We start from the raw sequence: 105,146 nt of genomic DNA on the forward strand, positions 1-105,146 counted from the left end.
ACACTGAGGGCCAGAGAGCCCCCCACCCCAGGTATCTGGGCCTGACCCCCAGTCCACTTTGGGCCATGCATTTATTAACCAAACCCTTCCTACGAATCCGTCTCTATTCTGGTAGCAAGAGTCCTTCATCCATGCTGGGGTCAGGCTGGGGGACAGAGTCCAGCACCGAGGCTCCGGGCCCCATGGATTGTCTTCTCAGTGAAGAACCCTGCTGCTTGGAGGGTCAGGGAGGATTTCTGAGAGGGGGATATTTCAGCTGGGCTTTGAAGTATGTGTAGAAGTTCGCTATGCAGGTGAGCATGTTTTTTAGGGCAAGGGGAGCCTGGAGTTCCCTTCACCTACCCTTGTCAGGTGACCAACATGGTCTGAATGACTATGATGATTAAAAAAAAAAAAAGTCGTCATCGAGCAAATTCCCCATTGCTAGCTTTTTTTCTGTCTTACATCATCATTCTCTTAAGATATTATTATTATTACTATTATTATGAATTGTATTTAGTTTTTTTCGGTATGAATACCTAATATATTCATATGGTTCAACAGCTAAAAGGTGCAAGGAGGTGTACAGGGAAAAGGTAACTTTCCTTCTATTCCTGTTGGCAAACTTTCAGGTTTCGGATGTCACAGTGCAAACAAATTTCAGGTTTCCTTCCAGAGATATCTCATGCATTTATACATGTTCACGAGTTTTAAAAACAAGTGATCAGTGTTCTCTACATGCTGTTCTTCCTGGTTTCCCTGCCTGGGTTACACCTTGCTTTTTCCTAAACAGTATCCCTTAGAGATGGTTTAATACCAGTGCCAAGAGAGCCTCCTTGTTCTTAGAGGCAGCTGCCTCACATTGCGTTGTACAAAAGTAACCGGCCTCTTCCCCGTGGACAGACTTCCATGGTTACAAGCCATATTGTCTCCAGTGAGTAATCTTGAGCCAGCATCACTTTCCAGTTCCGACACTTATTAGTGGTAAACTTTGGGCACCTGACTAATAACCACTCTGAGCCTCAGTTGCCCCATGTAAAGTGAGGTTATAGATAGCACTCACTTCACAGGGTTGTTATTGCCATGAAAGGATGTAACCCTGTATCAGAGGTGACTCATATGGATCCTATGGATCAAGCTAGAGCGTAAGGGCTAGTGTGAACAATCTCGCTAGATTTTGCTGTCTTTCCCTCCATAACTGTATTGATTTACATACTTGCTGACCCTGCAGGAAATTGCTGATTTCCCCACTGCCTCGCCATGACAGCCTGTTGGCAAAGCTTTGCATTCTTGCCTCAGTATCATTTTGACGTGCATCTGTTGGATTCCCAGCAAGGCTGTGCATCTGGGGGAAGGGGTGTGTGAAGTCCAGGGCACAGGAGGCAACTGGTATGGGGGATCCTGATCTCTGAAGGACTGGTTTCCAAAGTCCCAAGGAAGGGGTTAATGGGGAACTCAGTGAGGATTTCCTGTAAACCACGCTCCTTTCCTGGCTATGCTGGCATGCCTGGAGTCGGGGGAGGCGGGCACAAACAGCAAACTTGGCCCCTGTCCGCTTTGATTGCGACACCCCTTCTTTGGAAGAAAGGGGGAGAGTGCAAATGCCTGCTTACTGTCCAGAATTGAGAGTAGACTTCTGAAACAGGGGAGGGGGGGAGAGGGGAACCTGCTAGGATCTCCCAACCCCCCATTACTCCCTCTCTTCCCCTCCCCACCCCCCAAACCCACCCTATTTCCTGGATTCATCATAGCCTTAAACATTCGGGCTCTGTGGCTTGACCATCTTGGGCAGGTGTTGCTGCTGGCCTCCGCCTCCCTGTGAGCCTCGGTTCCTTCTTTCTCAGAGCCTCAGTTAATCCTGCTCAACGATGGGATCAATGATAGTTCCTGCTGTTTTGACAATGAAAGGTGCTGAGATGCTTCGGAACCCTGGGCTTACAAACTTTATGCTCATGGTGGTGGAAGTCTGGGAACGATCCTGTCCCTGATCTCTAGGAAGTGACCAGAGGGATGAAGGCAAATGCAGAGCAGGGCCTGCTAGGAAGGAAAGAATTCTTTGAGGCTTCTTCCTGGGGGTGTGCATTGGTGCCCAGAAGTGTGGGAGAGGGATGGCAGGCAAGATAAGCCAGCAGGGGAGAGAGAGGAGGAGACTGGGGAGAGTGCGATGGGACTTCCAGTTAGCTGGTGCACCCTGCCCAGCATTCCAGATATGGAGGGAGGGAGAACCAGGTTGCCTGAGCTGAGTGGGGTATCTGGGACATACTTAACCCTAACAAAGTATTTGCTGTTTAGCTGCAATTCAAATTGAACTGGGTGTCCTGTATTTTGTCTTGCCACCCTAGCTGGAAGGGCAAGGAGAGAAGAAGGGGAAGGAAGTGGGGATGATTTCTGGGTGGGGGGAGGTGCCCCCCTCCACCCCACGCCTGCTTGAGTGCAGTTACTTCCCCACTGCACCCTCGCACACACACACACCCTTCAGAGGCAGTGCCAGGCCTGGGAGCATCAGGGACCACTCTCCCTCCTGGCCCCCCACTTCCAGAATGGGGTCCTTGCTACACTGCTTTCTGAGAATTCCCCTCCCCCCACCATGCAACCTGAGCTTCCCCTTCTCACTACTTATTACTCATTAACTCGAAGATAAACTTGGCCTGGTTGAGTCTCATCTGCCCCTTGGCTCCTTCTCCCCGCCCCCCACCCTGCACCCCCCCACTCACACCTGGCAGAGGTGGGGGCACCAGGGCCCCCACCTTGGAGGATGCAGGGGCAGAGGTTTTGACCTCCCAGGCTCAGTTCCTAATCTGTAAACTGGACAGTCCCACAGCCACGGAACTTCCCTCTGAGTCTTGGGGTGACAAGCTGGTGGCATCAGCAAGCAGAATGCTCGGCCTGGTGCCCCACACAACGCACCTGGACTGTGTTTTTATTTTTCCCAACACCTGCTCCTCCACCTTCGTGCCTTATTTCCGTGACAGCCCCGCCAGGCCTCCAGGCCAGGGTCCCCCCCTTCCTCCCTGTCCCCTGCGTTCTCTGTCCCAGTCTGCCCATTCTCTCCACCCCTGTGGTCCGTGGCCTCCCCGCTGTAGGCTCACTGCTTCCAGCCCACCTACTCTACAGCAACTGGGGACTTTTTCTAAAAACACAACTTTGCGATCCTACAGAATTATGATGTGACGCCTCGAACGAGGAGAAGGGCTCCGTGAGACTCCGACGCAGCACCTTATCTCACCAACCTTGTTTATTCCACGTCCCTATTTTACAGACCAAGAAACTGAGGGCTTTGGCCACTTGCCCAAGATCCTCTAGCTGGCAAGAGCTGGGCTCCAGAGTTCACGCTCCTAAACTGTAGGAGTTTCTGAAGGCTGCTCTAACAAACGACCACGAACTGGATGGCTTAAAATAACACCTGTTTATTGTCTTACACATCTGGAGGGCAGATGTCTGCAATCAAGGTGTGGGCAGGGCTGCATTCCTTCATTTCCGTCGGGAGGCTCCAGGGCAGGAATCCTCTTCTAGCCTCTTCCGCTTCTGGTGGCCACTCCACTCCGTGGCTCGCGGCCCCTCCCTCCAGCCCCACAGCTCACCCCCCCCCCCCCCCCCCCCGGCCAGTTTCCTTGTCACTCTCCTTCTCCGATGGACCTCTTGCGAGGATCCTTGTGCTGACACTGGGCAATCCAGGATCTCCTCCTATCTCAGGGTCTTTCACTAAATCACAGCTGCAAAGCGCCTTTTGTCACATACTGCAACATTCGCAGGTTCTGGGGACTGGACATCTTTGGGGAGCCATGGTCCCGCCCAGCCCTGCATGCACAGGGAGTGAGACATTGACCCTGTACGGCCATGTCCTTCCCTGCTTTAAACTGTTCCTTGGCTCCTGCACGCACTGGCATTGAGTCCCACCGTGTCTGCCTCTTGAGGCTTCTAGCCCTTCCCAGCTCCAGCCAGCCCTGCAGTGGGACTCGCCGGCTATTCTGGGCTCCTCTGGCTTCGCCTGACTTCCTCAGTCTGCAGTGCCTCCCCACTTCCTTGTCTGGCTGGGCTATTTATGCACTGGGCCCGTTATACTTGCTTCCGTTTGCAAGAAGCCTGACCCCAGCCCAATTCTCTACCTGTTGTCCCCGGCCTGGGCCCCCAACCGCCCCCTTCCCAAGAAGTGTCTCCCAGAGCTCCAAAAGGGGCTCTAGGCCCTCTAGCTGAAGGGTGCCGTGGGACAGGGGGAGGGCTCGATCTCTGGAGCCGCCCGTGTGTGTGCACAGGTGCATCCCTAATCTGAGGTCATTCCTCAAAGTTCAGGGCAATTCACGAAAGGTTAGGCTGTGCTGGTCACTCCCAGCATTATCCGGGGCGACCCCATGGGACCCCCATTTTACAGGTTGGGAAACAGGTGAAACCACTCATCCAGGCTCACATGACAAAGGGGGCGAGCTCAAAAGGTTTGGTTGCAGGGAGTCCAGGCGCAGGGGGGCAGTGCCATTGGTGGGAAAGTGCAGCTCTGAAACCAGACCCCTGTTGTTTTGGGTCCTGAGTCTCCCAGCTTGTCAGCTGTGTGACCCTGGGCAAGTGACTTAGCCTCTCTGTGTCTCACAGGCTTTCTGAGAGGAATTAGGATCAACAGAAGCCTTGGAAGAGGGTGCGGCATAGAGCGATCACTATGTGTTAGCGACGATTACTTCTAGTCTTCCGTGTGAGCTCTTGTGGGGCTGCCCAGCATGTTTTCCTGCCCTCCAGCCTCTGCACATGCTGTCCCCTTACCTGGGCCTGCTGCCCTTTCCCCTACTTCTCCATTCACCTTTCCCTGACTTCCCAGGCTGGGCCAAGGCCCTGTGATGGAACTGTCTGGTGACTCAGCCCTCTCCCTGACTGGCCTCCCCCCCAACCGTAAGCCCCTTAAGTGGGTCTGGGCCACTGCTCTGTCCTCAGTACCCGGCATGGGGCCCGGCACAGAGCAGATGCTCAACTGATATTTACTATGTAGAGCAATGGATACTGCAACCCTCCCTCCACAAGGAATACAGGTCTCTAAATTGCAAACACAATCTCAGTGTTAGACCTCAACACCCAGAAAGGCAAGAAACCAGGGTAGCAAAACAGATCATATTGCACAGCTGCAAGAGGTGGGTGGCTCTGGGGCAGGGACAGGGCTGCCCAATGCTTGGGGAGAAGAAGGGGGCCCTCTTCTGAATGGGCTCCTGGACCTCAGGTCCCAGAGAGCTGGGTGCTGCATGCACCCCAGCGCCCTCCTCCCCCTGCCACACGTGCTTTGGGAGAGGAGCTGGAGAGTGAGGAGTGTGTGTGGAGGGCGGAGGCGGGAGGTGTGGGAAGGAGGACGGTTCCAGACACAGGGGATGATCACAAAAGCTCCCGCCCACTGGCTGTTTTGTTGACTTTGGAAAGGCCTTCCTGGAACCCAGAATCGGTCATTCTAGAGGCAAACAGCAAAGAGGTGGTCCAGGAGTTGAGGGGCACGAGGCCCCGCCTGCCCGGTGCCCATCAAATCCACCCCTAGAGCTGCTTGCCCACCTCCCCCCCCCCCCCCGCCCCCCCCCCTCCATCGCCAGAACCCTGGCCCTGCCCACTCTGCCTCCAGAGTCACCACACTCCCCACTCCCCCACCCACCCCTGTGGGCCGGGGTGGCAGCGGGGGGGCTCACATTTGCTCCATCTGCGTGTCCTCCTTGTCCTCCTGGGGCAGCTGCAGGTAAGGGTTGTTGCCTGCCGGCTGGAACTTGTAGCCAGTGAGCACAAAGAAGGCCAGGGTGGAGCCCTCCACCAAGAGCTGGGGGGCAAGGGGAGTGGGAGTGTCAGGGATAGCCCCCGCCAGCCCCCCAGCCACTGTCTGGCCCACCCACCTGCCCCCCACTGCCCAGCACTGTCTGGCCCCCCTCCTGCCATGGTCTCGGGTCTTCACCTGGTACAGCCATTGCCACTGGAAGGGCATGGCCGCCCGCAGCAGGATGGCGATGATCCGCGTGAAGTAGACGTAACAGATGACCTGCCAGGACACAGGGAGAGGGCCGAGTGTTGGGGCTCAGAGTGATGGCAGGAGGAGGAATTAGAATGGGTACGCCAATGGGCTGGTTGTACCCTCCCCCCCAGCAAAAAACAAAAACAAAACAGCCCCAAGTACTTCCCTGAGTGAGAACAGGGCTCTTACCATGATGTAGTAATGCCGAAACAGCTTCAGCTTGGCCAGGTTCACTGCCACTGAGAGGTGTGCACAGACGACGGAGGGGAAGGGGACAAGTATGGAGGAGGGACGTTCTGGGCAGTGTCCAAGGGGCAGGAAGTCTGGAGGGGCCCGTTCAGAGGACACGTAGGAGGGGCAGCCGGTGGGGAGGGAAGGGACATCCAGGGATCATAAAGAGGGGCCTGGAAGCGGGACAGGGGCCGGGGGCACAGCAGGTCCTGGGACCAGGGCCTCACCCTTTCCATCCGTGCCAGATGCGTCCTGGAGATGCCGGATGGACCTGGAATGGGACAGGGGACCCGGACGGCTGTCAACACAGCCTCCTGCCACGTCTGCAAGGGGCAGGGGGCGGGGGCGGGGGCGGGATCCTCACCAGACCACAGGGAAGAGGATGGCGCCGCAGCAGATGAGATCCACCAGGAAGAGGATCTCCTTCCAGAGCACGTAGTCACTGGCACCTTCCTCACGGGACTCGATGACAATGTAGGCCACGTTGGCCAGGACCTACGGGGCGGGGGGGAGGGGGCGGTGTGGGGTGGGTAGGTGCGCCCCCAAGGCTGCATGCGTGCCTGCCCACCCGGGGCCCCAGGTGTACCTGCAGTGGAATCACGATCCCAAAGATCTTCTTCTCCTTGTCTGACAGGATGTACTTGACGAAGGCCCAGCCAGAGCCGATCAAGGCGATGGTGATGAAGAGGAGAGCGCCCTTCAGCCTGGGGAGGGTGTGGGTGGTGAGGGGGGGGTGGTGCCCGGCCCTCCCCAGCCTGCCCCCCACCTGCCACAGAGAAGGGCACTCACAGGTGTGTGATGTAATGCATGACAGCGAGGCCTTCGATGGGGTGGCCCTGGCTGTTGATGAAGTAGTAGTTGATCTGGAGGTGGATGGATAGATGGACAGTCAGACAGACAGGCGGACGTGTGGGTGGACGGTGGTACAAGTGGGAGGATGGTGGTGGTTCAGGAACATGGACAGTCACTGTGGGCATGGTGGCCACAAAGTTGACAGAACCGACAGTTATGATCGGGTTGGCAGGTGGACCCAGAAATGGGCAGTTGTGGCCGTGACAGAGGAGGGGACCATCAGTCAGCGGGAGAGTCGGAGCTGGGCCAACGGACAGTCAGACTGAAGGGCAGAGGGTCACAGATGGACAGGACAGGCAGACAGCTGAGTTGGGCGGACAGTTGGGGGCCATGGTGATAAAAATGTCTGGATATGGGGACAGTTGGGACACATGAACTCCCAAGCCCAGGGTCTGCAGAGATTTGGGGAGTGGGCTCCACGGGCTTCTTCCTGGACCCAGAGACCCCAGCCCCGCCCCCTTCTGCTCCTGTCCCAAGGCTCTCACACTGTGGAAAAGGAGGGAGATGCTCTTGGTGAAAGCCAGGACTGCCATGAGCCAGTGGATCTTGAAGACGTTGTACCTGGCAGGGGGGTCAGGGACAGAAGGGGGTGGGGGGCATCAGTCAGGGGCAGGGATGGGAGAGCGATGACGAGGGGAGGTGGGGGGACCCCCCAGGGACCAAGGCATTACATGTTCTTGCAGAGGACAGACACCCAGAAGATGCCAGCGGCCAGGAAGCAGGCAGACATGACCATGTACAGCTTGAAGAGGGGGATTTCCGCCGCTGACAGGAAGCCCTCGGGGTTCTTCTCCCGGATCATGACCTGGGGAGGGGGCAGGGTGGGTGGTGGGGATTTCATGCTAGCTCTGGACGTGCAGAGCTGTGAGGGTGCATCTCGCCCTCCCATTCTCAAGCTCCCCTTCTCTGTGCCTCAGTCTTCCCACCTCCCAGATGGGCACATCAGCTTTTGTCCCACAGCACGGCCCCAGGGAGGATGTGGTGTAGCCAGCCCGCCTCTGCTCACCGTGATGTCGAACGGCTGCTCCTGGCCCGGCTTTGAGTTGTAGCAGTTGTGGAAGTTGAGGTTGTACTGGCCTTCCTCGGCCCGAGAGCCGATCACCACGTGGAACTGGGTGGTGGGGGCAGACAGGGGGAGACGGGGGGGCCTCAGCCTGGGGGTCCCCACTCTGGGGGGAGGTGGGGCCGCGGGCACTCACAGATACTCACACTGAAGTTGTAGGAATTGTTGAGATGCCCGAGACCCAGGACCAGTTCCTTGTCCTTCCCACTGAGGCCCTGAGGGAACAGAGGGTGTGATGTAGGTGGCCCCAGGCCTGGGGCTCCATATGCCCCCCGGCCCGAAGAGGAACAGACCTTCCTCCCTCCTGCCCTGGCTTCCTCGAACCTGCTGGTCCCCCTGAAACACTGTGGGTTTTGACTTGGCCTTGTCAAGCGCAGTGGTGGTCCCTATAGGGGGCAAGGGAATGAGTTTAGGGATGGATGGACAGAAGGACAGCAGAAAACTGGGCGGGGGGGGGGCATCCGCGCAGCCCTGGCCATCCACCCTCCCCGCTCACACAGCCAGCCTGACTCACCACTGTTCACTTTAGGGGTGACTGTGAGCTCTGGCTTCGGGGGCCCTGGTTCGGAGGGCACTTCAGGGAGGAGCCCAGGAGAGATGAACAGCTTCTTCTGTTCCCCATACTTCCGCACCTGGACCCTGGGGTGAGGGTGGGGGCTTCAAGGGCGAGGCCAGGAGGCTGAAGGCTTGGGTCATGCACACAACGTGTGCAGAGGAACTCAATGGTCCCTTGGGCCCTCAGGATCTCCTTTCTGAGGGCTGGTGTCAGGCTGAGTCAGTGATCACACAGTTCCAGCACCGGCCACCAGCCATCAAGACGGCTGCCGCATCTGGGCGCTGCCCGCACCGGTGACTGTCCCTTCCCCTGACACTGACTTACTCATTCCACGTAAGTGCATTATTTAACATGAAAATGTATCTACAGACAGGCTACACAGTCTTGTTGGACTCTGGTTCTTGGGCCTCAGTTTCCTCCTTTAGAATAGGGATGTTATCAGTATAAAGAGTGGATGAATTAACACCTGTAAAAGCTCGCAGGACGCTCCCCGCCACATAGGAAGCGTTCAACACGTATGAACGGTGGCTATCAATTCTCACAACACTCCTCTGTGTCTGTGAATTCTGCCCTGGGACCCCAACACTCCCTAGCCCCCCCCCCCCCCCGCTCCCTCCTTCCCATAGTCACAAGGCTGGGAGGCAAAATTAAAAAGCAAGTGGTTTTCCTCCTAAGAGCATGAGGTTCTTTCCAGCTGGCTTCTCATTCCACCTGATAGCTTGCTTATGGGGGTATCACACCCAGGAAAATATGAATGATAGAGCCTCTGGTCCATCAACTTACCGCAGATCCTTGGTGTTGATGAGGAAGAGAACCAGGAGATTGCTACTATTTTTCCGCAGAGGACAGTCGTGGGGGTCCTGGGTCTAGGGAGTGGGTAGGAGGGCGCCTTGGTTACCGCCTCCCACTAGCCTGGCCCCACCCTGCCTCCTCCCCATCTACCTTGCAAGGGAGGGTCACTTCTTGCTCCCCTCCCTGTGAAAGAATGAAGGGGCCTTCCTCACCCCCTCCCCCACCTCCTCCTCCACTCACTGAGTAGGATCGAGTGCTGCCAGATCGAGCCCGAGTCAGACTGAACCCCACCTGGCAGGTGGAAAGAAAAGGGGAAGAAATGAGGAATTGCATAGGGACCTCCCCAAGCCACCTCTCTTAGTAGCAAGAGAAATGTGACCTCAAATTGACTGAACCCTTACTGTGTGCTAAGTCCCACATTCACTCATGGAATTCCAACAACCTGTCCTGCCCCTGCCCCCTCATACTCTTAACTCCTAACCATCCCGTGCAGCTCAACTTCGATGTCGCTTCTCCAGGGTGGGGGGCGGAGGGGAGACCCTCGCTGGTCCTCTGGACCTAGCCCACCCTGTTTTCACTCAATTAAAATGTTACAGGTGTAACGTTTTCACAGCATCCCTGAGAGGTGGCTCTGAGAGAACAGACCCATGGAAACTGCTCTGCCAGGTACCTGGGACTCAGTGGGCATTAAAAAAATGCTAGCTACTTATTCTGACTGCAGGAACTGGGGATAGCTTGTGCATTGGTGTGCCCTTCCTCCACCAACCCCAGCTCAGGGCCCAGCACATATTGCACGAGATTTTATTATTCCCATGTTACAGATGAGGAAACGGAGGCTCAGAAAGGCCAATGGACTTGCCCAAGATCACATGGATGAGAGGCGGAGCTACGAACTGGGGACTGGAGGAGGGTTTGGGAAACTTGTGCACCTCGCCCTCCTCCAGTAAAGTCCTCAAAGCCCCTCACCAGCGGGGCCTTCTCTTCTGTGTCCTGGAGGCCCAGTCGCAGGAGGCTCAGGTCCACCTCCAGGGAGCCATTGGCGTAGAAGCCGAAGCTGTTCAGGGGGATGTCTGCTCGCTTCTCCCCCTGCCGGAGACCAAGGAAGCAGAGGCAGCTCAGACTTCTTCCCACCAACTCAGCCCCACGGCTCTGGCGCGGGGTAGGAACAGGGAGCCCCAGCTCCTCCAGCCACTGTTCTGAGAGTCCAGGAAGAGAAAGCCTGGGGCACCTGGAAGTCTCCGCACCGGGTGAGCACCACCCCAAGAGCAGAGTTATTTATCTTGGCGTGCCGAGCCCCGACCTCCCAGACAGTTTGTAGATTCCAAGATCCCTGTGAGTGCCCAGAGGACCCCATTCTAGAAAACCCAGGGACTCCCCTGGGAGGCGCCAAGGGCCCCAGCGCAGAGCGATCCCAAGAATTTAGAGGATTAAGGAGGGTGGGTAGTCCCTGGAGGTGAGGTCCCACCCCCGGGGGGCCGGGCACAACCCTAGCGTGGTCGGCCAGGCAACTCCACGCGAGGTCTGAGGGGGACTCCTCGGACGAGACCACTCGGGGCCTGGAAACGGGGGGCGGCGGACGGCTCCATCCCGCGTAGGAAGAGGGGGAGGTAGGACGAGACCACTCCACACCAGGGGCTTCCTAGGAAGCGAAACTGCGCTCCCCGCCCCGCTCCGCCGCGCGACGGGACTCACCGTCAGCGCCAGCCGGTGGATGCGCCCCGAGCAGCCGCCCAAGAGCAGGAGCAGCAGTAGCCGCAGCCCCCACTCCGCGGGGCTCCGACGGGCGAGCCCCCTCCTCTCGCTCACTGCCATCTCTGGAGCCGCCACCTCCCCAGACACCGCCTCTGACGCACCCACCCGCCTAAGGGTGAGCCAATCGCAGCACGATGGGGGCCGACCCTCTGGCATGTCAAGCCCTCCCAGCCAATCAGCGACCGTTTCCTCGAAAAGCCGCACCACTCCCCCTCACGACACCAAATGGACATCACCAGCTCCGAATGGGCTGCTGATACTGCTTAACCCGCCTCCTCTCTCACCAATCACTAGAACGATTGTACTGATGTAATTTGATAAACCGTCCATCTAACCAATTCTGATGGATCTGATATCCCGCCCTTGAAGCGGAATTCCTTCACCCACGCCCAACTGAAATCGGTCCAGGACTACATTACCCAGAATGCAGTGAGACCAGACGGCGCTACAGGGCATTCAATAAACTACATTTCCCAATATCCCCAAGGACGGACTTCCTCTTTTTACCCTGGGGATGTGGCTCCCAGCCAGAGCACAGGCTTTTGGTAAACACGCACATCTGCTGAGGCCTGCCCTGTTCTAATTTTCCTGATCCACGAAAGGCCGAAACCTAGCCCCAGGCTAAATCTTGACCCTAGGATGACCTATGACCCCGGGCTGAATTCCAGCGTTAGGCGGAGCCTGCTTTATCCTAGAGTGAGGCAGCTAGTAGCCCATCCAAAGATCCCAGGCTGGACTTGTCGACGGGCTGAACACCAACCCCAGGCTGAGTCCTTACCTGCAACTGAGCCCGGACATCAGCCTGAAATCCAGACTTCCCCCACTCCCTTCTGACCCTCGACCTACGCTGAGCCTGGGCCTTAATCTCCGGTTGAGCCCCCCACCTGGACTGAGCCCTGACCCCAAACTAGGCCTGACCTCTGGACCCTAGTTTGAGTCCAAGACCTCCTAGTGGTTTGCTGACCCCTCCGCTAAACTTCTGACCCCAGTCTGAGATCTCATCCCAAATGTGGTGCCGACCTGGAACGAGTCCAAATTCCAATTTGAGTTTGAGGCCAGTGTTGAGACTCTTAATACCAGGCTAAGCCACTGAGGTCAGAACCCATGCTGAGCCCCTGACTCATCTGGTCGCCCAAGCCCTGGAGCACAGCTCACTTTGCAACTTGAGGTTTTCTAGCTCAGAAGCCACCAGCAGGTGGGGCCAGGTCCCCACAGAGCCATCTGTCCCAGTATGGGCTCCTGGGGCTATCCTCCTGGGCTCCCCAGTATGTGTACTAGTTTGTGTACTGGGAGCCCGGAGGCTTAGAGCCTAACTTGTGCCTGGGGGCTCTGGGACGTCTGTCACCTCCATAGACACTAAGGACCAAAGGCAGGAGAGGATGAGGGTGGGAGCTGGAGGGTTCTCTCCCCTTTCATCTCAGTGCCTTAAAGAGATTAATGAAGTGTGAACAGACTTTTGTGAGGGAGGTGACAGACTTCCAAGCCCCAGGGCCCGAGTGTCTGGAGGGAGAGGTGGAGTCGGAACCAGGGTCTACAGACCGTGAAGCCTGATTGGGTCTAAATTCATGCGACTGGAAAATGGGCAGGTGGAAGCGCGAACTGGTTGAGGGCCGAGGAAAGACCTGGGCCCGGTGCCCCAAGGACGGCCCGTCCTCAGTTTCCCGGCGCAGACTTCGGGAGGGGGGGAAGGCAGGAAGCGGTGGGGGTGCTAATGGACCGGGCCTTGGCAGAGGCGCGTTCTGGGCAGGATCGAAGTCCTCCCATCCGCCCTGTGGCCGGAGGGAACCTGACCATTAGTGGGCCCAGCATAGATGTCTGGAGCCGGGCCGGCCCGCAAGAGCGGGGTGACCTCAGGTTCTCCCAGCGACGGGGTGGGGGGAAGGACCTCTCGGGTTGGGGTTTTAATGTCTTGTCCCTTTAAAGAATGTTTGAAGGAAAAGAGAAAAGTAAGAACAGTCCCGGGCGGGGTAGGGTTGGGGAGGATGGGGTGAAGAAGGGCCCGGGGGATTTGGAAAATGGGTGGGGGTCCTTTAAGGCGTCGGTCCAGTGGCGGCTGGTGGCAACTTTCCTTTAAGAGGGGGCGGGGCGTCCGTTGCGCCCCGCCTCCTGGGGGGGTCCCGCCTTTAGGGCGCTGTTCTGGGCCTCCGCGCAGATGGGGGCGTGGCTGGGCCTGCGGGGGCGTGGCCGAGCCTGGAGTGGGCGGGGCCCTGGCGGGCGGGGCCGGGCGCGCCGCTCCAAGCTGAGTCTCCCGGCGGCGGGCGGCGGGGACCGGGCGCGGCGGCGGCGGCGGCGGCTTCGGCGGGAGCAGCATGGATTGGGGCACCGAGCTGTGGGTGAGTCCGATAGGCCTGGCCCCAAGTTCCTCCCTTTCTGGAGTCCAGACCCCCTCCCCCTTTGCTTCTGCAAGACCTTAGCGGGGGCTCGGCGCTTTCCCCCTTCGGAGACCCCTGGAGTCCCCGCTTTTCGCCTTCTTTCGGAGTTTTCCCAGGGCGTTTCAGGACGCCCAGGGCGAAGGGCGACCTTGCAGGAGCTGACTAGGGAAACTGAGCACGGGGTTCAGAGTGAGGAGGGCAGAAGTCCTGGGACCAGGCCGGGGCGGCCGGGCGAGGTCACCTATTTTGAGAACCCTGGCTGGGCGGGCGGCTTATCTTACGGCCCCTGGGTCCCTGCCCGCCGCCCGCCTGTCCGGCTCGGGCGGGGGAGGGGACCCTCTGGCCACTTTCAACCCCACGTGGGACCTAGAAGTTCTGACCGCCCTTTCGGCGCCTCCAATCAACACCTAGGGGCTTGGGACGCTCTGGGGGGGGAGGGGCTGCGAGGCTCAGCCCCCTCCCCCATCTCGCCCCAGGCACTGGGAGGGGCCGGCCCTAGGCTGCCTCTAACCTCTGCTCTGGAAGCCCCAGAAATTTCCCCATATCCTAGTCGGGACCTCTGACCCCTCCTTTTTATGGGGGCGGTGGCATCCCTGGGTTTCTGGGTGCAGCGGGGTAACTAGATTCCTTCCCCCGCAACTCTGGAATTTCTTTTGGAGGTGCAGTGGAGTTAGTGGGGGAAACTGAGTCACATATTGGGGGGGACCCCAGGAAGCATGGCGACCCGGGGAACATGGTGCCTGTCTCCTGGACATTCTGGGGCCCCCCAAACTGCGGCTAACCCTGCCCCTCTGGTCCTGACTCACGCCGGGCCGGCCGGATTTTCCGGAATCTTGGGAGGGGGGATCAGGGGAGCCGGGGCAGGGGGGAGTGGCTCTGCCCCATTCCACACCCCGCTTGGCGGTCTGGAGACGGGGACCCAGTGGTCCGGCTGGGGCCCCGCCCCTGTTCCCTGGCCCTTCCCGGGAAGGGGAGGGGGTTCCCGCCGGTTTCCTGCCTCCCCCCGCGCCGCGCGGGGCGGGGCCGGGAAGCCACACCTTCTGCTCGCTCTGAGCCTTGAAGCTTCTCCTGCGCCTGGTCCTCCGGCCCGTGGGGTCCCAACGTCGTGATCTCGAATCCTCCACCCGCTTCCAGGATCAGTTTGAGGTGCTCGAGCGGCACACGCAGTGGGGGCTGGACCTGTTGGACAAATACGTGAAGTTCGTGAAAGAGCGGACCGAGGTGGAGCAGGCTTATGCAAAGCAGCTGAGGTGAGACCCTAGGATGGACCCGCCTTGGGCTTGGGGAAGCTGTTGGAGGGCTGGGGGCTCAGCCTTTCTGCCTCTCTCCGTTAGGAGCCTGGTGAAAAAATACCTGCCCAAGAGACCTGCCAAAGATGACCCAGAATCCAAGTAAGGATGGAGACGGATTGCCATGCTAGATTTGGGGGGCCAGGGGTGTTGGTCTCACTTCCTCTGCCTCAGCTAGACTACCTAAGCAAGTCCCTCACCTCTTGCTTCAGTTCCCACCTAGAGGGATGAGCATGGATGCAGGATCCTGATCACCTGTGCTGGAATCCTAAATCCACTATTTTCCAGCCCCCGACTTTGGGCAATTGACGAGTTTTCCATTTGCCTCTCCTAAGGTGAGGGAGGCTCCAGCAGTTACTAAACAAGTGACTCTGGGTAATTGACTTAAGTTTTTATGCCTGTTTTCTTCACCTATGAAACGGGATGATGACGATGACGATGACCATGTAGGGCTCCTTTGAAGATTAACTGAGATAATGCATTGAAGCAGTGTCTAGCCCATAGTAAGTGTCACAGGAGGATTGCGCTTCATTCCAGGCCCCCAGTTCCAGAATCCAAAAAGCTCTAGAAATCAAAAGATTGTTTTGGTAGTTTGGCAGCGGTCTCTGACCTGACCTGACTTAATTTCATCACGTCCTTGGTTTTTATCCCACTTTGTGTGACTATTAATACCTCTCACTGCAAAAATACTTACAGTGTTTGATTACAGGATGCTGCCCCTGACCCCACTGGGGTGATGCATAAAAGATGGTATAAGCATTATGTCCCCTTTCTAGACCTGAAAAATTCTGAGTTCTGAAATGCATCCCCCTGAAGGGTTTGGGGTAAGGGATATGGACCAGGATTTGTGGTTGCTTCCAGGAGGAATGTGTTGGGGCTTTCCCTTTCCCATGTGGAGGTGGGTCCTGGGGCTCCTGGGGGGTGGGGGGGTGGGTACCTGACCCTGGCTCGCTGCCCCTGCCCATCTTGCCGCAGGTTCAGCCAGCAGCAGTCCTTTGTGCAGATTCTCCAGGAGGTGAATGACTTTGCGGGCCAGCGAGAGCTGGTGGCCGAGAACCTTGGCGTCCGTGTGTGTCTCGAGCTGGCCAAGTACTCGCAGGAGATGAAACAGGAGAGAAAGATGGTGAGTGATCCCTGCTCTGGATCTGCCCGGGGACCACTACCTCAACTCAGGGGAGCCTAACCATTTCGGTTTGAACAGCACTTTCAGGAAGGCCGCCGGGCTCAGCAGCAGCTGGAAAGTAGCTTCAAACAGCTGGAGAATGTGAGTCTGTGGGTGCGGGGAAGGGTGGCTCTGGCCCCGAGGAGCAGGCTGACGGTCGCTGCTTCATGCAGCTGCCTACGTTGTCTGGCCTGGAGCCCCTCCCATGGGTTTCCAGCATGCCCGTTGCACCCCCCACCCCATTTGCTGGGTAATGTCCCCCCAGTCTCTGAAACCTTGCCTTCTCACCTCCTACCTCCTTCTGGCTCTGTCCCTGGTAGAGTAAGCGTAAGTTTGAGCGGGACTGCCGGGAGGCTGAAAAGGCAGCCCAGACCGCTGAGCGACTCGATCAGGATATCAATGCCACGAAGGCTGACGTGGAGAAGGTACCTGTGGGCTCTGGGATGGGCTTGGAGGTCCGGCGGGGATGGAGCCAGAACCTGGCAGCGACCCCTGCCTCGATGTTCCTCAGGCCAAGCAACAAGCCCACCTTCGAAGTCACATGGCAGAAGAAAGCAAAAATGAGTATGCGGCCCAACTACAGCGCTTCAACCGAGACCAGTCCCACTTCTATTTTTCCCAGATGCCCCAGATATTTGATGTGAGTGCCCGCTCCTGAAAGACCCACAAAATTAACCGACTCTTACACATCTGTCAAAACCTTAGCGGCAATGTCCCGATCTCTAAATCGAAAGGGAATTGGAAACAACAGTGAGCTCTGTCTTTACTCGAACTGTGTTTTTCTGCCAGGGATGTCTTTCTTTTCTTCGGAAACTCCTATTCATTCTTCTAAGCCTCAGCTCTAACAACCCCTCTGAAAGGCCTCGAATTTCCCCTCTTCTCCTTTAGCCTCTTCACTCCACTCCACCCTGGGACAGGCAGTACCTGTGCTGGGTGTGGTGTCTGTTCAAAGCCCTGGCTTCATTGTCACCTCCTTTGAGAAGCCTTTCCTGACTCCCTAGGCAAGGCGGGAGCTTCCTCAGACTCCCCTCTCAAATCTCCCCTATCCCATGTCTCTCTGGCCACCCTGGGCTGGAAGTCTCTGTTCGATGCTGTGTTTTCCCCACCAGACTGGGCTCTCAGGGCGGGGGCCAGTGTGGAGCCCCGTCATGTTTGCGGCCTGAATCACCGCTCCTGGTCCCCATTAGCGCCCCTGTCCTGTCTCTGCAGAAGCTGCAGGACATGGATGAGCGGCGGGCTACCCACCTGGGAGCCGGCTATGGGCTCCTGTCGGAGGCCGAGCTACAAGTGGTGCCCATCATCGCGAAGTGTCTGGAGGGCATGAAGGTGGCTGCAGATGCCGTAGATGCCAAGAACGTGCGTGTGGGGTCCTGGGCGAGTGGGCTGACAGGCGGGCGGTTGGATGACCCCAGGCCCTAGTCTTGTCCCTGACTACTCCCCACCCATCACCCCCCGCCCCTCCTCGCAGGATTCCCAGGTCCTAATCGAGCTGCACAAGTCAGGCTTTGCCCGCCCTGGTGACGTGGAATTCGAAGACTTCAGCCAGCCCATGAACCGCGTGCCCTCAGACAGCAGCCTGGGCACCCCCTCCGATGGACGGCCTGAGCTCCGAGGCCCAGGCCGTAGCCGTGCCAAGCGCTGGCCCTTCGGCAAGAAGAACAAGGTGGGGGCCGGAGCCCTTGGGAGGGGGAGTGTGAGTGGGGACAGGGGGGCCCCCACTGAGTCAGCCCCAGCCGCTGGGACGCTGAGTCCTGGGCAGGAATTTTCCTCTTGGCTGTTGGCCCGGGCTGGAGGGAAGGGAGGCGGCCCGGCTATTGGCCTGGGAGTCCCCCAAGGCTGAGGGGGGTGCAGGGAGGGGGCCTGTGGTGTCTGTCTGCTGCTTCTTGGGATGCTGGGAGAAGACCTGCTTCTGGGATTCAGGGCTGGATGAGGGCTTAAGATACTCGCCCTGAGGACTCCCCTGGAGTCCATCCTGCCAATGGGTCCTTGGGCCCCCGACCCTCAGGCTGTTTTTTCTTGGGATTTTTGGTTTATTGTCAAGCGCATAGCTGGACGCCCCTGTTTTATACCTTAGACACCCCCCCAGGTTTATATCTCATGACCCCGTTACATACTTTTGATCCCTCTTGACATATAATTTGATACCTCTCTTCACTTTGTACACGGGACTCCCCAGCTTCAACCCCACCTGTGACCCTTTTGATACTTCATGCCTTCTACCTTTCCCTCTGCTTGCCTCTGATCTCTGTGGCCATATACCTGTCTGAGATCTTGATTCCCTGAATGCATCTCCCTGTACCTTCTAGACTGTGAGCCCAGAAACCTGGGTGGACAGAACCCTGGGCCTCCCTGCCCCCCTCCCCTCCCCCCAGGCCCCATGCTAGGTACTGGATATAGAATTCAAGGGAGAGGTGACATACGGGGGTAGGGAGGGGTCTGGCCTTCTGGCTCACAGTCTAATGCCCTCCCCACCACCTCCCAGATATTTGTGTTGCTCTTTGCATGCATTTTCTGTATGTGATTGTGCATCTTGAGTTGTGGTTTTCTTACCGTTTGTTTTTTTTTTCTTTTCTTTTCTCCATTTTGTTTTTTCTTTTTTCTTTATTCCGTCCGTCCGTCCATCCATCCTTGTTCTCTACATCCTCCCACCCCTCCTGACCCACCCCCTCCCCTGCCCCGCCGGTAGCCACGCCCCCCACCCCTCTCCTCCCTGGGGGGCCCCTTGCCCTCGCCATTGCCTAATGGACCCCCATCCCCCCGCTCCGGCCTCGACCCCTTGGCCATACTGAGTGAGATCAGTAAGTCAGTCAAACCGCGGCTAGCATCCTTCCGCAGCCTTCGAGGCAGCCGTGGGGTAAGTGAGGCCTCCGGGGGAGGAGGGGGCAGCCCCAGCCTGCCCAGCGGCTGGGTGGCGGGACCCTGGGCTCGCTTCCTGCCGCCAGCTGGGCCCCCTCCTCCGGTTTCCAGACCCGGACCTGCTTTGCTCTGTGCATGGCCTTGCCCCCCAAGAACGTTGGGTGGGGAGGAAGGTGGACTTGGTGTGTCTTCGCAGTGTCTTAGAGCCTGGAAGCTGAGAATCCCTGATCCCAAACTCAGTCTTCCCACCTTGCAGACAGTGGTGACGGAGGATTTCAGCCACTTGCCCCCAGAGCAGCAGAGAAAACGACTTCAACAGCAGCTGGAAGAACGGAATCGTGAGCTACAGAAGGAGGTCGACCAGAGGTAAGATTGGCAGCAGGCAGGCAAGAAACAAAAATAAAAGGATAAATGAACTATACTGAAATGGTACTCTGAGCTCTCCCGAACAAGCCCCAGGCACTGGTGGTTTTACAGGTGATTCCTACCATACTTAGAAGGAAACAGTTACTTCGCCTCTTACACAAGTCATTGCAGCAAACAGAAAAAGTGGAAGCTGCCAGCTCATTTAGGAGGCTTGGTGGAATCAATTTCCATATCTGTTAGCGAGAACTCGAGAAATTCAAATTCTGGGCTCATTTTACTTCACTAGGATCTTGGATGCAGATTCCTAGCCAGACAAATCCAGTGATGTATTTTAAAAATAATGTTCCATGTGATGGGGATGGTTGCACAACAGTGTGGCTGTACTTGATGCCACGGAACTGTACACCTAGATATGGTTCAAGTGGGAACTTTCATGTTAATGTGTATTTTACCATAATAAAAACATAACTTTTTAAAAGACAAGTTATGAACGATTGGGTGTTATCCCAGTAATGCAAAGATGGTTCAATATAAAAACATCTATTAGTCTCATTTACTACCATATTGGCTAAAAGAAAAAAAAAACCCACCCATGGTTATCTGCTTAATAACTCAAACACTTAAAATATTAACAATAAAAAAATCTGCCAGACTGAAAAAAAGAAAATCTGTACTCACTTCTTCCAAGCAACAAGATCCTCTTCCCACTCCTCTTAAATAATAGGAATGACGTTTGCCACTTGGGGACGGGCAGCCCAGTTCTCTCTTGCCTTTTTGCATAGAACCTCTTGTATAAAACTTTTATTGTACGAAGCTTTTATTGGTGTAAAGTTCCATTCGGAACCTTGTAGTTCCTGAGTCTTTATTTTTATTTCTTTATTTATTTTAAAGATTTTGTTTATTTATCTGAGAGAGAGAGCACAACGTGTGGAGGGGCAGAAGGGGGAGGGAGAAGCAGGCTCCCTGCTGAGCCACCGACATGGGACTCGATCCCAGGACCCCGGGATCATGACCTGAGCTGAAGGCAGATGCTTAACCGACTGAGCCACCCAGGCGCCCCGAGTCTTTATGATGTAGGGGTGAAGGTAGCATGCTTTGGAGTCAAGACAGGCTGGCCTTGAATTCTAGCGGTCCCACCTCTCTGCTTGTTTTCCCATGGCCTGGATGTGGTATTAGGACTGGAAAGAAGTTGAACCCAAGTTTGACATATTCCAAGGTCTATGCTTGTTACTACTACTGCCTGTATCTATAGTCTTGGAGGAGACAGGGATCAGGGACTAATGATAATAATACCGAACATTTATAGAGTGTTTACTGCGTGCCATACACTATTTCAAATCCTTTACGTAGATTCACTGGCATTCCCAAGTGAATTCCTGAGACTGTGAGCCAGGGCAGAATCCTGATGGTCTTATGTAGGGCTATATTCTGATGGCTGGAACAGTGACTGGTATGCAGTAGGTAGTCAATGTGTATCTGAATAAATAAAGGCACCATTCTAATCTTTGCAGCCACTTACATGAGATATATGCATCATTATCCCCATTTTCCAGATTTGCGTACTGAGAGGTCCCGTAACTTCACCCACACTCACAGACAAGGAAATGCCCAGACTGGGATTCGAACCCAGGCAGTGAAGCACCAGCGTTTGTGATTTAACCACTGTCTTGTCTTGCTGTTGGCTCCTTGAAGCCAAGCACATTTTTTTTTTTTTCTGCTTGTTAAGTCATATGGGACTGTTCTTTCTGATCTGTGTCTATGTCATCCTAGAGAAGCCCTGAAGAAAATGAAGGATGTGTATGAGAAGACACCCCAGATGGGGGACCCTGCCAGCTTGGAGCCCCGGATCACGGAAACCCTGAACAACATCGAACGGCTGAAATCGGAAGTGCAGAAGTATGAGGTCAGGGAAGACCCTGGGGAGGGGTGGGGGCCAGCGGGCCTAGCTGAGTCACTTCCTGGGGGGGGGGAACAGGGAGGTGTTGGGTGGGGGTGGTGCCCCAGCTGTTTCTCATCACAGCCTTGGGTGTGCATGGGTGATCTCAGGAAACCTCCAGGCCCAGAGCGGGCTGACCCCGGAGCCCTGCCCTGGAACTGACTGTGACTCCCTCCTCTCAGGCTTGGCTGGTGGAAGCCGAGAGCCGGGTCCTGAGCAACCGGGGGGACAGCCTGGGCCGCCACCCCCGGCCTCCAGAGCCCCCAGCCAGTGCCCCTCCTGACAGCAGCAGCACCAATAGCGGACCGCAGGATGACAAGGAGAGGTGAGTGGAGGCCAGAGTGGGTCTGGCCCCAGGACCTGGGAGGCCTGTCCTGACCTGCTTTGTTCTCCCCAACCAGCTCTGAAGAGCCCCTCTCCGAGGAGGGTCAGGATGCCCCCATCTACACGGAGTTTGACGAGGATTTTGAGGAGCCGGCATCCCCCATAGGTCACTGTGTGGCCATATACCACTTTGAAGGTGAGGACAGCTTGTGGGTCCCATCAGCTGCTTAGGGGGTGGGCGGTGTTTTTGGCTAGATTGTGTTTACCTTCACCTGAAGCAGATCTGAGCCCACTGCCCCTCCCACGACAGGGTCCAGCGAGGGCACCATCTCCATGGCCGAGGGTGAAGACCTCAGTCTCATGGAGGAGGACAAAGGCGATGGCTGGACCCGGGTCAGGCGGAAACAGGGAGGTGAGGGCTATGTGCCCACCTCCTACCTCCGTGTCACGCTCAGCTGAACCCTGCCACAGGCGGGAAGAAGGGGGCTGTTGGCTGCTGCTTCTGGGCCACGGGGGGGCCCCAGGACCTACGCACTTTATTTCTGCCCCCGTGGCTTCAGCTGAGACCTGTGTAACCTGCTGCCCCCCACCCCCCAACCCACTCCTCATCCCAGACGGACTCGCTGTGCCTTCTACCATTGATGTACATACTCGTGTTTCAAATCTTTTCTTCCTGCCGCTGGGCTAGGGCCATTTTGTTTTATATAAAAAAATTCTATAAAGCTTTTGGAGTCTGTGCCTTATTGGTAGATTTACATACTGGGGCTGGATATGCAAATGACGGCCTCCTTCCTGGCCACAGAGAGAATGAAGAAGGGGAGGTAAACTCAGGCACACCTTGGACAAAACTTCCCTGGAGTTGGGTGCTTGTCTGTGACTTCAGTATAGGAAGAAAAGCACCAAACATCCTTTCTGTGTTTACCGCAGCTTTACTGAGAAAAGGCAGTGTTGAGCACCTGCTGTGTACCGGGCATTCTCCACCCACGATACTTGAACACAGCTTTAATCCCCCATGAAAACCCCTAGAAAGTACACAGCCTCCCTTTTACGTTGAAGGCAAGCACAGACAGGTTGAGCCATTTGCTAGAAGTCACACAGCTCTTAAAAAGCATTTGAACTCTGGCTTCTGAGTAAGAGATCTCTGCAAGTTCTCTTGCCATTAAAAGCCTCATGTTGCCCGTTTGTAAGATAGGTGTGTGGGGGTGGGAGGTGGGATAGGGCCTCCAAACACCTGGATTTTCTAGCGTGGGGGAGGAGGCTGTCCCTCACCCTAGGATTCATGTACACTTTTAGGGATACAGTATGGGTTTTTGCAAATCTGTGAAGCAGAATGTGGGTTCCCACTGCGATTGGCTATGTGAACAGCTTGAGGCAACTTCCTTGGTGTCTGCCGGGGTTCCCCAAAGCCTGGGTGTCCCAGTGTGAAGAAGGGGGTCTGTGTTTTCAAACATCCGGCTCCAGGCGCTGCGAAAGGACACTGAGGACGCGCTGGAACTTCTCGAGACGTGTGGCTTGCGGCGCCCCCACGCCTCGGCTTCCCCAGAGGAGCCTCTGCACAAAGCCTGTGGTCAGGGCCTCCCTCAGCTGCGGGTTCGGCCGGAATCCTGGGGGCGGGGCCAGGCGGGCTGGGGGCGGGGGCCAGGCTCCTGCCTCGCCCCATCCTGCACCTGCCTTCTCTCAGAACTTTGTCCCAGCAGGGACTGTGGAGGGACTCTGCCCAGAAGCTCTGCACAACTGGGCGGGGTTCACGGGGAGGAGGCGCTCTGAGTCTCCGCAGGACTGGGGGTGGGGCGGCCAAGGAGCTCGGTGGAAGCATACTGTGCCAGGGTGCATGGGGGCAGTCTGTTCAGTGCGTGATGCTGGGGGCGGGGGAGGGGCTGTGCCTGGGGATGAAGCCACTTGGGGGGCAAGATTTGGAGTCTGGGCCGCCCAGTGCGACACATTTTGGGAGAGGTTGAGCCATGTTGGAGAGAGAGGAGTGCTTAGGTCACCAGCGAAAGCGGAATAAGCCAGGTTGGGGATTCTGGAGGCTGGGCTGTCCCAGGACCGGAGGAAGGTTTGGCTCTGAATGCAGCGGGGGCGCTGTTTTACCAGGTTGAAGGACTGACTCATCCTGGAGAGAGCTAGGCCTTGTAGGAGGGGACCGAGATCCTCTGGGGGCAGGGCCAGTTCAGGTGGGAGCGGGGGTGGGGGCGTGGGGGCGGGGAGTGGGAATCTGTGGACGTGGCTCTGGGGCCGGGGGCCAACCCTCTTGGGGTGGAGAGCACTATTGCTGTCAACACTGTTGGCTGCGACTCGGACTTGGGGTGAGAACTCCCCAGAGGCCAGGCCGTCCCAGTTTGGGTGGGACTCTGGGAGGCGTGGCGGGAGGCTCTGGTCCCTGGCCTGGTGGGTTTTTGGGTACCCGGTTAGAGCATGCGGGGTGCTCGGGAAGTCGGGACCCTCTGGCCGCAGGGAGCAGAGGGGAGCACTCACCTCGTAGGCGCCGGGCCGCTGCCTCACGGAACTTGGGCGCGTCCCGGGCCATCTGACGCGCCCGGTGCAGGGTGCGCAGCAGCCGCTCGCAGCTCTCGTCCAGCGGCCCCGGGAGCTCCTCGCCCTCCAGCAGGCGCACGGCGGGGACCACGTGCGGCAGCGCCACCTCGCCCGGCTCGCAAGGTCCTGTGCGGGGAAGGGCTCTGAGCTAGGCTTGGGGCAGAAGATGGGGCCTAGGGTGAAGAGGGTGGAGACTGGGTCGAGGCGGACCCTAGGAGTGGAAGCCCAGAAACACTGGTTCCAGCCTAGCACGAGCAGGACTGGGTCAGGGAGGAGGCCTAGGGCGGGGGCGGAGCCCAGGACAGAAACAGGGGCGGGGCCCAGGGTTTGGGCACTCCCGGACCGAGCCGGACGCGATGGGCGGGGCCTAGAGCGAAGAGGGTGGAGTCTATGGTGAACGGACTTGAAGTGCGGGGCCTAGGGCTGGATTAGGATTCTGGCTGGAGCGGGTGTGGAGCGCCAAGGGATGCCACTCACCGGCGCCCTCATCCAGTGCCCGCATCAGCGGCTTCAGCTCCTGCTCGAAGGCCAGCGCAGCATCGGTGTGGCTCCTTCTGAGTTGGCGCCACGTGCGTTCCAGCCGGGACACCTGGGGGAGGAGCCCTGAACATGCTGCCTCTTCCCTCTTCCCCATCACCAGCATTCAGGCTTCCTCCTCATTTCTGCTTCCCACGCACCTGGGGCATGAGCAGGGCGCCCATGACCGCGGCCAGTCCAGGCAGGTCCCCGGCCGCCCCCGGCCGCAGCGCCAATGCCAGTTCCACCAGGCCCCTCAGGGTGGCCGCGCGCTCCTCTAGCGGCCCCGCGCAGCCCAGCACGGCCAGCGCCCCCGCCAGCGCCAGCGCCTCATGTCTGTGAAGGTGGAGAGCAAGGGTCTGGGGGCAGTGGGAGGTTTGTAACTCGGAGGTGAGGGGCGTGGGGGGGGGGGAGTAGCTTTGCCCATCTCACCTCCTCCCTGGGGGTCCTTGAATGGGGGGAGGTTTGAAGACCCTGGGGATTCCAGGTGGCTGGCTCACCTCTCCAGAAGTTCCAACCTCAAGCGATGCCCATGGGGAAGTGTGAGCAGCTCCAGGCCAGAGGCGACCCCCATGGCACCCCGCTGAGCCTTGGTCACTCCTAGGAGGCCTGTAGCCTGGGCAGGGGGTTAGTGGGGAGGTCAACCGAGCAGAATGAGTATATGGGTGTGAGGTGCTGTTGGGCCTTGGCCTGGCTTCAGCCCCTGTCTGGGGAGGAGTGACCAGGTAGGTGACCCACCTGGCAGTCTACCAATAATAGGTGCAGGGCCGTGCTCCCAGGATGGTGCTCCAGGAATAGGTCACGGAGAGTACTCAGGACTTTGGGTTCCAGCGGCCGATTCTGGGGGCCCAGGAGGCAGAAGGGGTTGTTAGGGGGCCAGAAAGAGACCTCGGCCTTTGGTCTTGCAAAACTTCTGTTCTCTTCCTCCTCTTCTTCGTTGGCTTCCCACCATGGTGGGGCCTCTGTCTCTGGGCCACTGTGGTCCGGGGGGGTTCCCTGGGCACTGGGCACTCGGGGCACCAGCTCACAGTATGTTGGGGGGCGTCCAGATGCATCATGCAGCAACAGTGAGGGTGTTCGAGGCGGTTTGGTGGGTGCCTTGGCATGAAGCTGCCCATCGGAGGCCCTGAGGCTGTGAACAACGCACCCCAGAGGAGCTGGGGTCTTCAGCAACATGGGGTCACTACCCATCCGAGGGAGGGCACATGTGGGCACAGCGGAGGCTCCTAGGAGTCAAACAAGAGGGAGTGAAGGGGGTACACAGAGAAGAAAGCCAGATGGGGTGGGGGGCTTCATGGGCTACCAACCTTCTGGTTCATCAAGTCAATAACTGGGTATCCTGGTGTGGCTTTGAACTTAAAACTTCACCAATATAAATGCTACACACTTATCAATGGTCTGAAAATGAACTTTTTTGGACACTTACATATGAATTCTGAATGCTACAGTTTAAATTTGAATTCTTTGTTTTTGCCCCTCTGATTGAAGATGGTAAGCACTGACGTACAAAACTAAAATAGAAAAAAAATTATTCAAAATTCACAAAACTACAAAAGCATCAAAGAAACTGCATTTATCAAACTTTCAAATGATGTCTTTTGTTAAGTTTGTGGCATTTTTGCTTCTGAGGTTATTAGAACTTAAAGCTGCACCCAGACTTTTGGGAGATGCTGTATTTACTGAGCATATAAATAGACCCTCTTACAGAGACTTAAAACCTTCCCATGGTTCTAGCTCACTCTGAGTAAAGGCCAAAGTCCTCACAGTAGCCAAAAAAGCCCCCCAAATCTGAGCTCCAGATGGTTCAGCTCCACTCACATCCTTTTGGTTGAATGAACAGTTCAAGTTCTTGTTTTGGCCCCAGGACTGCACTGGCCGTTCCTTCTGCCTGGGCCACTCTCACCCTCCAGATATTCACATTATTTCCTCCTTCACCTCTTTCAAATCTTTCTCCATGCAGCCTGTCCTGACGACTACTTAAAATTGTAATACTCCCATCCCCTTATTCCCAATCTCCCTCTGTTCTACTTTTAAATTTTACCCCAAAGCAGACTCATTTTTTGTTGTCAGTGTCCATCTTCCTCCAGTAGGACATCGGCACCACTTGGGCAGAGGTCTTTGTCTTTCTATTGAGTGATACATCTCAGCACTTAGTACAGTGGCTGGCAGTGAGGACTCGTGGTGAATGGTGGGAGGGGAGGCAGGGCAGATGGGGCACACAGGGCACAGGGAAAATCCTCTTTTAGGTAGGATGGCCAGGGTCAGCTACTTTGAGGAACTCAAGTTGAACGAGACGGAGTCAGTCAGGAAAAGATCAGGGGAATGGGCTTTTCCGCGGCCAGAACAGCAAGTGCAAAGACCCTGAGGCAGGAACAAGACTGGCTGGAGTGAGGAGGGGGTGTGGCAGGAGTTATGAGAGAGGTTAGCCGTGGTCAGACACATAGAGCTTCTGGGAATAATCATAGACTCCCCCATTTTTAAGCCCCTACAAAGTGCCTGTGGATTTCTTAATCACCATGACAATTTTGAAAGCCTTGTTGTCCCCAGTTTCCAAGAGGTTAAGTCACCTGCGCAATATCAGTCAGGCAGTGGGTGGCAGAGCAATCTCCGAGCCACGCGCTGTCCTGGTAGACCCTTACCTGGTCCAGGGTGGTCTTCTCTTGACCGCCCCATGTGCTCCAAGCCTGCGGGCTGACTGTCACTCCGCTTCCTAGCCCTGGGGGACAGAGATGAGGGAGATGTGTAGTCCCACCCAGAGCAGGGCAGCCTCCACCGATGCCCAGAACACCCTCTATCTAGTCACTCAGCACCAGTGGACCCCAACCAAGGTGATCTACCCCCACGGGACACCTGACAGTGTCAGGAGACATCTTTTGGTTGTGACGACTAGGGGGTGGGGTGGAGAGGATTTGACAGGCACCCAGTAGATAGAGACCAGGGATGCCACTCAACATCCTATGACGCACAGCACAGCCCCCCACAATTAATCCAGGCCCAAGTCAGCAGTGGTTAGTGCATAGGTGGAGAAACTCCGGGGGTGTCAGGTGTCACTGGAGAGGTAGAGAGCCTGTGATTACCTGGGCAACTCTATCCAAGCTGGGCTCCCTAGGAGGGTGTCCTCACTAAAGCTGCGTCGAATGGGTCCTTGCCGTATCACAGGCCTGGAGGCCACGGCCCCTGTGGCCTGGGACAGTGGACGCTGCCCGGTCACATAGCTGCGCACCAGGGAGGGCAGGCTTGGGAAACGTTCATCCTCCAGCTGAAAGAGAGCTGTGGGCCGGCCTGGCCGGGGACGCAAGGCCACACGGAGCACCTCGAAGTGTAGGGCTGAGCCCTGCCAGCGGCAGGAGATCACTGGGTGGCCCCCCCGGGACCTGGAGGCTCGAACCAAGAAGTCCCCATCTTGCTGTAGGAGGGCCTCAGCCTTCTGGGGGTGGAGGACGGGGGGTAGAGGGTTTAGCCATGAGCCCAGATCAGCAATTCATGGTGATTCCTCACCCCCATCCCCCTACCCAAGAAAAGCCACCCCAGAGACTGGGTGGTTTGCCCCAAACCAGTTCCTGTTTTCTCACAGGCACACCTCTGGAGTACATTTCCCAGGCTCCCTTGCAGTTAGTCACCATCTGACACAATCTGGCCAATAGGATGAGGGCAGAAGAGCTGCCGGGAATGTCCCGACCTAGCTCACAAAACCCTCCTGCACAATCCTACAGGTTCTGTCCCCTGTCTGTCAGGGGATGTCCCCAAAGCCCTGGTGGAAGGCAGAGCCACAAGACAGAAAGAGCTCGGGTCCTGACTGACTTCTGGAGCTCCACGTTCCCCACTCCTCAACCAGCTTGTACTGTAGCATGAACAAGCCCATAAAGATCTGTTGTGTTTAGCCAGGGACATCTTGGGGGTGCTGCCAGCTGACCCTGGCTAATGGAACGTCCAACCTGAGTAAATGCATGAGGCTTGGTAAACAAACATGGTTTCGAAAAGTGCCCTTTGCTGGATTCTTCCAAACTGATTACGGCCTGGAAATCCTCCTTTATAAAAATGTTCAAGCAGTCCTATGCCAGCCATGGTGGCTGGTGTTGAAACAGGGGCTGGGGGCCGCAACACCAGGGGGAGGCAAAGCGGAGTTGGTGATGGGAGCTGGGGACTGAACAATACATATGGTGGACACATGTAGCCTTTCCTACATGCCAAGCACTGCTGTGGGTATAAAACATAGGAACTCATTTAATCCTTTACCAAGGTTAAGTGGTAGATACCATCATCCTCATTTTACAGATGGGGAGACTGGGGCCCAGATAGGTCAATTACTTTGCCCAAGGTCACACAGAATGGAAGTTGTAGGGCTGGGATTTTAACCACTAAGCGATACTGACTCTCACAATTTGATTGGATGCCCAGGGTCCCAGGACTCCTGAGGGTGACAAATGAGTTGGAGATGAGGGTGGGGAGATTTGGGTTGAGAGTGAGTGCTCAACACCGACTGAGCACTTACTGTGTGCCAGGGCCTTTCTAGACCCTGGAGACACAGTGATGAATGAGCCCAAGGCTCTGCCCTGTGCTGTCTGGTGGGCAAGACACACAACAAACGCACACGAATGAAGAAGATAGATAATGTCTAAGAGCAATCACTGAAGGTGATAAAAGAGGGAGATGGGGCCCTGGGGGCCACAGGTGCCTGGGACCCAGATGGAGAGACAAGCAAAGCGAAGGAGTCGGGTTGGGGAGCATGCCATGATACCAACCAAGCTTCAAGACAGTCCCCAGACCCTCAGTCACCCCTTCCAATAGACCTTGACCATAAGTCCCTCATCCAGGATCCCAGCCGTCCTCAGAAGTCCCCAGTAGGTCAAGGGCGGGAGAGGCTCCCTATCAGATGGTGCTGAGGCCCTGCAGGAAGCAGAGATACCTGACGGGACAGCGGGCCGTGGTACCAGGGCTGGTTGGCAAAGTCCTCTCCATCCTGTTGCACCTGCATGGAGCTCTTGGGGGCAGAGGGTGCAGGGGCAGAACTCTGTACTTCCAACAGTCCTCAGTCTTCCACACCTGTAAAATGGGAATAATTATTCCTGCATCCTAAGCTTCCTAAGTGGCTGGGTCAGCCCTTCCTTCCATGTTCCTCTTAGTTTTGGAGACAGCAGCCTGCATCCTATCAACCTTAAAATGCAACTCTCTCTCTCTCAACATATTCTAACACATAAACATATTCTAAACATATAACATATAAACATATTCTAAATGAAACAAGTTACTTATAGACAAAAATATATGTACACTAGATTTTGTTTATATACATATGCTAGATTCATATATATACCTCATATAAAATTGGGCTATGATTAACTTTAATTTAGAATTGGCTGTGATCTCATGGAAACAGTCGTGCATTCACTGGGATGCCTGCAAAGGGAGAAGACCTATGCATTGCTTTCAAATGGAATGCAATTTTTATGCAGATGACGTGATGCTACTTTTTAGAGAAATTTCATTAACTAATTCACTCAAACTAATATTTATGGGGTGTCCACCATGTGCCAGGTGCTACTGGGCACTGGAGGCCCAGCAGTGAACAAAATAGGGGCATCCCTGCCCTTGAGGAGCTGCTGTTCTAGTGGGGGAGACAGCAATTAAGAAAATAAATAAGCAGATGAAGGAATAGATAGATCAGAAAGAGAAAAATGGAAAAATAAAGCCAGGGATGGGATATGAAGATTCAAGTGGTGGAGATAAGATTTTCCATAGGGGAAGGTCTAAATCAGGAACAACTGGGAGGATTTTGAGATCTCTAGCTTCTAAGCAGTGTATGTGCACACTCAAGAATTCTTAAGTATCTAACCCATACATGGCTTTCCAATGTAACACCATTTTTTAAAAAATTTTATTTTATTTTATTTTATTTTATTTTTTTAAAATATTTTTATTTATTTATTTGACAGAGAGAGACACAGCGAGAGAGGGAACACAAGCAGGGAGAGTGGGAGAGGGAGAAGCAGGCTTCCCGCGGAGCAGGAAGCCCGATGCGGGGCTCGATCCCAGGACCCTGGGATCATGACCTGAGCCGAAGGCAGACGCTTAGCCGACTGAGCCACCCAGGCGCCCCTAAAATTTTATTTTTTATTATTATATTTTAAGTAATCTCTGTGCCCAACGTGGAGCTCAAACTCATGACCCTGAGATCAAGAGTCACATGCTCTACCAACTGGGCCAGCCAGGTGTCCCTTCAATGCAATACCATTTTTAAGGACATTAAAAAGTCACATTTTGTAGAAATGTCAGCAAACAGCAATTTGGCATTTGCAGATTTTTAAATTTTGGAGCCAATACGCTTTGTTATTATTATGGCCAAGTTTAGGTCTCTGACATTTGGGGACTCCCTCGATACTGTGCAGGCCTCAGGCTGTGTGTGTCTCAAGTGTCTGGTGGAGAAAACCTGCCCTGGATGGGAGGGAAGCAGGAGATCTGCTTCTCACTTCCTCTACCCCTAAGGTGTTCTGGGCCTGGCCGGCTGTGCAGGGAAATAGCACCAGGATTCTCTCATCCTGAGTCAGCAGGGCCTTGAGGGCCAGAAACAGGCAAGAAGTTCCCAGGCCCGCCCCAGGTAGCTGTAGGGGCGGGGAGCTGGGCAGGGACCTGGCTCCAGGTGCTGCATACCTGAACACCAGGTGTGTCTCCTGTGGATGCCTGTGTACTTCCTGTTTGTCATCTGGGCCAGGCCAGCCTCTGTCTTGAGTCCCCCAACGTCAGCTTCCCCTCGTCCCTCTTTAGTGGGCACGCAGGTGGGTCACTGACAAGGCTCTGGTTAGTTTGGTGGAGGGGAGTTTGGAGGAGGGGGGAGCTCAGAGTGGGCACAGGTTAGACAGAGGCCAACGAAATCATCCTCCTGCCCTTCATCCTTTGGAATAATTTCTGGATATTTGGGCAGGGGAGAGAGGAAGGGAGCAGAATCAGGAAGAGGGTGGGGGTAGGGGTAAACATGGAGAAAAGAAGGGTGTTATTCATACCCTATAGACCACACCTATGTGCACACATGTGCAGGGGGGCAGCCGCCTACACATGGACACATGGACACAGTTAGACACGGGTACTCAAACTTGACATTGAGCAAACACTGATTGGTTGAGCACTTACTATGTTCCAGGACCTGTTCTAGACCCTGGAAAGACGGTGATGAATGAGATCAAGGCTCTGCCCTGTGCTGTCTGGTGGGCAAGACACGAAATAAACAGCACACAACGAATGAAGAAGATAATGTCTATGAGTAATCACTGAAGATGATAAAACAGGAACGTGTGATAAAAAAGACTGGAGGAGGCAGCTACTGTAAATAACATATGTCAGGAAGGTCTCTCCCACCAGGTGACATTGGAGCTGAGCCCTCAGTAAAGGGAAGGAGACAGTTACACAAAGGTTCGGAGAAAGAGCAGTTCCAGATGCGGGGGTGAGAGGGTGGACAGCAAGTGCAAAGGCCTGGGGGTTAATAGAGCTTACTCTCTACATTTTACGGCATCGAGGAAGTCATTGTAGCCGGAATGCACTGAGCAAGCAGCTAAGTGGAGAGCAGCGAGGTCGGCAGGGGTGAGACCATTCTGGTGGACCCCAAATTCTCATCTTAGCGGGATGCAATGGGGGTTACGGAAGGGTTTTAAATGAGGGAGGGGCACGATCTGGTTTGTGGTTTAAAAAGATTACTCAGGCAAAGTGGAAGCAGGGAGGCTTTTCGTGTCGCACAGGAAGCACGCTTAGAGGTGCACTCCCAGGTACGCCCAGGTACACGGACACGCGTGACGCACAGCGACCCAATCAGGCACTCGGCGACCCTTCTACGAACGCTGCTGCTCCTGGACCGACACCCAGATTCTCCCTGCAAGCCGGTGGCCCCACCCGGAAAAGAGAGGACTCCCCACCCCAATAACCCCCGATCCTGGATGTGCCTGGGGCCCCTCACTCACCTGGGCCGGGACCCGCGGAGCTGGTGAGAAGCTGGGGCCGGGCCGAAGCCGGAGGCTCTGCGGCTCCCAGCCCCTCCCTCCCCGCCCCAGCCGACCCCACCTTCTCTGGCCGAGCCCGGTGGGTTACCGAGCCAGATCACCTGGCCCCGCCCCCGAGGACTCCGCCTCGGAAGGTGGCCTCCTAGGCTCTCACCCGCCCTCTCGTCCCGGCTCCACCCTCTTAGAGCCGTTCTCGGCGCTAACCACGCCCCCTTTGGAGAACCTCCCCCCTCCCATAAACCACGCCCCCTTGGGAACTCCGTCTGTCCCTTCCAGGGGCCCCCCCGCCTAGAACGTCGCCCCGCCCCCATCGGATGGCAACGCCCACACGCTCCTTGCCCCTCTTAGTCCCGCCCCTTCGAGCTCGGCTCCTCCATTCCCCGCAGACTGGTCCTAAGTACCCCTGACCCCTTGGGACGTGGGGAGGGTGTCTCTCCTCACCCCCCCAGGGTACCTCGCGGGGACAGGGCGGCCCTTTACGGGCTCTCTTGCAGCGCGGGGGTGGCGGCTGCTGTGACGTAGAGGTGCGCTTCCTCCAGACCGTCCCGTTGGGTTTCCGGGAAGGGAACTCCAGTGGGTGTCGGGTTTTGTGGAGACAGATGCGGGAAAACACGACAGCCTCTCCACTGTAACAGCACGAGGGAGATGAGCTAGACTGGGGGATTATGGCCGGGGGAGACATTCAGGTGGTTTCCTTGGTGGGAGGTGGGAGGGGGGCTTCCATCGTGATGCTTGGAGCAAGCATGGAAAGGTTGGGGGAATGGATCTGGAACAAGAGGGAGGACGGTCTGGCCACGTTTATTGAGGGCTCGCAATAATAACAACAGTATTGAAAGCAGTAGCCGCCAATTAACACTTGTTGGGCACTTACTGTGTGCCAGGACTGTCCCGCTTCCTTGACCTGCTTCAACGCATTTAATTTTTACATCGACCCCTCAGTGAAGTAGGTACTATTTCCATCACTCCCATTTTCCAGATGCAGAAACGGAGGCACGGGGCAGCTAAGCCATTTGCCCAAATCGACCCGGCTTGTGAGTGGCGGAGGTGGGATTCATACCTGGAGCCCTGGAGCGCCATTCTGCCTTCCTCGCTTTCATCTGTGCAGCCCCACAATCTCTGATCCCTACCAGAATTCTAAAAACGGTGAAGGTTGCTGTCACCCATTTTACAGATGAGGAAATAAGCGCCCGGGATGGTTGGGGATGAAAAGTTTCGGTGCCTGTGGGATCACAAAGCCGGTGATTTCCAGGCTCGGCTTTCCCCCCGCGAATGTGGAAGAGGCTCGAGGCTCAGGAAATGCTGAGGGGAGTGTCTTTTCCTTGACCTCCTCCCACCTAGTTTTGGAGCGGTCGGTGGGGGGCTGGGGGGGTGGGTGGGGTGTGTGTGGTATGTCCACTGAAGGAGGCTAGCGCCCCCTAGTGATTAAAGGGTTAAAAAAGAAAAATCCAAGGGGCGTGCCTCGTGAGATGGACGGGAGTCTATTCAGCCTAGTGGGGTGGAGGTGGGGAGACAGACCTTGTAGACGAAATGATTTCAGGTAATGATAAGGTCTACGAAGACAGTAAATGTTCGCTAAACGAATGGATTAACGAACGACACCATCGAAGTCTATAAGGAAAGAGATGGTGGTGGCCAGGGCCATGGCAATAAATAAATGAATTTGGGGATGTTAGAGGTAGAGCCAAAAAAAGCTTCCAACCATTTATTTATTCATTCAACAAATACTTACGGAGCATGTATTTATGCCAGGTGCTGGGAACATATGAGACAGAGATTTCTAAATAGACAATAAAGAAATAAATATAATAAAATATCAGGTTTGTTGGATGGTGATCAGGGCTTAATGTAGGGAAGTGGAAAAGAAAGTCTGTGATTTGAAATGGAGAGATTTGGGAAGATTTCATGAGCAGGTCACATTGAGCAAAGAACTGTTGGAGGTGAAGGAGCAGCTAGCCATGAAGTTACTTGTTGAAGGCAGAGGAGCGGCATGTGCAAAGGCCCTGTGGCAGGATTTTGGGGTAAGATTCTAGGGTGTCCTGGTAAGGAGGCCTGTGCGGCTGGAGCAGAATGCATGAGGGAAAGTGGTGAGTGGAAGAGGTGAGGGCAGGGAGGGGCATGTCATGTAGGGCCTTGTTGGCTGCAGGGCAGTGGGCTGTAAGAAGAGGAGGGACATCATGACTTGCCCAGATGCTCACAGGTGTGCTCCTCCATGGGGAGGACAGACTGTGCGGGCGGGAGTGAGCCTGGGGACCAGGGTAGAGGAGAATACGCTCGTTCAAGCTAGGATGTTGGGTGCCAACGCGGGGTGGAGGCAGGGGAGAGAGGGTTCAGAAGAGAGCAGATCTTGAGTCTGTTGCTGAGAGGACTGGATATGGAGGAAGGCAGCAGGCCTCAGTAACTCCACCAGCAGCCCCCCACCCCCAGGTGCCCAGGCCTGTGTTGAGCTGGTGGGGGGAAGAGATGCCGGGGCCTGCATAGAAGGGGCTGGGCTGCAGGTGCTCCCGCCTCCCCCCCCCCCCCCCGGCCCCCCCCCCCCCCCCCCCCCCCCACGGCTCCGCCTTCTCCACCCCCTCTCAGGGCGACAGTTACAGGCAAAGAAGAGGAAGTGGTAGCTAGCTAGCTTAGGCAGGCAGGCGGGCGGTGGAGGCCGCAAGGGCGCGCGGGCTGACCCGGTAAGGCAGCCGCCATGGAGCTGTGGCGCCAGTGTACCCACTGGCTGATCCAGTGCCGGGTGCTGCCCCCCAGCCACCGCGTGACCTGGGACGGGGCCCAGGTGTGCGAGCTGGCACAGGCCCTCCGGGATGGCGTCCTTCTGTGTCAGCTGCTCAACAACTTGCTGCCCCATGCCATCAACCTGCGTGAGGTCAACCTGCGCCCCCAGATGTCCCAGGTGAGCCCGCCACTGGCTGGAGTGCCAGGGGTTGGAGGTGGGGGCCACCCCTGGCTGGCACCAGGAGACTTAATACACTGAAACTCTGGGCCTGTGATGTAGAAGAGAATATGCTCCGGACTCTGGGGCTGGCACACGGGGAAGAGGGGGAGGGATGGAGGGGGTGGTAAACTCTGAGATCCGGGGGTGTCTCACCCAAGGGTAATAGGAATGGGTTAATAGGCTCTGGGTTAGTGCACATCTAGGCTGAGAACTGACACACTTGGGGTTAAAGCTTCCAAACCCCAGGCTGACTCCACTGAGGTTCAAACCCCCAGATGGGACTGTGTGGGGGTCTTGAGGGTTACCTGGGAACCCCCAGGTGACCAACAGTTTGCCTGAGGTTTTTACCTCCTTTGACACCACCCCCCCCACCTTCTGCCTATGGGGGAGGGGCCTCCACCAACTTCTTCCCCCACATGTGTCTCCTCCCAGGCCCTGGGCCCCTTCCTTCCCCTCACATCTTCTTCCCCTTCGCTTCCTGCCTGGGCCTGGGGCGCGTGGGGCGGGTGGGGGGCTGTGGGCCCCTGGGCTCTGGTCTTCCTAGCTCTATCCATCCCAGGGAGACATTGAGAAAAGCCTTGGTGTTGAGCCCAAGAGTAGGTCCTGGGGTTTTGGAGCCTAGAAATAACTGCTCTTTCTCTGTAGGGATTACTGCAAAGGCCCAGGTCCGGGGAGGGTGGATTGTACTGAGCAGGGCCCTGCTAGACTCAGGAAATATATTCAAATCCCTATTTGAATGCGGTTGGGGTGGAGGAGGTAACGTGACTGGATCCCCTCTCTGTAGCCCCTTCTCTGGATCCCTGTGGTCTCCTGGGTGCTGGGTGGAAGCTGTGTATGCTGGGGGCTAGGGGCTCCGGGTGCCTCACCTGCCTTGGGAGTCTGAGAGGACACTCACCTCTGGCCCTCAGGCTCCACTCTGCAATGAAAGCTTTGTGTCAGGGAGCTGTGGATTGGTGGGGAGCCTTTTCTCTGGTCCTAGATGCCACGTGCGGATGCAGGGGGGGAAGTAACTTCTCAGGGAGGGGGCCCATGGGGGTCCCTGGGGGGCATTTCCTGGGGACACGGCCTTGGGGTTGGGGAGGTGGGTGGCCCACCCTCCTTAGCCCAGGCCAGGCTTACTGAAAGGATGAGGGAACTCCAGAGGCCCAGCCCCTCTGGCCACAGGCCATCCCAGATTTGCATACATTTGCTTACCTTCTGGCTTCTAGCAGATGGGGAAGTAGCCATGGGATCTATCAGGCCCCGGACCCACAGGCGGTCAAGGTCCCCAGTGAGGCTTTAATAGCAGCTGATGGGGAAGTGGATAAACTTGAGGATGAACTTCCACCCCTGCCTACATCTTGCCTACTGCTGGTTGTCTAATGAAGGGCACGGAGACATGGCCTTAATATCTGGGAAGGCAGCTGTGGGGACTGCAGGGAGGCAGCCTTCTTCTTTGTGCCAGGCAGTGCCGAGGACCCGGGCCAGGCCTGGCCCTCCAGGTGCTCCAGACTGGGGAGATGGACACCCCCAGGCCTGTGCGGTCACGACTGGGACAGAGGGAGAAACCTCAGGGCTGGGAGCCCTGAAGCAAAGGCAAGACATTGGCTGGCGATGTCAGGCTTTATGCAAGAGGGGACATTTGTGCTATGTTTTGAAGAGTGAGTATGAGCTTTCTCATTGCTCTGGCTTCCTATGCCCAGCTGTGTCAGGCCCCAGGCTGCGCAGGGCTGTTCCCCAATCTTCCCATATGGAGCTCTGTGCCTTCCTGTCTCTGCTCATCTTGTCTCCCCTCAAAGCTCAGCCCTGTGCCCTGTTCACAGCGGGGATGTGTGCGCGAAGCCAAAAGGTGGGTCCAGTGGGGTGGAGGGAGGTGACACAAGGACAGAACAGCTTCTCTAGGTTTGCAGGGCCCCATCTGTCCATTGATTTAAGCTGGGGCCACGGACCGCCCTTGGGGTGTGGAAAGGCAGAGGGAGAAAAGGGGAAAATGATCCCGACAGGAGCGGCATAGATGAAGGTGTGGCGGCCAGAATTCGGATGCTTCTCAGTTCCTCTGCGTTTCCTCAGTTGTTTCCGGGGAAGAGGGTGGGAAGAGCGCCTGCACTCAACGGCAATTGCGATGTATGTTAGGCCTCTTCTTGGTGCTGGGATAGTGGGAAGGAGACCCACACAGAGCCCTGTCGCTGAGGAGCCCGTCTTCCAGTGGTCGAGACCGACAGTGAGCAAATAAGGAAACGTTTACCTTGTGGGGAGGCGGTATGTGCTCTGGAGAAATCAAAGCAGGAAAGGGAGCTCCTGAGTGTGGGGGTCGCACTCTTGAATAGGTGGTCCGGGAGGCCTCGCTGATAAGGTGACATTTGGGCAGAGACATTTGGGGAAATGAGGGGATTAGCCGTGTGAATCCGGGGACACAGTGCTCCTGGCAGGGGTATGGCCAGTGCAAAGGCCCTGAGGCGAGAGCTTGTGGGTGGCCTCAGAGTCTGCTGGGAATGGCTCATGGCTGAAGTCAGACCAGAGTGCCTACAAGCTGGATGGTCCCTCTGAGATCTGAGGCCGAGGGAGGATCATATCACAGGTGGCACCCTGACCACCAGACATCCTAACTCACCTCCTCTCTCTGGGAGTCCACATTCTGGGTTGCAGAGATGAAACTTTAAGGCCAAGGGAGTGGAGAGGAAGGGACGAATGTGACAGTCATGGTAGGAAAGACCCACCAGGGCATGGGAGCTGATTAGACCTGGCGGAGAGGCAGGCTCTGGGGCCCGGATGATGTCAAGGTCCCCAACCTGTGAATGCCCGGGCCACTGACAGAGGCAGGGGAGAGGGCGGGAGAGTTAGAAGGGGGGTCAGCTGGAGGGCAGTGGCTCTAAGGGGCCAGACCTGGGTTCAAATCCTGATGCCACCACTTCCTGGCTTACCCTCTCCAAGCCTCAGTTTCCCCATCTGTGAAACGTGGGTAAAAATGGGACCTTTATTTCGAGGACTGTTGTGCTATTTCAGTACTGCTTAGCATGGTGTCTGATAGCTAATAAACCCTCACTAAAAAGTCTTCTTAGGAAGGATGTGGGGTAGCAAGAGGGTAACACAGCAAGCAGGAGTTTAGGTTGGCGTAGTATTTCTCAGCTGAGGTGATTTTGCCCCCCCCCCCCAGGGGCATTTGGCAATGTCTGGACCCGTTTTTGGTTTCATCACATCTGAGAGATGCTACTGAAATCTAGTGGATGGATGTCAAGGGTCCTGCTCAATATCCTACAATGCTTCACACAGCAGAGAATTCTCTGCCCCAAATGTCAATTAAACTGAGGTTGAGAAACCCTGTGATCGGGGACAGAGATCTGCAAGAATCTTTAAAATATTTATTTGGGTGAATAATACGTTCATATGGTTCAAATATTAAAACACTTAAAAAGGGGGGCTCCTGGGTGGCTCAGTCGGTCAAGCGTCTGCTTTCAGCTCAGGTCATGATCTCCAAGTCCTGGGATTGAGCCCCGAGTTGGGCTTCCTGCTCCGCGGGGAGTCGGCTTCTCCCTCTTCCTCTCCCTCTGCCCCTAACCCTGCTCATTCTCTCTCTCTCTCAAACAAACAAATAAATCTTAAAAAAAAAACACATAAAAAGGTGCACAGGGAAAAATTTAACTTCTCATCCTGTCCCTTAGATACCCAGCTCCTTCTTTCTCCCATGTAACTACTTTTTTTTTTTTTTTTTTAAGTTGACTGTATATCCTCCCAGAGTTTCTTTATACAAACATAAGCAAATAGGAATTTAGGTTCTTATTTCCTACCCTCCTCCCTTAACATGGAAGATGGCACATACCACTGACTGCTTTATGTCTTGCTTTCCTCACTTAATAATCATCTTGGGACTCTTTCCAAATCAATACATAGAGATTGTCCTCATTTTAAAAAAAATGACCGCATGGTATGCCGGCTAGTCCATTTATTTAACAAATGACTTATATTGTGTTAACTATGTGCCAGGCATTAATCCAAACCAGGGGCCAGCAAACTACAATCCAAAAGTTGAATCTGGACCACAGCATGTTTTTTTTTTTAAGATTTTATTTATTTATTTGAGAGAGAGAGAGAAAGCGATATATAGAGAGAGATTATAGATAGAGAGCACGAGTGCACTAGCAAGGGGGAGAGGGAGAAGCAGGCTCCCCACTGAGCAAGCACCCTGGGATCATGACCTGAGCTGAAGGCAGGCGCTTAACTGACTGAGCCACCCAGGGACTCCTGGATCACAGCATGTTTTTATAAATAAAGTTTTATTGGCACACAGCCATGTCCATTGATTCACGTATGCATTGTCTACGGCTGCTTTCCAGCTACAACCATGGAGTTGAGGGGTTGCCATAGACAGTCTGGCCTGCGGAGCTGAAGATATTAACTATCCAGACCTTTGTAGAAAAATTTTGCAGGTTCCTGTTGTAAACATTTTCTTTTCTTTTTTTTTTAAGATTTATTTATTTGTTTTAGAGAGAGAGAGAGAGCTAGAGAGAGCACGAGTGGGGGGAGGGGCAGAGGGGGAGGGAGAGTCCCAAGCTGACTCCACGCTGAGCGCTGAGCCTGATGTGGGACTCAATCTCACGACCCTGAGATCACGACCTGAGCCGAAACCAAGAGTCGGTCGCTTAACCGACTGCGCCGCCCGGGCACCCCGTAAACATTTTCTATACATTAACTTGTTTAATCCTCATAACACCCTAGGTGGTAGATGGTATATTATCCTCATTTTTCACGTGAGGAATTGAGGCACAGAAGTGTCAAGTAACTTGCCTCAGGGAGCCTAACTTGAAAGCGGCAGAGTTGGGGATTGTAACCCTGGACAGCCTGGCTCTGGGATTCTTGCTGTCCACAGTTACCCAAAACTGCCTCTATCCCATTGCTCAGTGGGGTGATCATTTATTTTCTCATCCTCTCTATCAGTGGACACTTGGATTGTGCCAGGCTTCTGTTATGACACATTTACTTCAACCATTAACCTTGTCCATGAATCATTTTTTGACTCCTCTTCTGTGTGACCTTGGGCTTGTTACCTAACCTCTCTGTGCCTAAGTATCCTCATCTCTAAAATGGGGATAATAAATCCCTATCTTTAAGCATAATGAATTACTATAAAGGACCTAGAAAAGTCCCTGGCTACACAGGAATGTTATTATTGCTGCCATACACATGAGTAAGTATCTCCATGGAATAAGTTCTCAGAAGGATTTGCTGGCTCAAAGTGTCTGAGCCTTTGTGTTTTTGGTAGATATTGCCAAATTGTTCTCCATATGGGCCTGTTCCCATGTGGGCTATTCCAATTACATTACCACTGACAAAGCATGAGAGTGCTTACTGGCCGTCACCTTGCTATGGCTTAATTTACATTTCTCTTATTCTGAGTGAGGTTAAACCTCTTTTCCTTTGTTTAAGAGCTATTTCTATTTTTCTTGGTGAAGTAATATTTGTTCATATCATTTGCCCATTGTTTTTTTCCTTCTGGGACTGCTGTCCTTTCTTATTGATTTTTAGGAACTCTTTATATATTAGGCTGGCTTGAATTTCAAGTCAGGTACTTACTACCTTTGTTATCGTGAAGAAAAAAAAAACATTGTTTGACCTATCTGAGCCCTGGTTGTCTTATCTATAAAATGGGGATGTGGACAGCACGTTTATCTCAGGGGTTGTATGAGGGTAAAATGTGATAGGTTAACTTAAATTCCTTACTGGTGTGATTGATGTGCTAAATTTAGCCAATGCTAAAATAGTGGGAGGCACTCTTTTTTGTTATTTGATTTCAGTCAGTCTGAGTTGGCTGTACGTTGTGGTATAAGTCAGGGTGTGTAATGTTATCTGCTGTACCAAACTACACACTTCAGTAGCAGTAAGGGTTTACTTCTTGCTCACATCACAATCTAGTTTGGGTCAACTGGGGGGTTAAGGGAGTGGCTCTTCTTTACAAAGTACCTACAGGACCTGGGCTCCTTCCATCCCATGGCCCTACTCTCCCTAAAGCCCTTGGAGTCCTCTCTATCCAGAAGGGGGGGAAGAAGAGTGTGAGGAGGGAAACCATGGGAGGCTTTCATGGGCCAGGCCCAGAAGTGGTGCTGTCACCTCCGTTCTTGATCCATTGGCCAGAACTCCATCACATGGTCCCATCCAACTGCAATGGTTTAGGCTGAGAATGGTTTAGCTGGGAGCTAGGGAGGACAGGAAATGGTTGGGTAGACATAGAAGAGAATGCTGTAGAACCCCAGAAGGATGCCTACCTGGCTTCAGAGATGCAGGTCTGGAGGGGCTGGCTTGGAGGAAGCCGTAGTGGGATAAGGAATGAGGAGGGTTTGAATCAAAGCCATGAGGGAGGAATTCAGCTAGGGACTGGGGAGCCTGGGTGGGAGCAAATCTCAGCAAAGTAGGTTGGGTTAGGCTGTTTGGAAGACCTCATCTCAACATGTCTACTACAGCTGATGGGGACGGAAGTCTGGGAGGGCCAACATTTGGTATTGTGCCTTCTTTTCTTCCATTTTGTTCTGTACACTGACTTCCTTTTAGGCCTTGTACTGGGAAATGTCACCCTTTAGGACTTTCCACAGAGGATGCTGGAAAATCCTGTCCCTCTCCTGCTCCCAGCCCTCCCATGGCTCCCCATTGCCTTTGGGGCGAAAGACAAAGTCCTCACCCTGGCCCATGGGAGTCTATGCATTTGGCCTCTAGCCACCTCCTGGCCCTCCCCTCCCCCCTCTCTTCCCTTTCCTTACTCTACTCCAGACACATGAGTCTCCTCACTGTTCCCAGAGCCCACCAGGTCTGATCCAGCCTCAGGGCCTTTGCACATCTGTTCTTTCTCCATGGATCTGTCTCCCACCAGATATACACTGTGATTGTTCTCTTATCTCCTTCAGGTTTCTTATCAGGGAACTTCCCTGGTTTCCACACATAAGATTGTACCCCTTACGCCCTGCCGCTCTGCGCTCCCTCTTCTTTTTCTTATTTTATTTTTCTTCATAGCACTTACAGCCCTCTGACTTACATAGTTTTTACTTCTTTGCTTATTATCTGCTTCCCCCACTGGAATGTCAGGGCAAGGCTTTTGTCTGTTTGGTTCACAACTGTGTCCCTGGTGCCTAGAAGAGCACCTGGCACATAGTAGGTGCTCAATAAATATTTATCAACTCTTCACTTCATTCAATTTATTCATCCTTCCTTTAATACTGGGACAGCAAATCATAACTTATGTCCTGTTTCATACACACAACTTAATCGATAAATGGTCACACTCATTTGTTGACATATTGTCTGTGGCTGCTTTCATTACATGAATAATCATGACAAAGATGCTATGACCTGCAAAGCCAAAAAAAAAAAAAAAATTGCTGCCTGTCTCTTTACAGAAAGAGTTTACCAATTGATCCCTGATTTAGTGGGTATTTGTTGAGTGCTTACTTATTATTGGTTAGTGGTGGTTGGTTAGCAGTGGTTAAGTATGGATTGCTTGAGATCAGTCCCGCCTCTGCTGGTTCCTAGTTATGTGACTTTGGGCAAGTGTGCAGGCCTCTCTTGCCTTTGGTTTTCTCACTTGTAAAATGGGGAAAGTGATGATGATGATGCTAGTAATAATAATAATGATGACACCACCCACGTCATGGATATTTCCTTATATTAAGCCATGCGCAGGATGATGGAGAATGCCATGATGAATGACACACAGATCCTCATGCAGCTCATGGAAATAGATGAGGAAGTAGGCAGTTACCCGAGAGTGGAACACACAGTCTGCCGATGGGTGGGTGGAGCCCAGGGCGTTATGGGAGCGGAGAGGCGGGAAACCCCAGAAGCAATCATGGTAGGCGTCTTGGAGGAGGTGACATGGCAATTGAGTGTGGAGGTTGGGGCATATTTGAGGAGCCAAAAGAAGTTCTGTTTGTCTCCCTTGCTAACATTAATGGCGCCAGGAAGTGGGCAGTACCCAAGGGTGTGTTGGATGGGCACAGCTGAGCTAAAGATCTCACCACATTGTACAGATTAACTGTCCCCCTTTGATAGCGGGGATGGTGTTCTGAGACCTGGGCTTTAGGAGGAACTTGGGAGTCAGGTCCCTTGGGGAAGAAATAAGGGATGTTCAGTTGGAGAAATTTGAAGTTTGAGGAAATTCTGAGCTCAGTCTGCAGAAATTTTAACCAAGAGTTTTAGACCTAGTGACCAAAAACCCAACTGAAACTGCCTTTATAAAAAATAATATTTACTAGCTCACATAACTGAAAAGCTTAGGAGAAAAAAGCTTCAGGTCCAGCTGGATCCAGGGGCTCTATCTCAGGATCACCTCCACCCCCTTTTCGGTTGTTTTCCTCCATTCTCAGTCATCCTTTTCCCTCATGGTGGCAGGCAAGGGTGCCCAGCTGCTCCAAATTTAGATGCCCACATTTTTATGTACAGTGGAAAATAGCGGCTCAAGCCCCGATCTATGCTTCACTGGGCATGATTTCTTTGTGTATGTGTGTTGTGTGGGTGTGTGTGGGGGAGTCACATATCTGTTCCTCAACCAATTGTTGTGGTTGGTAGAATATGATGCTCTGATTGGCCAGGCTGAGGTCACATATCTATCTATTTCTGGAGTTGGGGAGGAGTCGACCCCACCCAAAGGAGCTAGGCTAGGAGGAGGACCGGTGGCTCCCAGGGGACACTGCGGGGCTGCTAGCAGAAGAATGGGAATAGATGTCAGGAGGCAATCAGTGTTTATACTGGCATCCAGTACGAAGTTGCTGCACAGCCTCTCACCAGTCCCCGCTGCTGACAATTGGAGCCGCATCTTTCTCTGTCCTGGGGGCTGCTCTGTGCATCATAGGATGTTTGGCAGCATCCCTGACCTCCACCCACTCGATGCCAGTAGCACCGTCTACCCTGGAGCTGTGACAAGAAAATGTCTGCAGACATTGTCAAATGTCCCATAGGAGGTAGAATCCCCTATCCCCGCCCCCTGCCCCAAAACTCTGTTTTGGAGGGAGTGAGCTTCTGATCTTGGGGAGGGTCCAAAGAGACATGCATGGACAGTTACTGTCTGGGGACAGTGAAGAAGAGATCGAGAGCTTCACTGAGTTAGAATAATCAGTTATTTTATTATCAGCAACAGGAGCTGTGCTGAGTGCCGGGGCTATGGGAAAGAACACAGCAGATACATTCTCTGGTCTCCTGAGTTCATGGACTTGTGGGGGAGAAGGGCAGTATACTTGTTTCCTGTGGCTGCACTAACAAAGGACCACAAACTGGGGGGCTTAAAATACCAGAAATATATTGTCTCACAGTTCCAGAGATTAGAGGTCTGAAATCAAGGTGTGAGAAGGGTTGGGCTCTTTCTGGAGGCTCTCAGGGAGAATCCATTCCTTGCCTGTTCCAGCTTCCAGTGGCTCCTGGCATTCCTTGGCTCCTGTCACTCTGTCTTCACCAGGTTGTCTCCTCTGTGTCTGTCTGTCTGTGGGTCTCTGCTGTGTGTCTCATGTGAGGACACTTGTTGGTGAATTTAGGGCCCACCCCAGTAATCCAGGATGATCTTGTGATCTCGAGATCCTTAACTTAATTACATCTTAATTACATCTTTATTATTTTTCCCCCCAAATAATGTCACATTCACAGGTAGGTTCCAGGGATCTGAGGTAGTTATATCTTTTGGGGGGGCCACCACTCAACCCACTATAGACAGTAAAAAAGCAAATCAACAAAATATTACAATAAATGCTGCAGACAAAATAAGCCAGAGGTCAAGATGGAGGAGAGGAAAGGGGCATGCTTCTGGAGGTTGGTCAAGGAAAGCTGAAAGCTGAAGGATGAGGAGCTAGCTCTGGGAAGAATGGGGTGAGGAGGGTAAATGCCATGCAAAGGCCCTGTGGTGAGGACGGTGAATGGTGAAGGGAGAGTGATGGGATTAAGGTTGGGAAGAAGGCGCTTCACTAGTGTGGCTGTGGGTATGTGTGCACAACTAGATGCGATGGGAAGTCCTTGGAGGGTTTAAGCAAATTGGTGGGTTAAGGAGGTCCCTCTAGCTGCTCTGTGGGGACCGGATTGTTAGGGTGATTGAAATGGCACTGAGGGGACCTGGGCGGAGGGGTTGATGGAGGTGTCCCACGGGGATGTGATGGTGGCCGGACTAGGAGTCAGGAACAGTGGATGGGCTCACGTTTCAGTGGTTGTGCTGGTCAGACTTCCTGACAGACTAGATGGGGGAGGGGTGGAAGGGAACGAAAGGAGGTAAGATGATGTCTAAGTTTGTAGCTTAGGAACTTGCGTGAATGGGGGCAATATTTGCTAAGAGGGGAAGGCTGGGGAGAGTCAAATTTTGGGGGAGTTCTGATGGGGCTGAGTTACCCTGGAGATGGAAGGCAGCACAACATAGTGGTTAGTGCAGTGGTTCTCAAGCGGGGGTGTGGGGAGCAACTCTGTCCCCCAGGGGACATTTGGAAATGCCTGGAGATATCTTTGGTTCTCACTACTGGAGGGAGTGGTGTGCTCCTGGCATCTAGTGGGTAGAGACCAGGGATGCTGCTTATATCCTAAATGTTTGGTAATCCCAGGACAGCCACTGAAATATCAATTGTGCTGAGGCTGATATGAGGGGCAAAGACTCTATTACATGGGGGTCTGGATTCTAGTCTTGACTGTGGGATCTTGGGTGAGTTACTGTACCTTTCCATGGCTCAGTCTCCCCCCCTTTCAAATGGGGGTCAGGATAGTCCCTGACTTATAGGTCTATTACAAGAATTAAATGAGTGAATGGTTGTGAAGTTGTCACGTGCTGCAAGCCGTACCTTGTAGTGATTGGTAAGCAAACTCATAGGGGGAGATGAGAACATTTGGGGAGGGAGGAGAGACAGAGAGAAGAAAAGGGGTCTGAGCCTCAGGGTGTAGCCGCATGGAGAGGTTGGGGAGAGAAGGAAGAAGAAGCCAAGGAGTCAGAAGAGAGCCAGTGACTTAGGAGGAAAGCTAGAGACCAAAAGAAGAAAGTGTATCGACAGTGAGGTGTTGGTACTTTGAAACGAACAGTTTTATCGAAGTGGATGGGAATAGTGTCAGAGAGTATAATAAATAACAACAATAGAAGCAAGTCCATTTATGGAGCACTTAATATGTGCAAGTGTTCTTCCAAGTATGTAACACTTACAAGTCATTTGATTTTCACAACAAATCCATGGAGTAGGTGCCATGATGTTCAGGTTATCTCTTCTGCGAATCAAACCACCCCAAACTTAAAGACGTAAGACAACTGTTTTAGAATTCTCACAGATTCTGTGAGTCAGGAATTCAAATGGAGTGTGGAGATGATGGTTTGTCAGCCCCACAATGAGAAGCCTTGAATGTCTGAGGGCTGGAATCAGTTGGAGGAGCCTTCCCCTGCACGCTGGGAATCTGGGATGGGGTGACTGAGCTCAGGCTGGGGCTCTTGACTGGAGCAGCGGCCCGTGGCCTCTCCATGTGGCTTGGGCTTCCTCACAACATGGTGACTGAGTTTTGAGGAGTGTGGAGAGATCAAGGGTTTCTCAAGGTGGAAGCTGCAAGTTTTTTTCTGACCAACTTAGAGACCACGTGGTGTCGCTTTGCTGTAATTCGCTAAGACCAGCCTGAATTCAAGGGCAGGGGAATCAGACTGCACCTCCTGATGGTGATGTGACAAGTCCCACTGCAGAAGAGCATGCTGGATGGGTGCTATGTTTGTGGCTATCTTTGGAAAGCACAACCTGTTCTTCATTATTATCCTAGTCTCACAGATGAGGAAATGGAAACATGGAAAATTTAAGTGAGTTGCCCAAGTGAGCAAGTAGCGATGCTGGGATTTGAACCCCCAAACCTGTGACCATAAGCACTATATGAATATCGCCTCTTTGAGGGAGACATGTGAACCTTTTAAGTGGTTATGGAGATAGTCTTGGATTCAAATTTCTGGTTCTCTCAGTCAGGGTTTAGCCAGGAAAGCAGAAAACATCTTAGATCTTTCAGACAGAGAGGATTTAATTCAGGGAATGGCTAATGGGTGATGGGGGAGCTGAAAAGACAGATGGGGAATACTGAGGTAACCCAGAGAGTGGCCACTGGGCTGGAGAAACAGTAGAAGAGGTGGTGTGACCAGGGTCCAGAGGCCAGAACCATTCAGGGGAGCCAGGACCTTCTGCAAGCACTGCCATCAGGGAGCCGAGACCAGGAAGGAGATGTATTTGCTGCTGAAGAGGAAGAGCAAGAGAGGGAGAAATACCTTGGTTTCTCTTCCTCCCGCCCTTTGGTCTCCTGCCTGGGCATCCCATTGGCTGAGCCTACCTGAATGCCAGGGTGCAAAGGAGCCTGGGAAATGTAGTTCCCTTTGCTGTGACGCAGAGCAAAGGGCAGGCAGGGAATGGATCTGAGAGCAAGCTGACCAAGGGTCCTCATAGTAACTGCCTCTTGGAGCTCAGTGTTATCTCAACGGGAGCTGCTGTTATTGCTATTTGCCTGAGAACAGGTGAAATGCAATGGTTTCATTTCCTGAGGCGGGGTCCTCTTTAGTTCTAATGGCTCTGGTGGTTTTGGAGTTTAGTTTAATCTTATCAAATCCAGATCTCCTTTCTTAGGACTCTCCAACAGCACACAGCTCATCAGCCTTCCTCCAGACAACCCATCAGAGATCTGCCTGCAGTAATTATGTCCCTGGCTTCCTCCAGGTCACCTCTAGTCCTGGTAGAACACCACAGCAACTTCATGGCTCCTCAATGGACATGTTTCCAGAAATCCACCTTGGAGTGTCTGTCTTATGCCTGTCTGCCCTGGGGATTCAGAATGATCCCCACATGGGTGTAACATCCAGCACCCCAAAAGATGTGGGCCTGTTCCCTTCAGTGTGATCTGTGCTGGAGTGTGGGACCAGGGGAATTAGGGAAAAGGCATTAACCATTTGTGCTTCCTTCTCAGGGACTCTCAGATATGGCCAAAGGGTGGAATGCTCTGGTGACAACCACCTGCCCCATTTTGATTACAGTTTTTTTTTTTTTTTTAAATTATTTAGAGGGAGAGGTGGGGGGGGGGCAGAGGGAGGGAGAGAATCTTTTTTTTTTTTTTTTAAAAAGATTTATTTATTTATTTGAGAGAAAGACACAGAGAGAGCACAAGCAGGGGGAGAGGCAGAGGAAGAGGGAGAAGCAGACTCCCTGCTGAGCTGGGAGCCCAACGTAGGGCTCGAACCCAGGACCTGGAGATCACGACCCGAGCCAAAGGCAGATGCTTAACCATCTGAGCCACCCAGGCGCCCCATGGAGAAAGAGAATCTTAAGCAGTCTCCATGCCCAGCATGGAGCCCGACGCGGGGCTCAATCAACCCTGAGGTCATGACCTGAGCCGAAATCAAGAGTCGGATGCTTAGCCTACTGAGCCCCCCAGGCACCCCTGATTACACAGTTTTGATATCCAGTTTTGGTAAATCAGCACCTGATACTGCCCTTGGTTCACTCCCTCCCACTCCTACTTTCTCACATTGCTCCAGCCACACTGGCCTCCAACCTCTTTTTCCAATGCACCAGGCAGTGTCCTGCCTCAGGGCTTTTGCCCTGGCTGTTCCCTCTGCCTGGAATGCTTTTCCTCCAGGCACCCACCTGGATCATTCCATCCTTCAAGCCCTTACTCCAATGTCACATTCTGAGAGAAGCCCCCCAGACCTTATTTAAAACTGCACCCCCTCCTAGCACTCCCCTCCCCTTATCCCACTTACTTTTCTCCCTTCCTACTCACCACCTTATACATACATACCCATGTAACACTTTGGTGGTGTGTCTCCTTCTACCGGACAGTCAGCCTCAAGCTAGCAGGGATGTGTATCTCTTTTGTTCACAGCTGTATCCCCATGACTTGGATCAGTACGTGGGGCATAGTTGATGCTCAGTAAATATTTGTTGAATCGATGAAGGGATGGTTGCAAGATTAGAGCGCTCTGTCATGCCGCTCCATCTGGTCATACGCTATGCACCCTCTCGGTATGCTTCTTTCACTCAGTACCATTCTTCTGCGATTTATCGTAGTGCTGTGTGTATCAGTCCTTCATACCTTATTCCTGAGTTGAATTCCAGCGCATGGACACCCCACAGTGCGCTCACCCTTTCTCCTCTTGAGGGACACCTGGGTTGTCGCCATGTTTCGGCTGCCACAGATACGGCTGCTGTGAACACTCAGCTCCGTGTGAACACTTGCTTTCGTTTCTCTGTGTAAATGCCTGAAGGTAGAATAAGTTGTGTGGCAGATGCGTGTCCAACCTTTTAAGAAACTGCCAAACCATTCTTCCAACTTGGTTGCACCATTGACATCCCAGCCAGCTGTGCATGAGGGTTGCCTGGAGCACTCCTCTTGCTTTGCCATCCCTTAGTACTTGGCTTTATCAGACACCTTTTCCATTTAACCAGATCCCTCCCGGGGCTCCCTATGCTGTTTCCCATGCTCACTCACCCACCACTGTTGTAACCAATCAATTATTAATGCCACTCTCTGCTCAGTGTCCATCTCCCCACTAGGCTATAAGCTCTGTGGAGACACGGTTCTGTCTGTCTTGGCCACCACCAGGTCCCGGGGCTTGGCACACAGTAGGCTCTCAATACATGCTTGCTGAATGAATGTATGACCCTGCTTGGTGGACCAGGTGCTAGAGTGGAGATTCAGTTGGTATTTTCATTCCCAGAGCGAAGACGAGGAAGGGGAGGCACCAGATGGTGCAGTAACCCATCCAAGGTCCTTGAGCTTGCAGCGGCTGGGCTGGGAGAGGAACCATGTCTCTCTGACCCCCTCGACTGACACTGAGATGTTGAGTGTGTGTTCCGGTGAGAGAGGAGGAGACAGAATAGAGACAGGCTGGCATGGGGAAGGTTTTGAAGGCCAGGATGCGGAGCTGATGCTCTGTACCTCTGCTTCCAGGCTTTGAAGAGGGAGCACAGCACACCCACCCTCTCTGGTCTGCAAGATGAAGTCTTGCAGTCCCAAGATTAGGGGGCTTCAGGGCTGAATGCAGAGGCCCCCCTTCTTCTGTCTCCCTGAGCAAGCCCTGGTAACAGGCATTTCCTGTTTCCGGTGGCTCCCTGGGTTGGGGTGGGGTAGGGGAGCTGATTGCAGCAGTTGTGCTCAGCTGTGGGTCCTCTCTGCTGCTCCCTGCCCCCAGTCACCAAATGGGGCCTCTGTCCCTGCATACTGGTTCCCGAGAGGAGGGTGGCAAACTAAACCAAACTTTCTGGCTCTTTCTTTGCCTTGGGCAGAGGTTGTGCTGATGGAGGACCAGCAGGCAAAGGGGAAGTGTCTGGGTGCTGATTTGCATATGGGCAAGATGCCAGCCCAACTCTTTGATATTCTGGTGGAAGGGGGAGGGGGGCTGAGGGGCTTGCCTCACCAACACGGAGGAAATGTTCTCACACACCCCTCCTACCTTTGGTTAAAAGGTCTCCTCTCCTTTGCCACCTCTCCCACGCTTTGGGCTACTAGAAAGTCCTTCTGGTGGTCTAACCTCAGTCATTCTTGCTGCCTGAGGGAGCCCTTTTCTTCAGCTGGCCCTACCCCAGCCTGGAGGCCTGATGAGTCATACCCCCTGTCCCCCCTTGAGATGTCACATGACTTGGGGGAAGAAGTCTCAAGACTCAGCTGATCTCCCTGAGGTCAGGAGGGAACTTCCTCCCTCAGGCCAGATGAGGCCAACTGTTCTGTTGCCCCTGGTGACTTGCAAGCCCTGTCTGGAATCAGCCTACAAGGCTGCAAAGGCTGCTGGGCAGGAGAGTGTTACATGTGGTTCCTGTCACGTGCCAAACCTCCTACGTGGCACCAGGAGGCAGACTGGTGTGGTTCAAAGAGGTAGGGTTGTACAGTGGTTAGGGGCATGGCCTCTAGGCTCAGAGAACTTGTATCTGGCTCTTCATTCCTTCCTGTGTGGCCTCAGGCAAGTGATATATCCTCACTGAGGCTCAGTTGTCTCACTTGTAAAATGTGGATTCATTTATTCACCAACTTTTACTGAGCATCTACTGGGTGCCAGGCATTGTACTAAGTGTTGAGGCCATGGCAGTGAGCAAACAACACTGAGAATCCTCTCCTTGTGGAGCTGATGTGCTAGTGTGTAAGGGAGGACAGACAGATACTAACAAAATAAGTAAGAGAAATATACAGTGCCCCAGACAATAAGCTCTGTGGAAAAAAACACAAAGCAGAGGGGAGGATGGGGAGTGTTAGGTGTGGGGTGTGTGTGTGTGTGTGTGTGTGTGTGTGTGTGTGTGTAGTGCAGTTTTAAGTAGAGGGACTGGGAAGGTCTCATAGAGAGTGACATCTCATCAAAGGCCCGGAAGAGACAAGGGAAGGAGGCACCAGGTTAATTGGGGATGGACATTCTGAGCAGATGGGAACAGCCTGTGCAAAGGCCCTGGGGCACGGCCATGCCTGGCAGGTTGGAGGAACAGTGAGGAGGCCTGTGTGGCTGGAGCATAGAGAGCTAGGAGGAGAATGGGGGCAGGGGAGGGGAGGGAGGGGATGGGGCAGGTCATGTGGGGTCTTGTGGTTTGCATCGGGTAGGATGGAAGCCTTGGGAAGGTTTTGACAATATTTCTCTGGCTGCCATGTTGAAAATAAATGATATGGGTCCAGGGGCAGAAGCAAGCAGTCCAATGAAGGGGCCACTGCAGTAATAATGCAGGTGAGGGATAATAGTGGCTTCGGCCTGGCAGGTACAGAGGAGGGGCAGGCTTCTGGCTGTATTTGGAAGGAGGAACCAATAGGATTTGTTGATGGGTTGGAAGTGGATGAGAGAGAAACAGAGGAGTCAAGGTGACTCCAACGTTTTGGGTTTGAACAACTGGAAGGCAGATGTCGTTAGAGCGTGCCTCCTAGATCTCAGTAGCAATGTTGTTGGGAGGATTGAACAAACCTGTGTATGCCAAACTTTTCATCTCAGGTTTGGAAGAGGCTATGCTCTCAATAAACGGTGCCTCCCCGGAAGGACTGGGGGCTCTGGAGGGGAGGGGCTGGCTCGCACAGGCAGTGCTGGTGCACTGAGTGACTCTTTAGAGACAGTTTTGGGAAATAGGGCTGTAGCGAGAAAGGGAGGGTGAGCAATGGGACAGAAAGGAAGGGACACAAGACAGTACAGAAGCACACTACTTGCTGTTTGTGGATGTGTGCACGTGTGGAGAGAATGAGGACATGGGCTGGAACGGTCCACATCTACTTGCAGAGACGGGCAACCAGTGAGGAGGGAAAGAAGAGAATGAGATCAGAGACAGTGCACAGGACTTGGAAATGTAACTATAATGTTTAATTAAAAAATATATTTACCCAAAGGAGCTGAGAACTCATGTCCACACAGAAACCTGCACATAGATATTTATGGCAGCTTTATACATCATTGCCAGAACTTGGAAGCAGCCAAGATGTCCTTCAGTAGGTGATGGATAAGGAAACTGTGGGACATACAGACAAGGGGAATTATGGAGACAGTGTTTGCCAGGGGCTGGGGGGAGGGAAAGATGAACAGGTGGAGCACAGAGGGACTTGAAGGCAATGAAACTACTCTGTATGTTACTGTAATGGTGGACACGTGTCATTATATATTTGTCCAAACCCACAGAATGTACATCAGGAGTGAACCTTGATGTCAACTATAGACTTTTCAATGTAGGTTCATTGGTTATAACAAATGTACCCTCTCTGGTGGGAGAGGCTGATAGTGGGGGAGGCTGTGCATGCTTGGGGGTAGGGAGATGTATGGGAAATCTCTCTACCTTGCATTCAATTATTCTGTGGACCTAAAACTGCTCTAAAACACAAAGTCTACTATAAAAGAAGAGAAAAAAAGAAAAGAAAGGAGGGGGGTAGGGAGGGCAGAGTAGAGCCTCCAGAGAGGACTGATGGGGATACCATGCACACCAAAAGGGGATGACCTGGTGTATTTTCACCTCCCTCCAGCCTTGGCCATCATGTTCGTCTCTGCTCCACATGGTCTCTCACCCTCCAGAGTTTAGCCTGAGCTCTTTAATTTGGCAGCAGTGTTCCCAGAAAGCAAGAGCAGATGTTGCAAAGCCTCTGGGTGCCTAAGCTTGAATTCACACAATGTTACTGCCACTGCATTCTATTGGTCAAGGCAAGTCACAGACCAGCCCAGACACAAAGATGGGGAAGCAGACTCTGCTTCTACTTGGTATTTGCCAGACTTTAAAAAGTTTGCGTATCTGGTGGGTGGGAAATAGTATCTTGTGGTTTTAATTAGCATCACTTTGATGACTACCAAGGTTGAGTGCCTCCTCATGGGCTTGGGGGCATTTGTGACTCTTCTTCAGGGAAACTTGTGTTTGTATCTTGCCAATTTTCTGATTGAATTCTTGTCTTTTTCTTACTGAATCATTAGGAATTCTTTATAAATTTGAAAACAAATGTGTAGCAAATATCTATTTTCACTCTGTGGCTTGTCTTGTTACTCTCTTCCTGATACTTTTTGATGAATAGACCTTTTAGTTTGATCAAATCCTGTTTATCGTTTGGACTTTTGTTGTTCCAGAATCACTCACAATTCTGAGGTCATCCAGATAGTCTCCTCAATTGTCTTCTCAAAGTCTTGCCTTTAGCATTTAAGTCTTTAATACCATCTGGAATTTGTTTCAAGTAGGATATGAGGGAGGCAGGAATTTGATGTATCATTTGTTTTTTTTGCCCTTATGGATAACCAGTTGAACCACCCACAATTATGAAATAATATTTCTTTTTACCATACATGTGTAACACCTGCTCAGTCATAAAAGACATTTTCATACATGTATGATTTATTTCTGGGTCCTCTATTATGGTTTATTTGTCTTTATCCCTATATTTCTTATCTATTGCTAAGTAACAAATTATCCCCCAAATATTCCTTTATTGAGCACTTATTATGCTTATGAGTTATTTGGATCAGGAATGATGAAATGGCTCAGCTGGGGTTTCTTGTGAGGTTGCAGTCAGATGTCAGCCAGGGCTGCAGTCATCCAAAGGCTCAACCGTGGCTGGAGGATCTGCTTCCTTGATGATTCAGCCACATGGAACCCAGTTCCTCTCCACTTGGACCTCTCCATAGGGCTGACTGAGTGGTCTCACAACATGGTGGCTGGTCAGTGATCCAAGAGGCCCAAAGTGGAAGCAGGAATGCCTTTTATCACCAAGCCTTGAAAAGTCACATATCATTACTTCTACCATACTCTATCAGTCAGTCACACAGGGCTAATCTTGGTTCAGTGAGAGAGGTAATTACAACTAGGGCACAAGTACTGGGATCTGTGGGCCACTGGGGGCCATCTTGGAGGCTAACTGCTATAATTACATTGTCTTAATTACTGTAGATGTATGATAAGTCTTGATGAGAGTATTCCCAGTTAACTTTTCCTCTACAGACTTGTCTCGGCTATTTGTGACTCTGTGCTTTCCCATATAAATTTTAGGATTCATGTGCCAAGTTCAGTGAAAAACCATATTGAGATTTTAATTGAAATTGTGTTGGACCTGGGGCTCCTGGGTGGCTCAGTTAAGTGCCTGCCTTTGGCTCAGGTCATGATCCCAGGGTCCTGGGATCAAGCCCCACATCGGGCTCCCTGCTCGGCGGGAAGCCTGCTTCTCCCTCTCCCACTCCCCCTGCTTGTGTTCCCTCTCTCGCTGTGTCTCTCTCTGTCAAATAAATAAATAAAATCTTAAAAAAAAAAAAAAGAAATTGTGTTGGACCTATAGTTCAATTTTGGAGAGGGTTGAAATTTTAAAAATATTGAGTCTTTCTAGATAAGAATTAGTATATATTTCACTCTCTTTGTTTAGATCTTCTTTCATATTTTTCAATAAAATTTTGTAATTTTTCATAAAAGATTTTTCACTTCTTTTTGTTAGATTTATATGTATCACTAGCTTTTTTGTATGTTTGTTTTACATTTTTTAGGCTATGATAAATGGTATCCTTTTAAAATAGAAGTCCGGGGCGCCTGGGTGGCTCAGTTGGTTAAGCGACTGCCTTCGGCTCAGGTCATGATCCTGGAGTCCCTGGATCGAGTCCCGCATCGGGCTCCCTGCTCGGCAGGGAGCCTGCTTCTCCCTCTGACCCTCCCCCCTCTCATGTGCTCTCTCTCTCTCTCTCTCTCATTCTCTCTGTCTCAAATAAATAAATAAAATCTTTTAAAAAATAAAATAAAAGTCCGATTTTCATGCAGTGAAATGCTCAGTTCTTCAGTTACTGCTCAATGAGTTCTAGCAGATGTATACACTTGTGCAACCCACACCCTTATCAAGACACAGAACATTTCCATCACTTGTGGCCTTTCTGAGTCAATCTCCACCACCCTCCCCACCCCAGAAGCAACCACTGATCTGATTTCTATCACCATAGATTAGTTTTGCTTATTCTAGGATTTCATAAGTGTTATCTTTTTTAAGACAATAGCATTTTCTGATTGATTGTTGCTAATGCACCAACACACAGTAAACTTTGTATATTGATTGTGTATTCACTCACATTGTAAAGTTACTGTATTGATTCTGGTTATTTATCTGTATATTCTTTTGGGCTCTTTGTGTTGACAGTGGTATCTTCTGCATTTGCCCAGTTTCTTCCTCCCTTCTTCCCTCCCTCCCGTCCCTCCCTCCCCTCCCCTCTCCTCCCTTCCCCTCCCCCTCACTCCCTCCCTTTCTTTCCTTCCTTCCTTCCTTCCTTCCTTCCTTCCTTCCTTCCTTCCTTCCTTCCTTCCTTGTTTTGTCTTGCAGTGCAGGTTAAGATCTTCAATGCAGTGTTGACTAGAAATGGTAATGGGGACACCCTACCTTAGTTCTGATTTCAAATGCCAGGGAATCTTTTCAACATTTCCCCATTAAATATAATATTCTGCTTTTTATTTAACATGAAGGTTTAAGATTTTTTTGAAGATGCTCTCTTTATCAGGTTACAGAAATTCCTTTCCACTCTTACTTTGCCAAGAGTCTTTCTTTCTTTCTTTCTTTTTCTTTCTTTCTTTCTCTTTTCTCTTTCTTTCTTTCTTTCTTTCTTTCTTTTTTTAAGATTTTATTTATTTATTTGAGGGAGGGAGAGAGAGAGAGAGAGCGCACAAGGTGGAGGGGAGCGGCAGAGGGAGAGGGAGAAGCAGGCTCTCCACTGAGCAAGGAGCCTGATGCAGTTCTCAGTCCCAGGACCCTGGGATCATGACCTGAGCCAAAGGCAGATGCTTAACCTACTGAGCCACCCAGGCATCCCTAAGTTAAAGTTTAAAGTTCATGTTCCATAGATAGTGGGGTAGGTATACTGCGGATGCAGCAATAATTGAGAAGAAGATACAGTCTGAAGATGGAAGTGTGAGATCCACGGGTACAATGAACACTGTACTGACTTGATTCACATATGTTACTAGAGCATAGTGCTTGCAGCCATATTGACTGGGTTTGCACCCTGGCTGGCTGTCCTTGCCTCAGTTTCCTTATCTGTAAAATGATGATATAATAGTACTTGCAGAATTCCATTACACACACAGACACACACACACACACACACACATGCACAGAGGGGGGGGTGGGGAGCGAATATGAGTGGGGGGGGAGGGATATGGAGGGAGAAAGAGAGAAAGAAAGTCAAACTCATAGAAACAGAGAGTAGAAGGGGCTGAGGTGAGGGATGAGGAAAATGGGGAGATGTTGGTCAAAGGGTACAAAATTGCAGTTAGGTAGGATGAATCCGTCTAGGGATCTAATGCGCAGGCATGATGTCCTTAAGAATACTGTCCTTAAGAATACTGTATTGAGGAGCGCCTGGGCGGCTCAGTCGGTTAAGCATCTGACTCTTGATTTTGGCTCAGGTCATGATCTCAGGGTCGTGAAATCCAGCCCTGCATCGGGCTCAGTGCTGAGTGTGGAGTCTGCTTAAGATTCTCTCTTGCCCTCTCCCTCTACCCCCCCCACCCCACTCCCACTCCCACACGCATGTGCACACACACTCTCTCTCTCTCAAAAAAAAATAATACTATATTGAACCTGGATATATGCTAAGAGAGTAGATTTCAGGTGCGCTCATCACACACAAAAACAATGACTATGTGAGGAGATGCTATGTTAATTAGCTGGACTGTAGTAATCATTTCACTATGAATATTCATATCAAGTAATCACATAGCATGCCTTAAATATACACAGTGTTATATATACATTAAAAATATATAGAGAGAGTGCTGGGAATTGGGCACATGGCAGGTGCTCATGCAAGGCCATGAGATAGAACTGGGGTCAAGAAAGGTTGGTTAGAATTCTGTAGGATCTAGGGACCTTAGAGAGAGCTGAGCCCATTGGGACATTTGGATGAACGGATATCAGGCAAATGCAAGGATGTGAGGTCTTGTTTATAGCAGAACCAAATACGCCAAACCCAGAGAGACATCTTGTATGTCTGACTGCTGCATCAGTTAGTATCTTGTGGTTGCAAGTCACTACAACCCAACCCAAACTGATTTAAAGAAGAAAGGAATGTGTTGGCTCATGAAGTCGAAAAGTTCAAACATGTTTCCTATAAATGGAACTGTACAATATGTAACCTTTTGTGCCTGGCTTCTTTCACTGAGCATCATGTTTTTGAGGGTTATCCACTCTGTAGCATGTAACAAAACTTCACTCCTTTCTATGGCCTAATACTATTCCATTTTATAGATGTACATTATTTTGTTTATCTATTTATCAGTTATAGACATAAGTAAATCCACAGAGACAGAAAACAGACAGTGGCTGCCAGGGAGAAGGAAGAGACTGGGAATGGCAGGTGACTGCTTAATGGGGGCAGGATTTCCTTTTGGGCTGAGAAAAATGTTTTGGAACTAGATGAGGTGCTCATTGCATGACATTGTGAGTGGGCTGTCACCGAAATGTACGCTTAAATGGTTCATGGTTAGATTTTTTTTATTGTTGTAAAAGATACACAATATTTATCATTACATATACATACACAAAGTGACATAAATATATATTTGATAAATATAAATACAAATTTATATAAATATTTGAATACCATATAAATAAAATAGAATATTTACCATTTTAACCATTTATAAGTATACAATTCAGTGGCATTAAATCCATTCACAATGTTGTGTACCCATTACTACTGTATCCAAAACTGTTCCTCATCCCCAATAGAAATTCTGTCCCCATGAAGCACAGACTCCCCACCCCCACCTCCAACCCCTGGCTCCCACCATCTACTTTCTGTCTCTGTGAATTTGCCTACTCTAGGGACCTCATATAAGTGGAATCCTATAATAATTGTCCATCTGTGTCTGGCTTATTTCACTGAGCATAACATTTTCAAGGTTCATTCATGCTGTAGCATAAATCAAAATTTCATTCCTTTTTCTGGCTGAGTAATATTCCATCATATGTATATAATGCATTTTGTTATCAGTTAATGGTTAACTTTATGTTATATGAATTTTACCTCAGTAAGCAAGAATTCAAGGGTAGAGTTAGCTTCAGGTACAGCTTGATCTTTATCAGAAGAGGGTTTGGCTTACTGAGAGGGAGCTGGTGCCTTCTTTTTTCCCTTCTGGGCCAGTCCCCAAGTCAGACTGCCCAGGGCTCAGCTTCTCCCCTGTCCTGTTACGTTTCCTCCACCCCCATTTCTGTCTCTCTTCACAGTTCCTGTGTCTTAAGAACATCCGTACCTTTTTGTCTACCTGCTGTGAGAAGTTTGGCCTCAAGCGGAGTGAACTCTTTGAGGCCTTTGACCTCTTTGATGTGCAGGATTTTGGGAAGGTAAGCTGGTGCTGAACTTCCCATGAGCTGGGCACATAGAGCTGGAAGATTGGATTTCAGTGCATTTCCATGAACATTTCCATCAAGAAAGCTAAGTGTTGTTGGGGGAAGAACAGGTAAGTCAGACCAGGCAGTACACCAGGTGCAAAGAGCATGGGATATGGCAGCTGGGTTCCAGTCCCTGCTTTGCTACTTGCTGTGTGACCTCAGATTTGTGACCATGCCTCTCTGAGCCCTAGGTCCCTCCTTTCTAACACAGGGATAATACCATCCTATACTTTCTGAGTGGTTATAAGGATTGCATAGAAGAAGGCGATCGAGTGGTGGGTGCTTAGTTAAGGGAACCCTGACCTACTCACATAGAGGAGTGGGAAGGTGGAGAAAATCCTGAATTAGGCTCCTAGGGGCGTGGAATCTAACCATAATATCTAGCCTCAGATATTGGAGTCTGAGGCTATGTTCTGGTGTGTGGGTGGGCAAGGGGCTTGCTGAGTATCCATGGCCTTTGTCACAGGTAATCTACACCCTGTCTGCTCTGTCCTGGACCCCGATTGCCCAGAATAAGGGGATCATGTGAGTAACCATTTGATCTGACATCCTTGGGTTGATATGGCCCCAATGCTCCCCCTCCTGGAAGTGCCCCTCCCACCTAGCCCCCAGGCCTCTGGCTCATACCATCATGGCTCCCCCAGGCCCTTCCCCACTGAGGAGGAGAGTATGGGTGATGAAGACATCTACAGTGGCCTATCTGACCAGATCGAGTGAGTGTGTGGGACCCCCACCCTGCCCTGGGGATCTGAGGGGACATGGCCCTGCCCTAGGGAGTCTGAGAGGACATGGCCCTGCCCTAGGGGGTCTGAGGGGGCATGGCCCTGCCCTAGGGGGTTTGAGGGGGACATAGTCCTGCCCTAGGGGATCTGAGGGACATAGCCCTGCCCTAGGGAGTCTGAGGGGGACATAAACCTGCCCTAGCGGGTCTGAGGGGACATAGCTCTGCCCTAGGGAGTCTGAGAGGGACATAACCCTGCCCTAGGGGGTCTGAGGGACATAGCTCTGCCCTAGGGAGTCTGAGGGGGACATAGCCCTGCCCTAGGCAGTCTGAGGGGGACATAGCCCTGCCCTAGGGAGTCTGAGAGGACATGGCCGTGCCCTGTGGTGGGGGGAGTCTGAGAGGACATGGCTCCGCCCTGTGGATCTGAGGGAACATGAGTTTGAGTTGGGAGGGACCTGAGGGGTTCCTGGCCTGCGGGATCCAGTGGCCCTGGCTGACTCCACACCCCGCAGCGACACGGTGGAGGAGGATGAGGACCTGTACGACTGTGTGGAGAATGAGGAGGCGGAGGGTGATGAGATCTATGAAGACCTCATGCGCTCGGAGCCCATGCCCATGCAGGTGCGTGGGGCGGAGTGTGGTGTCTGCGCGGGCGTATGCGCTGGTGGGGGAGGCAGCCCCGGGCTCCCCAACACCGACCTGTCCTCCCCATTCTCAGCCCAAGATGACAGAGTATGACAAGCGGTGCTGTTGCTTGCGGGAGATCCAGCAGACGGAGGAGAAGTATACGGACACGCTAGGCTCCATCCAACAGGTGCGATGCTCCGACCCAACCTCTGGCGGGTGCATGCGCATGCGCGGGAGCTGGGCGGGCAGGTGCACATCCACCCGTGTGGTGGCCTTTGGGCCACGCCTGAGACGGCCCCTGTGTCCCAAGCGGGCCTGGGGCTCTTCTCCGTCCTCATTGCTTTGTGTTTCTTCATCTCTCTTCGTCTCTGCTTTTCTCTTTCATCCTGTCTCCTGTGTTGATATGTCTCTCTTTCCCTCCGGGTCTCTCCTTAATTCTTCCTCTGTTTGTCTTTCTTTCCCTATGTGTGTCCCTTTATCCCTGTCTGTATCTGTTCCTGAATCCTCGTCCTGTCCGCCTGTCTTGATTATGTCTCTCCAACCTTCTATTCCCTTCCTTTTGGCCATTGCTTTTTCAACTGCTTTATTGAGATGAATCCAATATACCATACAGCTCACCCATTTAATGGATACAGTTCAGTGGCTTTTGGTTTATTCACAAGGTTGTGCAACCTTCGCCACTGTTAATTTTAGGACATTTTCATCATCCGCCCCAAAGAAAACCCATACCCTTCAGCCATCACCCCATAAGCCCCCATCCTTCTCCAGTCCCTGGCAACTGTTAATCTACTTCCTGTCTCCGTGGATAAGCCTGTTCTGGGCATGTCACACACGTGGACTCACACCCCGTGTGGCCTTCTGTGTCTGGTTCCCTCCCTGAGTCGTGGGCAGCGCGTGTCGGCACCTTGCTCGTATTCAGGGCTGATATTCCCGTGTGAGTGGACCACATCTTGTTATCCATGCATCCACCGATGGCCATTTGACTGATGGACATTTGGGGTGTTCCCACTTTCTGACTATTATGAATAACTGCTGTGAACAGCCATGGTCAGGTGTCTGTGTGGACATTCTCCATCTCTCTTTCTCTCCCAGTCGCTCTTTCTGTTTGTCTCTTTCTGACTCTGCCTTCTTGTCCCCATCTCTCTGGGACGGGGCTGGAGGGAGAGGTCTCCCCCTCCCTCACCCTTCTCTCCCCTCCCACAGCACTTCATGAAACCCCTGCAACGGTTCCTCAAACCTCAAGACATTGAGATCATCTTCATCAACATCGAGGTGAGCTGGCCAATCCCCAGTCCTCCTGGCCTCTGTCCAGTGGGGACAACCTACTGGCCCCACCTGTCTCTGGAGTGCGGGGGTTGGGAATTGAGCAACATAGGGCGGGAGGTGACCCATCTCCTGCTTGGCGTCCTGAGCCCTGGCCCTCACCCCTTCCTCCGAGTAGGACCTGCTTCGTGTGCACACTCACTTCCTAAAGGAGATGAAGGAAGCCCTGGCTGCCCCAGGTGCACCCACTCTCTACCAGGTCTTCATCAAATACAAGGAGAGGTGAGACCCAGCTGGCCAGCTCAGACCCCTGGAAGTCACCTTGTCCTGCTCAGGCAGGGCATTTGGGAGAAATTGCCCTCAGAGACTACTGGACAGGCAGGGCTCTTCCTTCTTTGCTCATGGGCAAGGGACTACCCATCTCTGGTTCAGTCACCAGCTCTGCCTCTTTTGAGCTGTGTGGTATTGGGAAATCACTTAACCTCTCTGTGCTTCTGCTGCCACATCTATTAAAATCAGTGTGGCATACGAACGAACGTACCTCCTAGGGTGTGGTGAGGATTAAATAAATGATGCCTAAAGTGCTTAGCAAAGGGTCTGGCACGCAGCAGGTGCTCTGTAAGTGTTGGTTAAATGAATGAACATTGGAGAGACACTATACCAAGTGCTAAGAGCTTCTTATGCATTATCTCATTCAATGCTACAATAGCTCCGTGTGGGAGGTGCCACTGTTATGCCCATTTTACAGATGGGGAGACCGAGGCTCAGCATCACCCATCTGGGAAGAGGTGGGGCCCAGATTGACACCCAGATCTGCCTGACCGTGGTGCCGGCCACCATTACCCGGCCACCTGTCCTTCCCTCAGGTTCCTTGTCTACGGCCGCTACTGCAGCCAGGTGGAGTCGGCCAGCAAGCACCTGGACCGTGTGGCCGCAGCCCGGGAGGATGTGCAAATGAAGCTGGAGGTGGGGGCCCAGGCCACATCTGGGGGACTCTCTTGCTCCTTCCCAAGGCCCCAGGGGCAGCGGGGAGGGGACTGAGCTCATGGTGCCACTTTCTGCAGCAGCCCAGCCAGGGACCTGCCCGCCGAGGGTTTGGGGAGGGAGGTACTGACCAGCCGAGTGGGAGAAATGGAGCAGGAGGAGGTGGGCAGGAGCACTGAGCCCTGACCCCAGCTGAACCCCAGCTCTGGACTCAGCCCTGACACCAAGCTGAGGTCCTGACCCCGAACTGAACTCTGACTCCAAACTGATCCCCAGGCCAGCGTGGGCTGAGCCCCAGCCTTGGCTGCTCAAGTCCAGGCTGAGCTTCAACTCTACACCGAGCCCCATCCTGGGCTGAGCCCCACCCTGGCCCAGTGTGTCCAGTGGAAGCACAGACAGGGCAGAGATGATGAGTCACCTGTGTGTGTTGTGTATCTGGCCTCGTTGGTATCCACCGTGGAGACCCTGCAGACCTGTCCCTCTCTCCCTCGCCAGCCCCACTCAGCTGGTGCGATCCTGGGCTTCTGCCCCAGGCAGTATTTGCCAGCCTTCCAGGAAATTCTTCATTATTTCCTTGGGGGAGATATGATGTTTCATGTTCTAGAAAAATCCACACCTGTCTGCACCTCATCTTGCTCATCTCTTTCTCTGACACCCCCCCCCCCCCCCGCAGGAGTGTTCTCAGCGAGCAAACAATGGGAGGTTCACCTTGCGGGACCTGCTGATGGTGCCCATGCAGCGGGTGCTCAAGTACCACCTCCTTCTCCAGGTGCACGAGTGCGGGCCCCTAGGCAAGGGCTTGGCTTCTGTACCTCTATGTGTCATAGGAGGGGGTGCGGCTGGCTTCCAGAGGCTGGGCTCTAGGACCCTCTGGAAGGAAGGGGGAAGCTGGCAGGCCAGGCTTGTCTGGAGGGCCCCCAAGAAGAGAGGGCAGGCCCAGGTGATGTCTGTCTCTGTGGGTCATGCAGGAGCTGGTCAAACACACGCAGGATGCGGTGGAGAAGGAGAGCCTGCGGCTGGCCTTGGATGCCATGAGGGTGAGTGGTCCCACACAGGTACACATGCATTCAAGGTAGCGCAGCCCAGGCACATGGTCACCCCCATGGGCAACCCCTCCTCTCATCAAGAGTGACATGACCATGTGACCAGTGAGTGATTCCCAGCATCCCCCTTGGGGACAGGACATGCTGGGGACACCCTCTCTACCCCTCCTACCAGCCCCTGGTGGGGGCTGACCCCCTATCCCCTGCCAAGTAGGGGATTGGGTGGGGTGGGCGGTCCAGGCTCACCACATGTCCCACCCCCAGGACCTGGCACAATGTGTGAACGAGGTCAAACGGGACAACGAGACACTGCGGCAGATCACCAACTTCCAGCTGTCCATTGAGAACCTGGTGAGGGGGTGGGACAGGGAGAGCCAGGGGTGTGGCCATGTGGGGAGGGTGTTTGGTGTCCTCCTTGGTGGCCCCTTGCCAGACCCCCTTCCTGCTTCATAGGATCAGTCTCTGGCCCACTATGGCCGGCCCAAGATCGATGGGGAGCTCAAGATCACCTCAGTGGAGCGGCGCTCCAAGATGGACAGGTGGGCGGAGCCAACAGATAGAGGGTAGAGCCTGGGCAGGGGTGGGGACAGATTTCTAGTTATACCAGGGGGTGGAGCCTAGGTGGACCCGCCGGGCAGAATAGGCGTAGATGTGTGGGTGGAGCCAAGACCAACAGGTGCTGGGACCAGTACGGACCTTACTGGGTGAGGTCAGGATGGACAGACAGGCGGGCACTGCCAAGCTGGTCACAGAGGAGGAGAAGGGCAGGAATCCTAGATGGACGGCAGGGTGGAGCCAGGAAGGTGGAGGAGATCAGGCAGGGAGCTGGTGGGAGCCAGACAGAGGTACCTGACCCAGCTGCTCTCAGGTACGCCTTCCTGCTCGACAAAGCTCTGCTCATCTGTAAGCGCCGAGGAGACTCCTACGACCTCAAGGACTTTGTGAACCTGCACAGCTTCCAGGTTCGAGATGACTCCTCTGGAGATCGAGAAAACAAGAAGGTGGGCTCTGAGGCCAGACCTGGGGTCCCCAGTGCTGGGAAGCCCCAGTGCAGCTTAAGGCTCTCCCCTTGACCTTTCAAATGCCAGGTGTGTGTGTGTATGTGACCTGAGTGTGTATATGCATGTGAGTGTGCGATTTTAGATTTATGGTTGTGTATTTGGTTCTCCTGGGTAGACCCTTACAAAGGTACCCACCCATGCCTGGTTCTTCTGGGGGCAGAGAGGCTGTTTTGGCCTAACCCTGTTCTCCCCACAGGGGTAGGGGTAAAGAGGGTGTGTGGTCCCACCCTCTGCAGAGCGGGTGCCTTCATTCTAAACCCCGCTTCCCTGCAGTGGACTCACATGTTTCTCCTGATCGAGGACCAAGGTGCCCAAGGCTATGAGCTGTTCTTCAAGACACGAGAACTAAAGAAGAAGTGGATGGAGCAGTTCGAGATGGCCATGTGAGACCCCCCCGCCATCCTGTCCTCAGAGGACTCTGCATACGGGCAGGGGCTGAGAGGCAATCCTGTGCTCCATTCTGTAGGGCCATTCTGAACCTCAGTTTCCTCATCTGGGAAATGGGAGGGATAGGCTTTTGATGTTGTCTGCAACCTCAGAATGCCAAGGTTCTGTGTGAGCTTCAGCCACCAGCCTGGACCCCTCTTCTTCCTCCTCCTTCTTTTTCTTTCTCTTCTTGAGGTGAAATTCATGTAACAGAAATTGAGCTATTTTAAAGTGCATGGTTCAGTGGCATTTAGTACATCACAGTGTTGTGCAACCATCACCCTGTCTAGTTCCAGAGCATTTTCATCCTCTCAAAAGGAAACCCTGCAGCCACGAAGCAGTCACTCCCCATTCCCCCTGCTCCCAGCCCCTGGCAACCACCAGTTTGCTTTCTATCTCCATTCATGTTCATAGCAGCACTATTCACAATAGCCAAAAGGTGGCAACAACCCAAATGTCCATCAGTGGACGGATGGAGAGGCACAGTATGGTTTACGCAACGTATCCAATATGGCTCTGATGCATGCAAGTGGCAGCATGTATCCGTACTTCATACCCTTGTGTGGCTGAATGCTATTCCATTGCATGGGATTCTCTCCCCTCTCCAGCTCCAACATCTACCCTGAGAACGCTACTGCCAATGGGCATGACTTCCAGATGTTCTCCTTTGAGGAGACCACATCCTGCAAGGCTTGCCAGATGCTGCTGAGGTGGGTGTATGGGAGGATGGGCCTGGGGCTTGGGCTTGGGCAGCTCTACTCCTTAGAGGGGCTCCCCCAGCCATCTGTCCCCTGAGTTGGGATGTGGGAGGCTCTCCTTTGAGCTTCAGCTCCCCCATCTCCTTTGAACTTCAGCTCCCCCATCTCTCCTGCCCTAAAGAGAACCCAAGTGGACCCTTGGCAAAGTGATCAGCTGTGTCTGTTCAACATCACTGACTTTCCTTTATCTGGTCTTGCTGTCCCAGAGGCACCTTCTATCAGGGCTACCGTTGTCATCGGTGCCGGGCACCTGCACACAAGGAGTGTCTGGGACGGGTCCCTCCGTGTGGCCGACCTGGGCAAGGTACCAGTGGGACAGAGGGTGGGAGGTGGCCCTGGTTCTGCATGGGGGGTTTCCCATCCTCACTATTTCCTTTTCCATCCCATAGATCTTTCAGGAACTATGAAGAAGGTAAGACCCCTATGCTCCTTTTTATGCATGGAAAATCATGGGGGATAAGGATGGTTGGGCATGGCCCTTTGCTGGGTGCTCACATAGGGGCTGAGGAGGACCCAGGCTGGGCCCAGGTAGCCACGCTTGCTTTCTTGGTCTCTCCCTCCAGGATAAGCCACATCGCCGGGGTCACGACAAAAAGAGGAATGAGCTGGGTGAGTCCGAGGGGGGTGGGGCAGGAGGAAATCCAGTCTTTGCTTCAGATCTCAACAATTATATTATTGACAACATAGTGTCCTGTTTATAAAGCTGTGATCCATTTGTTCCACTCCTAGAAACCTGAAAGGAATTTAAAAATAACCAACTCAAATTCTTTACTTGCTTTGCTCAAACCCTAGGAAGAGAATGTACGGGATAGTAGCACTCCTTGCTAAGGTACTCTCTCTCTTACCATCCACTTTTCTTGTCCACTGACCCTTTTTTCTTGCTCTCTCACAGGCTCCTTCTCTAGCCTTAGTCAACTAGGCACACCTCTGACTGTTCTCCTCTCCTCTCCTCTTGATTCCGTGCCACAGAATCTTACTATGATATGTGGTTTCAGCAAAATGCCCTCCACCTGGAGGATGGGGAAGCAGAGGACACGGATTCTTTTTAGCCCAGTGGCAGGGGAGAGAGGCTGGACTCATTCCTATGTTAATGTATTTTGTGGAATCACAGCAGTGCTGGGTGATTTGTGTTTAGCATCTAGTGGATACGTCATCTGGGGCAAAGGATGACTAAAACACCTGTGCTTCTTGTCCTCTGGAAGCTCTCAGATTGGTGGTGGGGGACAGACTTTCATGGTGGGCGAAGTAGAGGGTTTTCTGGAGCATAAAACTGAGGGACCTGACAAATCTGAGCCTTCAGGGAAGGCTTCTCAGAGGAGGAGGCATTTAGGTGGACGTTCGATGGATGAGGAGGAGTTAAGCAGATGAGGAGGAGGGTTGTTCTAGGCAGAGGGAACAGCATGTGCAAAGGCTAGGAGGCAGGGAGGTCCAGGCTTCATTGAACACGTGAGAACAGTTTGGTGTGACTGGTGGAAGTAAACCCTTTGCTCATAGTCATACAGAGTCAGTGTAAAGACCCAGATTTCATATCTACCTATCCCTATCTATCTGTATTCACATATAGATGTCACCATATAAAGATCTACAGATGTCTATAATCTAGATCGATAGGTAGGTAGATATATCAGGTTTATTTGAAATGGTAAAAAATTAGAAACAACTTAAATGATCTCAATAGGAGGAATGTATATATCATTATATGTATATGTATTGTATAATCAGTTTTATACAGAAAATATATATCAGCTTTATTTGTTTTTGTTTTTGTTTTTTTTAAAGATCCTATGTATTTGTCAGAGAGGGAGAGTGAGAGAGAGAGAGAGAGAGCACACAAGCAGGGGGAATGGCAGGCAGACGGAGAAGCGGGGTCCCCGCTGAGCCAGGAGCCCGATGTGGGACTCGATCCCAGCACCCTGGGATCATGACCTGAGCTGAAGGCAGACGCTTAACCAACTGAACCACCCAGGCATCCCTTTATTTGTTTTGTTTTGTGTTTTTTTTTAAAAGATTTTATTTATTTATTTAAGAGAGAGAGACACACAGAGCACAAGCAGGGGGAGCGTCAGCGGGAGAGGGAGAAGCAGGCTCATGCTGAGCAGGGGCCTGACGTGGGGCTTGATCTCAGGACCCCGGGATCATGAGCCAAAGGCAGACCCTTAACCAACTGAGCCACCCAGGCACCCCAACTTTATTTGTTAAAAACTAGAAGTGACCCAAAAGTCCTCAATAGGGGGAAATACATATAAGTGTATGTATATCTAATATATATATGTTTATGTTTATACATATCATATATATGTGTTAATATGCACATTTATACATACCCATTATATATATACTTTTTATTAAGATAGAAAATACGTACTGTAAGATGTATAATGTGAACACATCTTAACTCCATGGCTCCATGAATTTCTATCCCAGTCATTGCCATGCAGATCAAGGTATAGAACATTGAACTGAATTCTAGAACTGCACAGTCCAATACAAATTAAAACTAGTTTAAGTAACTTGAAACTCCTGTACTCAGCCACCCTAGTCACAGTGCATGTGCTCAATAACCATCTCTGGCTAATGACCGCCCTACCAGACAGCACAGACTGTTGAACATCTCCACCACACAGAAAGTTTTCCTGGACAGGGCTGCTGGTCAGTACCCACCTGGCTCTCAGAGGGGACTGCTCTTAGACCTCTGTCACCATAGATGAGTTTTGCCTTTCTTTGAACTGCACAAAAATGAAATCATGTGGTGTGTCCTCTTCCCGCATCTGGCTTCTTTAAGCAGCGTGATGTTGGTGAGACTCACAGTTTGTTCATTGCTGCATAGTATTCCATTGTATGATTCTATCACACTCGGTATATCCATTTTATTGAGGACATTGGGTTGTTGCCAGTTTTTGGCTTTTGTGAAGAAAGTTTGTCTAGGACTTTTGGTGGACACGAGCGTTCGTTTCTCTTGGTCACATACACCTGAGTGCAATTGTCGGGACACAAGGTAGATACCTATTTAGCTTTGGGAGATACTGCCAGACAGTTTTCCCACGTGGACTCCCACCAGCAATGTAGGAGAGTTCTACGTGCTCCATATCCTCACCACCACTTGGTGCTGTCAGTCCCTAATTTTTGCCTTCCCGGTGGGCAGTGAGACTCAGGTGTGAACATCTCTGACCACCAATCACACCGAGCCACCACCTTCTCTCCCTCCAGGCCTGCCCAAGATGGAGGTGTGTCAGGAATACTATGGGCTTCCTCCACCCCCTGGAGCCTTTGGACCTTTTCTACGGCTCAACCCTGGAGACATCGTGGAGCTCACCAAGGCTGAGGCCGAACAGAACTGGTGGGAGGTATAGGCTGGGCTGTGGGAGTGATGGAGAAGGACCTGAGTGTGGGGTCATGGGTGTAGGCAGTCCCGGGAAGTGACTCTGGCAGGGGAGGCTGGTCTGGAGGAGGCATCTGGGGAAGATAGTAAACATGGGGATTTCTAGGGCTGGCCTGGCCCTTCTGAGCTGGCTGTCTTCCCAGGAAGTTGATAGTAGCTGGCACTCCATGGGTCATGCAGGCTGCAGAGAGATAGATGGACAGACAGAGTGGCCACTGGGTAGAAAGTTCAGTGCACATGCACACACACACACACGCACGCATGAATGCCTATAACCTCTCTGTCCATGTCTTTGCCTCCTGGCTTTTTAGGGCAGGAATACGGCTACCAATGAAGTTGGCTGGTTTCCCTGTAACAGAGTCAAGCCCTACGTGCATGTGAGTGCCTCAGATCTGGATGTAGTGAGGGCAAGGGGGTGCAGAGAAGGTCCTGCGGGGGTAGGAAGCCTTGGGGTGACACCCCTGAGATAGGGAGGGGCTGCCCATCATGGCAGGTCATTCCCGAAACCCGTGTTCTGCCTAGCTTGCCTACTGAGCCCAGAGTGGGGGCCACACAGAGAATGATGACCAGTCCTTTCCCCCTTGATTCTTCTTGTATGAAGGTCCTCTCCCTCGTAAAGGAGAAGGAGCAGGGGCCCAGAAGGCTGGCCAGTCCCTGCTTCCTTCAGAGACAGCGAATGTTGTCCCATCTGGGGGGTGGCCACTCACATCTCCTGGCCCAGCTCCTGTGGACACACCTGCCCGCACTTTGCCCACCTCTGTTCTTCAGCTGTCCTCTGCTCACCTGACCACCTTGTTCTCTGATGACCTCAGATTTTTCCCACTCTCCCCAGACCTCCCTCCCTCACGGTAGATGCCCCTCTGCCTGCTTCACAGCCCAAATAGGAACCTTCAGAGGGAAATTCTCTCCTGTTCTGTTGCTTTAATTTTGTATCATTTCAGACTTCCAGAAAGGTTGCTAGAATAATGCAAAGAACTCCAAACAGCCTTTCCCCAGATCCACAAGCTGTCAACATTTTGTCCCATTTTCTCTCTCATTTGCTCTTTCTCTGCACATTTTATTTTAAAAATTCATATTATTTTTTTCTTGAGACATTTAAAAGTTTACGGACATATTTTCCCTTCACCCCTAAATACATTCTAAGAATAAGAACCTTTTCTTAAATAACCATAGCATGATTTTAACAACCATGAATTTGACACTTGACATTGACATTATACTGTGATTTAATTTATAGTCCATATTTAAATTTTGACAGTTTCCCCCAAAATTATCTTTTAGAGATTTTTTTCTTTTTTGGCCTGGGGTCTTCCAGGTTTCTCCACTGTGGAGTTACATTATACATTTCCAACTTCATGGTTCTGTCCAGGTTTATTCGCAGATGTTCTACTGTAAGGACTAGCTGTCTCCTAATCAATCAATTAATTAACCTACCTAGCAATTAGTCATCTATGTATCTAATGATCATCTGTGTATCTATCTGCGTCTCTGTGTATCCATTAATCATTTATATATCAATCTATGTATCAAGCATCTATGTGTCTGCGTAGCTGGGTATCTGTCTGTCTGCCAGTCGGTCAGGTATGTATGCATGCATGTATCTCAGGAAATGCCCGTGGATTCTTGCTTTAAAATTGTCCCAGCTTTGGCCAGTGGGAGCCCTATCAGCCTGGCTCATCTGTTCTTTTGATGTGTCCCTATTATTCTCTGAGGTCTTCCTTATTTTCTAGCGTAATACCAGACTTACCTTGTACTTCCCATGCCCCAGTCTTGGAATCAACCCTTTTCCCAAGGAGCCCTGGTCCTTTCAGGGGGACATGGCATTCAGAAGCCAAGATCTGGACATCTCTCTAGTTTCTGCTTCCAAATGTACTGCCTTCTTAAAGCTACACCCATCCTAGCCTCCTCCTCTCCCAATACAATGAAGGCTCTGAGAAAAAATAGAAAAAAAATGACAATTCTCCTTTCTACTCAAGGATTCCATGCTCCTGGAACCACCTACCTTGCAAGAAACTACTTTGTTTTCTATGTGCCTCTCTGGAGATTCTTAGTGCACATACAAGTAGATACAAATATGGATTCTCATTTCCCCCATGATAGATTCAAAAGGTTTGATATTCACTGTTATGCAGCCTTCCCCCCTGCCCCCACCCCTTAATATATCTTGGGATCTTTCCATGGCACTGTATGTAGACCATTTTATTCTTTTTTCCCTTTAAAAAATTGAGGTGAAATTTGAAAAAACATAAACCATTTTAAAGTACACACTTCAGTGGTACATTTTGCAATCATTTCATTTACGTGAAACATCTAAAATAGGTAAATCCACAGGGACAGAAAGCAAATTGGTGGTTCCCAGATTTTGGAGTTGGGGGGGGACTAGGGACTGATGTTTAATGGGTGATGTGTATGGGTTTTCTTTTGGGGTGATGTTTTGGAACTAGATAGATTATTCCTCATTCTTTTTATTGTTAGTATTTTTAAATTATGTAAAACACACATAAAATTTACCATTTTAACCATTTTTGAGTGTACAGCTTGGTGGCATTAGGTACATTCACACTGTTGTACAACTGTTCCCACCATCCTTTGCCAGAACTCTTTTCATCTTGCAAAGCTGAGACTCTGTCCCCATGAAAGAGTAACGCCCCTCCCTTTTCCTCAGCCCCTGGCTCCCACCATCTACTTTCTGTCTCTATGACTTTGACTCCTCTAGGGACCTCAGGTAAATTGTGTTGGTCCTTTTGAGAATGGCTTTTGCACTGAGCCTAATGTTTTCAGGGTTCATCCATGTTGTAGCAGGTGTCAGAATGTCCTTCTTCTTCAAGGCTGAATAATATTCCATTGTGTGGACATACCACACTTTGTTTACCTGTTCATCTCTTGATGGGCACACACCTTTTGGCTATCATAAATAATGTTGCTATGAACATGGATGTATAACTATCTCTTTGAATTCCTGTTTTTAATTCCCTTGTGTAGATACCCAGAAGAGGAGTCACTGGGTCATATGGTAATTCTATTTTTAGTTGTTGAGAAACTGTCATCTGTTTTCCTTAGCAGCTGTATCATTTTACATTTCTGCTATAAGAATTCCAATCTCCCTATAACCTTGCCAACACTTGCTATCTTCTGTTTTTTGGTTTTTTGTTTTGTTTTGTTTATTTTTACAGTAACCATCTTAATGTGGTGGAAGCGAGCACCTTTGCATTTATTCAGACCAGGGGTTGGGCTTTCTGTAAATATATAATACAGATTTTCATCTTTGCAGGTCAGAGGCTCTCTTTGTGACCTCTTACCTCTGCCAGAGAAGTGCAAAAGCAGCCTCAGTGTGTAAACGAGAGGGCATGACTATGTTCCAATAAAAACTTGATTTGTGGACCTTGGCATGTGAATTTCATCCCATCTTCACATGCCGGGCAATATTATTCTTCCTTTAATTTTTGTCAACTATTTAAAAACATAAAATCCATTCTTGGCTTGAGGGTCATGCTAAAACAGGTGCCTGGACAGCCCCTGTTGGAAGTGGACGGGTCTCTTGGTGAACAGCACGGTGCCTGGCACTCAGTAAATGATGGTGGAATGAATGATAGTAGATGATAACAAATGAATGGAGTGCCCTACCAACCTGGGTTCTTGATCCTAAGTCCCAGTCTCTGTCTGTGTCCCCAGGGTCCCCCTCAGGACCTGTCCGTTCATCTCTGGTGAGTAGAACTACCTTTCTTACTTTCAGCTTGAGGCCCTCTGGGGTGGGTTCCCAGGTTGGGCGTGGAGGGGCCTCCAAACTAACTGCTTATTTATTTTTTAAACTCTGGGTATTGACTGCTGGATTGAGCCCTGTACCCGGGGCTGCTGAAGAGCGAGCAAGCGAAAGAGAGTCCCTGACTCTGGGAGATTAGGGTCTCCCTGGAAGGAAAATGATGGTGGGGATGGTAATGGCAGCCCCTCCCTCCTGCTTTTGAACACCTATTGCAGGTAGAACAGTGAAGGGTAGAGGTTTACAGTGTTGCTTCTGGAGCCCACTGACCTGGGTTCAAATGCTGAGTCCCACATTTCCCAGCTGTGTGACCTTGTGCCGGTAACTCAACCTCTCTGGGCTTCAGCTCTCCTTTCTGGAAAATAGATTAATACCAACAACTATTTTGGGATTTTTTAAAAACCCATTTATAGGGTTTTTTATAAGGCGTTAATGAGCTGTTACCTGTAAAGTTCTTAGTCCTGTGCCTGGCAAACAGTAAGCCCTTTATTATCTGTGATTAGATTAGACCTGTTACTATTGTGGCCATCTTATTAGGACTACATTTCATCAATTCTAAAATGCACATTTTTTTCATGTTTTAACATCTCTGACATTGGGATGGCTCTTACAATCAATGGAAGATCAGTCTTCTGCCTAATTTTATGGGTAGAAGTTTTCATTTCATAATGGCCCGTGAAAGAACAGTGCCTTTTACAGTCGCCAGCATCTTAGATGATATCACGTGGGATTGTTTTTAATGAGTGTTGTGTCAGCACTTTAATGAGCACTTCGAATTCTCGTAAAAACCCTTTGCTTTTCTTCCTCCCTTTCGGCAAAAGAAGGAGGAAACCAAGGCTTAGAGGGGGGAAGTGATTTGTTCAGTGTCACGCAGTGAGGAAGTGATGGAGACAGGATGGAACCCATCTGCCCCGACTCCAGAGTCCAGAGCCAGACCTTGCTGCCCCTCGAGAGTCAAAGTAACACAAGGGGCATAATAACGCTCGCATTTCCTGAGCGGATGAGGGGCATCGGCTGCATTACTGCCAGTGGTCAGAAACGTCGCTCTGTATGTCTGGGGGGCAGTTTTAACTTCCTCTTTGCAGAAGAGGAAATCAGGGCTCTGAGTGGCAAAATCAGTTCCTGAGGTCACAGAGCCAGGTTTCAGACCCCATCTCCACCCTCCCCTGCTGGGATGGGGTCATCACGCCTGGAACTGGGTGACTCATTTCAGGTGCAAGATTTAAGGGGGCGCCAAAAACCCAGGGATCAAGGTCCATGCTATTTCAAGGCAGTAGTTAAAATAATCAAAAGCGAGGCAAACGGGGGCGCCCCGCTGGCTCAGTCGGGAAGCATGCAACTCTTGATCTCGCGGTGGGGGGTTTAAATCCCTCGTTGGGCATAGAACTTACTTAATTAAAAAAAAAAAAAGCAAGGCAAAATCCATGATAAGCAAAACATCGAAACTGTAAATAAAGACAGGATCTGACAGGGCTGGGGGTAGAAAGAGGTGATGTGGTGAGCCCCCAAGTACGGAGTCAGGTCTTGTCTTTATTTAAAGCCTTGACGTTTTGTTCACCTTGGATTTTTTTTTGCATTAATTTTTAAAAACTGAGTTGAAATCCACATAACATACAATTAACTGTTTAAAGTGGCATTTATATTCATACCTGTATTTCTATTACATGTTTACATGTATATATCATAGTTATATTTTACCTCAAATTAAAATATGTTATTTATGTTACATATTTACATTTGCAGCATAAATACATTCATGTTCACCTTTATATATCGTCTATAATTACATATGATCTATAATTAGCATATATATGTTATGTATTTACATTTATAGCACAATACATTCATGTTCATATTTATATCATCCATAATTGTGATCTTCTATAGTTAATATATATTATTTATGTTACATATTTATGTCTACAGCATAAATATATTTATATCCAGTGACATTTAGTACATTCTCAAGGTTGCATGGCCATCACCAGTATAACTCCAGAACATTCCATCCCCCCAAAGGAAAGCCCGCCCCCATTAGCGGTCACCCCCAGCCCCCCCAGCCCCTGGCACCCACCTCTAACCCCTTCCCATCCGTGGATGAGCCTGTTGTGGACGATTCACGCACATGGAACCACACACAGTGTGGCCTTCTGTGTCTGGTTCCCTCTCTGAGTGTCGTGGGCTCAGGGTCCGTCCACGGGGCAGTGCATGTGGGCGCCTCGCTTCTTTTATGGCTCTTTGGCAGTCGTTTTGGTTTTTAAAAGTATTGCATTAAAATACTCCTTACCTCACTTGCTATCACTTATCTTGATGGTGGAGTGTTTTACTCCCTCTTCACAGTTTGTACCTGGGGCTGGTGTCTCGCTCTCCTCACCCAATTTCTGTCCTGGTGACCATGGAGACGGGCGAACTGTGGGGACTCAGTAAATGCCCATCCAAGCAATGTCAAATTCCAGATTAAAGGGGAAAAAACCCTGCTTTTTCACACTCACACTCTTGACCAAATGTGTGGGTTTTTTCCCCACACCCAAACAATTCTGTAATTCTTCCCTCTCAGCTGGGTGTCCTATAATTGAGTTCATTTCTGACACTACCCACCTGGAGATGGCATCAGACCGCACAGGTTAAGAGTTGGTTCACATCAGACTGCCCACCTCTCAGGTGCTAATCTCAAGTCAGCCTTCCAGGACTTCTGACCGACCTGCTGTAAATTGTGGGCTCCCACAACCACCTCCCTGGTTTGGATAATGCACTAGCACAAACTCCTAGAACTCAGGAAATCCATTTCCTTAGATTACGAGTTTATTATAAAAGGCCATGTCAGGGCTCAAGAATTCCTGTCTCCTTCAAGGTCCTTCTAGCAGGACTAAAACTCAAATTGCCACGAGACAGATTAATAGGAGAAAAATCAAATTTAATTTTGTATGTACAGGGAATCCACAGAGACATGGAAATCCCAAGACGGTCAGGCAAAAGGAGGCACATATGTCATTCCAAATTAAGGAGAAGGGGGCAAGGGTGTGGGATGTCAAAGGGAAGGAATGCACTTCACAGGAAGATGAAGAGGAGGAAATGTCTGGTACACAAATGTTTGCTGGCCCCCTGGGAAACTGTGGGACACAGAGGATTTGATCAAACGGGCCTCGCTAAGTTCCTCCCAGCCCACCGCACCTCGTTCATAGCCTAATGTAGGTATCTAGGGTGATGGTTGCTATCTTCCCGGAGCAGGTCCTCTGTCAGCATTCTGTTTAGGCAGCTGTGGGGGAGGTAGAGTTTTTCCTGAATCTGCTGGGTTTTGATTGCTTTTTTCTTATGTTTTAGATTTTATTTATTTGTCAGAGATGTAGAGAGAGAAAGAGAGAGCATGAGCAGGGGGACCTGCAGGCAGAGGGAGAGGGAGAAGCAGGCTCCCCGCTGAGCAAGGAGCCCCATGCGGGACTTGTGACCTGAGCCTAAGGCAGACGCTTCACCGACGGAGCCACCCAGGCGTCCCGGGTTTTGATCGCTTTTTAACTCAAAATGGTCTTCATGCCAAAGTGGCCCGTCTTGGAGCAGCAGCCTGCCCTGGGACTGTCACCAACTTAAAAATCACAGGCATGGAGGTGGTGTGGACCTCTCTCCTTGGTGTATCTTGACAGGTACGCCGGCCCCATGGAGCGTGCGGGGGCAGAAAGTATCCTCACCAACCGCTCGGATGGGACGTTCTTGGTGCGGCAGAGGGTGAAGGACACAGCAGAATTTGCCATCAGCATTAAGTAACTCCTCCGTCCCTGACCCCCTGTGACCTGGGCGCTGCAGGAGCCTGGGAGGAAGGGAATGTACAGTTACAATAGCCATCTTACTCCTTTTACTTGACGGACAGCCCACAAGAAAGAGATATGCTTCCCAGGCAGGCTCCAAAAGGCATTTAGCACATCCTAGCAAGAGGCAGAGATCCCACGTGGACCAACGCTCGCGGACCTCTTTGCTCATGCCTGTCTGTTGTGTGCAGCTTCTCACTCACGGTGACTCGTTTCCTGGTCGGTTTTATAATTTTGTCTTGTGATGTCCAGTGGGGCTTTCCCGCTGGGGATCTTGTGCTGCTTGGGTCTCCAGAGATTTTGCATTTGCTTCTGTTGATCACCAATGGGTTTTTTTTTTCAAGTTCAACATTTTAGGTTAATTCCTTAGTTTCCCCAGACTGTGCAGGTGGTTTAAGTTCAAACCCCAAACCTACATGAGGGCAGGAGTGAGGTTCTGAATTCTCAAGGGTGACTTTTCCGTTTGGGGTCTGAGACATATACGCTTTCCTATGGTCCCCTGTGCGACGGGTGGTTTTTCTAGAGGATGTAGCATTTGATAGTCCAGGCTTATGCGGTGTGGGCGGGTCTCAGTGCTAACCCTCCACCTCCATGGGCCCAGTAGCTCATCCCATGTTTCTATGGGATCATCAAGGCATAAGCTACTTGGTTAGCAAGATCAGCAAACCCCGTAGGGTAGCAGTTCACTCAGTGAGCTCAGTTTTAGTTTCAACCTCAATTTTGGCCTCTGGGGATTTCCCTTTACTTTTTTGAGAGCTCAGCATTTTTTGTTCTCATCCTTTCTTGTTTTCTGTAGTCAGATTTTTTTTTGGGGGGGGCACCAGTTATCTAGTTTTCCATGTTGACAGAAGTGAATATCTCTTCCATGTCCTTACTAGTCTGTGGCCCGCCATGTTAGTGGAAATGGGTCCCTTTTCCCATCCTGTAAATCCTAGGTCCTCCATCTTGGGGGAAGCACAGATCTCGTCCTCTCTATTCTAGACCATGGCTTTCTTTGCAAGACCTTTGTGACTTCTCAACAACCCTCTGAATCAGGGTGTGGGGTTGTGTAGCCCGGGGGCTGAGACTTGGCAGGGGATGAGCTTGGGTCCCCAGCCTCAGGGCTCTGTGACCATCTGGGCCCCTCTCTCACTTCTTCCAGGTATAATGTTGAGGTCAAGCATATTAAAATCATGACAGCGGAAGGACTGTACCGGATTACAGAGAAGAAGGCTTTCCGGGGCCTTACGGTAAGGGCCAATCTACCTCAACCCCAGCCTCCCAGAATCTAGGAGAATCTAGCCCTCCCTGAAGCTCCATCTTGGGACACCCCCTTTCCCACACCCAGAGCAGTCCCTCCAAGAGCACTATGGAGCAACGGGCTTTAAACTCATTCCCCTAATGGCTGATGATGATGATGATGATGATGGTGATGATGATGATGAATAACAGCAGTGAGCATTTACTAAGCACTTACTGAGTGCCAGACATGCTCTGGATAGGACTCCAGTGAATCCCCTCGACTCACTGTGGGAGGTTCTATTTCACACACAGATGAAACTGATGTTCTGTCCTTTTCTAGTATCACAGAAGAGCAGAGCTGTTTCTGTCAGACTGTAAGGCTTAGCTTTGCCTCATCTGTTCAATGGTCTTTTCACTGCGAATTCAAATGCCTTTCAAGTGTTTTTGCTTCTGTTTGGTGCCCTGTAGTTTTGGGAAAACTTTTAGACATTTTAAATCCCATTGGTCTAAGGCACATGGATTTTACCTGTGGTCCTTGGATCCTTGAGGAACTTTGAGTCCTCTGGAAAAAGATACAGAATTTTGCACATAGCTGCATGTATTAGGAGGTGATTGTCTCAGATTTCCCTTGATTCTCAAACAGATCCTTGACTCCCTGAAAGGTTAGGGACTGTTAATTTATTCCACAATTTTTTTGTCCACCAAACTTGATTCTGAAAACTTTTCCCCTCATTTTTTTATTTCTGAAAAATTTCCAAAAAGTTACTGGAATAGTGAAATGAACATCTGTGAATCTATCACTTACTAATTGTTAATGTTCTGCTTCTTTTGTGCCCTGTCAATCCCTCCCCCCGACACACATTTATTTTGCCCTATGTAAGAATAAGTTGCAGGCATCTAGACCGTTCACCCAAAAATACTTTAGCATGAATATCCAAAGAGCCAAGACATTCTTGTACCTCACTACAGTATCATTATTACGTTCAGGAAATTGAGCATTGATGCAAAATTATTACATAATATACAGTCTATTTTCCAAACTCCTGATTGCCCCCAAAAGTGTACCTTTTATAGCTCTTTTTTCTTGTAGGATATAATCAAGGATCACACATTGCATTTAGTTTTTATCTCCTTAGTCTCTTTTCATTTGTAATAGATTGCTAGCCTTTTTAAAATCTTTTTTTTCTTTTGGTCTTTCATGATACTGGCATTTTTGGAGTCTAGAACGCTAAACCATGGACATTTTGTCTTGTCTTAGCTACTACACTCTACTGCCCCTCCCCCGGGGGACTGTATTCCAGATCTGCCCTTTTCCAGATGTGGGACCCTGGATGAGGAACTTGGCCTCTCTGTGACCTGGTTTCTCCATTTATAAAATGGGAGAATCATGAATGTATTCACCTTTCATGATTATTAGGAGATTTTGATGCTGTGTGATTGCACACTGACCAGCACATAGTAGGTGCTGAATAAGCAGAATTTATTATTATTATAATAGTTAATTATAAAAATAAGTCTCTTGACACCCACAGTGGGGGTTGATTTTGGTGAGCTGGTTATCAGGCAAGTTGATTATTCGGTAAATTTATTATGAAGTAACTTGGTTATTAAGAGAACTGGCTTTAGGCAATGTGATCTCTTCCCAAAAAAATGGTCCTGGTTGCCCAGGAAGGGAATGAGCTCCCCATCAGGGGGAACAGTCAAGGAGTCACCAGGGAGGCCAGAAGGGATAGCATCTGCCCCCCTGTCCTTCCAGGAGCTGGTGGAGTTTTACCAGCAGAATTCTCTAAAGGACTGCTTCAAGTCACTGGACACCACCCTGCAGTTCCCCTTCAAGGAGCCTGAGAAGAGAGCCATCAGCAAACCCCCAGGTAGAGGTCTCAGGCTGCGGACCTGTGCCCCAGCTCCTTCCTATTGTAGAGGGCAAGTTTGGGGATGCTATGGACATTCCAGTGGGCATACAGAGGTCATGTCTGGTAAACAATGGGAGCTCCTTCTCACGATAGTCTGTCCCTTTGCTCTTGGGTGGTTTGCATGTTTATTTGCTTGGGTGGAAGATGGGACAGAGGTTACTTTTGTATTTGGGAAGATGAGGACACTAGGTACCAGAAGAGTTTTCACCTGCACCTTTTAAGCCTGTATTTTTGTATCAATATCAAGGATTAATTAGTATCTATAACATTTTCTCACAAAAAGGCAAGACCTTTAGTGCACTCTTCTCTTTTCCTTTGCATCTCTCCCCCGTAGGTTCATGGACGTTATCTGGAATGTTGGATACAGTTTGCTATGAATTAAAATAATTACAACATATGTTTTAGGGATTCTTTCTTAACAGTTGCGTTTAACTTCTCAAATACAGTATCAAGAATTACTCAGACTCCATGTATATTTCTTGTTTTCTATATTTTCCTTTATTTTTAAAATTCCTTATTCTGATTCAAATTTCATTTTGCTAGAGTGCATCCTGAAGTATGTTTTTCAGAAAAGTCACATGGGTGGTATAGTTTCTGGATTCTTATATATCAAAAAAATTTTTAAAGAGAGATTTAAAGAATTAATTATTATTAAAATGTTACATTTTTTGGGGCGCCTGGGTGGCTCAGTCATTAAGCGTCTGCCTTCGGCTCAGGTCATGATCCCAGTGTCCTGGGATTGAGCCCCGCATCGGGCTCCCTGCTCTGCGGGAAGCCTGCTTCTCCCTTTCCCACTCCCCCTGCTTGTGTTCCCTCTCTCGCTGTCTCTCTCTGACAAATAAATAAACAAAATCTTAAAAAAAAATAAAATGTTACATTTTTGAAAAAAACAACACCAACATAACACCAGGACTCCAATCCTCATCAAAGGATCCTCATCACCCAATGGGATAAATGTTTGTGTCTGTCTGAACATTACTTATTTGCCCTGGTGTATATATGGATCTTAGCATACTTGGAGAAATACTACAAATTAATTTTCCATTCTACAATGTTGCTTAATATTTTACTATGAAAAATTTTCTGTTTCTTTCCCCCTTGTATCTCTTTCTTTTATTCCCTTTCTTTTTTGACCCTGGTCCTCTTTAGGATAATTAATATTAACAGCCTAGAATGAATTTCTCCATATCTCCCCTCTATTTCTTTCACCATAAATATATAGAAACCATTTAAAGAAATTCATAAATGGCATTATTTTCTAAACTTGGATACTGGTTGGGCTAGAATGATGATTTCAAAAGAACAATTGTGTCCCCTCAGAGCACGGGGCACCCAATACTCTGCATGAAGAAGTGTTGAGGGACGCTTTGTCCTGGTGTTACTCTCCTGAGAGCGTTGCCTCCCCCAGCTGTCCCCCGATGGTGGGCAGGTGTCTGCTCCAGGACCTTTACTCATCCCAGCTCTCCCCTACACAGCAGGGAGCACCAAGTATTTTGGCACAGCCAAAGCACGCTATGACTTCTGCGCCCGGGACCGATCAGAGCTGTCCCTCAAGGAGGGTGACATCATCAAGATCCTTAACAAGAAGGGGCAACAAGGCTGGTGGCGAGGGGAGATCTATGGCCGGGTGAGTTGGGGCAAAGCTTGGCGGCCTGGGGAAAGGGCATGGGGTGACCTGACTATAGCGCTATAGCCTGGAATTGTGGAATGGAGCAGGTGGGGAGTGGCCCTTGTGGGTGTTCCCTGGTCAGAGGGGAGGAAAGGAGATAGAGATTTCATTCATTTATATAACTTGCATTTATTTACTGAGCACCTACTATGTGCCAGGCACTCTGCTGGGTGCTGAGGAGACAAAAATTAGTGTGGCACAGTTACTGCCCTCATGAAACTCATAGTCTAGTGAAGATGATAGACATGTAACCAAGCAGGTACAACATTGAATGGTCAGGGTTGAGATGGGGAATCACAGGGCAGGGTAGGAGCAGGTCAGTAGGACTTCTGGGAGGCCAAGGTGATCACTGAGGGGTGAATAGTTAGCCAGGCAAGAAGGTCATAGAGGGGGTGGAGGAAAATGTTCCAGGCAGAGGCACCAGCATGTGCAAAGGCCCTGAGGTGAGAGAGTGATTAACATGTTTGGGGGACATGAAGGGAGGGGTTTTTGTCTATCTTGTTCACTGCGCCGTGTCTCCAGTGACTGGCACATAATAGGTGCTCAATAAATACTGAATGCATGAAGAGGTATATAACTGGAAATGACCATTTTTGCCTTTTGTGCTTTTTTGTCTGCCTGCATTCGGACTGTCTGTCAGGAGGGACCGCAAGTTTCCTCAAAACATTTGTTTCTACCTGGTTCTTATTTTTGTCTCACGAAGACAGAGAGTCTTCTTTATTTTATCCATGAATGAATTCCTAGTCTCTAGAATACTGCCTCACTTGTAATGGTTTCTCAAAAATATTTGTTGAATGAAGGTAAGAACATTGGTCAGGAGCTTACATTCAACTGGGGGAAACATGTGAAAAAACAGCCCAGATAATTGCTTAGATGAACAGTTTTGTTAAGAATTGTGGAGGGTAAGTTCAATGTGCAGTGGAGGACAGTTGGGGTTTGAGGGAGCCTTTGGGAAATCTCAGCTATAATGAATTCATCCATCCATCCATCCATCCTTTTAAGAAATTTATTAAGCATCTCCCATGTGCCAGGAACTCTTCTAGATTCTTGGGAATCTAATGAATAAAAGAGACGGCAATCCTTGCCCTTGAGGAGCTCATGTTATGGTGGGGGTGTGGGGACAGACAACAAGCCCATAAATAAGTAACATATACTCAATAAGATGCTGACAAGTGCTATGGAGAAAAATTAAGCAGGGATAAGGAGTGTTGGGGTGGGTGGGGTTTGCAATTTTAAATAGGGTGGTCAGGAAGGTCTCACTAATAAGGCGACATGTGATAGAGAACGCTGGAAGGTGTGGGGGGGGTGTCAGCCACATGTACCTCTGGGGGATGTACTTTCTGGGGTAGAAGGTGTGGCAGGTGCAAAGGCCCTGAGGTGTGAGGGCACCTGCCTGGTGTGTTGAGGAACAGTGGGGAATGTGCTGACCCCTTCCTCTTCTCTTTCCAGGTTGGCTGGTTCCCCTCCAACTATGTAGAGGAGGATTATTCTGAATACTGCTGAGCTTTGGCACACTGGCTGAGAGATGAGAAACTCCAGGCTCTGAGCCCAGGATGGGCAGGCAGCAGGGCCAGGGGGGCTGTGACAGGTCCCAGCGGGCTGAGAATCCAGGATGGACTGTGGAGGGCCAGCGTCCAGCTGGCAGGGCTCCTGGGATGATGCCCTGCCATGGTTAATTTATAACACACTGATTTTCTCTTGGGTCCCCTCAAGAAGGTGGGACTCAAGGCAACAGCTTTTAATAAAATGATGAAAGGAATGACTGCTGCCATTCAGGAGGACCTGGACGGGAAAGGGTGGGAAAGGACATGGGGGCACAGATAAAAGCCCCCTCCACAATCCCCGCCTTCCAGCTTTATTATCCTGCTTTGCCATATAAGATAAGACCCCAAGAAGGAAATGGGACCCCCACAAGGCAGGAAAGAATTTTACACTCACAGATTCCAGATCACAAAAATGTAACTCCCCTTTGTTTTTTCTCTGCTAGAACTTAACTACCCTCCAATTCTGCTAAGAGGTAGAGACTTCATCTCAGTTTCCCCCAAGATCAGGTTTAAATTCCAGGCAGTTTGGCACTAGGGTGTTGGGGAGACAGCTGGTACTTGATGGTTCTCTATCACACTGCCACCTGCAGAGATGTCATGGTTTCTGCTTTGCCTTTGGTTCCTCTGTGTCTTCCACATCCTTCTTGGCACATGCAAGACATCTGGCTGTTTGTCCTGAAATGCTGAGTGGAATGACTGTACCTCTTAGTTTACCTGCAACAGTCCTGGCTGTTGCCCTGGTATAGTTATTAATCACGATCCTTTTCATTTTCCAAGGTGTCCTGGTTTGGGTGATAAATTATATGGTCACTGCCTTAGGTTGGGCTTCTCCAGAAGCAGAGCTTGAGACAAAGATTTGGATGTGCAGAGTTAATCTGGGAGGTGATCCCAAGAAGTAGCCAGAAGGGAGAGAGAAGGGAGAAGGGAAAAGGAAGGAGCCAGTAAAGGGAGCACTGACGAGCAGGTGACAGCTGTGGGCGGCAGGGGCTCATTCTTGTTGGGGACCCCCGGAAGTCCACGTAGAACATTCCTTGCAGTTGAAGCGCAAGGGAGCTAGGGTATGTGTTCACCAACTTCCATCAGTCATTACTTGAGAGCTGCTTGTATGTAGGCAGGGCATGCTCTAGTGGTTGGAGAACCACAGGCATTTCTGGAGCTGTTGACTTGTTGGATATTGTCAGTGGGTGCGTGGGGTGCTGACAGGGTCTGTCTGCTGCATTATCGCTAAGTACAGAGAAACTGCATGCACACCCCTTTGCAGCCATCCCTACCCAATGGATGCAGCCCTAGGCAGGGTGTGGGGAGCCTCTACAGAGTTTGCTATATCCTGGGATCCCTAGGGCTCCAGAGAACCTTCTTTTTCTCATATCACCCTGAAGCCATCTAAACTGGGGTGTGCAGATAGGATACAGGGATGCTTCTCTTGACCCCTCTCTTCCCCTCCACCTTGGAGAGCCATTGACCTATCTTGTTGCAGGAAAAGTTGCTTCAGTCTGATGAATGCTTTTCTACATACGTGACCAGATTTTTTTTTCTTTTTACTTAATAGATTTAACTTTTAAAAAACTGTGGCCCAATATACACAATATAAAATCCACCGTCCTCACCAGTTTTACATGTATGGTCCAGTAAGTAGTGTGACGTATATTGGTTGTGCAACCAGTCTCCAGAATTTTTCATCTTGCAAAACAAACACCCTGTCCCCATTAAGCAACAACTCCCTATTCCCTCCTCTCTCCAGCCCCTGGCACCCACTATGGCCAGATTTTTATTGGGGAATCCTTTGGGGCTTAGATTTTTGAGGCTCAAAAGCCAAGATGCAAAATCTCTAAAAAGGTTTTTGAAGTTCAAAAGCCAAAAAGCTGTTTCTTTGGTAACTCTCTTGCAGGTTGTAGAAATACCCCATTGGAGGCAAAAAGATGGTGGCCAGGTCTAGGGAAGGGCCACGAGCTATGTTACTTTGCGGGAAAAGAGTTAGTACTTCTAAATATTACTCCCCCCCCCCCCCACACACACACTAATAACAGAGGCAGCCCCATGTCAAGCACGCGCCACAATAGCCTTGGCCAACGCCATCTCACAACCAGCTCTGTGGGCTGCAGAGCATCATGGCCACGGCTCCAGGAAGATCCCAAGATCAGCTTCGCTCCTGTAAAATTAGCTGTAACGTTTTGAGAAAGTGACTTCACCTCTCTGAACTAGAGAAAGATGAGAAATCCCGCGTCCGAGGGTGCAGAATTGGCTGGTAACTAAGTGCAAAGCCAACTTCTTAACCATCGCTCCAGCAGCTGACGGGAACGTCCTGGTGCTGTGCTCAGCCCAAGGAAACCAGTGCTCAGAGAGCACCTGCGCACACCTGGCCAGGGGCACGGTCTGGACTCCGAAGCCTGGAAGTATTTTCCGTGTTTGAAGGACGGTGTAGCTGGAAAGGGGGCGTTGGAGTCACAGAGGTCAGGGACTATGAGGGGGGGGCTTCTGCCCTCTCCCATGACTCCACCCCCCCCCCCCCCCCGAGCCATGCCATGAGTTTACCAAAGGCATAAGGAGGCTACCCGGCTGTCTAATTCAGTGGTGCTGTTGAGGTGGAGGTCATGGACTTGTTCTTGGAGGACCTGCGCATCAACGTCCTCCAGCCCCAGGCTGAACTTTGACCCCAGCCATGCCTTGGGCTCTACCCCAGTCTTGGGTGCAGTGTTGTTGCGGCCAATTGGGACTCTCCAATCTCAGTGTCTTACAAACAACTCCTTCATGTTTTAGCTTCAACTGTGCTGAAGAAGTTTCTGGAAGGAGAAGGCACTGCGAGAGTAGCACTGTTTTGAGACATACCAGGCTCAGGATACGCCAGGCTCATGGCAGAAAGAAAGGAGAGATGGCAGGACGGCTCAGTGGCTCTCGACGTTTCTTCTAGAGAATGGCACACCACTTCCTCTTGCATTTCAGTGGCTAAAGCAAGTTGAATGGCTAAGAGTAACATCAACAGGGCAAGAATGTTTAATCCTCAAACAGAGAGAGCTGTGAAAACTTGGAACAAAGCCAGAGTCAACAGGAGAGGCCTGGGTATCATTCAACGTTGATTCATTCAATCATGTTTGTGATAAGCAGTTAATAACACCAGCTGTTACGGGTTGACCTGCATCCCCCTCCAAATTCATGGGTTGAGGTCCTAAACAGGACCTCAGAATGTGACTGCATTTGGAGATAAAGTCTTTATAGTGGTGATTAAGTTAGGATGAGGTCATTAGGGTGGGCCCTAACCCAATGCGACTGGTGTCCTTAGAAGTATGGGGACACCGACATTCACAGATCGTCTGTGAGCCAAGGAGAGCGCCTCAGAAAGAACCAACCCAACCGACATTTGATCTTGGACATCTGGCCTCTGTGAGACAGTAAGTGTCTGTTGTGTAAGCTGCCCTGTCTGTGGCACTTCGTTAGGGCAGCCTGAGCCAACTCGTACACCAGCTTTGTGCCGTGTGAATGCATCAGGTGCAGACCCGCCTGCCAAGTGCAAAGGATCTAATGGGGACTCTTAACAATCAACTAGGTGATCATGACCTGCAGCGATGAGTTTCAGGTTGAGGGAAACAAGGGGTTGTGGGAAAAGAGACATACCTAACCCAGTCTTGGGTTGAGGAGATGGTCAGGGAGGGCTTCTTGGAGGAGGAAACATCTAGGGTGGTACCTGAACAATGAGCTGGAGTATTTAAGAAACATGCAGGGACATTTTTTTAGGGAGAGGTGGAAGTGAGGGTGTACTTTGTGGGTTCTGGGAACTGCAAGGGGTTTAGTTTTCTTAGAAAGGGAGGGAGAGAGGGGGGCTGGAGTAACAGTCAGACTGAGCCCAGGTCAGGCCCGGTGCAAGACCTGCCTTCTTATGTGTCCCTCAGAGGGGCCAGGAAGGGAGAGGCTGTGACTGGCGTCCTGAAGACACCTGCTGGAGGAGGCTGCTTCTTGCTGGTGTGGTGGAGGTGATGAGGGGCCTCAGGGGAGCTCTGGAGAGGCCTGCTGATGGTTGGGGAGTTGGGTTCGAGGGCACAGCTGTTAGCCCCTCCTCTGGCACGGAGAGTTAAAGGAGCACGTAGAAGCCCCCCAGTGCCCTAACTCGGAAGCTCTCTGATGCTGGCCATCTGTGGCATGTGGCTGCCTGGGGATGTGCACACACACACAGACGCACAGACACACACACACACACACACACACACACCCTGTATTAGCTCGCTTGTACTGCTGTAACAAATGACCACGGACTGGGTGACTTAAACAACAGACAGTTACTGACTCTGTTCTAGAGGCCAGGAGTCCAACATCAAGGGGTTGGCAAGGTTGCGCTGGGTCTGGAGATGCCAGAGAAGGATCTGTCCAGGCGCCTCTCCGAGCTTCTGATAGTTCCTTAGCTTGTAGCACAGTCCAGCCTTCACTGCTGTCCTCCGTGTGTGCGCGTCTGTGTCCAGTTTCTCTTTCTTTTAAGGACACTCGTCAGACTGGATGAGGGCCCACCCTACTTCCAGTATGACCTCAATTTAATTCATTATATCCACAAAGACCCTATTTCCAAATAAGGTCACATTCTGAGATACTGGGGACTCAACATGTGGATTTTTGAGGGGAAGCAATTCAATCTGTGACACACACATTATGTGTACAGGAAGGTCCTCTTAAAGGAACCCCCGGCAACAGGACGAGCACACACACAGATGGTCATGAAGAAACACAGCCCCCAAATACACCCCAATGAGCCTGGCACGTGGACGCACAGATGGACACGGACAGACAGAGTGTTTGCCCACCTACGACTGCAGGCAGGCAGCTCTAGAGACCCACAGACATAGTAATACTCTCCGCATTGCAACAGACCAACAGACCCCGGACCCAAAATCATTGAAAACAGGCTGAAAAACGAATGGAAACACATATATGAAAACACCAACACTGTCCTTCTACAGGCAATCACGTGCGTGTGTGCACACCCACGTGCAGTACGAAGCTGGCTTGCACAGGCATGGAGACGTGTACCGGAGACTCAACCAGGCGCAGGGACAAACCAGAACGCTTACAAGGCTACCTCCACGCACAGCAGGTAGTCCGGGAAGTAGACAGTCACACACACCCGCAAACAGACTCGCTCATACGCCCTGTCCTGGGAACTCGTAAACTCGGATGAAGACATCCACACATGAAGTTGGTGGAGGCCGACTTCAAACAGGCAGACAGGCAGCCCCTGGATCAGACTGAAACATTCATAAACACGAAGACACAGACCGGGGACATCGTCACAACAGATCGCCCCAAGTTAAAGCCAAGCCTGCCCCCTGGTGGGCGGTAGCAGTAGCGCCCCAACCTCTTCTGCGGACCTGGGTCCCCGCTCGGGGAAGAGAGCAGGAGAGAGAGCAGAGAAAGGAGCGTGTGTGTGTGTGTGTGTGTGTGTGTGTGTGTGTGTGTGTGCACGTGTGTGCTTGTTCTCACAAACTGTATGAGCCCAGGTTTCGGCACCAGAAAGGGCTCCTGGTGCTTTTGGCTTCGCAGCTGATCATCATCATCACACCGCCCGATGACACGCCTATTCATTCACCCAAAACCACAGGGAAGGACCCATCCAGAGGGGCCCAGGGAGATCTTAATTTCAGAATCTTCCTGGATACAAGCACTCCCAGCTTTCAGAGGCTGGGACAGGGCAAGAGGGAGAAACAGAGTTGAGATCCAGGGTCTTTGAGGGAATAAGTTTATGTTTATACTATTAAGAATGTGGGTGGAGGGGGCTCTATCCAGAGCCTTTTTCTGTGGTCTGAAGGTCCTTCCCATTTCTGTCACCCCTTCCAGGGGCTTGTACTTGGCCTGTTGAGTCAGTACCTTGTATCTTTTGGAAGAGAAATGTTTAATCTAAAGGAATAACTCTCTAATGGTGGAAGTTCAGTGAAGTCAAGCACGAGGCAGATTCTCTTTCTTCTTTTAAAAACTGGTTTGTTGAGGTGTGATCAATACCTAAAAAGCTGTATATGTTGAACGTATATGTCACCATGAGGCTGGGGATACCGTATCTACCTGTGAAATCATCACCAGTATCAAGGACATTAATATATCTATGACCTCCCAGGGTTTCTTCCTGTGGCATTTTCATGGAGGGCCCCATCATATTACATGGGCACTATTTACTCAAGGACAGCCTTTCCTCGGGGGCCCAGAACGTCGTGTTTCCTTGGTGTTGGAGATTGGGGTCCCAGGTCACCTAAGATCCATCCCCACTGTGTCCTCAGGCACCAGTCCGAAGGTGTGTGCTGCCTTCTAGTGGCTGATTTGGCTTCAGCACGCAGAGGTTTCTGCTTAGACTGTTCTAAAAAGACCAGATTTTAAGGGCAGGCTGGAAGTCAGCCTCATGGGCTTGAGCTTTACGCTGCAGAAGACGGGAGCAGGGCACGGAGTAAAGGGATTTAATCAGTGGATGCTGGGACAGCACGTGCCAATTTCCAGGGTATGAATACACCTGGCATGTCTGATCCCAAATCCTTAGTATCATCACCTCCTGTGTCTCCAGTCTTCCCCACTTCTGATCCACTCGGGGAAAAGCACAGGTAGACATCAGACAGGACAGGTGTCAGGCTGAATCTGTAGGACGACCCACAGGACCCCATATGATCTTCGTCAACCTTCCTGCCCCGGCCACAGTGGCCTCCGCAAGCAGGAAGGGGCAGGAGAAAAAGCTGAGCCAAGATGTGGCCTCAGCTTGAGTTTGGAGGTCAGCTCTGTGGTGAAAAATAATGCTGAGTAGCAGGCCCAGAGTGTCTTGATGGGGGTGGGGGTTGTTCCTGATTGGGTGGCCAGGGAAAGGCCTCCCTCACATCTGTGCTGAGGCTGGAATTCACGGAGAGAGTGTACCATCGAAAATGGGGAGGAAAAATGTATTTCAGGCAGAGGAAATGGCAAGTGCAAAGGCTCTCAGAAGCCCATTGAGTCAGTGCCCTCCTTAGTGCCAGATTTTCTGGAAGAGAAATGCCTTTTTTTTTAAAATGTTCAATTAGCCAACATATAGTTGGCTCTATATCATTATTTTTTGATGTAGAGTTCAACGATTCATTAGTTGCCTATAACACCCAGTGCTCATCACATCACTTGCCCTCCTTAGTACCCATCACCAGGCTAACCCATCCCCCCACCCCCTCCCTTCTGAAACCTTCAGTTTGTTTCCCGGAGTCCAGAGTCTCTCATGGTTTGTCTCCCTCTGATTTCTTCCCATTCAGTTTTCCCTCCCTTCCCCTATGGTTCTCCATGCTATTCCTTATGTTCCACATAGGAGTGAAACCATATGTAATTGTCTTTCTCTGCTTGATTTATTTCACTTAGCATAATTCCCTCCATGTCGATGGGAATGGTGGGTATTCATCCTTTCTGATGGCTGAGTAATATTCCATTGTATACATGGACCACATCTTTATCCATTGGTCTATTGAAGGGCATCTTGGCTCCAGTAGCCAAACTGTGGACATTGCTGCTATGAACATTGTGGTGCATGTGCCCCTTTTTTTCACTACATCTGTATCTTTGGGGTAAATACCTAGAGAAATGCTTTTATCCAAAGGAATGACTAATAGTGGAATTTCAGGCAATGAAGTCAGGCACGGGACAGGTTTTTCTCTCTCTCTCTTAACATCACTCTATTGAGGTCTGAAGAATGAGCTTGGTGAGATCAAGAATTAAAAAAAAAAAATCGTAAAAATTAAAAGCCCCTCCAAGAGCTTCCTTTGGTAGCCCCCAATGTCCTGCCAGAAGTCTTTGTGAAAATTAGGAAAAAGTGCCCCCCACCTCGGCAGATGCTGACCCACTCCCAGGGTGTCCAATAGGCACAGCCACACAGAATCACTGGCGTCCGGCGAGGGACAGAAAAAAATCCCATTTTATTAAATTAATTAATTAATTTAAAAAATCCCATTTTTGCAAGCGTGGTTCAACATTCACAAATCAATCAGTGTGATAGAACACATTAATAAGAGGAGAGAGAAGAACCATATGGTCCTCTCAATTGATGCAGAAAAAGCATTTGACAACATACAACATCCTTTCCTGATTAAAACTCTTCAGAGTATAGGGATAGAGGGAACATTGCTCAGGTTCATAAAATCCATCTATGAAAAACCCACTGCAAATATCATTCCTAATGGGGAGAAGCTGAGAGCCTTTCCCTTAAGACCAGGAACATGACAAGGATGCCCACTCTCACCACTATTGTTCAACATAGTACTGGACGTCCTAGCAACAGCAGATAACAAAAAGAAATAAAAGGTATTCAAATTGGCAAAGAAGAAGTCAAACTCCCTCTTTTCGCAGACGACATGATACTTTATGTGGAAAACCCAAAAGACTCCACCCCCAAATTACTAGAACTCATACAACAATTCAGTAATGTGGCAGGATACAAAATCAATGCACAGAAATCGGTTGCTTTCTTATACACTAACAATGCAACTGTAGAAAGAGAAATTAGAGAAACAATTCCATTTACAATAACACCAAAAACCATAAGATACCTCAGAATAAACCTAACCAAAGAGGTAAAGGATCTATACTCTAGGAACTACAGAACACTCAGGAAAGAAATTGAAGAAGACACAAAAAGATGGAAAAATATTCCATGCTCATGGATCGGAAGAATAAACATTGTTAAAATGTCTATGCTGCCCAGAGCAATCTATACCTTCAATGCCATCCCGATCAAAATTCCAATGACATTTTTCAAAGTGCTGGAACAAACAATCCTAAAATTTGTATGGAATCAGAAAAGACCCCGAATCGCCAAGGAAGTTTTGAAAAAGAAAAACAAAGCTGGGGGCATCACGATGCCCGATTTCAAGCTATATTACAAAGCAGTGATCACCAAGACAGCATGGCACTGGCACAAAAACAGACATATAAACCAATGGAACAGAATAGAGAACCCAGATATGGACCCTCAACTCTATGGTCAAATAATCTTTGACAAAGCAGGAAAGAATATGCAATGGAAAAAAGACAGTTTCTTCAATAAATGGTGCTGGGAAAATTGGACAGCTATATACAGAAGAATAAAACTCGACCATTCTCTAACACCATACACAAAGATAAACTCAAAATGGATGAAAGACCACAATGTAAGACAGGAATCCATCAAAATCCTAGAGGAGAACATAGGCAGTAACTTCTTCAACATCGGCTGCAACAACTTCTTTCAAGATACATCTCCAAAAGCTAGTGAAACAAAAGCAAAAATGAACTTTTGGGACTTCATCAAGATAAAAAGCTTCTGCAGAGCAAAGGAAACAGTCAACAAAACAAAGAGGCAACCCATGGAATGGGAGAAGATATTTGCAAATGACACTACAGATAAAGGGCTGGTATCCAAGATCTATAAAGAACTTCTCAAACTCAACACCCAAAAAACAATGAATCAAGTCAAAAAATGGGCAGAAGACATGAAAAGACACTTCTCTGAAGAAGACATACAAATGACTAACAGACACTTGAAAAAAATGTTCATCATTATTAGCCATCAGGGAAATTCAAATCAAAACCACATTGAGATACCATGTTACACCAGTTGGAATGGCAAAAATGGACAGGGAAAGAAACAACAAATGTTAGAGAGGTTGTGGAGAAAGGGGAACCCTTTTACACTGTTGGTGGGAATACAAGTTGGTACAGCCACTTTGGAAAACAGTGTGAAGGTGCCTCAAAAAATTAAAAAGAGAGCTACCCTATGACCCAGCAATTGCACTCCTGGGTATTTACCCCCAAAAAACAGATGTAGTGAAAAGAAGGGCCATATGCACCCCAATGTTCCTAGCAGCAATGTCCACAATAGCCAAACTGTGGAAAGAGCCGAGATGCCCTTCAACAGATGAATGGATAAAGAAGATGTGGTCCATATATACAATGGAATATTACTCAGCCATCAGAAAGGATGAATACCCAACTTTTACATCAACGTGGATGGGACTGGAGGAGATTATGCTAAGTGAAATAAGTCAAGCAGAGAAAGTCAATTATCATATGGTTTCACTTATTTGTGGAACATAAGGAATAGCATAGAGGACATTAGGAGAAGGAAGGGAAAAATGAAGGGGGGGGAATCGGAGGGAGAGATGAACCATGAAACAAACTGAGCGTTTTAGAGGGGAGGGGGGTGGGGGGATTGGTTAGCCCAGTGATGGGTATTAAGGAGGGCATGGACTGCGTGGAGCACTGCGTGTTATACGAAAACAATGAATCGTGGATCACCACTTCAAAAACTAATGTGTATTGTATGGTGACTAACATAACATAATAAAATAAAATTTAAAAAAAAATTTAAAAAATCCCGTTTTCACCACAGTTTTCTTATGCCACCACTTCTGACATTCTTAGAGATTCACTTCCCTCAAATTCTGTCCCCTGTTTGCCTGGGCTCTGGGGCCCTGCATTTGGGGAATAAATATAATGGCTTCTTATGACCTTCTTGAAGCTTCTGCACTTCCACATCCTCTTCTGCTTCTACTTCTAGCAGCATCCGAATGAGGTCCGGGGTGGGTAACAGCCCTTGCAGCTGTTGCTTATGCCCCTTGTGAGATGCAAAGCTCACAGGAGCCACTCAGGGCTCAGAGTTGCTTGCAGAAGTTTGCAGAGCAATCTGGTGGGGGCAGCAACGTTTGCAAGCACCAGGGATCCGTGCCAAGGGAGATAGAAAAGCAAATCCCTAAGCCTTCCCATGATGGCATACAGTGTTGGTTCCAAACACGGCGACCAAGCTTTAACTGTTGAGGAGGGATTCCCAAGAAATATTTCTTACCAGTTCAAAGTGCAGTTAGGAAACAGAAACTTACCCGTTTGGCTCTTTTATGGTTAATTTTTTTTTATTTTTATTTATTTATTTATTTATTTATTTATTTATTTATTTATTTATTTATTTATTATTATGTTATGTTAATCACCATACATTACATCATTAGTTTTTGATGTAGTGTTCCATGATTCATTGTTTGCGTATAACACCCAGTGCTCCATGCAGTATGTGCCCTCTTTAATACCCATCACCAGGCTAACCCATCTCCCCACCCCCCTCCCCTCTAGAACCCTCAGTTTGTTTTTCAGCGTCCATAGTCTCTCATGGTTCATCTCCCCCTCCGATTTCCCCCCCTTCATTCTTCCCCTCCTGCTATCTTCTCCTTCTCCTTCTCCTTCTCTTTCTCCTCCTTCTCCTTCTCCTTCTCCTTCTTCTTCTTCTTCTTCTTCAACATATAATGTATTATTTGTTTCAGAGGTACAGGTCTGTGATTCAACAGTCTTACACAATTCACAGCGCTCACCATAGCACATACCCTCCCCAATGTCTATCACCCAGCCACCCCATCCCTCCCACCCCCCACCACTCCAGCAACCCTCAGTTTGTTTCCTGAGATTAAGAATTCCTCATATCAGTGAGGTCATATGATACATGTCTTTCTCTGATTGACTTATTTCGCTCAGCATAATACCCTCCAGTTCCATCCATGTTGTTGCAAATGGCAAGATTTTGTTCCTTTTGATGGCTGCATAATATTCCATTGTATATATATACCACATCTTCTTTATCCATTCATCTATTGATGGACATCTTGGCTCTTTCTACAGTTTGGCTATTGTGGACATTGCTGCTATAAACATTGGGGTGCATGTACCCCTTCGGATCCTTACATTTGTATCTTTGGGGTAAATACCCAGTAGTGCAATTGCTGGGTTGTATGGTAGCTCTATTTTCAGCTTTTTGAGGAACCTCCATGCTGTTTTCCAGAGTGGCTGCACCAGCTTGCATTCCCACCAACAGTGTAGGAGAGTTCCCCTTTCTCCGTATCCCTGCCAACATCTGTCATTTCCTGACTTGTTCATTTTAGCCATTCTGACTGGTGTGAGATTGTATCTCATTGAGGTTTTGATTTGGATTTCCCTGATGCCGAGCGATGTTGAGCTCTTTTTCATGTGTCTGTTGGCCATTTGGATGTCTTCTTTGGAAAAATGTCTGTTCATGTCTTCTGCCCATTTCTTGATTGGATCATTTGTTCTTTGGGTGTTGAGTTTAAGAAGTTCTTTATAGATTTTGGATACTAGCCCTTTATCTGATATGTCATTTGCAAATATCTTCTCCCATTCTGTCGATTGTCTTTTGGTTTTGTTGACTGTTTCTTTTGCTGTGCAAAAGCTTTTTAACTTGATGAAGCCCCAATAGTTCATTTTTGCCCTTGCTTCCCTTGCCTTTGGTGATGTTTCTAGGAAGAAGTTGCTGCGGCTGAGGTTGAAGAGGTTGCTGCCTGTGTTCTCCTTTAGGATTTTGATGGACTCCTGTCTCACATTTAGGTCTTTCAACCATTTGGAGTCTATTTTTGTGTGTGGTGTAAGGAAATGGTCCAGTTTCATTTTTCTGCATGTGGCTGTCCAATTTTCCCAACACCATTTGTTGAAGAGACTGTCTTTTTTCCATTGGACATTCTTTCCTGCTTTGTCGAAGATTAGCTGACCATAGAGTTGAGGGTCCATTTCTGGGCTCTCTATTCTGTTCCATTGATCTATGTGTCTGTTTTTGTGCCAGGACCATACTGTCTTGATGATTACAGCTTTGTAATAGAGTTTGAAGTCTGGAATTGTGATGCCGCCAGCTTTGCTTTTCTTTTTCAACAATCCTCAGGCTATTCGGGGTCTTTTCTGGTTCCATACAAATTTTAGGATTATTTGTTCCATTTCTTTGAAAAAAGTGGATGGTATTTTGATAGGGATTGCATTGAATGTGTGGATTGGTCTAGGTAGCATTGACATCTTCACAATATTTGTTCTTCCAATCCATGAGCATGGAACGTTTTTCCATTTCTTTGTGTCTTCCTCAATTTCTTTCATGAGTATTTTATAGTTTTCTGAGTACACATTCTTTGCCTCTTTGGTTAGATTTGTTCCTAGGTATCTTATGGTTTTGGGTGCAATTGTAAATGGGATCAACTCCTTCATTTCTCTTTCTTCTGTCTTGTTGTTGGTGTATAGGAATGCCACTGATTTCTGTGCATTGATTTTATATCCTGCCACTTTACTGAATTCCTGTATGAGTTCTAGCAGTTTTGGGGTGGAGTCATTTGGGTTTTCCACATAAAATTTCATATCATCTGCAAAGAGTGAGAGTTTGACTTCTTCCTTGCCGATTTGGATGCCTTTTATTTCTTTTTGTTGTCTGATTGCTGTGGCTAGGACTTCTAATACTATGTTGAATAGCAGTGGTGATAGTGGACATCCCTGCCGTGTGCCTGACCTTAGGGGGAAAACTCTCAGTTTTTCCCCATTGAGAATGATATTTGCTGTGGGTTTTTCATAGATGGCTTTTGTGATATTGAGGTATGTACCCTCTATGCCTATACTCTGAAGAGTTTTGATCAAGAAAGGGTGCTGTACTTTGTCAAATGCTTTTTCTGCATCTATTGAGAGGATCATATAGTTCTTGTTCTTTCTTTTATTAATGTATTGTATCACATTGATTGATTTGTGGATGTTGAACCAACCTTGCAGCCCAGGGATAAATCCCACTTGGTCGTGGTGAGTAATCCTTTTAATGTACTGTTGGATCCTATTGGCTAGTATTTTGGTGAGAATTTTTGCATCCATATTCATCAAGAATATTGGTCTATAATTCTCCTTTTTGATGGGGTCTTTGTCTGGTTTTGGGATCAAGGTAATGGTGGCCTCATAAAACGAGTTTGGAAGTTTTCCTTCCATTTCTATTTTTGGGAACAGTTTCAGAAGAATAGGTATTAATTCTTCTTGAAATGTTTGGTAGAATTCCCCTGGGAAGCCATCTGGCCCTGGGCTCTTGTTTGTTGGGAGATTTTTGATTACTGCTTCAATTTCCTTAATGGTTATGGGTATGTTCAGGTTTTTTATTTCTTCCTGGTTCAGTTTTGGTAGTTGATACATCTCTAAGAATGCATCCATTTCTTCCAGATTATCTAATTTGCTGGGGAGCCAAAGGCAGACGCTTAACCGACTGAGCCACCCAGGCACCCTATATATTATTTTCCCCTGGCCCTGGAGTTTTACAGTCCTGTGTGCTCTATAAACTTGGTGTTCCCCTGTTGTTTCAGCTGGTCTTCTGGGAGGACGCTGCTGCACTGATTCTCAGCTGTCCTTGCAAGGGGGGGGGGGGAGTTACACTGCCCCTTGCCAGGGGGCCATGCTCAGTGTAAACTACTCTATGTGACCTTTTTCCCCTGCAGGCCTTCCACCTCTCTAGAGGATGAAAACAAAAATGGCTGCACTATAATCTCGATCCCCAGAGCTGAGATACTGCAGTCCCCTCTCTTCAGCAAACCCTCAGGTACAAGCCGTCTTCACTTTTGTGTGCCAAACTCTGCAGTCTCCTGCAGTGCACCCGGCACCAATCCTCCTGGGGGAATGGAGGGAGGGTCCCTGCGTTTTTGTCCTTTGCAGTATGCCCACACTGTGAGTGGTTGCCTGGTCACACGAGCTCCCATGCTGCCCCTCCCAGGGGAAGGTGGAGGTCCTCTGCTCTTCTATCTTTTGCAAGGCCCTGCAAGAGAGCTATCACTTCATCATGCTGTGGTTTGTGGTTTATGGCAAACTGAGCTGAGAGCCTCATCCAGACTCACTCACCCTAACTGGTTTCCTCATGCCAATGCTTGGGAACTCTGCCAGCTGAGGCATCCCCATTCTTTCTGTGACCCCAGTGATCCTGGCACCACACTGTCCCATGAAGGATTCTGCCTGGCTTCACCACCTGAGCACCTTTCAGGAAGGGACATCTCTCACTGGAGCATATTTCTAAAGGTTCTGATTTTGCACTCTGGGGCTATATCACTTTCCGGTAGCCAGCTTATAGAGGCTTCCTCCCCTCCACCAATTATCTTCTGATATATCGCCTCAGATTCATGTCTCCACACTTCCTACCTTGCAAATAGTGGTTGCTTTTCTATTTGTAGAATTCCAGCAATTCTTTTCTTACATCTCAGGATGAATTCATAGGTGTTCAGAATGATTTGATAGTTATCTATCTAAATTCAGGGAACCAGATGAAACGAGGTCCCCTACTCTTCTGCCATCTTGCCTCCCTTCAGAATTTTCTAGAATTTCCTGTTGTTGGACTGTGTGATGGTTAATTTTATATGTCTGCTTGGCTGGAGTCTGGTGATCAGTTGTGTGGTCAAACACAAGTCTAGATGCTTCTGTGAAGGTATTTTAAAGATGTGATTAACATTGAGATCAGTGGACTTTGAGAGAAGCTGATGACCCTCCATAATGTGGGTAGGTATCATTTAATCAGTTGAAGGCCTTATGAACAAAAACTGAGGTTTCCCAAGGAAAAAGGAATTCTGCTTCCAGATTGGAACATAGAAATCTAGAAATCCTGCCTGAGATTCAAACCTTCGGGCTCAAGATGGCAGCATCAACTCTTTTTTTTTTTTTTTAATTAACATATAATGTATTATTTGTTTCAGGGGTACAGGTCTGTGATTCACCAGTCTTACACAATTCACAGCGCTCACCATAGTACATACCCTCCCCAGTGTCCATCACCCAGCCACCCCATCCCTCCCACCCCTCTCCACTCCAGCCACCCTCAGTTTGTTTCCTGAGATTAAGAGTCTCTTATGGTTTGTCTCCCTCTCTGGTTTTGTCTTGTTTCATTTTTCCCTCCATTCCCCTATGACCCTCTGTCTTGTTTCTCAAATTCCTCATATCAGTGAGATCATATGATACTTGTCTTTCTCTTATTGACTTATTTCACTTAGCATAATACCCTCTAGTTCCATCCACGTCATTGCAAATGGCAAGATTACATTTTTTGATGGCTACATAATATTCCATTGTACATATATACCACATCTTCTTTATCCATTCATCTGTTGATGGACATCTAGGCTCTTTCCATAGTTTGGCTATTGTGGACATTGCTGCTATAAACATTGGGGTGCATGTGCCCCTTCAGATCACTACATCTGTATCTTTGGGATAAATACCCAGTAATGCAATTGCTGGGTCATAGGGTAGCTCTATTTTCAACTTTTTGAGGAGCCTCCATGCTGTTTTCCAGAGTGGCTGTACCACCTTGCATTCCCACCAACTGTGTAAGAGGGTTCCCCTTTCTCCACATCTTCATTGGCAACATCAACTCTTAGCTGGGTCCCCAGCCTGTTGGCTTGGCCTACAGATCTTGGACTTGGCAGCTCCCACAGTCAGGAGAACCAATTCCTTGGGATTCTTCTCCTGTTGCTTTTGCTTCTCTGGAGAACCTTAATATAGAATTCTTTGAGTATTTACTCTTTTGTGTCCTTTATGTTTGGCTTCTTTTCCTCAGCACAAAGTCTTTGAGATTCATTCATACTGTTGAGGGTCCTAGTAGTTCCTGCCTTCATCATATACACATATCTGTCTGTCCATGGATGTCTGAACTCTGTCCAGCATTCAGCAATTGTGAACAAAGCAGCTGTGAACATTTATGTATGCGTCCGTCTATGGATATATGCTTTTATTTCTCTTGGACAATCACCATGTGGTCTGGTGATCCCACTTCTGGGTATATAACCATAGAAAATCAAAACCAAAATTCTTTGATATATAATCAAAGAATATCAAAAAGATAATCTGCACCTCCATGTCCATTGCAGGATTGCTCACAATAGCCAAGACATGGAAACAATCTAAGTGTCCATCAATGGATGAATGGATAAAGAACATGTCACACACACACACACACACACACACACACACAGGAATATTATTTAGCTATGAGAAAGAAGAAAATCCTATCATTTGTAACAATATGGGTGGACCTTGAGGGCATTAAGTGAAATAAGTCTGACAGAGAAAGACAAATGCTGTATAATATCACTTACATGGGAAATCTAAAAAAGTGAAACGTGTAGAAACGAAATAGGATGGCCATTGCCAGGAGTGGGGGTAGTGGGGGAGATGATGAGACATTGACCAAAGGGTACAAACTTGCAGTTAGAAGAGTGAGTTCTGGGGATCTAATGCACAACAGCATGATTATAGTTAACAATACTGTATTATATACTTGAAAGTTGCAAAGATACTAGATCTTAAAGGTTCTCATCAGAAAAAAATCTAGCAATTATGTGACATGATAGAGGTGTTAGCTAATGCTCTGGTGACCATCAGATTGCAATATATAAATATATCAAATCAACACATTGTACACCTTAAGCTTAAGAAGATATGGAAATATTTCCATTCTAGTTGGCAAGTGGTCATGACTCCAAGCCAACTGTATATCTAGACTTTACCATAAGATATCCCATGATCCAGCTGCTGATGGGTTAGTGGCTGGCACCAGAGGTGGCCCCTGGATCTTGTCTGAGGTTCACAGCCAGCATTGATTCTGATTGATCAGTGCCCTGCTTAGACCAGGTATCTTATACTTTGGATATCACCTTGTAGGAGTGCTGACAATACCGACTCCATCTCTGGTCCTCCATCTTGCTCCTGCCTGTGCATTGACCTTCCTGGGGACTATGTGTTTCAGGCCCCATGGAGGTTAATGTATGCTCTGACCAGGAAGTGGGAAGGCTTGTTCTGATCTTCCCTAAAGTGATGCACAGAAGGCCTCATTTTAGGCAACCATTAGAGGTTCTCTGGTGCACAGACAACCCCACTGTAGGTAACTACCCTACGACCTCACCACCATGCCCTTTGCTCCATAAAAGCTTGGGATTGAGTCTGGACTGGGTGGAGAGTAGCTGTGGAGAGTGGCTGTGTACCCCGTGGATAGTCACCTGCCCAATCCCCCTGTCAGTAAGTTACCCTGAACACAATTCTGTGTAAGTGCTATGGAGAAGCTTGCTTTGTTTTTCTGTCTTAAAGTGCCTTCTTAATAGCATAGAGGACCATAGGGGAAGAGAGGGAAAACTTGAGTGGGAAGAAATCAGAGAGGGAGACAAACCAAATGAGACTCTTGACTCAGGGAAACAAACTGAGGGTTGCGGAAAGGGAGGTAGGTGGGGGGATGGGATAACTTGGTGATAGGCAATAAGGAAGGCATATGATGTGATGAGCACTGGGTGTTATATGCAATTAATGAATAGTTGAACACTACGTTAAAACTGATGATGTACTATATGTTGGCTAACTGAGCACAATAAAAAAATAAATAAAAATGTCCCTTCTTGGTCTGGAGGATACATTACTGACTCTCCCCCACTTTCTAACACACCTGTTTATAAAAATGTTAACATAGTGGGCCCTTGGTTGGGGTCTGGGAGCTTGGACCCTGCTGTGAGGATTCTTGTGCACCAGGTTTGCTGGGGAGGGTATTTAGCAGAGGCGGGGTGAAGGAAGCCGGGTGGGACAGAGAAAAAGAACTAAGCAAGGAGGTGCTCTCAGCTGGAATCTAACCTCAGCCTGATCCCATGGGGAACTGGGAACCTAAATACCACCATGAGTTTATCTCACTGTGGGTCTGGCCTTTTGCAGCTCTGTGACCGTGGGTTACTAGCTGGGTTAGGTCTGAGGGTTTGTGCAGGCACTGGGGAAGGGGAAGCTGTGAGCTGTTAGGCAATGCTCACAGCAGCTGGGGGATGGGTGCTACACCTGCTAAAGGGTGGCTGTAGGGCATCAACGGCATCCACTATGGGGGCTTCAGTTGGTATAAGATGACTATGGTTTGGGGGGAAGGGGAGAAATGAGGCCAGCAGGGGAGACCAGTGTAAGACTAGGCAGGGTCTTGAGTGCCATATTAACAAGCTTGGAGTCCATCCTGAGGATAATAGGGAGCCATGGGAGGTTTTAGAGTATAGGAGGGACATGGTCAAGGTGGGTAGGGCTGTCCTAGAGTAGCCCTGTCACATTCAGTGTGGGGAAGAGTGACACCTCTGGAGCTCCTCCAGGCTGATTTCTTCAATCTTAAGTGTCCCTTATTTTAGCCTTTGCTGGGAAAGACATAAAAGGTTAGGCTTACCAAACCATGTGGCTAGAAACTGCATTTCCTCTACTCCATCCTTCCTCTTCTCCCTCTAAGCCTGTCCTCTGACTGGCAGGATCTCTGAAGTGCAGATTTTATAGCCTTGGTTAACTGTTTGGGGTTTAATAAAGGGTAACAGTCATCTTGTGATCCTCCATCCCTGACCAGGACCCCAGACCCATGTATAGGTAGAATTACAAGGTTCCCCCAATACTTTCCTGCCAAGTTGTCCACATCCAAATCCCTGGAACCTGTGACTATGTGACCTTACATGGCAAAAGGGGCTTTGCAGATGTGATTAAGGCTCTTGAGATAAGGAAACTCTGGATTATTTGAGTGGGCCTAATGTAATCACAAGGGCCCTTTTAAGAGGGAGGGAGGAGGGCCAGAGAGAGAATGAGAGAGGGAGATTGAAGGAGAGAGGGAGGGAGATTGGAAGATGCTACACTGCTGGCTATGAAGACAGAGGAAGGGGCCTTCAGAAGCTGGAAAGGACAAGGAATGGATTTCCCCTGGAGCCTCCAGAAGGAATGCAGCTCTGTTGATGTCTTGATTTCAGTCCCTTAAGACTCACTTGGGACTCTGACCTCTAGATCTGTAACGTAATGAATTTGTGTCATTTTAAGTGGCTGTTTGTGGTGCTCTGTTATGGTGGGGGCAGGAAAGTCACATGTCCTCATGTGTCCACTTCCTCCCGTGTCCATCCCCATTCTGAATGTCAGCTATTCCTTCTGTCTCAGACTCCCCACTCACCAGATATTTCCCCACTTCTGCTTGCCCTGCTTCCTAAACTTCTCTCTGTCTTCACAGCCCCTGCCCTAGACCAGACTACCATGCTTTTCTCTCCCCCAGATGCAGCCCCAGCCTTCTCCATGGTTCCTGCCCGGTCCAGCGTGCAGCAGTTGTAAAACCCAGCCTGCCCCTCACTCCCTTGCTGAAATCCCTTCTGGTGCCCTGAAGATCAAGTCCAAACTCATCCACATTAGAAGGTTCTGCATGAAATGATCTTTGCTGGCTTTTCCAGTTCAGTCATCGCTGGTACCAGGTCTTCTATGAGTAGCCATGACAGCTTAGCATAGCAAAAGAATAATGTAATAACAGTGAATATTAGAGAGCATTTAATCTGTGTCAGGCAGGATTTTGTGATTTTATTATATTAAACTTCAATCCCTGTGAAGCTGGTGTTGTCTTCATTTTGCTGATGGGGAAAATGGATTCTAGGTATACCAGTTGTCTCTTGCTGCATACCCTACTACTCCAAAACTGGACAGCTTTAGACAACCAGGTTTTATTTTCCTTATGGTCTCTGAGGGTCAGGAATCTGGAGGTGGCTCAGCTGGGTGGTTCTGGATCAGGGCCCCCCACGAGGTCACAGTCAAGCCGTTGGCCACAGACCTCAGTTCCTCCTCATGTGGGCTTCTCCACAGCGCTGCAGAGTGACCTCACAACATGGTGATGGTTTTTCCCCGGTGAAGGATCCCAGAAGGGGAGGGCAAGCAGGAAGCCACAGTGACACTCTGAACCTCAGATGTTCAGATGGCACAGTGTCACATCCTCCTTTTCCTGTTCACCAAGTCCAGCACACTTTCAAGGAGAGCAGGATTAAGCCCCTCCTCTTGAAGGGAAGAGTATCAAAGAATTTGTGCATGAAGTTAAAACCACTGCATTTGTTTGTCTGCCTCTAGTGTCCACACCTTGGATGCACTGAACAAGGAGTATAGAAGAAAGTGCGAATCCCAGAAGTTGCTCCCAGTTGGCAATATTACCCCACATTATGGAATCCCCTCCACAGCTACCCTTTGGGACATGACCTACTGTCACCCTCATTCTCCAGATGAAGAAACTGAGAACCAGAGAGGCAAGTCACTTCCAAGGTCACTTTGAGAATATCTTGCAAAATCAGGATTTGATCCTAGGTCTGATTCTAGCTCCTGTGGCCATAATACCCAATACTTGGAGTTTTTCCTGCATGCCAGGTTCAGTTCTAGGCACGTCATGTGTGCCCACTCCTCAGAGGCTCACACCAGTGCCATGAAGTAGACCTGTTATTATTGGGTCTATTTTACAAATGGGAATGTTGAGGCACAGAAAGATTAGAACTTGCCCAGGACCACACATGACTAGGAAGCAGAGGAGATGGGATTTGAACCCCTGGTGATCTGGTTCTACAGTCTGTGTATACTACAGTGCTTCTCCTAACAACACAGCTTTTGTTTATCCTCTTTCTTGGTGGAATTTGCTATGTTTTTGTGCTGGCTCTTTTTTTTTTTTTTAATTTTTTTATTGTTACGTTAATCCCCATACATTACATCATTAGTTTTAGATACAGTGTTCCATGATTCATTGTTTGTGCATAACACCCAGTGCTCCATGCAGAACGTGCCCTCCTCAATACCCATCACCAGGCTAACCCGTCCTCTCACCCCCCTCTCCTCTAGAACCCTCAGTTTGTTTTTCAGAGTCCATCGTCTCTCATGGTTCTTCTCCCCCTCCGATTTCCCCCCCTTCATTCTTCCCCTCCTGCTATCTTCTTCTTCTTTTTTTCTTTCTTAACATATATTGCATTATTTGTTTCAGAGGTACAGATCTGAGATTCAACAGTCTTGCACAATTCACAGCACTTACCAGAGCACATACCCTCCCCAGTGTCCATCACCCAGTCACCCCATCCCTTCCACCCCACCCCCCACTCCAGCAACCCTCAGTTTGTTTCCTGAGATTAAGAATTCCTCATATCAGTGAGGTCATATGATACATGTCTTTCTCTGTTTGACTTATTTCGCTCAGCATAATACCCTCCAGTTCCAT

At 50.2% G+C, this 105,146-nt stretch overlaps 4 protein-coding genes across 8 annotated transcripts; 2 read left to right on the forward strand and 2 right to left on the reverse strand.

The window, feature by feature from the left end:
• Positions 1-3,588: 3,588 nt before the first annotated feature.
• Positions 3,589-11,667, reverse strand: GPR108 (G protein-coupled receptor 108). Of its 2 annotated transcripts, XM_032394941.1 has the most exons (18): positions 11,128-11,667; positions 10,402-10,521; positions 9,676-9,726; positions 9,427-9,509; positions 8,602-8,726; positions 8,412-8,473; positions 8,234-8,302; positions 8,031-8,135; positions 7,696-7,829; positions 7,510-7,585; positions 6,962-7,035; positions 6,759-6,876; positions 6,537-6,667; positions 6,400-6,443; positions 6,131-6,180; positions 5,885-5,968; positions 5,628-5,752; positions 3,589-5,398 (listed from the first exon to the last, which is right to left on the reverse strand). In XM_032394941.1, the coding sequence occupies exons 1-18, from the start codon at positions 11,341-11,343 to the stop codon at positions 5,326-5,328; spliced, it is 1,740 nt and encodes a 579-aa protein (XP_032250832.1). In that variant the 5' UTR covers positions 11,344-11,667; the 3' UTR covers positions 3,589-5,325. The 2 variants fall into 2 exon arrangements, with proteins under 2 accessions (XP_032250832.1, XP_032250833.1); XM_032394942.1 differs by lacking the exons at positions 8,602-8,726; positions 9,427-9,509; positions 9,676-9,726; positions 10,402-10,521; positions 11,128-11,667 and having other exon boundaries at positions 8,381-8,463.
• Positions 11,668-13,441: 1,774 nt separating this feature from the next.
• Positions 13,442-22,234, forward strand: TRIP10 (thyroid hormone receptor interactor 10). Of its 2 annotated transcripts, XM_032394631.1 has the most exons (15): positions 13,442-13,520; positions 14,694-14,809; positions 14,894-14,950; positions 15,824-15,971; positions 16,050-16,112; positions 16,331-16,435; positions 16,522-16,650; positions 17,220-17,366; positions 17,479-17,673; positions 18,697-18,864; positions 19,123-19,232; positions 21,003-21,135; positions 21,351-21,493; positions 21,570-21,688; positions 21,803-22,234. In XM_032394631.1, the coding sequence occupies exons 1-15, from the start codon at positions 13,497-13,499 to the stop codon at positions 21,949-21,951; spliced, it is 1,806 nt and encodes a 601-aa protein (XP_032250522.1). In that variant the 5' UTR covers positions 13,442-13,496; the 3' UTR covers positions 21,952-22,234. The 2 variants fall into 2 exon arrangements, with proteins under 2 accessions (XP_032250522.1, XP_032250523.1); XM_032394632.1 differs by lacking the exon at positions 18,697-18,864.
• Positions 22,235-22,935: 701 nt separating this feature from the next.
• SH2D3A (SH2 domain containing 3A) lies at positions 22,936-29,518 on the reverse strand. The gene is made up of 9 exons (XM_032394576.1): positions 29,450-29,518; positions 27,621-27,970; positions 27,183-27,259; positions 25,282-25,769; positions 25,044-25,159; positions 24,705-24,879; positions 24,505-24,616; positions 23,968-24,153; positions 22,936-23,096 (listed from the first exon to the last, which is right to left on the reverse strand). Exons 1-9 carry the CDS (start codon positions 29,516-29,518, stop codon positions 22,936-22,938), a joined length of 1,734 nt encoding a protein of 577 aa, XP_032250467.1.
• A 5,631-nt stretch (positions 29,519-35,149) lies between these two features.
• On the forward strand, positions 35,150-83,604 carry VAV1 (vav guanine nucleotide exchange factor 1). 3 transcript variants are annotated; one of them, XM_032394735.1, is made up of 27 exons: positions 35,150-35,418; positions 59,062-59,178; positions 59,693-59,751; positions 59,871-59,939; positions 60,463-60,571; positions 60,669-60,764; positions 61,781-61,849; positions 62,019-62,122; positions 62,707-62,806; positions 63,498-63,593; positions 63,793-63,861; positions 64,132-64,218; positions 64,321-64,406; positions 64,736-64,868; positions 65,202-65,311; positions 65,963-66,064; positions 66,319-66,416; positions 66,502-66,524; positions 66,676-66,721; positions 69,320-69,456; positions 69,803-69,868; positions 73,164-73,195; positions 76,887-77,003; positions 78,190-78,277; positions 80,026-80,140; positions 81,658-81,809; positions 83,301-83,604. In XM_032394735.1, the coding sequence occupies exons 1-27, from the start codon at positions 35,215-35,217 to the stop codon at positions 83,352-83,354; spliced, it is 2,538 nt and encodes an 845-aa protein (XP_032250626.1). In that variant the 5' UTR covers positions 35,150-35,214; the 3' UTR covers positions 83,355-83,604. The 3 variants fall into 3 exon arrangements, 2 of the variants coding, with proteins under 2 accessions (XP_032250626.1, XP_032250627.1); XM_032394736.1 differs by having other exon boundaries at positions 81,661-81,809; XR_004298132.1 differs by lacking the exons at positions 80,026-80,140; positions 81,658-81,809; positions 83,301-83,604 and having other exon boundaries at positions 76,887-77,267; positions 78,190-78,212.
• Positions 83,605-105,146: the final 21,542 nt, after the last annotated feature.

Source organism: Phoca vitulina, unplaced genomic scaffold (genome assembly GCF_004348235.1).
Source record: "Phoca vitulina isolate PV1807 unplaced genomic scaffold, GSC_HSeal_1.0 scaffold81, whole genome shotgun sequence".
In the NCBI taxonomy this organism is placed as follows: Eukaryota; Metazoa; Chordata; class Mammalia; order Carnivora; family Phocidae; genus Phoca; species Phoca vitulina.

Excerpts from the sequence above, each read along its gene's own strand:
- GPR108 (XM_032394941.1), bottom strand. The coding sequence starts at position 11,343 with ATGCCAGAGGGTCGGCCCCCATCGTGCTGCGATTGGCTCACCCTTAGG. Across the intron at positions 9,727-10,401 it reads CAGAAGAGAAGGCCCCGCTG|GTGGGGTTCAGTCTGACTCG; the intron begins GTGAGGGGCTTT and ends TCCACCTGCCAG. Across the intron at positions 7,586-7,695 it reads TCTGTCCTCTGCAAGAACAT|GTACAACGTCTTCAAGATCC; the intron begins GTAATGCCTTGG and ends CCCCCCTGCCAG.
- TRIP10 (XM_032394631.1), top strand. The coding sequence starts at position 13,497 with ATGGATTGGGGCACCGAGCTGTGG. Across the intron at positions 13,521-14,693 it reads ATTGGGGCACCGAGCTGTGG|GATCAGTTTGAGGTGCTCGA; the intron begins GTGAGTCCGATA and ends ACCCGCTTCCAG. Across the intron at positions 17,674-18,696 it reads CCTTCGGCAAGAAGAACAAG|CCACGCCCCCCACCCCTCTC; the intron begins GTGGGGGCCGGA and ends CCCCGCCGGTAG.
- SH2D3A (XM_032394576.1), bottom strand. The coding sequence starts at position 29,518 with ATGCAGGTGCAACAGGATGGAGAGGACTTTGCCAACCAGCCCTGGTAC. Across the intron at positions 25,160-25,281 it reads TATTATTGGTAGACTGCCAG|GCTACAGGCCTCCTAGGAGT; the intron begins GTGGGTCACCTA and ends CCCCCTGCCCAG. Across the intron at positions 23,097-23,967 it reads AGCGGCCCGGCGCCTACGAG|GATTCCGGCCGAACCCGCAG; the intron begins GTGAGTGCTCCC and ends CCCCGCCCCCAG.
- VAV1 (XM_032394735.1), top strand. The coding sequence starts at position 35,215 with ATGGAGCTGTGGCGCCAGTGTACCCACTGGCTGATCCAGTGCCGGGTG. Across the intron at positions 59,179-59,692 it reads ATGTGCAGGATTTTGGGAAG|GTAATCTACACCCTGTCTGC; the intron begins GTAAGCTGGTGC and ends CCTTTGTCACAG. Across the intron at positions 60,765-61,780 it reads CGCTAGGCTCCATCCAACAG|CACTTCATGAAACCCCTGCA; the intron begins GTGCGATGCTCC and ends CCCCTCCCACAG.